The sequence below is a fragment of the Heterodontus francisci genome, chromosome 7, assembly GCF_036365525.1.
Source record: "Heterodontus francisci isolate sHetFra1 chromosome 7, sHetFra1.hap1, whole genome shotgun sequence".
Lineage (NCBI taxonomy): Eukaryota > Metazoa > Chordata > Chondrichthyes > Heterodontiformes > Heterodontidae > Heterodontus > Heterodontus francisci.
Genome location: NC_090377.1, coordinates 91,899,247 through 92,019,651, shown reverse-complemented (window position 1 = coordinate 92,019,651; position 120,405 = coordinate 91,899,247). Strand labels below are relative to the sequence as shown.

The 120,405-nt window shown below is 42.0% G+C and overlaps 1 protein-coding gene across 2 annotated transcripts; it reads left to right on the top strand.

Moving 5' to 3' along the window:
- Window positions 1–13,010: 13,010 nt before the first annotated feature.
- On the top strand, window positions 13,011–120,017 carry LOC137372151 (signal transducer and activator of transcription 4-like). Of its 2 annotated transcripts, XM_068035652.1 has the most exons (23): window positions 13,011–13,200; window positions 20,917–21,045; window positions 28,905–29,049; window positions 55,603–55,701; window positions 57,291–57,383; window positions 65,170–65,248; window positions 67,490–67,575; window positions 70,148–70,299; window positions 70,393–70,551; window positions 71,957–72,049; window positions 73,005–73,064; window positions 73,174–73,194; window positions 73,280–73,373; window positions 77,777–77,821; window positions 78,798–78,881; window positions 84,440–84,538; window positions 91,317–91,452; window positions 101,595–101,647; window positions 108,947–109,038; window positions 112,550–112,689; window positions 117,639–117,830; window positions 118,984–119,050; window positions 119,130–120,017. In XM_068035652.1, exons 2-23 carry the CDS (start codon window positions 20,918–20,920, stop codon window positions 119,260–119,262), a joined length of 2,250 nt encoding a protein of 749 aa, XP_067891753.1. In that variant the 5' UTR covers window positions 13,011–13,200; window position 20,917; the 3' UTR covers window positions 119,263–120,017. The 2 variants fall into 2 exon arrangements, with proteins under 2 accessions (XP_067891753.1, XP_067891754.1); XM_068035653.1 differs by lacking the exons at window positions 55,603–55,701; window positions 57,291–57,383.
- The last annotated feature ends 388 nt before the right edge of the window (window positions 120,018–120,405 follow it).

Below are 120,405 nucleotides of genomic sequence, written 5' to 3'. Positions count from 1 at the left end.
CTATTGTACACCCCTGAAAAAGTGTACAAACTGCCATTTGATTATGCTTACAGAAGAGGAGACACCATGCTGCAAGAGAGTCCAATAGGTCCTGAAGTGGATACTGATAACGTCCCTAAGGCTGAAGTTTGCTAACTGCTGGAAAGACAAATCCAAAAAATTCAAAGATTTAATTAAAAATCAGAGTCACCCCAGAAGTCCTGAATTCTGACGAAAGATCATCGACCCAAAACGTTAACTCTGTTTCTGCCTCCACAGATACTGCCTGACATGTTGAGTGTTTCCAGCATTTTCTGTTTTTATTCTTGAGTATTCATGTTGCCAATGAGTTGATGCCCCAAACTTCATGCATATCATTTATCCTCTAATTGACCACAGCAACCATGCATGTCTATCCATTCATTTATTTCCACTGGTGCTTCCCCCTGTGACTGTGCACAGTGAGTGTTCCCTACTGCATAAATTAGTGTTAGTTCTAGGTGCTGCCCCTTGGTAGAAAAAGTGAGGTCACTCTAAAGTTTCTTCTGTAAAAGTCACAGTCCCTACTCTCCCCTGGTTCCTCCATTACCTAACCTCATAATCCTTTGAATGGAATTTATCCAGCAAGATTCCTCTCTTGAACTCCGTAGATGCCCCTTTAAGGGACAACAGCAGCTTTTTAAATCTGCTACTGCACTGGCTATCTCTCCACCACAATCTGCACACTCCCAGTACATGGCCAAATCCACAATGGGATTGCTTATTTTTGATTAAAATAGGTGGATCACTATGTTCACACTATGTGAAGCTGGCAATCAGAGATACTTGCACACTTTTGAATGCACCACTATTGTGCATTGGTCAGAAAATCAGCCCTTTGCAAAATACCAATGATAGTGTCCGGAATGGATACTACAACAGTTATGATGAGTAAGCTCCTTTATTTCATCATTTTCCTTTTTTTTCATTAAATTTACAAAACCGAGTTTGCAACTGAGTGTTTGATGTACCATAATCCTTTCACCTCCTCAACCTAGGTTTAAAACCAGCTCAGGCAGATGGCATCCTGTGTTTTATACTATATTTTCCCAAGTGCAATGAGATTGGCAGCGTAAAAGGCAACTGCAGTCTATGTGAGAGAATGGATACATCACAAGATTCACGAAATATCAACGATTGAAAGATTTGGGGTTTTTTCCGTGCAAAGCAAGTTTTCTGCTGCCAGTGGCTGTCATTAATGCATTGATGAGACTATCTGGCAAAAATCCAGAAGAATTGAGGAAACAGTTTCAGTTCTTATAATTTGCAAATTTTACAAGAAACACAAAAGATTATTTAAATATGTCTCTAAGTATATCCCAAGAAACATCGATCTTTCATTTTTCACTGTAACTGATTACACTGTTCATTTTCTGACATTAGATTAACACATCCATCGCTACCTGTTTTATCCTTCATTCCCTTCTTGAACAAAGGTGCTACATTGACTACTCACTGGTTCCACAGCAGAATTTGTGGCTTTAAGGAGGATTGAAAAATTATAGTCGGAACCTCTGTTAGCTCCTTCCTGACTCCTTTCAACTGCCCAGAGTAATGTGATCAGGGCTTGAGTTCTGCTAATTTTGTTAGAACCAATTCCTTTCTGCAGTTATCGCTAATCATTGTTCCATATCCTCCTCTATTACACCTACATCCTCACATCCACTATCATTTGTAAAAATAAAAGCCAAATATTTATTTAATATTTTCACCTTCATCCTCCACAATTAGACTTCCACCATCATCCCAGAGCTGTTCTTTAACACATCTTTTACTTTTTATACACTCACAAAACCCTTTGCTATTTTCTTCTGTATTATCTGCTTTCTTTCATATTCCCTTCTAGCCCTTCAAATCTCCAGTTTCACCTCCCCACTATACTTCCATTATTTCCTGTGGTTTTCTTTAGTTTTGTTGGTCCTACTTCAATCATAAGTCTTCCTTTTAACTTTTACTGTAGTTTTAGTTTTTCTATTTATCAATGGAAACCTAATTTTTTGATTCACCCCCCTTTGGCCTGAGGGATATATTTATTTTGTACTTTGTCCATGTCATATTTGAAGATTTCCAACTGCTGATCTGTTTGCAGACTTTACTGCCTTATTAATTTGGGTCAGATCTTTTATCTTACTGAACATTGCCCGTTTCCAGTCCAGCATCCTTATCTTTGTGTTTTCATTATCCTTTTGTCCTAATTAACCTAATTATATTCTGATCACTACTTCCTAATTGTTCTCCTGCTGAGGTTGTCATTCAAATCTACAACCTTCGAGAAGTCTGTGTACCTCCAACTCTGGCCTCATGTCCATCCCCCACTTCCTTCACCCCACCTTTGGTAGGCATGTCTTTAGCTGTCTAGGCCCCAACCTCTCCACCTCTCTATCTCTCTGTTCTTCTTCAGGCCCTTCTTAAAACCTTCCGTCATCTGTCTCCTTCTTTGGCTCAGTGCCAATTTTTGTCTGATAAGGTTCCTGTGAAGGACCTTGGGGAGTTTTACTATGTTAAAGGCTCAAGTTGTTGTTGAGGTTACAGTCTACCAACTTCTGGCTTTTCACACGCCACAAGCCTCTCAAAGGTCAAGACTGCTCTCTCACTATTCAGTTCAAATTCATCCTGTCTTAACTTGCACAATAGCACAAGTGCCTCAGGGAAAAAACAGTCAATTAGAGGAACAGTTAATCAATACACTTCTGCAATTATTTACCGATTACCAGCTCAAACAAAACCGCAGTTAAGGCAGTAACTGGAAAGGTAAATAAAGTAAGTTAAAACAAATGAATCTCTATAGAATCATATAACACAGAAGGAGACCATTTGGCCCATCATGTCTGTACTGGCTTTTTGAAAGAACTATCCAATTAGTTCCACTCCCCTTCTCTTTTCCCATTGATCTACAACTTTTGCCTTTTCAAATATATATCCAAATCCCTTTTGAAAATTACTATTGAATCTGCTTCCACCACCCTATTAGGCAGTGCATTCCAGATCATAACAATCCACTGTGTCAAAAAAAACTCTCCTCATTTCTCCACTGATTTTTTTTTGCCAATTACTTTAAATTTGTTTCCTGTGTCTACTGATCTTCTTGCCAGTGTAAGCACTTTCTCCTTACTTACACTATCAAAAAGCTACCATAATTTTGAACACCTATATTAAATTTCCCCTTAACCTTCTCTGTTCTAAGAAGAATAACTCCAGTTTCTCTAATCTCTCCACATAATTAGTCCATCATCCCTGTAATGATCACATGCTTTTTTCAAAGCTTACCCTTTTGCTTCCCTATCTTCTCTGAAGACATATCTAAAAACATGGTACAAGTTTTTAAGAAACAGTGTTAAATAATGACAGTATTTCCTAAGCATCAGAAATGAAAAGGTTAATGTCTGCTTCGTGCAAAAGCAAGAATTAACTGATGTGTCATTCACACTTAAGATTTTCCCAGTAAGGTGTCAAAACGTCAGATATCAAAGTGTGGTTTAGTTTTCAAACAATATAACATTATTTGTGGATCCGTTTACATCAAGCCAATTGGACAAAGGATAATTTAATGTTTTCAATCAGACATAATTACCTATCCTATATTCACATAATCAACTCAAACATTCAGAAATTTAAATGCTGAAACATAGACAGATTGTTTAAGACAGTTCTGAACAATGGTAAAGGGATGAAAGCAGAATTTCTACTGCTGGCTCAGTGAATAATGTGTGCTGTGGTATTGAGCTATAAAGAACGCTAAAGACCGAGGTTCGTTCCTGTTACGAGTTAACTGATCTCAAGCGAGAGTGATGGTGGAAGTTCTAAAATAGGCCTCAGTAATCAAGAGGAGAAATTCTGACCGTGCCTGTTGGTGCTGATCACGGCATAGTGATCCTTGCCGAAATGCATGTGTTTAGATGCTGGTCAAAATCAGTTAAAGCTAACATCATCGCCCTTTCCTCAAATAAATCTGCCTTTGACACCCCCCCCGCCACCCGTCCTGCAAACTACCATCACATCTTCAACCTCCTTTTGCTCTCCAAAGTTCTTTAACATGTTGTCACCATTGAAAGAACCATAGAAAAATTACTACACAGAAGGAGGCCATTCAGCCCGTTGTGTCCACGCCGGCCGAAAAAACTAGCCACCCAACCTAGAGTCATAGAGTTATACAGCACAGAAACAGGCCCTTCAGCCCATCTAATTAATTTATTATAATTAATTTATCTAATCCCACTTTCCGGCAGCTGGTCCTTAGCCTTGCCAATATAGCACTTCAGATGCATGTCCAGGTACCTTTTAAAAGAATTGAGGGTTTCTGCCTCCACCACAGTTCCTGACAGTGAATTCCAGACACCCACCACCCTCTGGGTGAAAATGTTTTTCCTCATGGCCCCTCTAATCCTTCTATCAGTCACCTTAAATCTGTGCCCCGTGGTAACTGACTTCTCCTCTAGGGGAAACAGGTCCTTCCTGTCTACTTTATCTAGGCCCCTCATAATTTTGTACACCTCTATTAAGTCATCCCTCAGCCTCTTCTGTTCTAAGAAAAACAACTCTAGCCTATCCAATCGTTCCTCATAGCTGCAACCTTCGAGTCCTGGCAACATTCTTGTAAATCTCCTCTGTACTCTCTCCAGAGCAATTATATCCTTTCTGTAATATGGTGACCAGAACTGTATGCAATACTCCAACTGTGGCCTAACCAGTGTTTTATACAGTTCCAGCATTACATCCCTACTTTTGAATTCTATAACTCAGCCAATAAAGGAAAGCATTCCATCTGCCTTCTTCACCACTCTGTCTACTTGTCCTGTCTCCTTCAGGGACCTGTGGACATGCACTCCAAGGTCTCTCACTTCTTCTACCCCTCTCAATATCCTCCCGTTTATTGTGTATTCCCTCGCTTTATTTGCCCTTCCCAACTGCATTACCTCACACTTGTCTGGATTGAATTCCATTTGCCACTTTTCTGCCCACTCAACCAAACCATTGCTATCATTCTGGAGTCTACAGCTATCCTCTTCACTATCAACTACACGGCCAATTTTTGTGTCATCAGCAAATTTCCCAATCATGCCTCCCACATTTAATTCCAAATCATTAATATAAACCACAAACAGCAAGGGGCCCAACACTGAGTCCTGTGGAATGCCACTGGTAACAGCTTTCCATTCACAAAAACATCCGTCGACTACTATCCTTTGTTTCCTGGTGCTGAGTCAATTCTGGATCCAACCTGCCCGATTCCCATGTATCCCATGGGCTTTCATTTTACTGAGCAGTCTGCCATGTGGTACCTTGTGGTACCTTACTAAAATCCATGTAGTCCATATCCACTGCACTTCCCTCATCAATCCTTCTTGTTACTTCCTCAAAAAACTCAATTAAGTTAGTAAGACATGACCTTCCCTTAACAAATCCATGCTGACTATCCCTGATTAATCCCTGCCTTTCTAAGTGGCAGTTTATCCTGTCCCTCAGAGTAGATTCTAACAATTTACCCACCACCGAGGTCAGACTGACTGGCCTATAATTATTTGGTCTATCCCTCACACCCTTTTTAAACAATGGTACAACGTTCGCAGACCTCCAATCTTCTGGTACCTCTCCTGTATCTAGTGAGGATTTGAAGATGATCATGAGCGCATCTATTTCCTCCCTGGCTTCCTTTAACAACCTGGGATGCAATCCATCTGGTCCAGGTGATTTATCCACTTTCAAGGAGTCAGACTCTCTAGTACCTCCTCTATCATCATGCTTATGGTATCCAATATTTCACACTCCTCCTCTTTAACTACAATGTCCACATCAACCCTCTCCTTTGTGAAGACAGAGACAAAAATCTCATTAAGGACCCTGCCCACATCTTCTGCATCCAAGCTTAAGTTCCCTTGTACATCTCTGATAGGCCCTACCCTTTCCTTAGTTATCCTCTTGCTCTTAATGTACTGATAAAACATCTTCTGATTTTCCTTGATTTTACCTGCCAATAATTTTTCACATCCTCTCTTTGCTTTTCTAATTTCCTTTTTTACTTCACCCCTTTCTATATAGGCTTTCTTAAATATTAAGATTTTTATGATCATCATAAGCTTTCTTTTTCTGCTTTAACTTACCCTGTAAGCTTCTAGATAACCAAGGGGCTCTAGATTTGGAAGTACCACCCTTTATCTTTGTGGGGACATGCTTACACTGTGCCTGTAGAATCTCGCTTTTGAATGCCTCCCACTGGTTTGCCACTGATTTTCCTTCAAGTAGCTGTATCCTGTTCACTTTCGCCAGGTCACCTCTCATCTTGTTAAAATTTGCCGTCCCCCAATTTAGAACTCTTACTCCTGTTTTATCTTTGTCCTTTTCCATGATTATGCTAAAACTTACTGTATTATGGTCACTATCTACAAAATGGTCACCCATTGTTACTTTCTCCACTTGCCCAGCTTCATTACTGCAGACTACGTCTAGAATTGCACCCCCTCTCATTGGGCTTGTTATGTGCTGGCTACAAAAGTTCTCTTGAATGCAGTTCAAGAATTTTGTCCCCCCTGTGCCCTTCACACTGTTTGTATCCCAGTAGATATTGGGGTATATGGGTCACTTCCCAAATCCATACCCATCTTCCTTATAACTCTCTGTTTGAATCGCTCCAATAAAGTTTCCATCTCTGTCGCAATGCAGAAATGACCCCAACCTAAGTTAAAAATGATATCCTAGTGACAGTGGCCTTGGTACATTATCCCTCCTAATCCTCACAAGCTTCCTGCAGTCTTTGACCTGATCAACCATGTCATCCTCCTCCAATGCCTATCCTCCATTGCCCAATTCAATGGGATTGTCCTTGCTTTGTTCCATTCTTACCTATCCAATATTAGGCAAACCATCTCTGGAAATGGCTTCTAGCGTTCCCAATAACATGATCTGCAGAGCAACAACAACAATTTGTATTTATATAGCACCTTTAACATAGTAAAACAGCACAAAGTGCTTCACAAGAGCGTTATCAGACAAAATTTGACACCAAGCCTTATATGAAGATATTAGGGCAGATGACCAAAAGCATAGTTAAAGAGTGATGTTTTAAGGAAAGGCTTAAAGGAGGAAAGAGAGGAAGGGAAGCAAAAAGGTTTAGGGAGAGAATTCCAGAGCTTAGGGCCTTGACAGCTGAAGGTATAGCTGTCAATGGTGGAGTGATTAAAATAGGGGATGCTCAAGCGGCCAGAACTGAAGGATTGTAAATAACTCGGAGGACTGTAGGGCTGGAGGAGATTCAAGAGATAAGGCAGGGGGTGATGCATGGAGGGATTTGAAATCAAGGTTGAAAATTTTAAAATTGAGGTGTTGCTTAACCGGGAGCCAATGTAGGTCAGTGATACAGGGGTGATGGGTGAATTGGATTTAGAGCGAGTTGGGACATGGACAGCAAAGTTTTGGATGACCTCATGTTTATAGAGGGTAGAACATGGGAGGCCGGCCAGGAGTGCATTGGAATAGTCAAATCTAGAGGTGAGGAAGGCAGAATCCCCTAAGGATCTATCCTTGGCCATCTCTTCTTCCTCATCTACTTGCTGAGACTGGTCAGCATCATCCATAGACGGGGTTAGCTTTCTCATGTGTGCTGATGACACCAAGGTCTGCCTCTCCACTACTACTCTCAACCCCTCTACTGCCTCTTTGTAGTCAAACTGCTTATATAATATCCATTCTAAAATGAACTACAATTTCCTCTGGTTGGGCAGATCAACGGCCTCATCTTCAGCACCCACCATCAATTCCATCCTTCTCCCCAGCCATTGCTTCAAGGCTGAAATAATCTTAGCATCCTATTCAACTCTGAGCTGAGTTTCCAATCCCATATACTCTCCATAAAAAGACCGTCTACTTTCACCTCTGTAACATTAGCCACCTCTGCTCCTGCCCCAGCCCAACTGTCGCTGAAACCCTCATCCATGCATTTGTTGTATTCAGACTCGACCATTGCAATGCTCTCCCAGATGTCCTCCCAACTTCCACCCACCCATTAAAAAATCAGCTAGGGTTCCCATTGCTAATCTATATCCAGTGATCTGTGCTGTGAAGTATGAATGTGTGGATATTGGGCGTGGAAAAGGTTAGGGTCAGGTATGAGACCCCCACTGTTGGATAGTTTGTAATGACTTACGTATGAAGAACAGTCACTTGCACAAGGCACTAGAGATACACCAGAACCAGTGGAACTAAGCCTGGGCATGAGTCAGTACCTTTAAAAAAGGAGCGGGGAAATTTGGAAGGGAAAGAAAGCCAACAAAAGCATATATTTCCTTGGATTCTACTTGCTCCCAATAGGACAAAAATAGATCAGAGTGATAGAATATAAATAAAAGCATCATTCCCTGTGCTTATTTTCCCTTTTTCCTACAGACAGCACAAGGAAGAACAAAAAAAGAAAATGGAGGTGAAACACAAAGTGAAAACATAGAAACAATAAAAGTAAGTCAAAAGATATTAGAATAAGGGAAAAAGCAAACATCAATAAATAAGATTGTCATAATGAATGTAAAAGAAAACATGAGAAAATGTTGGTGACATTAGAGAGGAGATAACTTTGGATGCTGCATAACAAGTTGCGCAGGTCTGTGCACTATAATATATTCTCAGTGGGTGAGGCAATGCAAACTAAGGGGAAATTCCACACCTGAAAAAATGTAGTCACTCAGCACTCCAGGCTAGGTCTGCCAGATGAATCTGAGATATAAGCCTGTGGCTGAAATACACCATCCCCAAAAGAGAAACTCTAGGATATTTGGAAGAATTAAGGACACTGTGCAGATGGTTGGCAGAAACCAGAAACAGCATAAACTACAGTTTATACCATTTCTTCAGGGTTTCTAGAAACATAGAAACATATAAAATAGGAGCAGGGGTAGGCCATTCGGCCCTTCGAGCCTGCTCCGCCATTCATTATGATCATGGCTGATCATCCAACTCAATAACCTGTTCCCGCTTTCTGCCTGCATTAAGGCAACAAATCAGGAAAACATGTGAGAAAATTACTGATGACTGTCTTTATTCTTGGTGCGAATTGTGGTCAGGCATTGGGAGCATTGAAGCAATCAGGATTATACTGTCAATTGCCTTTTTCCTATAAAAAGAATGATGGATGTGCATTTACATAGAAGCAAAATACTGCCGACGCTGGAAATCTGAAATAAAAACAGAAAATGTTGGAAATGCGCAGCAGATCTGGCAACATCTGTGGATGCGGAAAAAAAGACTTAACGCTTCAGGTTGATAACCTTTCATCAGCACCTTTCATAATCTCAGGACATTCCCAGAGCCAATGAAATACTTTTGAAGGGTGGTCATTGTTATGATGTAGGAAATGTGGTAGACAAATCACATACAGCAAGGTCCCACAAACAACAATATGATAATACCCAGCTAATCTGTTTTACTGATGTCCGTGGAGGGATAAATATTGATCAGGACAAAGGGATGACGTCCCTGCTCTTCTTCGAAATAGTGCGATAGGATCTTTTACATCCACCTGAGAGAGGAGACAGGGCTTCAGTTTAGCATCTCATCCCAAAAACTGCTTATGGTGAATTTGCTAGCATAATTAGGAGTTCTCCCAATCAACTGCCATAGCTTCAATTGCAGGGCCATAGAAATCCTAAAGAAAGGTGTAAACTGCATTTGTTTTTGGAGGAGATGAATAAACTTGAGTTACTAGAAACATTTGACCCTGGAAGTGTGGTAATGAAGCAAAAAGTTTTTGCAACACATATTAACATTTTTCATCTTTTTGCTTGGTAGAGACCTCTTTTAACTTAGTCACAACACCTATTAAAACGCTAGCCACGGTTAAAACCCATTCCCCCAAATTTCCTGAGGGAAACCTTAAAAAGCAAATGGGTCGGGTAGTGCTGGGGCTGGGGAATCACTATGCTGGTGTATCCTGCTTTCCCATTTCAGTTAGAACCTTAGAATAAACACCAATATACCAAGTGAGATGTGATGTATCGCTCGCCAAATGGGCAGAAGTTGACCTCACTGGGGTATCCAGACTAGAGGAGTAGCCTGGTCCTGAAAACTGGCCATTTTCTTTTACACATTCAAGATTGACCTCCTTACACAGGTCTTGAGGGAACACCCAATGGGGTTGGAAGGAAGCCCTGACACCCACCCTCAATCCCCAAAATGTGCCCAGGTGCCAGTGTTTCCAGATGCGTGAAACAGGTGGACACTGGAGACAATTTGGTCTGGCTTCCTAACTGAAGAATTGGAAGAAGACAAACCATATTCCTACAACCCCATACTTTATAATTTGCTGAGTTATGTATATGAGAACCAGTTATTTTTGAACGTAGTTGAAATCTATTGAAATCTAGGAAGCCCCTGCAACTATTTGCAGTGATATTTCATGAGCAGAGGCTACTAAACAAGCTGAAGTGAACTAAGTGGAGTAGAATGAATTGAATGATTGGAACTTTCAAAGCAAGAGAGGTTCTCCAGCTAGTTCCCACAGCTGGAAAAAAGAAACTAACACTGATAGGGACCTTGAAATTTAAACTGTTGTGATAAAAGCACACTGTAAAATGCGTCGCCTAGTAAAGTGGCATCAGTTAACTCTGATCATAGTTTGGTTCATTTGAATCAGCTGCTGAAAGAGATTTCTAGAAATATTGTCCAAATAAACTTAGAATGGTTTAATGACTCTTAATTCCTATTCTCCCACGGTAGATCTAGCTGGTTGAATATTAACATGGAACCATTAAAATTTTCTAAATACCTACTACTTTATGATACAGTGGTACCTGGAACGAAAAGGACTCACACTTATTATACTGAACTTGCAACACGGAAACAGGCAGTTCAGCCCAAAAGGTCTACTTTGGCACTTATCCTTCACACAATAGCACATGCCAGCTCTGTTCCCATATCCCTTTAGTCCAAGCGATAGCCTGCCAGACTGAACATTGAGTTCAATAATTTCAGAGCACAATGGGCCCCCCTTTTATTTTTAGTTATTTTTTCTTTGTTTATTTTATTTTAGTTTGTTTAGTTTGTTTCTGCTGTGCCTAACCACTGTTTTTTTCATGTTTGTGCTTTGGGCCAGGGCTGTTCATTTTTCTGTCAATTAACACCCTCTCTGCACTTTGTCTTTCACCATTAACATACCGTTTGCCTTTGCTCCACGACCTTCTGGTCAGTTATTCTCTGTGACCTTGTCCTATCAACACCTCTTTTGTTATCTCTTGCCCCACCCCCGCTTTATTTGCTTAAAACTTATTACATTTCTCATATTTGCCAGTTCTGATGAAGGGTCACTGACCTGAAACACTAACTCTGCTTCTCTCTCCACAGATGCTGCCAGACCTGCTGAGTTTTTCCAGCATTTCTTGTTTTTATTTCAGATTTCCAGCATCTGCAGTATTTTGCTTTTATTATCCCTTTATTCCTATTTTTAAATGTTGGCTACAGTCTCTGCTTCAATCAGTAACTCTGATAATGAATTCCACAATTTCATAACCCTCTGTGGTTCTCCTGCTTTCTGTCCTATGTCTCATACATATAATCTGTTTCTGTGTGTGCTATATCCCAACCAATGGAATGAGTCTATTTCTATTTTGTTTGTGCCACCCCTACATAATTATGAACATCTCTATCAAGTCACCCTGTAATCTTCTCTGTATTAATGAACACAGCCCCAATTTTTCAAATTTTTCTTCATATTTGTATTTCTTCCTACCATCCTGGTGATCCTAGCATCTGAGTGATTCTGTGCTGCACCCTTGTTATTACCATAACATACACCTTGTAGTGTGGAGCCCAAAACTGCACACAATACTTCAACTGTAGTCTTACTTCAATTCACCATTACATCTCGATTTATACATTCGATACCATAAAACCCATTTTTCTATTAGCTTTTTTAAATGGCCTAATCCATTAAGATGCTGCTATTAATGTCTTGTGAACCATAACTGTCAAATATCTCTGCTGTTTTACATCATCTGACTTTCTCCCATTCAAAGTATAATTATTTATTTTTACCAAAAAATGCCTCCCTAGACTTACTAACATTAGATTGCATCTGCCATTTTTATGCCTATTCGAACATCTTATCAAAATATACATGCAGCTTTCTTTAATTCTGTTATCTACAACGCCTCCTATGTAGTATCATTTCCTAATTTTGGAAAGTACACTGCCTAGTCCTATATCCAAATCATTAAACCGTGAAGAGTTACAGGCCTAGTACAGATCTCTGTGGAACACTGCTTCCAATTGCTCTGGGAAACTTCCATACCCCTCTTTCCTCCCTTCTAACCAGTTTTTAATCCAATTTGCTACCCTCCAGCGAATTCCATTTCCTTAATCTTCTCCAATGGGCTCCTATATGGTACCATTTCAAGGGCTTTCTGAAAGTCTGTGTATATGACACTCCACTTCCCCCAAAAGATCATGTCTGCTGCCTTCTGAAATCCATTTTGGCTGCTTCTAATTATTTTCTCTTTATCTACATATTCAATTAAAGATTCCAAAATTTTCTTGATCACAGATGTTAAACTATAGCTTGTGATTAACCGGGTTGGAGGGTGGGATGGAGGATATGGGGGGGGGGGGGGGGGGGAATTGAGGGGATGGAAGGGAAATCGAAGTTTTGGAGAGGGAATCGAGGGATAGGGGAGGGCGAGGAGGGGTAGGAGGATAGAGAGATCAAGGCTAGGGGAGGGTGATTGAGGGAGGATAGAGTGGAGAGGTTTAGATGCGGGACGGATATGGGGGTGAAGGGGTAGGGGAAGGAATGGAGGGAAAGGGAAGGGAACAGAGGCGGGCGAGGGGAGGGGTTTAGAGGGGTTATAGAAAGGGAGGTGAGATGGCGGTTCTTTTTGCAACTGCTGCAGTGTCGCAATAACTGTGTGCACATAGCTGCAGTGTGACAAGCGAAGGGGTTTCCGCTGCTGCGAGTACTGGGGGCCGTGCACGAGCTCTGTCCTGAGACAGCGCGCGCCACTGCACTGAATAGAAGCAGAGGCAACGCAGCGCGTGCCGGAAATGCTGAGCGTCACCGATTGAGACAATGTCACAAACAGGTTACATTTGAGTGATCGAGAAAGCCGGAGCCACATGTACACGGTGAGAGAGCAGGGAAATAGCGAGCTCCCTGAATCCAGTTCTAACAAACATACACACTGGCACTGACTGACAAGAAGCTGCAAGGTAAGTAGACTGTGCAGTAGACAAGGGTGGCAACATGATGATTTAATTTGATAAGTTATCTTTTAGTCTTTTTACGATTTGGGCGTTTATTAGCTCTGCTCTTCTTACAAAAGGAACACTTTGCGATATTTATTTTATTTGGATTAATGACACTATGGGCACCCCACCCCCTCCCGTGTCGTAAAAGAGTAGAAAGTAAGTAGAAACTTCACTTTTATTCCTTCCGATTTCACTCCGCCACCTGATGGAGATAAATTAGCTTCGTTCCCTTGCTCCATAAGGCAGAAATAGGTATTTTGAAACAATTGAATGAATACCCGTGCTAACTTATGGTAAAACATTTCAAAGCAGAGGAGCAGACGCTTGTTGCAATCATGATTTAATAACCGAATTTCAGAAATTGGTAAATTGTTTAGAATATAAATGGGGCTTGAATTGTGATTTAGCTGGCAGAAATAACAAACCTATGGGATTTTTTGTGTGCGCACATATCTATGTTGAGAAACTTTTTTGCCTTATATCCATATGCCGTGTCTGCTTGTTCCATATCAACCGTGGCGCTGCTACAGACTCCCTTTCTCTAATGTTGTGTTCCACTTGTCGGACGTCTTGAACAGTTCTACTTGTTTGTATTTTTCATCAACACGTTACATTTTAAACCGCCAATAAGGAAAGGCAGTGTGGCCCACTCTTGCCATCAAGAAGTAATTTCAGGACAGATGAGATTTATTCGGAATATTTGCTGTATGCAGTGTGTGACGTTCTTTTGCAAGAGCCCTAGTGATTGTCACAGGGAAATCCCTTGAGTGGTTACATTCAAACCGTGTGGTAGCAATGACTCAATTGGGTCAACTTTTTGTTTAACGATATAGAATGTGGAAACACGTGGTAATGCAAAATACAATCAGAAAATGATGGAAATACACGGCAGATCTGTCAGCATTCAGAAAGAGAAAAGACAAGTCACTTTCAAGTGTTGCGCAGACCTTTCATCAGAAATGGAAACTTAACGATATGGGTGCCCTTTGGTATAACTGAGGAAATAAACACAAAAAGAAATCTCTTTTCCCTCATCATTTTTGTTCTTCTAAAGGATTTGTTAAACTTCCAGACTCTGATAGACCCTTTATCACTGACGTGCAAACTTTCCACTTTATGGATGCTGATGGGTTTGCTATCCACTTCTAATATTTTTTGTTTACTTTATGCAAGGGGCACTAAATTAATTCATAAATAACAAAGTAACTTGTCATTGTGCAGTTTATTCCCTGCCCAAAACATAAACATGGGTTAGTGTGGTGGCTTAGACAACACGGTGAGTATAGTGTTAATCCAAACCACAGGTGTCAACATTTAAAATGCTTTTATCTTTGCACCACTGTACTCAGAATTATGGCCTTAATAGTCGAAGGTGTATAATTCATAGAGCAGTTAGGTTTCTATTCATATTTTCAATGCTACATTAGGATGCACATCATTGAATTATTATTTCCATCCAAATCCCTTGAACTAAGATATATATACTGATCATATTCAGATTATGGCTCATGTCAGGCAACAGACATAGAAGGACTAACTGGAATCTGGCTGAGTTAGCAAGAAATGGAGAAGGAAAATAACACTGGAGAAAATTGTGAAAAATATTCCCAAGTATGTATGTGTGGAATGACTGCTGAAGGACGTATCAAAGAGGATGAGGGGATGAAGAAGCTTCACTGTGTCATCAGTGCAACATCAAGAAATGAGAAAGTACCTCGGGTTTGAAAGGGTCAATAATAATTCAGCTGCACAGCTAGAAGTTCAGAAAATAATGTAAGGATACCCAGAGGCATTACTCTGCTTAGTTTGCCAGACCAAAAAAGTCTGCTGTAGTACTCTGAAGATATTGGGATGGAAGGCTGCAGCTTCACAAAAGGATGTTGGTGTGCTGATGAGATCTTTATGCTGAGAAAGAAAAATGCCAAGAGCATGAAAAAGATCTGTGGATATCTTGGGGCTTGATTTTTCTCTGCTATACCCCTTCAGCCATTCTCCAAGCTTATCTTGTCCATGAGACTCACCTCCCACTCTCTTGACCGTATTCCCATTAAACTTCTGACCACCCAATTTCCAACAACAACAATCTGTATTTACATAGCACCTTTAACAAAGTAAACTATCCCAATGTGCTTTACAGGAGTGTTATAAAACAAAGGACATTGAGCCACATAAGATGGCCAAAAACCTGGTCAAATAAGTAGGTTTTACAGAGAACGTAAAGATGGAAAGAGGGGTTGAGAGGTGGAGAGGTTTAGAGAGAGAATTCCAGAGTTTAGGACTCTGGAAGCTGAAGGCTCGGCCATCAATGGAAGGGTGATTAAAATTGGGAATGCTTGAGGCCAGAATTGGAGGAGTGCAGGGAATCTCAGAGGGTTACAGGTCTGGAGAAGATAAGAGATAGGAAAGGGTGAGGGCATGGAGGGATTTAGAATCAAGGATAAGAATTTTAAAATTGAGGCATTGCTTAACAAGAATCCATAGAAGCCTTTATAGGTCAGCAAGCATAGGGGAGATAGGTGAATGGGACTTAATGAAGTTAGGACACAGCAGCATTTTGGATGACCTCAAGTTTACAGAGGGTAGAACATGAGATGCTGGCCTGCAGTGCATTGCAATAATCATGTCTAGAGGTAGCAAAGGCATAGATGAGGATTTCAGCAGGAGATGATCTGAGTAAGGGGCAAAGATGGGCGATGTTATGGAAGTGGAAATAGGAAATCTTAGTGATGGTGCAGATATGTGCTCGGAAGCTCATCTCGGGCTCACCGATGATGCCAAAGTTGCAAATAGTCTGGTTCAGATCTGGACAGTTGCCAGTGAGAGGGATGGAGTCCATAGCTAGAGAACAGAATTTGTGTTGTGGACCGAAGACTGTGGCTGGAATTTTACACCCCTGGCATGAATGGGCTGGGGGTGGAGGGGTGGGGGGGGGCGGGGTTTGCAAGATTGAGTGGGAGGCCAGGGGTGCAATTCCCATTGCCTTCCCAGCCCTGCTGCAATCTTACTAGCCCACGTGCCCTAGGCCAATTAAGGCCCTTAAATGGCCAATTAATTGCCACTGAAGGGCTTCTTCCCGCAGCTTCTGGAATATTACTAGCAGCAGGCGAGTGGTTCAGTAGCTTAGATTGCCGTCCAGTAAAACCTGGTGGCCTCCTTGTGGGCTGTGGGGCGAGCCCTCCTGATCGGACACCCTGTGCCCGACAGAGGGTTCTCTGCCCTTCCCCCACAGCACTAGTCATCTCCACTGGAGAACCTCCCACCTCCCTCTTGAGCAACTCCCCCTGCCTCGCCTGGTAAAGCCTGGCTACCCAACCTGAACCCGACCAAACCTGACCACATGTGTTGGGTTCGGGTCGCGTCGGGTCTATATTCGGTATCCAGCATTCGGGCTCGGGTCGGGTTTTAATTTTATACCCGTGCCAGGCTTTATCGCCGGGGCCCAGCTACACACTTACCTGCGTGTTTCCAGTCCTGGCTGAGTGCAGTCCCAGCAGTGGTCACCACTCCCAGTGGTGCTACTGGGACTGAAGAGCTGCGGGCCCGCTGATTGGCCAGCAGCTCTTGTAGGCGGGACCTCCTGCCTCAGAGGGGTGGACGTCCTGCCCGAGGCCAATTAAGGGCCTGGGCCACGTAAAATTACAATGTGGCTTCCAGGCCCGGCAGAGGCATGCTCGCCACCAATGTTTTTTTCTTTGCTAGTGGGCGGGGCCTCTGGCTCCAACGTAAAATTCCAGCCTATGACTTTGCTCTTCCCAATATTTAGTTGAAGGAAATTTCTGCTCATCTGCTACTAGGTATCAGACAAGCAGTCTGACAATTCAGAGACGGTGTAAGTGTTGAGAGAGCTGGTGGTGAGGTAGAGCTGGGTGTCATCAGTATACATGTGGAAATTAACACAAGTAACAGTGCAGGAACAAGAATAGCCATTGCATGTGATTCTTTGGCTATGACTAGATAGATAAGAATGGAACAGAGAGTAGGGATATTGGGCAGGTAGTCTAATTGCCAAAATGTGACTAGTGGTGTCTCATAAGGATCTGTGATGGGGCCTCAACTATTCACCTCCATATTTCTTAATGACGTAGATGATGGGATAAAAAAACAAATTTGCCAATGACACAAAAGATAGGCAGCACTGTAAGCGGTGTAGATGAAAGCATAACATTGCAAAGTGATATTGATAGATTAAGTGAATAGGCAAAACTGTGGTAAATAGATTTCATTGTCAGCAAATGTGAGGTTATCTACTTTGAACCTAAAAAGGATAGATCAGAGTACTTTCTAAATGGTGAAAAGCTAGAAACAGTGGAGGTCCAAAGAGACTTAGGGGTCCAGGTACATAGATCATTAAATTGTCATGAACAGGTCAGAAAATAATCAAAATGACTAACTGTATGTTGGCCTGAATATCTAGAGAACTAGAATACAAGGGAGTAAAAGTAATGCTACAGCTAAGCAAAGCCCTGGTTAAATCATACCTGGAATATTGTGAGCATTTCTGGGCACTGTGCCATAGGAAGGCTATATATTGGCCTTGGAGGGAGTACAGTGCAGATTTACCAGAATGATACCTCAACTCCAAGGTTTAAATTGAGAAGAGATTAAACAAACTAGGGTTGTATTCCCTGGAATCTATAATAAGAGCACTAAGTTTTTCTCTGTCTGGACTGTTTTGATTGGGCAGTTTAAGGGGAGTGTCTGTTGGGTTTATTTGGTGGTTGGCTCACACAGAGGCACATCGGTCACACAGAGGACAGGAGCACATGACACACGTGCAGCTGCCAACGTGGAGGCGCTGGGGTAAGAGAATGGGTGGAGAGCTAAAACAGCAGAAGGGGAACCCAACAAGGTTTCCCTGGCTGGAGAGATTTTTTCCATGAGAGTTTGGATGGGATTGATGGGAGGGATAGGGATGAATGGCAAGAGTGAGATGGAGATGGCATGGGAGGGATGGAAGGAATGATATGGGGATGGAATGAAAGGGAGGGGATGGCATGGGAGAGGTGAATAAGATGATGGAATAGGTTAAGTGTGGCAAAATGGCAGAGACAATTATTTGATACAACTTATTCGAAAGTTATTCTTTCTGCTAAAAATGAAGATTCACTAGATTGGAATGAAAAAGGTTTAGAAAAGCTATCAGGTGAATTAAAAGAATACATTAGTGTTGATTCTATAGACAAAGAAGATGATAGCAGTCTATACCCTCCAAAGTTTCTATACAGTCTAACACCAATGGGCATGCCACTGCACAAACTTAGACTCAGGGAAGAAGCAGTTATAATGTTGCTACAAAACCTGAATCCTAAACAAGGACTTTGTCATGGAACAAGATTGGTAGTTAGGAAGCTGTTTTCTTCAATGATTGATGCTGAAATTATAATAGACAGATTTCAAGGAACTAGAGTGTTTATTCCTAGAATAATAGAGCCCATCAGATGTAAACCTGTCTTTTCAACTCTGGAGAAAACAGTTTCCAATTAGACTTTCATGTTCTGTGACTATAAACAAGTCACAATGACAGACTCTTGACAAAACTTGTATTTATATTGCTCACCCTGTTTTTACATGTGGACAGTTTTATGTAGCTTTTTTCCAGAGTGAAAAGTTTTGATTCTGTTAAAGTTTTTGGTGAAAGAATAACTAGAAATTCTGTATTACATATGAACATACGAATTAGGAGCAGGAGTAGGCCAGGCCACTCGGCCCCTCGAGTCTGCTCCGCCATTCAATACGTTCATGACTGAACTGATTACTCCACATTTCCGCCTACCCCCGATAACCTTCACCTCCTTGCTTATCAAGAATCTATCTACCTCTGCCTTAAAAATATTCAAAGACTCTGCTTCCACAGCCTTTTGAGAAAGAGAACTCCAAAGACTGACGACCCTCTGAGAGAAAAAATGTCTCCTCATCTCTGTCTTAAATGGGCAACCGCTTATTTTTAAAAAGTGACCCCTGGTTCTAGATTCTCCCACAAAGGGGAAATATCCTTTCCACATCCACTCTGTCAAGACCCCTCAGGATCTTATATGTTTCAATGAAGTTGCCTCTTACTCTTCTAAATTCCAGCAGATACAAGCCTAGCATGCCCAATCTTTTCTCATAAGATAGCCTGCACATCCCAGGTGTTAGTCTAGTAAACCTTCTCTGTACTGCCTCCAATGCATTTACGTCCTTCCTTAAATAAGGAGACCAGTACTGTACACAGTACTCCAGATGTGGTCTCACCAATGCCCTGTACAGCTGAAGCATAACCTCCCCACTTTTGTATTCAATTCCCCTCGTGATAAACAATAACATTCTGTTAGCTTTCCTAATTACATGCTGTACCTGCATACTAACCTTTTGTGATTCATGCGGTAGGACAGCCAGATCCCTCTGCATCTCAGAGCTCTGCAATCTTTCACCATTTAGATAATATGCTTCTTATTTATTCTTCCTGCCAAAGTGGACAATTTCACATTTTCCCACATTATACTCCATTTGCCAGGTTTTTGCCCACTTACTTAACTTATCCATATCCCTTTTTAGCCTCCTTATGTCCTCTTCACAAGTTACATTCTTAACTATCTTTGTGTCATCAGCAAATTTAGCAACCATACCTTAGGTCCCTTTATCTAAGTCATTTATATAAATTGTAAAAAATTGAGGCCCCAGCACAGATCCCTGTGGCACACCACTCGTTGCATCTTGGCAACCAGAAAATGACCCATTTATGTATACTCTCTGTTTCCTGTTAGCTAGCCAATCTTCTATCCATGCTAATATGTAACCCCCTACACCATGAGCTTTTATTTTTTGCAATAACCTTTGATGTGGCACCTTATCAAATGACTTCTAGAAATCTAAGTGCAATACGTTCACCAGTTCCCCTTTATCCACAGCACATGTAATTTCCTCAAAGAACTCCAAGAAATTGGTTAAACATGATTTCCCTTTAACAAAACCATGTTAACTCTGCCTGATTACCTTCAATCTTTCTAAGTGCCCTGCTATAACATCTTTAATAATAGCTTCTAACATTTTCCCCAAGACAAATGTTAAGCTAACTGGCCTGTAGTTTCCTGCTTTCTGTCCCCCTCCCTTTTTGAATAAAGGAGTTACATTCGTTATTTTCCAATCTAATGGAACCTTCCCCGAATCTAGGGAATTTTGGAAAATTAAAACTAACGCATCAACTATCTCACTAGTCACTTCTTTTAACACCCTAGGATGAAGTCCTAAAGATTGTTAGATGTTCTGCCTTGTTTTGTTTGACCTTCCCTTTGCTAAGGTGTGCAGTGTCTAGTAATTCTTTAGTCCATGAGTACTGTAACTGGCATTGCAACAAATAATAAGCTTTCTCATATAATTTTATACAACTAACTACGCTATCTAGTAGAAACAAGAGCTCCTGATTGTAAATTCCTTCACTGAGAAAATATTCTTAACCACAGCTTTACAACTAATAATAATTCAGCCGGAGGCATAGGGTGCATGTGGGTGTATTTATGTGTGTGGGTCACCATGCATGAGAAGCAGTAGGAAACAGGAAAAAGGAAAGGTACATTCTGACTTCTTCAAATTGTTTTGGCAGCAAATCAAAATCTCTTTGAAATTATTATTCATGGTTTTCTATAAAATGTAATCAATTGTGCTATGCTGATAGTTTTAGTTTTCCAAACTTTTTGACAGAATGTCCCAATGGCATCAGCTCCATCAGTTGGACACACAGCTCCTGGAAAAAGTGGACCAGTTGTATGATGATACCTTTCCCATGGAGGTCCGTCAGTTCCTAGCACATTGGCTAGAACACCAAGACTGGTGAGATCCGAGATAAATTCAACTGTATTTGTTACATATTTTATTTTGGGATATTGATATATACATAAATGCTAACTTTTCTTACAAAGCTTTGTTATTCATCCTTACTTAGCTTATTTTTTGTAGCTGCAATAAAGTCAGAAACACAGCAGCTAATGGTTAATGAAAAGCAAAAAAGTTCAAATGCTGTAAACCTGAAACAATAACAGAAACTGGTGTTCAGAAGCTTAAACAACATCTACAGAGATAACAAATAGTTGGCATTTTGGGCTGGCCCCTACTTCAGAACTGAAAAATGAAAGTTGAACAAGCACTTCAATAGAATCATCTAAAAAAGAGAAAGGACAGAGGAACAACACAGAGAAAGAAGTGGTGCAATCACCTTTTACTTGCTTAAAAGAAAAACAGGGCCGCTTTAGAGAGGATGTATCCTCTTGTGGGGCAATCTAGAACTAGAGGTCATAGTTTTAGGAGAAGGGGTGGAAGATTTAAAACAGAGATGAGGAGAAATTACCTCTCTCAAAGGTTCGTGAGTGTGTGGAATTCACTATCCCAGAGTGCGTTGGATGCCGGGACATTGAGTAAATTTAAGGAGGAGATAGACAAATTTTTAATTAGTAATGGGTTGAAGGGTTATGGAGAACGGGCAGGAAAGTGGAGTTGAGGCCGAGATGAGATCAGCCATGATCGTACTGAATGGCGGAGCAGGCTCGAGGGGCTGAATTGCCTACTCCTGCTCCTTGTTCTTATGTTCTTTAGTTTCAGCAAGGGTCCATGTAGGATCTCTTTAGTTCTGAGTAAGTGGAGTGGCCAGCTGCTCATTTGAATCTGACTGGCAAGCTCTGGACTCTCAATAGGTGTCACACTGGCTTTGGGCTACAGGAAAGTCCCGCCAGCACCAGTGGGCAGTGTTGAAATCAATCCTTTAGTCATTGTTGTAATGTAAGGAAACACAGCAGCTAATTTGTGTACCGTAAGGTCCTGCAGAAAACAATGAGTTAAATGACCTGATAATCTGTTTTAATCACTTGGGTTGCGGGTGACTGTCTTATACTATGGTCAGGCGCATCATCAATGGATTGCCCAGAGATACTTCCACACATTCCCACACTCCCCCCAACAATTTACCTTCCCTTTCCCAAACACACAGGAACGTCATACAGAACTAAATATTTTGTGAATACTAACTTAAAAGACATGCACTTATATAGTGCCATTCTCAACCTCAGGATGTCTCAAAGTGCTGCACAGCCAATGAAGCACTCCTAAATGTAGTTACTGTTGCAGTATTGGCCAGCATACCACAACTCCCATGCTCTTCTGAATAGTGCCACTGGACCGTTTATGTCCACCTGTGAGGGTAAATAAGGCTTCAATTTATTTGTCTTTTCTGAAAGATGGCACCTGCAGCAGTGCAGCACTCCCTCAGTACTGCACTGAAGTGCTAGCCTAGATTATGTACTTGAGTCTCTGAAGTGAGGCTTGAACTCATAACCTTCTGACTGAGGCAAGAGTCCTATCATTGAGCCAAAGCTGGAAAAAACATTGAAGTTGAAGACTTTAGAGAGACAAAGAAGGTATGAATAACCAAGACAATGAGAGGTGCCAGTGACCAAGCACAAGTTAGATGACTACTTTGCCAAACATCTCTGTTCTGTTCAGAGTTGTGACCCTGAGCTCTTTGTGGGTTGTCACTTTAATTTCCTGTTCTTTTCCCAATTCTCTGCCTTTGCCTTCTTGTACTGTTGCAATGAAGCTCAACATCAATTCCAGCAACATTATCTTCTCTTTCTTGAACAATCTGCAGCCCTCTGGCCTGAACACTGACAATATTAACTTCAGACCTTAGCTATATACTCCATTTTGTTTGTGCCAGGGGTGCTGGTGATGTAGAATGGGTCTGTCAGTGTCTGGAGGGAATCACAGCATAACATTGGCAGGGAAATCTGTTCCCCCTAGTGTTGGCCAGTTTTTTCTCTTTTCAGTGCTGATGGACTCATTAGGGTAGTTTTTCAACTTTCAGCCCAGGTGCAATGCAGTTATAGCTGTCCATTAAGGAAACTGTTCAATTTTTCTTTCTATTGCAATCAATGGAAATGAAAATTGAGTGGTTTCAATAATGACTGGCGGATCCATAATATTAGTTTTACACCCTGGGGAAAGGTGAAATCTATTCCATTATGATTTTCTGGCTTTCTTTGGCTTTAAATTTCAGAACTGTTCTGTAGGCTTTCTGTACTTGCAAGGTCTCCTATCTTTTCACTGGCACCATTCATTGTCTTGGTTATTCATACCTTCTTTGTTTCTCTAAAGTCTTCAACCTCAATGTTTCTTTCAGCTTTGGCTCTATGATAGGACTCTCGCCTGAGTCAAAAGGTTATGGGTACAAGCCTTACTTCAGAGATTCAAGTACATAATCTAGGAGGAGACTGCACATGAGCAGCGAACACAGTATACTAGACTACAGGACCTAAATGCAAATTGCTGTCTCACAGAAGGAATGCCTGGACAGTGGTATGGGAGGAGATAAATGGATAGATATTGCATCTTCCATAATTGTATATAAAAATGGCAAGGCAGGGCAATGAAAGGTGGAATGAGCCATGAGAGAGCAATCACTCTGGAAAGCGGGGAGGAGATTTGGTGATTGATGCAGAATAATGTTGTAGGTGGTGGAAATGACAGTAGGTGATCTGATGAATATGGCGACTGTAAAGTAAGAACAAGGGGGATTCTGCCACAGTTGCAAGAGCAGAGTGACGGAAAGAGAACAGTTACACAGGAAATAGATCATTCAATCATCAGAAAGTTTAAAGCTTGTTTCATTTTTGTTTTAAGAAAACATTCAATGCATAACTTAAAAGTTTTCTACTGATAGTAAGCTAACATTCATCGAGTTTGCTTGCATTTTTAAATAGCTACCAGTTAAGTTGCTCGTAACTTTAAAAAAAAGTTAAAGGAATTATAAAACATAAAGTTAATCTTTTTTAAGATATTGACTAGATATGATGGCACCTCCAATGTTAGAGTTGACCTTTGGTCGTAACAAAATTGAAGTGGAGGCAAACAGTCTTTTTTGATCTGGAGCTAAGAGCACAGATTATTAAGTAATGAAACAGTTGAACAGCGATACTCATTTATCACCTAATTTCAGTGATCCCTTTTTTTGCTGCTGTTTCTGCTATTGATGGTGCAGGTAAGAGCAATTAAAGGTGCCTTAACTATGATATGGGAGGTAAGCTTTACTCCCTGGACTTCTGGTATTCTGGCAATAGGTTGGGACTACAGCTATTAATGAATAATGTCAAACACATTTCAAGGAAAGCTGAAAAAAGCCAAAATCCACTGAATACAGAAACTGGACAGGTTACCTACTGAGCACCACTAGCAGCTGGAAAATAAAGCAACTGGAATGCATAAGGTCTTAGTAGAAAGCTGCCATGTGTGCAGGTAAACTGTGATTCGTTGCAGCTTTCAAAAATTCAGTTGTGAATGTCAGTAATGAAGAATTCAAACTAATGAAATAATCATAACCAATTTCAGTTAAAAATACAAATCAAATAGTTTAATTTTGTTCACCCTGTCATCCCTTTTCCTGTATTGTCTCTTCTTTCCCAGGGTCTATCGTTGTCTTATATATTATTGGCTTTTTCGACCTAATCTAACTTTTTCTTCCAACTTTCTTTTTCTAATTTTAAAACTAAATTAGTGGGAGGAAGTTTCAAAATACTGGGTTTGCATTGTCTGAAAACTGTTCTTAATTACCATTTTTCCAGCCAATCAAATGCTACAAATGTAAAGATTGGTATTGCATCATATATGCAAAGAGATCAATAATACAAGTTTGCTCATTAATGAACCATAGGGCCCAACATCATGTTGAATAGTTAACTTTATTTTTCCACATTTGAGTCTTTTTAACCTTAATTCTTTTCTTAAAAATTCCATTTATTTTAGTTTTGAGATGTACATATATAGCTTTTAATTGAGGCTGAAAAAGAACTTCCCAAATCATTCTGTTTGCTTATCTATCACCATGCATGCAAGTTAAAAATAAACTTGAAATCTTAATTCAGTGTAAATAATGTAAATTAATGTGAGAAATGTTGGCATTCATTATGACTACTCACTGCTTTCTTTGGTGTTTGCTATAGTTCGGGACTTGCTTTTTTATTATTTAGTTTCCCTTACAATTTGGTAGTGCTATTGCACATTGTCTTTACAACTATAATTCCCCACTTGTTGACACGTTCCTTGTTCTAGCTCTGTGCCATCATTAAAACAGTAACCGAGCACCAGAAGCTCCACTATCGACAAAAACAACGTAACCTGTTTTAGGCGTTAAGGGAAAACAGGCTAGTGAGATAACCCAGGCCCATCAGGGGCAGTGATTGATGAGAGACAGATTATAGGATTTCACAGAGGTTTGGAACTGATCACTTACCAACCCTCTTAACTGGGAATTGGTACATGGAATTGAATGGGATTAAAGGATAGGACAAAATCAAACTACTTTTAACAGCAAAATTCAGTTGCTGTGAAGTGTGCGTATTTAACTCTGTTTATATTCGAGTTCACGTTTAGTGAAGACAATTTCACTTTCAATAAAAGAAACTAGTTTTGTTAATCAATTGCAAACTCACTGCCTATCTGGTATTTTTAATGTAAACATTTTGAGTTTGCTGTCTGAAGATTCTGGTATTTGTTCTAGCAGCTCTAAATTTTAATATAATTCCTGAAACTAAATCAGGATTGCTAAAAATAAAAACAATATCTGTGACAACAACAACTTCTATTTATATAGTGCCTTTTAACATCATAAAACATCCCAAGGCTCTTCAAAGGAGCGGTAGAAAGCAAAATTTGCCAACACACCAGACAATGATATTCTAGGGCAGATGACCAAAAGCTTGGTCAAAGAGGTGAGTTTTAAGGATCATGTTAAAGGAAGAAAGTGAGGTAGAGAGACTGAAAGGTTTACTGATGGAGTTCCAGAGTTTAAGGCCTTAGCAGCTGAAGGCACAGCCTCCAGTGGAAATCGGGGATACTCAAGACCAAAATTGGACAAGTGTAGATATCTTGGAGGGTTGTGTGGCTAGAGGAGATTCGAGGTAAGGAGAGACAAGGCCTTGGAGGATTTGAAAATGAGGATGAGAATTTTAAAATCGAGGCATTGCTTAATCAAAAGCCAAAGTAGGTCAGCAATGATGAACAGGATTTGGTGCAAGTTGAGACACTGGCAACAGAGTTTTGGAAGACCAAGTTTATGAAGGGTAGAACGTAGGAGACAAAGAGTGTATTGGAATAGTCAAGTCTAGAGGTAACAAAGGCAGCGATGAAGGTTTCATCAGCAGATGAGCTGAGACAGAATGGAGTTGAGTGATATTACAGAAGTGGAAATAGGCTGTCTTAGTGGTGGTGCGGATGTGTGGTTGGAAGTTATCCATATGATACCAAGGTGCAAACTATATGGTTCAGCCTCTCAGTTGCCAGGGAGAGGGATGAGTCGATGATTAGGGAAGAGAGATTGTGGCAGGGACCAAAGGCAGTGGCTTCAGTCTTCTCAATATTTAATTAGAGGAAATTGCTGCTCATCCTGTACTGGATGGTGGACCAGCAGTCTGACAATATAGAGGTCGAGAGATGTGATGATGAGGTAAGCTGGGTACTGTCAGTGTACATTTTTTTAAAATTTATTCTTTCATGGATGTGGGCGTCACTGGCAAGGCCAGCATTTGTTGCCCATCCCTAATTGCCCTTGACAACTGAGTGTCTTGCACGGCCATTTCAGAGGGCAGTTAAGAGTCAACCACATTGCTGTGGGTTTGGAGTCACTTGTAGGCCAGACCAGGTAAGGATGGCAGATTTCTTTCCCTAAAGGACATTAGTGAACCAGATCGTTTTTTACGACAATTGATTGTTTCATAGCACCATTACTGAGACTAGTTTTCAATTCAGATTTTTTATTTATTAATTGTATTTATTAATTGAATTTAACTTCCACCAGCTGCCGTGGTGGGATTTGAACCCATGTCCACAGGGTATTAGCCTGTGCCTCTGTGTATTTCTCGTCCAGTGACATTGCCATTAAACCACCCTCTCCCTACATGTGGAAACAGATGCTTTGTGTTCAGATGATGTCGCTGAGGGGCAGCATGTAGATTAAAAAATAGGAGGGGTCAAGGTGATCTTTAGGAGACACCAGAGGTAGCGGTGCAGGAGTGGGAAGAGAAGCCATTGCAGGTGAATCTCTGGCTACCATTAGGAAAGAATGGAACCAAGTGATTGAGGTCGCACCTAGCTGGGCGATGGTGGAAAGCCATTGGAGGAGGGTGGTATGATCAACTGTGTCAAAGGCTGCAAACAGGTCGAGAAGGACGAGGAGGGATAGTTTACATTTGTCACTGTCTCATTGGACGCCCTTCGTGATTTTGATAAGGACTGTCTCGGCACTGTGGCGGGGACGAAACCTGATTGGAGGGATCCAAACGTGGAGTTCTGGGAAAGATGAGCATGGAATACTCACACTAATGTTACGAGTTATGGACCAAAAATAAAAAGCAAATGAGATCCTAGGAGAAATAGATGACTTGCAACTGATTATTAATGATAACTATGGAGTAGAGGCAGTTTGTCTTTGTATCTTACCATCCTATACCAAACCAGAGAACACTTGCTACTGCCACTGAGTGGAAAAAGTGCTCTATTCTCAAGCACAGGCACGCTTTACCTTGACAAACATCACTATTTGTGAAAGGCAAGATATGTTGCTATGCAACTAGAGACCTAAACCGAAGAAAAAGGGAAAAAAACAATGAAAAGAAAGATAGGCCCACTCTATTTTCCCCTTATTTCCATCTCTTATCCCTCATTTAGTGAAGGCTTGTCTTATGTTGGGTTATAGTTCCATGGGAGCTGGCATACATTGCTTCACCTAAGTAGTTACTTGTCATATGTGATCGTGACACTTTGGGGGCCGTTAAAATAAGAGCAATAACTTGAACTCTGCAATTCATGAAGTCATAGAGAGATACTGCACCGAAACAGGCCCTTCGGCCCACTGAGTCCACGCCGACCATCAACCACCCATTTATACTAATCCTACATTAACCCCATTTTCCCTCTCACATCCCCACCTTTCCTCAATTCTCCTACCAACTATCTGCAGTAGGGGCAATTTTTTTCCAATGGCTAATTTACCGATCAACACGCAAGTCTTTGGCATGTGACAGGAAACCGGAGCACCCGGAAGAAACCCACGCGGTCACAGGGAGAACTTGCAAACTCCGCACAGGCAGTACCCAGAACCGAACCTGGGTCGCTGGAGCTGTGAGGCTGCGGTGCTAACCACAGACCCCTTCTCATGAGAAATAGGAGCAGGAGTAGACCATATGGTCCGTCGAGCCTGCTCCACCATTCATTCTTGCCGCCTCCGCCCTATCCTGCTTTAAATATGCAGATCAGGTCTCAGTGATGTTATCAAGACCCTCTGCAATTTTGTCCCTGGGATGAGCAGGGGAACTTTAGTGTCAGCAGGGTGTTTTACTGTGGGAGCTTGTTCCTGTTACCACTCAACATTCACATTTTCCAGTATATTTAAAGAAAAATATGTGTAAACTTTCCAGGCACTTGATTCTGGAGACCAGATACACCTACAGATAGACTACATGATTAGATTAGACTACATGATTAGATTTGTTCATATCTTAGTTTTCTTAATCATTGTGGATTTTCCATTGTGGAACAAAATCATAGTGTTCTTCATTAACAATGCATAATATGACATTTTTGAAAACCCTTTTAGATAAATATAATGTATTCAGACTTGCATTTAATGGTTTGGTCATTGTTTTTAACAGGGATCTTGCCTCGAATAATGATTCTCTGGCCACCCTTCTGTTCCATAATTTATTAAAACAGATAGATGACCAGTATAGTCGTTTCTTCCTAGAAAAAAACTTTCTACTTCAGCACAATCTGAAAAGAATTAAACAAAACCTTCAGGTAAGATTTGAACACTGCTTCTTGACGAGTCAAAATTCTTGCTTCCATTCTGAAACTTAATGCATGTTCCTAAGGGTAATTTGGACTAATGGTCCATTCTCAGTTGGAAATTGATATGTTTCTCATTTTAACAGTGGTTGACATTCCACATAATCAGGTAAATATTGATGTTAAATTTGCGGGAAATGCATATGTTACCTAAAGGTAGTGCCTCTGCCAGTTTAATTTTGGAGAACATGTGAGAACTTAAGTGATAAAGAAAATATAAATTGGCTGTGACAGATTTATAGACAGTTGCTTAAAAAAAAGCCCTAAAAGAACTTGTGGGTTAGGGATTTTATTGTACAAAATATTAACCCAGAAAAGAAGCTCTTTTTATGCTCTCCAGTTTGGGATGTAACTTGGAGACTTATGAGGGGAGAGACTTACGTTGATTCTCCAGGGGCAGACAGTGCCACAGGTTGTGCAGGTAGCTACGCGAATGAATTTCTCCCCCACCTCGTGCAGTCACCATCATTGGTGCATGCTCACTGTTATTTACATAAGGATGCCAATGTTTATTATTTTACATTGTTGCTTCATAAAGAGGGAGAAAATTGATTATGAAAGTAAATTGGCAAGAAATATAAAAACAAACAGCAAAAGCTTCTGTGGGTATATAAAAAGAGAGTAGCTATAGTGAGCGTGGGACCCTTGGAGGATGCGAGTGGAGTGGGGAACAGGGAAATGGCAGATAATTTAAACCAATATTTTGCATCAGTCTTCACGGTGGAGGACACTATAAACATCCCACAGATATCAGATAAGCAAGGAGCTAATGGGAGGAAAGATCTTGTAACAGTCTCTATCACGAGGGACAAAGTCTTTGACAAACTAATGGGGCTAAGGGCAGACAAGTCGCCAGGACCTGATCTAAGGGTTTTAAAGGAAGTGGCTGCAGAGATAGTGGAGGCATTGGTTGAAATATTCCAGAACTCACTGGATTCCGGGAAGGTCCTAGCGGATTGGAAAACTGTTAATGTGATGCCCAGGTTCAAGAAAGGAGGGAGACAAAAAACAGGAAACTATAGACCAGTCAGCCTCACATCGGTCGTTGGGAAAATGTTAGAGACCATTATTAAGGTAGAAATAGCAGGGCATTTAGAAAAGCTTAACGCAATCAAACAGAGTCAACATGGTTTTGTGAAAGGGAAATCATCTTTGACAAATATGCCACGGTTTTTCGAGGATATAACAAAGCAGAGTTGATAAAGGGGAACCGGTAGATGTAGTGTATTTGGATTTCCAGAAGGCACTCGATAAGGTGCCACATAAAAGATTATTGCACAAGATAGGAGCTCACGGTATTGGGGGTAATGTATTAGCATGGATTGAGGATTGGTTAACACACAGAAGACAGAGAGTCAGGATTAATGAGTCTTTTTCAGGTTGGAAAGACATAACGAGTGGAGTGCCACAAAGATCAGTCCTAGGGCCTCAATTATTTAATATCTATATTAATGACTTGGAGGAGAGGGCAGAATGTAATATATCCAAATTTGCTGACAATACAAAAATAGGTAGGAGGGCATGTTGTGATGAGGACATAAGGAATCTGCAAGGGGATATAGATAAAAGCAAAATACTGCGGATGCTGGAAATCTGAAACAAAAACAAGAAATGCTGGATTCACTCAGCAGGTCTGGCAGCATCTGTGGAAAGAGAAGCAGAGTTAACGTTTCGGGTCAGTGACCCTTCTTCAGAACTGACAAATATTAGAAAAGTTACAGATTATAAACAAGTGAGGTGGGGATTGGGCAAGAGATAACAAAGGAGAAGGTGCAGATTGGACCAGGCCACATAGCTGACCAAAAGGTCACGGAGCAAAGGCAAACGATATGTTAATGGTGTGTTGAAAGACAAAGCATTAGTACAGATTAGGTGTGAATATACTGAATATTGAACAGCAGCAAGTGCAAACCTGAAGAAAAACAACCTGAAAAAAACAGTGGGTAAGCAAACTGAACAAACTAAGATGAAATGAAATAAATGCAAAAAAAGCTTGTAAAAAATGTAAAAAGGAATGTAAAAAAAAAAGAAGGAAGAAAAAATAACTAAAAATGACTAAAAATGAAAGTAAAGTGGGGGGCTGTCATGCTCTGAAATTATTGTTCAGTGTATGTTCAGTCCGGCAGGCTGTAGTGTGCCTAATCGGTAGATGAGATGCTGTTCCTCGAGCTTGCGTTGATGTTCACTGGAACACTGCAGCAATCCCAGGACAGAGATGTGAGCATGAGAGCAGGGGGGAGTGTTGAAATGGCAAGCAACCGGAAGCTCAGGGTCCTGCTTGCGGACTGAGCGGAGATGTTCCGCAAAGCGGATATAGATAGGTTGAGTGAGTGGGCAAAAACTTGGCAGATGTAGTTTAATGTAGGAAAGTGTGAGGGCACGTACTATGGAAGGAAGAATCAAATGGCGAGAGATTCCAAAAAAGAACAGTACAGAGAGATCTGGGTGTTCTTGTGCATGAAACCCAAAATGTTAACATGCAGATGCAGCAAGCAAGTAAGAAGGCAAACGGAATTTTGGCCTTTATTTCTAGGGGGTTGGAGTTTAAAAATAGGGAAGTCTTGTTACAACTGTACAGGGTGTTGGTGAGACCGCACCTGGAGCTACTGTGTACAGTTTTGGTCCCCGTATTTAAGAAAGGATATACTGGCATTGGAGGCAGTTCAGAAGAGATTCACTAGGCTGATTCCTGGGATAAAGGGGTTGACTTATCAAGAATGGCTAAACAGATTAGGTCTTTATTCGTTAGAGTTTAGAAGAATGAGGGGTGATCTTATTGAGACTTACAAGATTCTGAGGGGCTTGACACGGTAGATGTTGAGAAGATGTTTCCACTAGTGGGGGAATCTCAAACTAGGGGACAGTTACAGAATAAGGGGATACTCATTCAAAACTGAGATGCGATGGCGTTTCTCCTCTCAGAGGGTAGTGAATGTCTGGAATTCTCTACCCCAGAGAGTTGTGGAGGCTAGATCACTGAAAGTATTTAAAGAGGAGGTAGATAGATTTTTGAAATATTGGGGAGTTGAGGGCTATGAGGAGCTGGCACGAAAGAGGTGTTGAGGTCTGGGGCAGATCTTATTAAATGGCGGGGCAGACTTGAGGGGCCGAATGGCCCATGCCTGCTGCTATTTCTTGTGATCTTATTTAATTATTAAATTTAACCTGCTTGTAGATGAAACATTGATTGCTAGTAATATTGCTAGTTTTATTGTCTTATCACAGTATGCTACCTAAATTTAAACTATCAGAATTCTGACATTTTTCAATATTAGTATGTAAGGTTGGGGTCCTTTGTTTCCCAGTTTGGTGCTAACCATGCTCTTGCCACTGCAATTGCAACCTTATTTTGTCTCAATCTCAACCTGCAGGTCTGTCCTTTTTTTTATTCGTTCATGGGATGTGGGCATCGCTGGCTAGGCCAGTATTTGTTGCCCATTCCTAATTGCCCTTGAACTGAGTGCCTTGCCAGGCCTTTTCAAAGGGCAAAGAGTCAACCACATTGCTGTGGGTCTGGAGTCACATGTAGGCCAGACCAGGTAAGGATGGCAGATTTCTTTCCCTAACGGACATTAGTGAACCAGATGGGTTTTTGCAACAATAGACAACGGTTTTATGGTCACCGTTAGACTGATTTAAAAAAAAATGTATTTATTAATTGAATTCAAATTTCATCATCAGCTGTGGTGAGATTTGAGCCCATACCCCCAGAGCACAAGCCTATTGACTAAAACTTCGTCTGTTGTGTCCCAGTCAGTTCCAACCACACTCACTAGCCATTTTAATCCTCACTCCACTGAGTTCCACTTGATATGTACTAAATTCTAAAGTCCCTGAGGAGGTCATTTTCTGCCTATCAGCAATTTTGACCATGGTTTGCATTGTAAAGGTTATTTTGGGCAACAGTAACATTCCTTTTCCTCTCTGACAAGTTTAAAACAGTAGTAAAATGTTTGTCAGGAAATCAAAATGGCAATTAAGACAGTCGTTGGCTGAAAGGATCCAAATGATCAGTGGACTGATAAATGGGAGGATTTGGGATACAAGCAGTGGATAATTAAGGGGAAAACATATCCAAGGAATGAGGGGAGCACAGAATGACCTATCTAGAGTTAATAGGAAAGCAGTGTATAAAGAATTGAAGCTCTCTAGGTAGATGGTGATAGCAGGATATACATTAAGACAAAGACACTAGGAGCCATTAGGTGTCCTTAAACAGTAATTTCAATATTATTTAATCTAAATTCCTGCTTAGAGGATATTTATATGGCATCATCTCCTGTGGGTAAAAATAAGGAGAGGGAGGCCATTGAAGGTGAGTCCAATAAGGATTCCTCTGGCTCTATGTTAACAAGATCACAAATGTGTTTGTAATGTTTTCCTTCTCACTAGTTCTAGAAAATTATGCTTGCACTTTCACTAGCAATATTGAACAGAAAAAATTTCACAGATAGATTTATGATGTTGCTAACAGAGCAACTAGAGAAATTCTTTCCCCAATGTTGTTCTTTGGCTGGCCATACCACAATAGTTTGATAGTGCACTGGGTTAAAAACCACATGACTGGTGTAACAGTTTTTCACTTTAAAACCATACTGGTTCTGGCACAGTTCCAGAAGTAGCAATGCCTGTTTGTAAATGTTTCAGTTGCATAAACGTGCAACACTTCTGCAAACTGACTGAATATTGACATTGTGTAGTGACATTTAATTTGTGCTGCACGGTAACATTATTCTGGGTAGGTACTTTGGTAATTCAGCACTTTGTATGAATGTATGAGAATGGCAGGACCTAGGTTCATATTATGCAGACTCCTATGTGGTTTAGTTTTCCATCGAAGTCAAGTCATCGGAAGGCGCTGAGCCACTGCGAGGCATTTTGCTGCTACAGGAGGGGAGAAATTAGAAGGGGAGTAAACCACAACTGCTATCATGCCCTCCTTAATGGTTGATTGAAGAGTAGCTCTGATTAAAAGCTAAGAAGCATGCTACCTGATAATACCCGCACAGGGCATCGTAAGCATCTAAAGGGGAAAAGTATTGATTAAACAAATGAAAGATTAAAAAATAAAATTGTTAGGATTACCTCCAAAAGTAAGTTTACCTTTAGACTATCTATATCTATTTAATTTACTTTTGAAACATATGTTGAATGTTTTACCAATGGTTCAACAGATTTACACCATTGTGTAAGTACAACTTGCAGTTAATGTAGTGAAACACACTTAGCCATGCCACAGGAGTGTAATCAGACAAAAATGCCCTAGTCTTGATTCCCCAGCCGTTAACTGATCTCAACTGCATTGGTTGTCGGGGTACTACTGTTTACTTTAATGCCCCAAAATTAGGAAAAATAATTGTCGGACTTTCATCTCCTGATTATTGCATGTATGCACATGAATGAGATCAATTTTGGACTCAGCTGTGACGTCTTTGTGATCTTCAAAACCCCAATGAAATGCACTATCTAGATTCTCAAATGAAGAATGCCCACTTGAGTGAGTTCCTAGAGGCCAACCATTTCTGTGAATCTACACCAGCAAGGAGTCAGTGCCTCTTGAAGAGGAGAAAGGAAGAAAAGTTCCAGAAAAAGGAGTAAAAAATAAGCAGAATGAAGTAAAAGTACCACCATGTGAAAACAGGATGAAAAAGTTAATCATCTAGCACTGGATTATCATATAAATCCGACTTAATAGTTACACCTAACTGTGGGGTGTGCTGAACTCGCTCACCAGAAGAAAGAGGCATAGGGACCATTAGAAATTCATCTTCAAGCCTCTTTTGAATAAATCCAGTAAGCTTCGGGCCCCCAATGCCGCTCAACAGTCGAGCCCTTCAAAGTTCAGTCAGCTTGGACGCCGAGCTACCTGGTAGGTAAATCTGGGAAGGAGAGACAAATGGAAGGAGGGCAGGCCTGGTGGCAAGCTTAGGTTGATAGCAGCTCGCTGGATTACTGTGGAGGCAGGAGGAACATGTAGCTGCTGGTGTCTTTGGCTGCCTCCAAAGGTCTCTGCAAAGCCTCAAAAAAAACTAGTCAGAGCTTATGCAGTGCAATCGTCGACTAGTCCTGAAAATGGGTGCAGGATCCTCATTTCAATATTGAAATGAAGCTACACTCATTCCAGGTGGGTGTCTTAAAAAAAAGGGTCCTGATTAATTTAGTGGTGGCCCAAACACATGCAAATTGTGTGCTAAATTTGTCATTGATACACCTGTAAACCAGAGACACTGATGTTGAATTTAGGCCCCAATTTTTTTACCAAGATGATCTGACTTTCATAACAGTTGTGATCAAAAATGTAGACCAAGCAAACAAATGTTTCTTTGAAAATAAGGTTATGCATACTTAAGGATCAGGCATCTTCAGGACTGTTTATCAGATCAAAAATGATAAACTCTTTGGGAATGGAAAATATTTGCATGCTGAATGGTTAACAACATCCTGTTAAGTTTTATTATGTAAAGTAAGAATAGGGGGCAGAGGAAAATGTATTGCTCAACACATGACATTTATCAGCCATTATTATATTAAAGATTTCAATTACTTTGTTGTCTGCTGTTTCCTAACGCAAGGTACAGGAAATGATGGTTAGCATTGAATGTGCTCTTATTTTTAAGTACTCTAAATGTGATAGACACGTGTTAAAAGAGGCAAAGCTACTTATTTATATGGTCATATTTTTCATATAGTCAGAATTGGGATCATAAAATAATTCTTCAGTATGTTTTCTTGTTGAAGCATTTACTAGGCCTTTCAATTATAGTTGATGATTTTAATTTGCCCAATCTGCAATTATCAACTGTAGCTGCTTGATCTTCTTTAAACACTTTGGTTTTGCGTCTGAAAAACAGGCCATTTTTTAAGCATCCAATATGGCAGGGGGAAGTGCATGTTATGCACCTGGAGGCCTTCACCTCACCCATATATTCTGTTGGTGTTCAGGAAGACACCAAAATCATTTAAATTTCTGATTAAAATATTTCAACAATTGTCGTAGGTGCCTTTTGTGATCTTAAGCTGCCATAGTGCTGACTCACCACGTGATAAACTTGTTCAGTAATTCTTGGTGCTAACAGGCAGGAATGATGCCTCAGCAGTGTTATTTAACCATCCACTACATACAGGTTAGTTGCTGGTTTGTCATTCGAGGCTGTTGGTTAACTTCTGTACAGTTATTGGCCTGTTTTCTGGCCAACTTGATTCTGACTGTTGTGAAGATGATTTTGCTGATGCTAACCTGTTTGTTTTTGACTGCTTCAAAAAGAGCTTGACTGCCGTCATGAGTGGTCTGGTAGGGCTCCCATTGTTGCAGGAGGAGTTGGGAAAGCAGCAGGGAAAACAGGAGAAACTGGAGCAGCTGGGACAAGGTGGGCATGCGCAGGGGGCTTTACCCATAGTGAGTCATCAGGGAGCATTTCTCCTGCATGGCCTTCCTGGAGATGTAATCTCTTGGGTCCCTCAGTGTTACATTAAGTGTGACTGTTAGATGCCAGCATTTTCTTCTTTCACCTTTATTAAGCTCGGCATGAGGAGAAGTTGCACAAGCAGAAAACAATCAAGTGTAGTCGCGTGCTCTTAAGATTCAGATACCCTTCTGGTATTACACCAGACACTTCTTCGGGTATTGTACTACTTAACACTAAACATCACAGCATATTTGTACATTTACCGATTCTGCAGAAATCCCTTGTTCTCCCTTATTGGCTTCCTTTTGCCTTATGACCTCATATAGTGCTTTTCCTTCAGTAATTGTCCTTCATGTCCAGATGTGCCTTCCATCATGAGCTGCTCGTCAATAACTCATGACTTCCTGACCTTTGCACTGTCATCAATTTAATCTACTGTTGCTAGGCTAGGAACACGTATTTTAATTTCTTTTTGCTGGGATAATTCTTCCTGTCTTAAATGCTTCAATGCTCCGCTTCAGAAAGGAGACTGCCACCAAACTATGTCACCTGCTCCTGCTGCAACTACAACTTGAGCCTCGTACCCAGGGCATAAACAGCATGGCCTGCGGTTGCATCTTCTGGAATGCTGGCCTCCTGTTCCTGAAGTGGCAGAGGTGTGTCCACATTTTCTGCACCTGAAATGAAAGAGAGAGATAAATGTTAACTTGTGGTGTGAAAGGAAAGCAAATGAATAGCTGGTGAAAGTACTTTGTTATGTAGAATGTGTAGGGTGAGGTAGAAGACCCTGTCCCCTCCCATGATGGCCAGAGGTAGAGATGGGCTCTGCCTCCTCCAATCGTAGCCTCTTGTCTTGGGTTGTGAGAGACCTGCTGCTGCAAGAAAGAAGAGATTGTTAGGTGTTTAGAGAATGTGCCTATCATGGTAGAGTAGCTCATCTGCAGTGCACCAGATGTATGGTGCAGAGAAGTAAGGGTTAGAATGGTGGTGAGTGTAGGAGGTGCAAAATGTGTGAGTAGGAGGTGGAGTGAAGTATTGTACAGAGATTGTAGGAGGGTGAAGGGGAGACAATTCTTACCTGGAAAACTCTGCTGAGGTCATTATACCTCTTTTTCATTGTTTGTTCTTGGGATGTGAGCGTTACTTGCAAGGCCAGCATTTATTGCTCTCGAGAAGGTGATAGTGAGATGCCTTCTTAGACTGCTGCAGCCCATGTGGTGTAGGTACACCTACAGTGCTTTAGTCTTCTGTGTTTTGATGCAACTGAATGGCTTGCTGGGCCAGTTAAGAGTCCTCCAAAATGTTGTGGATGTGAAGTCACATGTATGGCAGACCGGGTAACGATGGCATATTTCTTCTTCTGAAGGCCATTAGTGAATCAAATGGGTTTTTACAACAATCTGGTGGCTTCATGGTCATTATTAATGAGACTAGCATTTTATTCCACATTTATTAATTGAATTTAAAACCCCCAGCTGCCGTGCTGGGATTTGAACTCATGTTTCCGGTGCATTAGTCTGGCCCTCTGGATTACTAGTCCAGTAACATTACTACTATGCTACCATCCCCTGCAATGTCAAATGTATTACAGTTACAATGTCAATTGTATTCCAGTTATGTCCTGGGAGATAAGCTCCTGGCATTCACTGGATCAGCTACCTCTTGGCTTTATGCCCCCTGTTGGGGAAGAGGATCTTACTCCTGATCTCCACTGCTGGTACAAGGGTTTCACGGAATCTAGGTGCCATGCCAGTGGATTGACTGTCAGCCAACTTGACCGGATGTCTCTTGAAATGTCTAACACAGGAGAACCTGGTAGGAGCAGGCAAAGAACCAGCAGAGCCTAACCGAAAGGGAAGGCAGAAGATGACAATTTCACCCTCCTACAATCTCTGTACAATTTCACTGAAACACTCCTCAATAAAATGGAACAGTCGAGAAACGCGGGTAACTTTCAACTTTGACAGGAGCTGAAAACTGGTCATAACTGATCGGCCACCGTGCCTAATCTGATGACTGATCCATTACCATCAGCTTTATTCCTCCACTGAAGTTGAAAATTGCTCACAGGATGGTGGGTATTTATGATAGGAAACCTGCCAAAAAGGTCACACATGCCATGTGGAGCGAAGTAGTACTTTAAACTTCACCTCCATGACTCCAGACCACAGCTGCAAGAAGTTCAATGACTTGATCAGGGCAGGCAACGTAACACACTGGCCACGCTGCCTTTCCCCCCCCCCCCCCCTTGAATTCCTGCACTCTTCACCCTCTGAAAGTAACGGTGAGGAGGCATGATCTCAGGATCTTGTAGCATATGGCTACCCATCTCCCTAGCAGCAATTAGTTGATGACCAATCCGAAGGCTGAGAGGGAACCCCTATACCCCATTTCCCACCTGGTCGTAACAACAGTTAACACAGAAAAGCTGTTTATTGTATCTCTTGGTGCCCTATTTGAGTAATCAACAGAGAAAGTAAATTAAATGAAGCAAAGATGAATGAGGTTAGAGTGATTAATGAAATACAGTAACTACTAGTGCGAGAAATAAAAAAAAAAGTAATGAAATATAAACAGTTTCTCCTCATTTTAAAAACCCACATAATTCTCAACATTTCTGTTAAATCTTTGCTTAACCTTCTGTGCTCAAGGTATAACACCTAAGCTTCTCCAATCTCTCGTTGTAACGGAAGTCACTCATCTTATTTCTAGTTGAGTGGGATGTATCCTAGCTTCAGTAGTTCTACTCCTCTAGCTCTCAAAAAAAGGAACATAATTTAGGTCGTTGGGCAGCAGCAGTGCTGTGGAGTACTGCCGACCTGCCTGGTCCAGGGAGGATGAACTTTAATTATCTGGAGAAAGTGTCACCCTTCTACTAATATTGAACCACTGAAAAACCAATTTCTAAATTGTTCCACCACTTTCTACTCGCATATGCATTTTTGTTAAAATTAGTGAAGATGGGAATTTTACCCCCACAGTTTGTAAAGTATGTATGAAAGTTGGGGAAATTTCAGCATCCTCTCCACTTACTCATCCATTTAGCTGTTCACAAATTCACTTTTAACTTGCGTTTTGTATTTCTGTTGGGGATCCTCAATTTTATTTGAAAATATATTGCAGTGAATGACATCATAAGTAGCTTCTTGCTTTTTTACCAAATTTGGTTTTTCTATTTATAATTTCAGAGCAAAACACATTTATGTGGGAGTCTATTTTGCTTGTAAGTAAGCGCTTGCCAATTAAACTCCTCCCACTCGTGTACCACATGCAGTATGGAAGTCTGATTTAGAAATTTCCACTGACGGCAGAAATTTTTTGAGTTAAATTCCATTACTTCACCTCCAGATTTGAATATGTTGTTTACCACTCACTGTTAACAGTGGGACATTAGGGTGGGGGTGGTGGGGGGGGGGGGGAGGGAGTGGGGGGAACAGAAGCACTGAAGGCTGTGTTGTAGACGATATGGTTGCAGATAATGATGTTGTGATGGATGTGACAGCAGCAGTTTGCAGCACCATTTATCATGTGATAAAATATGGGCACCTGAAAAAAGGATCCATTTACAATGTCATCTACGAGCAGGGCCAGGAAAGAAAGTTGAGCGTTTAGTCAGAAAGAGGTCATGGGAGCAGAATGTGGGTCTCCCAGACAAGATGAGATTGAAGAGGGCTTGAGGGGAGATGGGGGAGAAATCAAAAAAAAAGCTGTGTATTTGGAGGGAACCAGGAGGGGAGTTTTGATGAGGAAAGGGAAAGGGCAAGGAAGTGGGCAGCAGAACCAGCTGAATAGATGATCTCAGTCTTAGTGATGAATTCCATGAGCTCCTTGCACTTATTGGAAGTGAGCGTGGAGGGAGAAGGGGAGAGGAAGGCAGTTGATCGGGGAGAAAAGAAGCAGGGGGTTATCTTATGCTTTCCAGGATGATCTTTGGAGTCGTGGGTGGTTTTGACAGAGGAGGGTGAAGCCCAGTCCATTCAGACCTATTGACCATTGACTAAACCAGTTGTGTGCCTGGTATACTCAGGTCTGTACCCCTTGCAGTCGAGGGTATGAAGGTGGGAGCCATACCTGGGGATCAACCAGGATGAGAGAGACAAAAGATTTTGATGAGGACAAGGGAAGCAAAGGTGGAGGCGGGAGAGTGGTTGAACAGATTGACCATTGCAGAAGTAGCAAGGTGAATGGCGGGCTAAGAGCTAGGCAGTTGGGAGTTTTAAAGTACAGTTGTAAGTGACTTAAAGCAGAATATTCTCCAGGTGTGGACTCAGAAGAAAGTAGGGTTGGAAAGTGGGCGGGAGATATAGTAATAAGGGATACAAGGAAGTGTTTGGAGATAACCTAGTTAGTGATCAAGACGGGGGAAGTGGAGAGGCCACAGGAGATGGCAGGGTCGAAGGGGGTGGTGGTGAATGTGGGTAGGAGAGTTTATATGGAAGGAGCAGTTTAATCAGGATTGTGAACTTGGGAGAGACAGAAAGAGGAGTTGAAATGGAGACTAAAATTGACAAGGATGCAGAATCATTAAATTCAGAGGCTGAGGGAGGAAGTGTCAATAAGGAACTCAGTGGACTTGAGGCATGGGAGGGAACAAAGATTTTAAAGGAGAGGAGTGTAACAAGGTGAGGTGCTCGAGGTACCAGAGGAGGAGAAGATATAAGAGGAGTAAACTGAGAGTCCAAGGTATGTTTTGGTGATAAGGGCCACACTGTCACTGCCGTGGTTTTAGTGGGGCAGGTGGTGGAGAGTATGCCCAGGTGGAGAGGCTTCAAATGTTAAACATTTTTGAGAAAAAGGGTGATGTAAAAATAAATGACTGAAATTCAGCGCCATAGCATGCAGTTCATTGGTGCTATGAGTGCCATTTTGCCTCAGTGGAATCTGCAGTGGGTCTGGTAGTCTGGTACTAGCTGTGCTGGTGCCATTTTGGTAAGGGAGCTAATGCACATGAAGGGAGTGTCCGCTGGAAGGTATGCAGAGTAGGCAGATCGTGACATTGATCAATGTGTAATGCTGATTTAACGCCAGTGCTGCCATTTTGGAATCCATGCTGTAGCTGACACCGCCTCTTAAACATATGCAGCTGAACACATGTTAACCAATGGGAAGGACCAGCCACCAGCACTATTTTAAAGGATTATTGACTGCTTTCAGGGTAGTTACAGATTGATTTCCATTGGCTTTTGCTATGATTGTAGACATGTCTGGTGGTTTTCATGTTCTTTAAAGTTGCTAAAGTCGACAGAGAGAGCTATGGCTCATGCTGAAGGATTTTGCCCTGACTTTAAGGCTTCTGCACAAACCACTTGCTCCCAGACATGAATCCCCCCTTGGGGGGAGTGGTGGGGTGGAGAGAGTGGGCTTGGGGGGGGGGGAGAGACAGAGTGGACTGGGGTGGGGGGGGAGAGAGAGAGTGGAGTGGGGGCAGAGAGAGAGAGTGGACTGGGGGGGGAGAGAGAGTGGAGCGGGGGAGAGAGAGAGTAGAGTAGATTGGGGGGAAAGAGAGAGTAGAGTGTGGGGGAGAGATAGAGTAGAGTGGACTGAAGGAGTAGAGAGAGTGGAGTGGGGGGAGAGAGAGAGTTGAGGGGAGAGGGAGAGAGAAAGTGTGGGGGAGAGAGGGGGAGAGTAGGGGGGTGAGAGAGAGAGTGGGGGGCAGCGGGAAGAGAGAGGGAGAGAGTGGGGGCAGCGAGAGAGAGAGAGAGAAAGGGAGTGGGGGGCAGCGGGAGAGAGAGAGAATGGGGATTGGAGGGAGAGAGGGAGAGTGGGGGGTGGGAGAGAGAGAGAGTGGGTGGGGGGGGGCGGGAGAGAGAGAGAGTGGGGGGGGGAGAGAGAGAGCGAGAGAGAGAGAATGGGGGGTGGGAGAGAGAGGGAGAGTGGGGGGAGAGAGAGAGAGAGAGTGGGGGGGGGCGGGAGAGAGAGGGAGAGTGGGGGGAGAGAGAGAGAGGGAGAGTGGGGGGCGGGAGAGAGAGAGAGCGGGTGGGGGGGGCGGGAGAGAGAGGGAGAGTGGGGGGAGAGAGAGAGAGGGAGAGTGGGGGGCGGGAGATAGAGTGGAGTGGTGGGGGAGAGAGAGTCAAGTGGTGGGGGAGAGAGAGTGGAGTGGGGGGGCAGAGAGAGAGTGGAGTGGGGGGTGAGAGGGAGAGTGGAGTGGGGGGGGAGAGGGAGAGTGGAGTGGGGGGGAGAAAGCGAGAGTGGTGGGGGGAGAGAGAGAGTGGTGGGCGGGAGAGGGAGAGAGTAGTTGGGGGGGAGCGAGATAGAGTGGTTGGGTGGGGAGCGAGAGAGAGTGGTTGGGCAGGAGAGGGAGAGAGTAGTTGGGGGGGGTTGCAAGAGAGAGAGATTGGTTGAGGGGGAGAGAGAGAGAGTGGTTGGGGGGGAGAGAAAGAGAATGGGGGGGGGAGAGAAATAGTGTGGGGGGAGAGAGAGTGGGAGCTGAGGGGTGAGAGCAGAGAGAGTGAGGGTTTGGGGGGTGAAAGAGAGAGAGTGGGGGGGTGAGAGAGAGAGAGTTGGGGAGAGAGAGAGAGAGAATGGGGGAGAGAGTGGGGAGGGGGTGAGCGAGACAGTGGGGGGCAAGAGAGAGAGAGTGGGTGCCGTGAGAGAGAGAGAGAGAGAGAGAGTGGGGTGCGAGAGTGTGGGGTGGGGGGTGAGAGAGAGAGGTGGGGGTTAGAGAGAGAGAGGTGAGGGTGAGAGAGAGATGTGGGGGAGAGAGAGAGAGAGAGAGGTGGGGGGAGAGAGAGAGAGAGGTGCGGGAGAGAGAGAAAGAGAGTGGGGGGAGGGTGAGAGAGACAGTGATGGGGAAGGGTGAGAGAGAGGATGGTGGGGGAGGGTGAGAGAGAGAGTGGTGGGGGTTGGTGGTGGTGATAGCAATCAAGAACACCCCTGACAATGGACATCTATCCAGAATACTCTGCGGGCAGACTTTGACTACTTGTGCCAACAAAAAAATTCAGGTATCTCACTATAATCAGTGTCCAACATAGTGACGAGAAAGTAACTCAATATTTAAAGCTTCTTCATAAAAATGCACGTTTGTTGATGTTTTGATTAATAGCAAGATAAATTTTTAATGCTTTTATCTTTCCAAAATTGTCTCACTGGTCCCCTATGTAAGACAAAAACTGTAATGTAACTCCCCATGGATAAAGGTTGGACACCCCTACTCTGAGCCTTGAATCTTATGTTTTAAAATGACTTAGCAGCTAGATTATTTTAAAACACAAGTTGAAAGGCTTGTTTTATGTAAACTCAATTTAAAATGGAATAAGTCACATAGGGAATGTCTCTATTTTTATGCTCTAGTATGCATTACTTTCACTTGGGGCACAAGCTCAGTGACATGTTGAAAGTTACTGGACTTTTATTTCTATATAAATGTCAAAATTCCGCTGCTCTCCATTTGGAATCACATTGTTCCAGAACTTGTATAAAGTGGAAAATGGGCAAGAAAATCCAAATAATCTTCAGAAGTCAGCACTGTAAGTTCCTCATGAATACAAGAGTATGATATATTGGGGCTGAATGATATTGGTAAAAACAGGATGCTGCTGAGCCAGTACAATAGTTAGTAAATACAATGTAATGGATAGCTTTAATAAACCTTAATCTATGTTGAACTGTCTACAATTCCTTAACAAAATCCATGCTGCATTTCAGTTTTAAAAACTGTCAGGGAAGACATAGTAAAAATTTATTATGTTTCAGTGACCATGTTAGAAACAGTCATTAACTTATTATTTTGTTGCGAATTGGATTAAAGAACAAGCTTTACAAATATGCCAAAGATCAGTAACTGCAATATGCATCATGTACTATCCAGTTTGAGAGCGGATAACATGAGTGGCCAATGTCATTTCAAAGCTGTCTGTATTATATAATTACATAATGTTAGAAGTGTACCTTTGCAAACAGGTAAGAGCTTAGGCTTGGACATAAATTGGTTAGTCTGGAGTGCAATCTTACTGATAGTGACTAAACATTTTGTAATTGAATAATACATGCAGTAACAACCACTCAACATTTTGCAGAAAAGCTTTTTATTAATAATTATCTTGTCAGAGCTGAATTGGAATCACAGTGATCGACTGAGATATAGACATAAGTGAATTTAAGAGAGTCGCTTTATTGGAGGAACTGAAGGGTGCTCTTTATTTGTAATTGTGTTTATCTAATTTTGTCACCAGCTTTGGTGAGAAAATGACATATTTTCCATGAGAGATGCTGTTGTTTATGTGTTTTAGAATCCAGGATCTAGTTTGACAGCCTGTCAAGATGAATAAACAAGTCTTGACTACCTACCATTAATCGCTCTGTCCCTTCCTGTCCCATTCTGCTTTTCGGTTTTACATGACTCTTCTGAAGTATAATCTGCTCCATCCTATAAAATTCTCCTAATTTGGAGATCACTGCCCTTTTGTTGGCTGCCCTGTCTTCAGACACATATTACTAGCAGGTGGAGAAGTTGCATAAGCATTGATCACGGGTTAAATTGTCTTGTGACAACAGCAGTGTGAGGAATGGTCCCTCTTCCTATTGCTGACCACAATAACAATTCTCTCCTTGAGTTTTATGGTTTATTGGATGAATTTGCACTCCGACAAGATTTATCTACCACCCCATGACATGGTGTCAACAAAAGTAATTTGCATTGGCATTGCATACTATTTTGCTTGCTAGTTAGTTAATACAGTTGTGCTGCTCTCCATTGATGTTTGTATGCTTAGCTTAGAAATATGTTTTAAATTGGACTGTGTTTTGATGGCATTAGATTGGCTATACATTTTATATTCAGATTAATTGCCCCCATGTCTGTGGCTGAGTCAATAATTTTGTCAAATGTCCATGGTGCAACATGTCAGTCGGTGCCTATCCCTGCTCTGATATACCTCAACCAAAAGGGATTCCACTCCCTCAATGTCTAGCTGTTATGTGACCATATGCAGCATATCGCGCAGTTCAGTGCCTGATATCCTGACCACAATTCTGATGTCTTCAATCTACGGCAGTCCACTGTGCCATCTGCATTTGAGCCATCATGATAAACGAAAGGGTGACTCCTGGGTGACAAGAGATATCCTTTAACGATATGGCACCTGACTCTGGTGCACAACCCACGTGCATGTGAATAGCATACATATGACAAATGCCATGCTGCCATATGAAATGTGCTGGAGTAGACCATCGGGATGCTTAAACAATGCTTCTGCTGCCAGACTGCCCTGGAGGAGCCCTGCAGGACTCCTCAGAGCAGGTGTCAAGATATGTGGTGGTCTGCTGCATGCTGCACAACCTCGCCATCATAGCCTTTATCTCCAGCTATGTGGCAACCAGCTGAAGAGAAGGAAAGGAGGAAGCAGATGACATAGCCAGTGGTCAACTCATCTTAAGCTGGTACCAATAAATACAACCCCATATCCTGATTTACCAACAATCCTACACCTTGCTTTCCTTCTTTTACTGATCATCAAAGCATTCACTTGGCCACAATACAAAAATAAAAGCCACTACAAAAGAAAACTTTCTAACCAAATTTATAACTCAAATCATACAAGCGTCGACTAAATATCCTTGTGCATTCCCTTAGTGCCTGCCCTGCTGCTCCTAAGCAGTTCTATATCTGTGACTAAAGCATGGCTGTTGGAAGGTTGCTAACTTTCAGTCAAGGAGACTGCAGATGACCTTGCAGAATGACCCCTTTGAACACTGGTATTGGCAGGTATGATGGCAGCTACCTAAGCCTGCATGGCAGCAAGCTGAATTTTCCTACATACGAACATATGAATTAGGAGCAGGAGTAGGCCACTCGGCCCTTCCTGGAACTCCCTTCCTAATAGCACTGTGGGTATACCTACCCCAAATGGACTGCAGCGGTTCAAGAAGGCAGCTCACCACCACCTTCTCAAGGGCAATTAGGGATGGGCAATAATTGCTGGCCTGGCCAGCGTCGCCCACATCCCATGAATGAATAAAAAAAAGGAATCCCCTGTGGGATAGGAAAAAATAATTAACATATTTACATGGAACTTTCAACTGTGACACAAACGCTTAGAATGCTACTCCTCAAGGTCTTGTCTGCACCTGGAAACGTACTGGTCATCTGCTGACTCAACCAGATCTTGTAACAACTACTTGGTGTGATTTTGATTGGTCTGTTCTTTCATCCTGAAGATTGTGTTTGGACTGACTGTCCTCAATTCTCGGTGTGCTCGGTGCATTGCTTGTTGCCTCTTCATCAGAAAAATGAACACACGTGCACGTACATGATGCTAATTGGCCGCCCTGTTCATGGCTGGTCGAGAGTGCCCTGAGGTGAGATTGATGCCTTCTGAGTATTGCACCATTTGGTATCATCACCTCATAAGATCGTGATACTTTAAATACCTTTGACATTTCTGGTGGAATCCACGTTTGTCCTTGCCCCTCACCTGGCAAAAGTAAAGTGGTGGTAATTCAGCACTTGCACGTACATCATGCATGTCTTTCATCCTATCTTGTCTCGGACGTAGCTGCTGTGTGATTGTGGATGACCTAGTGAGATGATAACTTGGTGGAGTCGTTCTCACTCGTCGACTGAACAGAATCTCTGCTGGTAATGGCAATCCAGTGTCTAATGGAGTTGTGCAAAGCTGTAGCAAACGCAACCTGGATGTCTTGTCCAGTTTCCGTACACTTGATCAGCAACTTGACTGTCCTGACCATGCATTCAGCCATTCCATGAGAATGAGGATACTGAGATGATGACATTGTATGGTTGATAGACCATTTTTCACATATATCTTGAAATGGTTTGCCACTGTATTGTGGTTCGTTCTCAGATATCCCTTCCATCGGGGCACCAAAGTTACAGAAGATGGCACTAACAGTGTTGGCCACTGCTGCACTCGATGTGTCCCAAAGTTTTTGAAAAATTGGGAACTTGGAGTAATATTTGGTCACTTGTAGATGGTCTTCCTTGCCCATGGTGAATTAGTCTTTTGCTGTCTTGGTTCGTGGCGAGCACTCCATTTGAAATACCCATCTCGTCCCGATATGGCCAATATGTTCTCAGATCCATGGGGATCTCCTCGATGGTTTCAGGCCACTCATCTACAATGATCTGTCACAGAGTTCTGAGTACAGGGTCTTGAGAAGTTGTTCTCTGGAACTTCTCTTGCTTGTGATGACCAAAGCACATTAGATGGATGTTGTAGATATCCTCTAGGCTTGCACACATTTTGTCAACCTGGAAGTCAAGTGGTATGTCTCGTGCCTTTCCGGTGTTAGTCTGCTTAGAGTGTCCGATAGGACCATCTGACTACCAGATTTGTATCTGATATCACAGTTATAACCTTGAATTTTAATGAATAATCTCTGGAGTCGAGGTGGTGCACTAGTAAGCGTTTTTTTTTCCAGATCATTTTCAAGGGTTTGTGGTCTGTTTCAACCCTGAGCACCTTCCTAAATAAGTATGTGTGGAACCTGGTGATCCCCAAGACAAGCACGAGGGTTTTCCTTTCCATGTTGGAGCAATTCACCTATGAGGACAATAGGCTTTTGATCCAAACACAACAGATTTGCCATCTTGAAGAAGGCATGCACCAAGACATTTCTATGATGCATCTACTTCCAGTGTTGTTGTTTTCCATGGATCATAATACTGAAGACATGACTTAGCTGACAGCACTTGTTTCAATGTATTGAATGCATATTGGTGCTCATCGTGCCATAGGAACAGTACGTCTTCAGCAATTCTCTTAATGGAGATGCCTTCTCCACGTAACTCAAAATGTTCGGCGCTAGGAAATTGAACAAACTTTAGCATCTTTGTAGGTCAGTCCTTGTCTTGCAGTGTTGACATTGAATAGATGGCTTCATCTTTCCAGGATCCAGGTGGATACCCATGCTAGAGTAAATGTAACTGTGGTGGTCATGGAGTTGCACCAGTCTGTGTGGTGGTGCACTCAGCGGATGATGCCTTGTCTCTCCATGCCATCCAGTTCGATCCTCAACTTCTCCCAAATGTGCACACTGCATTTCCGTGGCAGGTCGATAGATGACACTGTGCCTTCTCTGAGGTGAAGGACTGTGTCACCATGGAAGTTACCAACCATGTTAAAACAGTCTGGGTACAACTTCTGGAGGTCTTGAATTGATTCTATAGGTGTGTACACACTTTGAATGCTGCTGTCATTTGACTGGGTCAGCCCATGAATGGTGACCATGTTGAGCTGCCACCATATTGTATTATCTGGGCCTTTAGACTATTATAAACACAGTTGAAAGGCTGGCATAATGATTGAATACAGAACATTATTGGGAGGCTTCTTGCTTCTACTTACATGTGCTACTGCCTGAGCAATATGGCTGCAATACATGATATTCCATCACCTCCTGTGTTGTATCAATTTGCTTAAACATATATTCAAATGATTGCACTTATTCTATCAAACATAGTACATTGGTTAATATGTTAAGATAATATCACAAAAGCAGTGTGTCAGTAAATGTGGTGTAATCTGTTTGGATGATGTGGCTGTCATGGTTGAATAGCTGGCACTGTGTGCAAGTAGTGAGATGTGGGTGTGGGGCGTGCAGCTGTGCTAAGTGTGTGAAGGTGAGATGCAGCTATGGATGCTTGGTCTATGTCATGATTGATTGAGATTGTTGTTAGGTGTGTGATGGGGGTGTGGTGCATTGAGCAGTCTGCGAGGGTCATGGTGGAGTTGGTGAGATATGGCATTTGACGATGCATTCATTGACCTTGATCACTCATGTGTGGTCATTGAACCTCTGGTGGCACTACATCCGTGTCATCAAGGCTAGACTCGTGGCATTAACCACCATAGCTATCTGGTCTCACTTCCTTCGCTAAGTTTGTTTGCAGGGCTTCCTGGCTCCCTGTGAATAGATGATATCTCTCCTCTTCAACTCCTGCACCAAGGCCTCCAGTGCAGGGTTGGAAATTCTTGGAGCCCGCGCTGTGCGCAATTTTTCTTTCTTTCCCAGGTCAAACTCATCTTTACAGTAACTTCCAACACCTGTTCCAGTCAAAATCACAGAATGGTTACAGTGCAGAAGGGGGTCATTCGGCCCATTGAGTCTGCACCGGCTCTCTGAAAGAGTAATTCACTCAGTTCCATTCTCTTGCCTTCTCCCCATAACCCTACGCATTCTTCCTTCTCATATAACTGTCTAATTCCCTTTTGAATGCTTCAATTGAACCTTAAGGCAGTGCATTCCAGACCTTAACCACTCGCTGCGTGTAAAAGTTTTTCCTCATGTCACTTTTGCTTCTCTTACCAAATACTTTAAATCTGTGCCCTCTCATTCTCGATCCTTTCACAAGTGGGAACAGTTTCTCTCTATCTATTCTGTTCAGACCCCTCATGATTTTGAATACCTCTATCAAATCATCTCTTAGCCTTCTCTTCCCCAAGGAAAACAGTCTTAACTTTTCCAATCTATCTTCATAACTGAAGTTCCTCAACCCTGGGACCATTCTCATGAATCTTTTCTGTGCTCTCTCCAATGCCCTCATATCGTTCCTAAAGTGCGGCACCCAGAATTGGACGCAGTACTCCAGCTGAGGCCGACTAGTGTCTTATACAAGTTCAACATAACCTTCTTGCTTTTGTACTCTATGTTGCTATTAATAAAGCCCAAGATACTGTATGCTTTATTAACTGCTCTCTCAACCTGTCCCACCATCTTCAATGAATTATGCAAATACACCCAGGTCCTGCACCCCTTTAGAATTGTACCCTTTATTTTATATTGTCTCTGCATGTTCTTCCTACCAAAATGAATCACTTCACATTTATCTGCATTGAACCTCTTCTGCCACCTGTCTGCCCATTCCACCAACTTGTCTATGTCCTTTTGAAGTTCTACAGTATCCTCCTCACAGTTCACAATGCTTCCAAGTTTCGTATCATTCGCAAACTTTGGCATTGTGCCCTGTACGCCAAGGTCTAGGTCATTAACATATATCAGGAAAAGCAAGGGTCCCAACATTGATCCCCGGGGAACTCCACTACAAACCTTCCTCCAGCCCAAAAAACATCCATTAACCACTACTCTTTGTTTCCTGTCACTCAACCTGTTCCGTATCCATGTTGCTACTGTCCCTCTCCTTAAGAGGTGCAGGCTGCTTTTATACAGTGCAGGATAGCTAGAACTCATGCTAGCCTCTCATGATTTTGGACCTTTGCTCAGGCATGCAGCTACTTAACAGCATGCTTAGCGCTGGCTGCATGCTACAATCATTTAAATCCATCAGCAGCACAATGACCTAGACCTTAGCGTACAGCAATTCAGTGCTGTATCTCTAATCTAATTTTGCTTTCTACCTGCACCCGTGCTTGGGGATTATCTAATAAGCGACCAGTAAACAGTGAGATATTTTTGTAGCTTAAAATGAATAGTATATCTTTATTTTCACACTGGCTAACTTTACTACAGAATTGAATAGTGTTGGAGGCTGTCCTTGATTTTTCCCTTTCAGCATAGTGACAGTCATATTAGGGTAAATTCTGAATGTTAATAATAACCAAGTTCATTGATGTGTCAGTGAAGTGGAAAAACCTTTCCATTTGACATTTAAATAGTTACTTTTTCAGCCTATTTTGTAGGCATCATGTATCTGATTGGAAAAGTCAAGTATTATTGACCACATTAGCCAGTAATGAGCTGAAAGCCCAAAATAATCCTTGTTGGTCAGTAAACAAGGTTTCACTGCAGCTACGTTGTGTTCTTCTGAAATGTTTAAAAACAAGTCTGTTCTTTCCCTCAATTCATAAGCCAAGATCATTTATGTGTATAGAAAATTGAACATTCCACCCAAATCCCTGTGAAATAGCACTCAACATCTTTCCAGTCTGTGAATCTTATTTTTTCCTTACACTTTGCTTTCTACCTTCAGCATCTCTCAATCCATAGGGCTACATTCCACTTAATTCTATGTGCCATTATCTTTTCTTTAAATCGCTTCTGTGATATTTTATCAAGTGTGAAGCTGTTATCAACACAATTAATCAAGTACCAGATGAATCTGAATGGCAAAATAAATTCCTTTAAGTTGTATAATTGTTCTGTACAGCCGTGTTTAATGGTAGATTCCTGAATGCACGCTCTGGCAGGAGACCTCATCTGCTAAAAGCACAGATTGGGAAGTCAAGGATGCAATTCCCATTATTTTCTATCCATTCAAATTTAGGGTTTCTCTCACTCACGTTTACGATATCAGTATCTCCAGGGAAGCCATTCTCAAGTCCCAGTCTAATCTACTCACCATTTTGTGCGTTGAGTCCAATTCATTTCAAACCAAATTGTCTTAACTGCATAACAATATCAAAGCAGTCTTAGTACTATTACATAGAATTTACAACACAGAAACAGGCCATTCAGCCCATTTGGTCTATGCTGGTGTTTATGTAAGCCTCCTCTCACCCTACTTCATCTAATTGTATCAGCATATCCTTCTACTGCTTTCTTCCTTAGAGTCAGAGAATCATTTTGGCACAGAAGGAGGCCATTCATCCCAGCAAGTCCATATTGGCTCTCTGTAGAGTAATCCAGTCATCCCAATTCCCTATTCTAGATTTTTTTTAGATTTAGAGATACAGCACTGAAACAGGCCCTTCGGCCCACCGAGTCTGTGCCAACCATGAACCACCCATTTATACTAATCCTAGACTAATCCCATATTCCTACCACATCCACGCCTGTCCCTATATTCCCCTACCGCCTACCTATACTAGGGGCAATTTATAATGGCCAATTTACCTATCAACCTGCAAGTCTTTTGGCTGTGGGAGGAAACCGGAGCACCCGGAGGAAACCCACGCAGACACAGGGAGAACTTGCAAACTCCACACAGGCAGTACCCAGAATTGAACCCGGGTCGCTGCCCTATAGTTCTGCAAGTTTATTTCCCTCCAGTGCCCTTATGTATACTTATCTACCCTCTCCTTAAATGCATCTATCCTATTCATCTCAACTGCTGGTGATAGCACAGTTCAATATTCTAACCATTTTCTACATGCCCAAGTTCCCACATTTCAGCAGACGTCAATGGATGGTGGTCAGGGACAACAACTTTGGCTGGGTTTTCTCCACCCTAATCCAAGGCTGCTGAAACCAGCTGTTCCCTATCAGCATTCCATGGCAGCAATGAACTGACTCAGTTGTGCTCTTCTTACTCCTTAAGATCACATGCTGTATTTGTATGTTTCTATTTAAAACATTTGATCATCACATAATAGGACACAATGGCTAGTAATGAGGTTAATGTCATGTATGGCCTGCTAAAAATAACCTTAGTCAATCATTTCATTTTTTGTTATTCGTTTCATGGGATGTGGACGTCGCTGGCGAGGCCAGCATTTATTGCGCGTCTCTAATTGCCCATGAGAAGGTAGTGGTGAGCTGCCTTTTTGAACCGCTACAGACCATGTGGGGTAGGTACACCCACCCTAAATTTGAATGGATAGAAAATAATGGGAATTGCATCCTTGACTTCCCAATCTGTGCTTTTAGCAGATGAGGTCTCCTGCCAGAGCGTGCATTCAGGAATCTACCATTAAACACGGCTGTACAGAACAATACAGAACAATACTCCCAATACAGAAGGGAGTTTCAGGATTATGACCCAGCGACAGTGAAGGAATGGCGATATAGTTCCAAGTCAGGATGGCGTGTGGCTTGGAGGGGAACTTACAGGTAGTGGTGTTCCCACGCATCTGCTGCCCTGTCCTTCCAGGTGGTAGAGGAAGGTTTGGAGGGGGTGCCTGAGTAGCCTTGGTGCTTTGCTGCAGTGCCTCTTGTAGATGTTACACACTGCTGCCACTATGCGTCAGTGGTGGAGGGAGTGAATGTTCGTGGATGGTATGCCAATTAAGTGGGGTGCTTTGTCCTGCATGGTGTCGCGCTTCTTGAGTGTTGTTGGAGCTGCACCATTCCAGGCAAGTGGAGAGTATCCCATCACACTCCTGACTCGTGCCTTGTAGATGGTGGACAGGCTTTGGGGAGTCAGGAGGTGAGTTACTTGCCACAGGATTTCTAGCCTCTGACCTAGCATGGTATTTAAATGGCTACTCCAGTTCAATTTTTGGTCAATGGTAACCCCCAGGATATTGATAGTGGGGGATTCAGCAATGGTAATGCCGTTGAATGTCAAGGGGAGATGGTTAGATTCTCTCTTGTTGGAGATGGTCATTGGCTGGCACTTGTGTGGCGCGATTGTTATTTGTCACTTATTAGCCCAAGCCTGGATATTGTTCAGGTCTTGCTGCATTTCTACACGGACTGCTTCAGTATCTGAGGAGTCCTGAATGGTGCTGAACATTGTGCAATCATCAGTGAACATCACTACTTCTGATCTTATGATTGAAGGAAGGTAATTGATGAAGCAGCTGAAGGTGGTTGGGCCTAGGACACTACCCTGAGGAACTCCTGCGGTGGTGGCCTGGAGCTGAGATGATTGACCTCCAACAATCATAGCCATCTTCCTTTGTGCTGATTCCAACCAGCGGAGAGTTTTCCCCCTGATTCCAATTGACTCCAGTTTTGCTAGGGCTCCTTGATGCCATTCTCGGTCAAATGCTGCCTTGTTATCAAGGGCAGTCACTCCCACCTCACCTCTTGAGTTTAGCTCTTTTATCCATGTTTAACCAAGGCTGTAATGAGGTCAGGATCTGAGTGGCCCTGGCGGAACCCAAACTTATCATCACCGAGCACGTTATTGCTAAGCAAGTGCTGCTTGATAGCACTGTCAGTGACACCTTCCATCACTTTACTGATGATCGAGAGTAGACTGATTGGGCAGTAATTGGCCGGGTTGGACTTGACCTTTTTGTGTACAGGACATAACTGGGCAATTTTCCACATTTACAGATTTTGATTTGATTTAGATTTAGAGATACAGCACTGAAACAGGCCCTTCGGCCCACCGAGTCTGTGCCGACCATTAACCACCCATTTATACTAATCCTACACTAATCCCATATTCCTACCACATCCTCACCTGTCCCTATATTCTCCTACCATCTACCTATACTAGGGGCAATTTATAATGGCCAATTTACCTATCAACCTGCAAGTCTTTTGGCTGTGGGAGGAAACCGGAGCACCCGGAGGAAACCCAGATATGTTGCTTGATCCAAACTTGTGTAAAAACAGGAAGGCCAATTCTCTGATGTGCCTATTTCCAGAATCCATTTATAATCCCGGTTGAGAGAGCAGAGGTTAAGTGATCCTCTCCTAGTATGTGCTTTTGTGAATGTTGTGGGTAGCCTTCTACAAATACAATATGAACAAATGATCTTAGCATTAAATTGTAAGGTAAGAACTTAAACTGGGGTAAACACAAGAAATGCTGGAAATACTCAACAAGTCTGGCAGCATCTGTGGAGAGAGAAGCAGAGTTAACGTTTTGGGTCAGTGACCCTTCTTCGGAACTGACAAATATTAAAAATGTTACAGGTTATCAGCAAGTGAGGTGGGGGTGGGGCAAGAGATAACAAAGGAGAAGGTGCAGATTGGACAAGGCCACATAGCTGACCAAAAGGTCATGGAGCAAAGGCAAACGATATGTTAATGGTGTGTTGAAAGACAAAGCATTAGTACAGAATAGGTGTTAACGGACTGAATATTGAACAGCAGCAAGTGCAAACATGAGAAAAAAACAGTGGCTGCACTCACTTTGTTCATTGCCTCTTGCCGTAATTGCACATTTGCTCTATTAGGAGGGTTTTCCTTAGTTCCACATAGGGCCATTTTCCCATTAAGGCTCTTCTGTGAAGGGGTCGTTCTTGGAAGTCCTACAGCCACGTTCCTAAGCAGTAGGCAACCTCTCATCATCAGCATCGCCGGTATATGTCCGATTTCATTACAGCAATTATGAAAACGTATGTGGCCCAGACTGATCTTTCTTCCTGTCCTAAGTTGGATAGTGTTAAATAATGTGAAAAATGAAGAAATCTACATGGGGAATAATAGTCGACTTTGTTGGATCACTCCTTCCCAATTCCAATACTATGGAGGTGCAAGTCATATAAAAAAAATCTGCCTGTTGTGCTAGCCGTGAGTTTGAATATTTTGTCTCTACGTTAGCATTTCCTTTATGCTACAGGTGCAGTATCTGGGAAACCCTTTGCATATGGCATCTGTTATTGCAAATTGTCTCCGGGAGGAGCGGAGGATTCTAACAACAGTAAACACACCCGAACAGGTATGCAATTTTTCTTTAGAAACGAATGTATCTCATGAAGCATTCCATTGTCATCTGATAGTTTCTTCATTAGTGCCTTATTCTATAAAACCACTGATCAGTCATGTGACAATTAAGACTGAAGATTATGGAGGTGAAAATGACTCGGGCAATAGTACAAAATGGGCAATAGCGAAACGGCAGCTCGTTTTACACCCGACCTAATTCTCTTTTCCATTAAGTCATCAAGTATAGATCAGAATGTAACTCTAAATACCCAATTTTGATGCAGGTATTTTCAGAGGAGGAAAAAAAATTAGGCTGTGAAATCCCTTCTCCCCTTCATTTACTGAGAATAGGAAGATTTTCCAGCAATCGATGCTAAACCTGTAAAGTAGACAACTGGCACTAAGGCAGCCACTACAAAGAATTGGACTGCTTTGCTTAGTGTTTTATTTTATTAAATAGCTTGAAATCCATTAATTTCCATCCAGATATTTTTTTCAGTATCTCGAGCAGTAAGGCAAAAAGATATGATCGATTTATTAAGGCAGAGAAAAATATAGTTCATCATCAAATTCCATACCAATATTATATTGGTGGTTCCGTATAAGATTGGGAATTAATTTTAACTTTTTTAAATGAAGTGCAACTACCTTCTAAAATAGTTATTTTCATGTAATTCAAATTATAATTGTCATAATTATTATTGACAACATTCCACCATAAATATCAGGTGATTATTAAATCTGAAAACCTAATGACATCATATATTAACATTTTTATTTAACAATAACGATGTCTGAAAAGTCAATTGACAATACAGTAAAATGCCATTGAATGTAGATCCAAAGTCAATACATTATAAGCCATTTTAATGAGCTGGTCTGCACATGGAGATTCTGACAATTGAGTGCTGCCCAATAGACCTCATCAATGATGTATTTGCTTGATGTTCCAGGCACACACACAAGTATTTCTGGACTTGCGCATCAGGATGAACCATGTTTCGCATTAGCTGCAGTTTTACTTGTATCACATATCAGTTCAGCTGTTCTGTATATCATCTGTAGGATCAGCTACTGTGTGTTTCAGCTGCACCATATTTCAGCCCCAGAATCCATTGTTGTGCATGTCAGCTGTGGAGTGAGCTGCAGGATACATCAGCTGTAGGTTCAACTTTCCTGCGTATCAACTGCAGAATATTTCAGTTGTAGAATCAGCTGTTGGACAGGATCAGGAGGAGCATTTATCTACTGCATGTAGCGTGTCTCAGCTACGATATTGGCTGCAGCATGTATCAATTGCAAGATCACATGCCTCTAGCTGATTCTACAGCCAATCCCAGAGCATAAGCATTGGTTACATGAAATTCCAAAGTGGAGCTCCATGATAAATCAATTGCTTGCAATGCCTTACTAAAGCAGTATTAACTCTTTTGCTGGAGTTGGGGTCTTGTCCAAAGTAACTACTCGTCCATAAACCCATGCCTGGCATAACCTTATCGAAAACAAAATTATAATAACAACTTGAGCTGAGGTAAACTCATGCTGTTTTTATTCATTGCTGTATTTTGTTCCTGAAATTTTAATCTCTGTCATGTACGTTAGGGGCTTGAGGAAAAATTACTGCAGAACTCCATGATTTCAGAAAGACAAAGAGGTCTGGAACACCTAATGACTGCCATAAAGACCAATACACAGGTATGGTAGTTAATTGTGAAGCTGTCAATGTAACATAGGAGTCTATTTGGGCCATTTTATCAAAACAATGAATGTGTGTGAACATGATGCATCACTAGAAAATGCTAATAGACTACTGGGGTAATTTTCTCAGGATCTGCTGGCTGAGGGTGATCTCATACACCAACAGCCCATGTTGAAAAAATTGTGGCTACACTGATGTCAGGTTTGTGAGATGTGCCATTAGCAGGTGAGATTTGCCAAGACTTGTGCAGGCTCAAAGATTAACGCCCCCCCCCCCCCCCACCCCCCACCATTTTCCCATGTTTGTACTACACTAAGAATTACTCCTATCAAGAAAATTAATGAAACCTGAAGGAAAAGCAAATGTTTTGTTGTTAAGGCCTTATTGAAGGATAAGCATGTTCATCAATGGTAGCTGAGCTATACAGACTAGAAAGATTGCATATTCGAACCTTAGCCTGTTCTGAAATAACAGATCTCAATGAGAATGGGGATGGCCATGGTGACCTTACAGTTGGTCCAAGGGCATATATATGGACATCAGTAGGGGGCAGAATTGAGCTCAGCTGTGATATCCCCTTGGTTAAATAACTTGTCAGCATTCCATATTTAGGAAATACTTGAGTATGGTATCAAAGGGTGTGTGGTGCCTATACAAATGCACCCCATTGAGGGAGCCAACATTTTCAGGAGAACAAGGGCAGAGAAAATAGGAGTGAAAAGGGTGGCTATGTGGCTGTTGAATAAGTATTTGTGGGACCTGCAAAGCCAATTTGCAAGTTGCAGGGGATGCAGAATGTCCACAACTTGTACCTGAGACTAACTTTGATGTATCTGAATGAGCATCTGAGGTCTCCTTTGCTGGAGTCATAGGGAGGTCTTTGAATTTAGAGGTGGCATCTCCTATCACTAGTGCAAAGCTATTGGATGCTACAGAGCTAGCACCAGCCAACTGTTTTGTGCCACTCCATGCTTGCCAAAGCTGGAGGGTATCTCCTCTTGATCCTACTCGGATTACAGAACACTGGACGTTTATGACTTCATTGAATCCTTACTTTAGGTTGCATGTAATAGTTTTCCAATGAAAATAGTTTTGACTGCTTCTTGGAATTTTGGCCTCAAAGCCTCCATAGCAGCAGTGGGAACATTTAAGACCTGCATTTATTTAGCACCTTTCAAGACTTCAGGATATCACAGATTGCTTTACAGCCAATGAAGTATTTTGAAGTGTAATCACCGTTATAATGTAGGAATGCTCTTATTACTTCTGTGACACGTGTATTCACCACCGAGTAAGTCAAACATGAGGTCTTACTGTAAGCAGCCATTGTTGAACTTTTATTTATACCTCCCCAACAGAGAGGGCAGTATAACAAACTGCTCAGCTATTACACTATACCAGACTGCTTCCCCACTTGAACAAACATATACATTTTAATGTACACTGGTACAGGTACATAATTTCCTAGAACACAATAAAGTACCTGAAAATTTAACAGGTTGGGTTGCATGCTTGCTGTTACTGTAATCACAACTAAAACATATATGACCAGTATTTCCAAAGTAATTTACTTGAAGAAAAATGTTTTCCTTAACACTAGTATGTCTTTAACAAAAATATCATTTGACAAGAAGTAACGAAAAGAATAACTTATTTCTTCTTCTGTTCTACATATTTCAATTAACCTGTCTGGTTATCTTCCTTCATTTCCATTAACTTGACTCTGCTCTCCTAACATCTCAGACTGTGTCAAGCCTGAACTTTGACTTTGACTACCAACTCCACTTAATGGTTAGAACTGTGAAATTGATTGATTATCTGAATCAAAGACCCTGACTCACTTTGCTGTACCAGTAGATTCTGTGATTTCGGCAAACTTTCTGTTTCTTTGTGACTTGCACTTTCTTTCCAACTTTAGCTTGGGACTGTAGGAATTGGACAATAGGAGATTCTCACGCTCTCCCTTTGTCAGATTTCCTCTTTCAAGCAAATAATCTACATGACACTGATGGAGTTTCTCTCCAATCTTCACTAGATTTGTGAATGCACCTAGTCTTTTTACAACGACTCCAAACACATATATCTCCTTATCACCTCAGTGGTTTTTCACCATGACCTTCTGACGACCACTGAACTTTCATGTCGCATGTGTCATGACTTATCTTCGCTCTGTCTTGCTTTTCTCTTACTTTGCTTTTGACATCAGGCTTAAGCAAACTAAACCTTGTCCTGGGAGTGTGTTTAAACACTAACGCATAAGGTGAGCAACCTGTTGTAGACTTTGGGGTTATTCTGTAAGAGAACAGAAAATTGTCTCGCCTGTGTCAAAGAGAAACATGGAAATTACTGCCTAGCTTGTTACCGAGCAAACGCTTCTGCAAAGACCTCTTCACAATTTGTACATTTTGCCTGTAGCACCATTTGATGCTGGGTCACTGGGTGGTGTTAGAGTGTGTTTGACTCCATTCTTACTCAGAAATATTTCAAATTCTTCAGAGATAAACTGTGGACCATTATCTGACACGAACGTCTGTGGCAACTTCTCAAAACCTCAGTAGTTTTAGCACTTGTGGTATACTGCATTGACTCAACATTTATCCACTTGCTAGAGCTATGGACCAAAACAAAATGCTCTTTACCTTCCACTTCAAAGAAATTGACATGTACTCATTCCCACAGTTTCCTTGTGTTTGACCATGGAATGAAATGAACCTTGCTTGGATCATTTCTCATTCTGAGACACACTTCACCAACTCTTCAATATCTCTGTTTACCTTTGGATACCAAAAATAGCTTCTTGCTACTGCTTTCATATGGACTTATCCCAGTGTGTTCTTAACGAAGTTCTTCTAACAATCTCCCTAAACCTTGGTGGAATAATGACTCTTAAACCCCATGGGAAACAGGCTTGATTTACACTCAGTTCATTTCTACATGTGAAATACTCCTGCAGTTTCTCATCATCACACTCTTTAGGCCAGCCATTCATGACATAATTGAATACTTTACTGAGCACCACATCTTTGTGAGTTTCTTCACAAATTTCTCTGGCAGACACTGGCATGTCATTTGTATATATAAAGTAATTTACAGGTAACTCATTTGCTAAAAATGTATCAGTCTTCACTTCCTCAATGTCAGACGTACTCTTACTGATTCCTACTGTAAATAAATCTGCTCAGTTTAAACGTATTTTCTGAAGCCAATTTCATCCCATCAGGCAGATTTTGTTCCCACCTGCTACTACCACTGGCAAGTAATAGGATGTATCATCAAATTCCACCCAAACACTAACTTCACCTAACACTGGAATATTGTTATTGGAATAACTAGTCAGTTTCACACCAGTTTTGTGTAAGGGAATGTGACTTAGGGATTTCTTGCACTTCCCTGAGATAACAGACACTGCTGTAGCTGTATCAATGATGAAAGTAAGATGTGAATCTCCAACTTTCATTTTTATGTGGGTGCTGGGATTATATCTTCATTCCTTTTCCTCTCATCTTCCATGTGCTCTTTTTCTTGCTCTCTGACTGAGTACAACTCTTGATCTTCCTGCTCGTTAACATCAACTTCTGTTTCTATATTTCTCCTTTGCACATTCAAGGACTTCCAGGCTCCTGAACTAGCTTCAGGTCTACCACAATCTCGACCTGGTGCATTGCTGCAACCTGGAGTTTTACCTCGACCTGGAGCATTACTGCTTCCTCTACTCCTGCATGCCTTTTGGATTTATTCATATGTTCATGCAATGTGAGCGTCGCTGGCTAGGCCAGTATTTATTTCCAATCCCTAATGGTCCTTGAGAAGGTGGTGGTGAGCTGCATTCTTGAACTGTTGCAGTCCTTGGGGTGTAGGTACACCAACAGTGCTGTTAGGAAGGGAGTTCCAGGATTTTGGCCCAATGACAGTGAAGGAACAGTGATATAATTCCAAGTCAGGATGGCGTGTGGCTTGGAGGGGAACCTGCAGGTGGTGGTGCTGCCCTTGTCCTTGTAGGTGGTAGAGGTCTGGGTTTGGAAGGTGCTGTCGAGGGAGTCTTGGTGAGTTTCTGCAGTGCATCTTGTAGATGGTACACTGCTGCCACGGTGCATTAATAGTGGAGAAAGTGAATGTTGAAGGTGGTGGATGGGATGCCAATCAAGCGGGCTGCTTTGTCCTGGATGGTGTTGAGCTTCTTGAGTGTTGTTGGAGCTGCACTCATCCAGGCAAGTGGAGAGTATTCCGTCACACTCCTGACTTGTGCCTTGTGTTTGGTGGACAGGCACTTGGGAGACAGGAGGTGAGTTCTTGCCACAGAATTCCTAGCCTTTGACCTGCTTTTGTAGCCACAGTAATTATGAGGCTGGTCCAGTTCAGTGTCTGGTCAATGGTAGCCCACAGGATGTTGATAGTGGGGGATTCAACGATGGTAATGCCATTGAACATCAAGGGGAGATGGTTAGATTCTTTCTTGTTTGAAATGGTCATTGCCTGGCACTTGTATGGCACGAATGTTACTTGCCGCTTAGCCCAAGCCTGCATGTAATCCAGGTTTTGCTGCATATGAATATGAGCTGCTTCAGTATCTGAGACGTTGCAAATGGTGCTGAAAATTGTGCAATCATCAGCAAACATCCCCACTTCTGACCTTATGATGGAGGGAAGGTCACTGATGAAGCAGCTGAAGATGGTTTGGCCAAGGACACTATTCTGAGGAACTCCTGCAGTGATGTCCTGGGACTGGGATGATTGACTTCCAACAACCACAGCCATCTTCCTTTGTGCTAGGTATGACTCCAACCAGTGTAGAACTTTCTCCCTGATTCCCATTGACTCCAGTTTTGCTAATGCTCCTTGATGCCATATTCGGTCAAATACTGCCTTGATGTCAAGAGCAGTCACTCTGATCTCACCTCTGGAGCTCTTTTATTCATGTTTGAGCAAAGGCTGTAATGAAGTCAGGAGCTGAGTGATCCTGAGGCGGAATCTAAACTGAGTGTCAGTGAGCAGGTTATTGCTGAGCAAATGCCACTTGATAGCACTGTCAATGACCCACTCCATCACTTTGCTGATGATCGAGAATAAACTGATAGGGTGGTAATTGGCCAGGTTGGACTTGTCCTGCTTTTTGTGCACAGGACGTACCTCGGCAATTTTCCACATTGCTGGGTAGATGCCAGTGTTTACCCAGTACTACCTCGTGAAGCCCTCTAACCTCATCCTTCAGCATGTGTAGCTGGACCGATGCTTGCAAGCACTGATGAATGTGTTAGAATCATAGAAAGTTTAAGGCACAAACAAGGTTACCAGGTCATGTGTGGTGCTGTCAAGTGCAAACTGTTCCTCCAGGCCTGTAATGTCAGAAACGAAAGAAAATAGAATTCTAGCTGCAAGATTTAACTTCAAACAGTATGTAGGTTGAATTATACTGTGTGCGATGTTTGTGTGGTTGTGTGAATATCTATGTGGCAGTGAGTATGAAGTGCGATTGTCCTACCCATAAAGTATGGGGAGGCCTTTGGTTTCCCCTACTCCCTCCATGTTCTTGTAACTAAGGATGGCTCCTACAAAAACATCAAGAGCTCTAATTTTTGTGGTCATCTGTTCCATTGTATACTGTGTTATCTAGTGCAAGTAGGAATGTATTCTCGTAACATTGTAACTTAAAGGCACCCACACACAGTGACAGACATGGACTAACCTGCAGCCAAGGTTGCCAGTAGGTGCAGTGATTTGTTGAGCAAAGCCCTAAAGTTTCAACTTTAATGGATACCTTTCTGAATTATTTGTGTATGTGGGGTACTGTAAAGAGCTAATGGATTGTGTCACTGTAAGGTGTGGGCAAGAAATAAAAGGAAAACAGGTTGATGGGCAAAATACTGTGATATGCATACTTTGGCACTAACCTCAGGATTGATCCTGAGCTGAGCATCTGATCCCATATTTGCTCCTTCACCGCCCACTTCCACCTCCATTATATCACTCATTGCCATCCATGCCTTAGCCCCATCTGCTGTTGTAAACCTCATCTATGAATTTGTTACCTCCAGACTTGACTATTAATAAACTTTGCTGCCCAACATTCCATCCTCCGCTGTCCATCAACCTTTTATCTCAAACTCTGCTCTCTGTATCATTAACAACACCAAATCCGGCTCGGTGACCTTCCCACCATCATAAGGTCAGATATAGGGATGTTCACTGGTGATTGCACTGTGTTTAGTTCCATTTGCAAGTCCTTGAATAATGAGGCAGTCCATGCCCACATGCAGCAAGACCTGAACAACATTCAGTCAGGGGCTCTGTTGCAAGTAACATTCATGCCACACCAGTGCCAGGCAATGACTATCTCCAACTGGAGAATCTATAACCACCTTTGACTTTGACTCCCTTTGACTACATATGTTGGGTTCAGGTTGGGTCGGGTCTATATTCCTTGTCCAGCTTTCAGGCTTGGGTCGGGTTTGGGTTGACTGTGGTTGGGTTTTGTTTTGTTTTCTTTTTAATCGATCTTTTGACGTGATTTTCTTTCTGTACTAATAACATTTTTGATATTTTTGGGTCGGGTCGGGCATGAAAAAAATTGGAAGACTCGAGCCCAGGTTGGGTTCAGGTTGGCTGTGGTTGGGTCGGGGCCGGGTTGGGTTTAATTTTATACCCAAGCCAGGCTTTGTCCTGAGAATCAGTAATGATCCGAAACTTAACTGGACCAGCCACATAAATACTGTGGCTACAAGAGCAGATCAGAGGCTGAGTATTCTGTGGCAAGTGACTCACCTCCTGACTCACAGAGCCTTTCTACCATCTACAACGTACAGGTCAGGAGTGTGATGGAATACTCTCCACTTGCCTGGATGAGTGCAGCTCCTAAAACACTCAAGAAATTCAACACCATCCAGGATAAGACAGCCCGCTTGAATGGCAGCCCATCCACCATCTGAAACATTCACTTCTTCCACCACTGGTGTGGTGTGTACCATCTATAAGATGCACTAAAGCAACCTGCCAATGTTTCTTTGACAGCACATGCCAAACCCAAAACCTCTACTACCTGGAAGGACAAGGGCAGCAGGCACATGGGGGCACCACCACCTCCAGGTTTTCTCCAAGTCATGCACCATCCTGACTTGGAAATATACTGCAGTTCCTTCATCATTACTAGGCCAAGATCCTGGAACTCCCTATCTAACAGCACCGTGGAAGGAATAGACCACGTTGACTGCAGCAGTTGAAGAAGAGGGCTCTTCTCAACACCTTCACAAGGGCTGTTAGGGATGAGCAATAAATGCTCATGGATTTCAGCTGTGGCTCAGTTGGTAACATTCATCTCTGAGTCAGAAGGTCATGGGTTCAAGATCCACTCCAGAGACTTGAGCACAAAAATCTAAGCTGGCACTCCAGTGCAGTACCAAAGGAGTACTCCACTGATGAAGGTGCTGTCTTTCAGATGAAATGTTAAACCGAAGCCTCGTCTGCATACTCAGGTGGATGCAAATGATATTATGGCATGATTTTCAAGAAGAGAAGGGGAGTGATCCCTGGTGCCCTGGCCAACATTTATTCATCAATCAACATCACTAAAGCTGATTATCTGATCATTACCACATTGCTGTTTGCGGGAATTTGTGTGCAATTTGGTTGCTGTGTTTCTTGCATTCCAACAGTAACTACACTTCAAAAAGTACTTGCCCAGCCGTAAAATGTACTATTTAAATGCAAGTTTTTTTAAAAAAGAAATACGGATGAACTAAACTTTACAAATCTTTATAACCAAGGTTACTTGCTTTTTTTCATAAACAGCTGGTAGAACAAGATGTCAAATATCTTGAGGACCTGCAGGATGAGTTTGATTTCAGATACAAGACACTACAGACACAAGGTAATTTTCACAGCAAACTGTTGTTTTCACTAGTGCAGCCAAGTACCAGCATCTGTGATTTTTTTTTATTCATTTCATGGGATGTGGGCATCGTTGGCTAGGCCAGCATTTATTTCCCATCCCTAATTGCCTTTGAGAAGGTTGTGGTGAGCTGCCTTCTTGAACTGTTGCAGTCCTTGGGGTGTAGGTACACCAACAGTGCTGTTAAGAAGGGAGTTCCAGGATTTTGACCCAGCGACAGTGAGGGAATATTTATATAGTTCCAAGTCAGGATGGTGTGTGGCTTGAAGGAAATTTGTAGGTGGTAGTGCTCCCATGCATCTGCTGCCCTTGTCTTTCTAGGTGGCAGAGGTCCAGGTTTGGGAGGGGCTGCCGAAGAAACCCTGGTGAGTTCCTGCAGTGTATCTTGTATATGGCACACACTGCTGCTACTGTGCATCGGTGGTGAAGGGAGTGAATATTGAGGCGGTGGATAGGGTGCTAATCAAGCGGACTGCTTTGCCCTGGATGGTATTGAGCTTCTTAAGTGTTGCTGGAGCTGCACCCATCTAGGCAAGTGGTCAAGTAGTCACACTCCTGACTTGTGCCTTGTAAATGGTGGGCAGACATTGGGGAGTCAGGAAGTGAGTTACTCGCTGCAGAATTCCTAGCCTCTGACCTGCTCTTGTAGCCACAGCATTAATGTGGCTGGTCTAGTTCAGTTTCTGGTCATTGGTGACCCCAGGATGTTGATATTGGAGGATTCAGCGATGGTAATATCATTGAACATCAAGGGGAGATGGTTGGATTACCTCTCTTGTTTGAGATGGTCATTGCCTGGCAATGTCTGGCGTGAGTGTTACTTGTCACTTATCAGCCCAAGCCTGGATGTTGTCCGGGTCTTGCTTCAGTATCTGAGGAGTCGCAAATGGTGCTGAACATTGTGCAATCATCAGTGAGCATCCCCACTTCTGACCTTATGATGGAGGGAAGGTCATTGATGAAGTAGCTGAAGATGGTTGAGCCTAAGACACTACCCTGAGGAATTTCTGCCGTGATGTCCTGGGACTGAGTTGATTGACTTCCAACAACTACAACTATCATCCTTTGTGCTAGGCAGCTCTTTTGTCCATGTTTAGACCGCACCTGTTGTTAGGTCACGAGCTGAGTGGCCCTGGTGGAACCCAAACTGTGTAATTGAGCAGGTTATTGCTGAGCAAGTGCCGCTTGATAGCACTGTCAACCCCTTCCATCACTTTGCTGATGATCGAGAGTAGACTGATAGGGTGGTAATTGGCTGGTTTGGATTTGTCCTGCTTTTTGTGGACAGGACATACCTGGGCTATTTCCACATTACCGGGTCGATTCCAGGGTTGTAGGTGTACTGGAACAGATTAGCTAGGGGTGCGGCTAGTTCTGGAGCCCAAGTCTTCAGTACAATTGCCGGAATATTGTTAGGGCCCATAGACTTTGCAGTATCCATTGCCTTCAGCTGTTTCATGATATCACGTGGAGTGAATCGGATTGGCTGAAGACGACACCTGTGATGCTGGGAACCTCAGGAAGAGGCCGAGATGGATCATCCACTCGGCACTTCTGGCTGGTGGTATCTTGCCGGGTATGGATGATCAGGCTTTGTTAGCTGCTTCTGGCATGCCTTCTATCATCATGCATTACCATTCAAAGCAAGATGCACTGGAATAAATTTCCCCCTTCACTGTCTGGGCTGCAGTCTGGTGGAGTAAATCGCCCACATCAGAACACATCTGATTTTCATTCAGAACGTCTCAACTAAGTCTAGCCTGAATGTCAACTCGCTTTTGATCTGTTTTTCCCTCCAAAAATGGATCTCCTTGAATGGGGTAATGGTTCAAGTGGGAAACAAGGAACTGCTGAACAATTGGCACAAAATCTGATGCAAATACTGTCCATTTAAATTAAATGCCATGTGATGTTCCTCTCTGGCAATCCTGGATTGACTGATGGTTATTTACAGTATGCGTCTCACAGACATGAATGTAAAGAAATTGTGTGTCGTATGCATCATCCACATGCACTATTACAAGCAGGATCTACCTATATGCACTGTTGTACCTCCACTCCCCAAAATATCCGCTGAAGCGCATTTTGGATATCTGCCCATTCCTAGTCAATATGCCCCACTAATTGGTATACACTAGCTGTAATAGACACAAAAATTAATGCCAATATCTACCATGTATTTTTTATTAGAAGTTAACTTTATTTTCTAATTGCTGTCAGAACACAGTGATAGAAACAGTGTTCACGTGACGGAAGAAGTTTTTCGATTACAAGGAATGCTCAATCAACTGGATCAGAAGCGAAAGGTAGAGTGCTATTATACAACATGAATAGAATTACAGAAAGTTATAACACAAAAGGAGGCTAGTCAGCCCAAAGTGACTGTGCCATCTGAAAAAAAGTCATCCTGCCTAATCCCACCTTCCAGCTATTAGACCGTAACCTTAGAGGTTATGGCACTCCAAGTTCCTTATCAAATACTTTTTAAATGAGTTGTGGGTTTCTGCTTCTATCACCCTTTATTCAATATTTCACACCCCTCCTCCTTAACCACATTGTTTGCATCATCCCCCTCTTTTGTGAAGACAGTCGCAAAGTATTTGTTAAGAACAATGCTCTTGTCTTTCGCGTCCACACGCAGGTTACTTTTTTTGGTCTGTAATCAGGCTAACTCCTTACTTATCCACTTGCTCTTTATGTATTTATAAAACATCTTTGACTTTTCCTTGATTTTACTTGCCTATGTTTTTCATGGTCTCCCTTTGCTTTCCGAATTTCCTTTTTAACTTCACCCCTGTAGTTTCTAGACTCCACTTGGCTTTCTGCAGCATTGGGCTCTCGGCGTCTGACATATGTTTCCCTCTTTTGCCTTATCCTACCCTGTATACGCCTTGACATCCAAGGGACTCCAAATTTGGGAGCGTACCCTTTTTCTTTGGGAATGTATTTGCTCTGAATCCTCACTATCTCCTTCTTGAATACTTCCCACTGCTCTGACACTGATTCATCTTCAAGTGGCTTTTTCCAGTTCACTTCTGCTAAATCACGTCTCAGCTTAGTAAAATTGGCCTTTCCCCAATTGAGAACCTTTACTCCTGATCTGTCTTTGTCCTTTTAAATAACTATGCTAAATCTAACTGAATTATGACCTGAAACATAACTCTATTTTGCTGCCTGACCTGCTGAGTATTTCCAGCATTTTCTGTTTTTATTTCAGATTTCCATCATCTGCAGGGTTTTGCTTTTATATTAACTCTATCTGGATTAATTCTAATTTCATCTGTGTACTTTAGATTGTGCTGGGGATTTTGACTTCTCATCATCAGTTGACCTATAAATAAACCTGACTAAGTAATTTAACCTGTTGATGTTGGTCTGATGGTGTATTATTTTCTGCCTTTCATAAGGGATGGGAGAATGTGGTGGGTATATATTTAATTGAGCAGTACATCACAACTGAGTTTTAACTGTTAAACCTGCGCATCCTGTCCCATACGTAGTGCAAATACAGATGTAAATTTTAGCTCATAGAAGATTTGAACTACTTAGTTAACCATGAATACAAGAGCAAGTGCTAGGAAAAAAACTTTAACGGTAGTGTTCTTGTGTAAATTTTACAAGCTCAATTGATGATATGGTGGTGGATGTGGGCTGGAAAATCAGGTGCCCAAATTTCGATATCTGAATTCGTGCACACTACATTTTGCAACACATTCTTTTTGGATTTAGAAGGATGGTGTACTTAAGGTCCAACAAGAATATAGGCAGCAAGTTCATTGGAGTCAATATTTAAGGACATATTTCTTATAAATGTATTAAAATCATTTAGGTAAGTATTTGGCCTGGATTTTGCAGTTGTAATAATGGTGAAAATGTCAGCATTTATCATCATTACCCTGTGAAACTGACAGCAACTAATAGCATCCACACATTCGATCAGGGAAATCCAGGGTCAGTGTCAGTGATTTGCTACTCTTTCACAGTGTACTGTTGAAGTCCCCGTGGATGACACTTTTTAGAAATGACTGAGCTGCAGCAAACTTCTTCTTTTACACTGGTAGTGTTGCTTTTAAAACCCCTGAAAAAGTTATGCCTTCGTAGTGAGGTGTAATTGCATTTTTAGCAATGTACTAAGTCATAACTACAGGTGAACAACCTCTCAAACCTTTGAAAACTGTGTCAAATTTTTCCATTGATAAAAATTTCATAGTTTAATCATTTACATTTTTTTAAAGCCTTTTAATATTTCAGCTTCTGATGTGTTTGTCCCAATCAATGTTCTCTCTAATTTCTCTTTGTGTGGCCTACTTGTTGCACTTTGTGGTCCCTTCAAATTTTTCATATGGCCACCCATGCGCACATCTTTAAAGAGACGTTGGTTGTGTGCGGCCAGTTCATTCCCTGTGCATACATTCTGGATTACCTTGGGCTTAAAGGGAACATTATTTCACGCTCTGTAAAATTTCTGAAAAGTGAAGTACAATCAGTGCTTTTTACTTCCTGGTTTGCTGTCTGTGAAAATTCTTTAACACGATTGGCTGCTTATCCCTTACATCACTGCTGCAGGACACCTGGAGATCACTTTGGCACCAGCTTCAAATTAAGGTCCGGAAAGGTGAAATCCACGCCACAGAGATCGCTAGATCTTTGTGCGCAACTTTCTTCGAGGTCAGTGGCAAGCACTTTCACTTTGCTGCTGACCACAAAATCTGGGTCATTTACACGCATTGCTTCATGGCTGAAATGTTTGCATGAGGTTTTGTTAAAGTAAAGCTGCATCATTCTGGGAATTGTGTTGGTCAGTGTTTTGCATCTAAGGATATTGTTATGAGATATATGTTAGGAATCTACTCACTTTTGAATCTTTGTATGACCTAGGAGGTACTCCATAAAATTACAGAATTGTTAAACCAAATGGATTTTCTAATGAATAGACAACTGTTTGAAGAGCTAACAGAATGGAAACGACGACAGCAAATTGCCTGCATTGGAGGTCCGCACAACACCTGCCTTGATCAACTGCAGAACTGGTAGAGTACAAAGTATCAGAATTATTTTCAATTTTCAGAATTATGAATGGTTAATATGATGTACTTTGAATGATGTAAATTCTTTTGAACTAGGTTTACATTGTTCGCAGAGAGCTTATTTCAGGTCAGAAGGCAGCTGAAAAAACTAGAAGAGCTGCTGCAGAAGGTGACTTATGAAGGAGATCCAATGCCTCTGCAAAGACCTCATTTGGAGGAAAGAGTGAACGTTTTGATTTACAGTTTCATCAAAAGGTACAAACCTTGATTAAAATGAAAAGGCAGCTTTTTAAAATATTGTAGCCCAGAAATTCTGGTCCAGGAGACAACTGACCATGTTTTTCCTGTAGTTGCATGCGCAGGAGAACTGCAGGTGCAGGAGAGGCCTCTTGGCTGAGCCTTTGCACCTACAAATCAGGCAGGAAATTTGAACTGCCAGAAGTAGTGCTCTGCCCTCTGAGATTGCGCCCTTCTGGAACCCAACATCTAGATGGCCCTGAGTGCTTATGTTATGGGATAAAAGTAAGTTGGCTGTATGGTCTTGGGCCTGCTCCTAGATCGCATAGTCACTCAAGTCAGCAACATCTAGGAACAAGCCATAGCAACAGCTTTTCATGGGTGCTCCTGCATTGTGTCACCCAATGAGCGGGATCAGTGGATTATCAGAAAGAGGACCAGACCCCTTCTGCATCATTAAAATAACAAATGCAGGCATAGTGACCCTTCATAGGGAAGCCGCACTGATTACTGGGACAGCACAGTGGAGGTGGACACCTGACTAAATTTGTTTCTGTGCCTTTTTCCTCTGTTCTGGAGAATGCAGACAGAGGAAACTTCCCCTAGTATTTTCATTCATCTAAAACATGCTACCCAGTAGATTAACCAAAAAGCAGCACTGACCGTGCATGAGTCTGTACCTTTACACTTTCCCAGGGATAAAGATGCAAAATTTTTAACTTGGGTCAGGAGAAAATGTGAAACTGGGGAAATGAAAATCATGTGGGTCATTGTATATAAGTAAATAATAGCTCAGCTGGATGCTGTTGAAAAATATCACACCTATGCTTAGTGAAACAGCCTTATCACTATACTCAAATCGACAGTGAATTTAGCTAATAATTGCTAGATGTATATGTTAATTTTTAAAAAATTAATATTGTTCCATTTCCTCTGAAGGCAGTGACTTCTGCTGTGGCATGGTTTCATTAGTACCAGCAGCAATCCTACCTCATTGAAATGCCAATTCTTCATGTATGAACCTAGACAGTGAGCGTCAGCTGGTTATTTAATAATGGAGGATTGGGACCAATCCTGTCTCTATCTAATATCCAGAGATATGCATTCTCCAGGAGTTGTACCTGAACAGTGTTCAGGAGTGGGAGCAGGGCTGATTATTTTGTCCTTGATGCCATCTCAACTGTCATCAACTAACTCAGCACTGACCATTGGCCAAACTTGGTCTGAATAGTTCAGCACTATGCCGGGTAGTAAATCTTCATATTAAGTCATGGAGGAGTAAATTTGAGGCATTAATTTAATAATCATTTTGCACAATCTAATTTTTAACATAAATAGATTATCAGGTCATAAGTTGATCTTCATTTCTTCATATCAAGAGTGTAAATGATGATTAACTTTATTTTCTGTCCAATATATTCAGTTCCTTTGTGGTGGAGAGACAGCCTTGTATGCCAACCCATCCACAGAGACCAATGGTCTTAAAAACAGGAGTACAGTTCACTGTCAAAATAAGGTGAGCATACTTTTTTGTGGTTGATAAAAGAATGCTGTGGTGAACTTTTTCTTTCAGTAAACATATGAGGTCTGAATGTTCTCGGGCTGAGATTGCAGTGGTAACACCAGGATTGAGCCCACCACTGCCCTCTAGCACTGTCCCCATCCGAGTATTTGGAGTCAGTGGGTGGGCACCAGCGGGCAGCTATGTCATGCTGCGTGAAGACGCACACTGCCAGAAACAGCCCGACTGCCATCCGTGGGGGTGGGGGGGGGGGCGGAGGGGGTGTGGCGGTGACACTTGATACAAAATATTTTGTTTAAACTACCATGTTATTTGGAGTTCAGGTCTGGAAGCCACGCCTGCCACCCATGGAAGGATTCACTTAGATCCTTCTGTCAGCTGGCATTCCTAAAATCACCAGACACACTGACCTATAATCTTACACTGGTCCTACTGAAGTTGGGACAGTAGGAACTCCAAGCGTAAGGAATCCTAACCCTGGACCTGTCTCCACCTACTTTGGAAAACTGACCTTGTATTCTGGGCTGTTCTGAGAAACACCGACCAGAGTTACAGTGAGAGCCTGCTGTAACAACTGAGTAAAATTGGATCAATAAACTGTCTGTCTTGTTCCTGCACATGGACAAGTTTTAAACATAATAAAAGTCCTTCTGTGACATTACTAGCAATTCTGTTGCGATGTCGTAGTTGAATTTGTGTTAGTAAGCCTGAAAGGCTTATACTGATATACAATGAGAGCAAAAAGACCTAACAGTAGGGCAGTAAGAGAGTGGAGATCGACTCAGTGATCTTTGTCTAGATAGACACAGGGAAAGCTGCCTATAGCACAGGGAGAAAGTATCTTAGCTTCAGATCTGTGAGCAACACTGCAGGAGATGCCTTGGTGTTGATGTAAATATTAATATAAAAATGAAAATTGCCATTTGTAAACATTTCCTTTGTTTTATAGGTTTTTAGTAAAATTACCTGAACTGAACTATCAGCTAAAGGTGAAAGCTACAATTGACAAGTAAGTCAAAGCAACGTTTTATTTTCAACCAAATAAATAGTACTTTAATTCTATAGTAATTTTTTTGATTTGCCTTTCCCTTCTCATTTGCTTTCCTTTTTGTTTTCAGGGAAAGTTCAACAGCAAGAGGGTAGGGGAAAGAAAACGAAGAATCATTCAACATTTAAAAACGTTTAAAATTGTAGACATTGTAATGATGTGCTCTCCATTCACAGATATCGCAAATTTAATATATTAGGCACTAACAGCAAAGTCATGAACATGGAAGAGTCAGTTAATGGGAGTCTTTCTGTGGAATTCAGACACCTGGTAAAAAATCTTTGTTTATCCATTTCATAATGAACAGTTGATGCCAACATTAGAATGAATCTGAAATAAAAACAAGAAATGCTGGAACCACTCAGCAGGTCTGGCAGCATCTGTGGAAAGAGAAGCAGAGTTAACGTTTCGGGTCAGTGACCCTTCTTCGGAACTGCTTTTATATTAGAATGAATCTACCTGAGTAAAAATAATAATTCAGGTTCTCCTGATTGCCTGGTGAATTAAAGCACTATCTGGTATAGCACTAACTGTAAAGTAGGTCGCAGTTTCATTCTTGATTTTTACTGAGTTGGATTGATTGGGCAGGATGTCTGGGCAAGAAAGGAGAAAAATCCATAAAGGTTTCAACCTCTAATTGCTATCCAGTGACCCCAATGGAAATTATTGGATTGTAACAAGGTTGGACTTGGCTCCAAAGATAAAACAGCCTGCTGGCACTCATTGGGCTTCTAGGGCCAGGCTGTAAAGGCAGGAAAAAGCCTGCCTCTGTCTTTTCGTGCCTCCCAGAGCGATCCTGTGGTCCTTTTTAAATCTAAGTTTCAGGAGCTGGGAATCTCTGTCCCTTTAAAGACAGGGATCCCATTTCCAAAAGTTGCCAGCCAATCACAGGACCATCAGCTCAGCAGTATCGGCAGCACCACCGGTTCGGTGGCCACTGCTGGTGCTCCAGTTGCCTTGTTCCCAGGCCCAAAGCTGGAACACCATACCTCAGGTAAGTGAGGCGGTGTCGCTGTGGCCAGTCCAGAAGGCCCCGGCCCTGGTGAGTAGGAGGGTTGTCATGCTGTCCGGTGGAGGGCGATCCCGGGGCATAAAGTGGTTCCCGGCGGAGTTCCTCTGTGGGCCACAGATTGCCCATAGAAAAGGCCCCCTCCAAAGCCCGCAGGGAGGACGCCTCGTATTACTCGGCAACCTTCACACGTGGCGGAGGCATCCCAGCGGCAACAGGAAGATGCCCTTAATAGGCCATTTAAGGGCCTCAGTTGGCCTCTGGGCGGGAAGGTCATTGTCGGCCTATCCTGTCCCCGGGAAGGTCACTTGGCAATGGGCCCTCCGCCCTACCACCTGTCACGATACTCTGTACCATCCGCCTCAGGGAGCCACATAAAATCCTGGTCATTGTCTCATCTGATGATTGAAAAATGGATAAGGTGCTACATTTGGTTAACTTGGCTTATTTAGTGACAATCAAGCCTCAAAGGCAGAAGGTTATTGCTTTGAACCTCTGTCAAAGGCATAGTCAAGGCTGACACTCTTGAGGGAATGCGACATTATTGCATAGACTGATAAATCAGGTGGAAATTAAAAATGTGATAATTAATTAAAGAAGAGCAAGGAGTTCTCTTTGTCTCCTGGCTAAAGTTCCTCCTTTAACCAAGGAACCAATTATTCATCTCATGATTGTAGGACTTTGTTCTGCAGGCTAGCATTCTGCAGAATGGTGACGGCACAGTGGTATACAGTCAGGAGGGAGTTGCCCTGGATGTCCTCAGCATTTGACTCCAGACCTCATGAAGTCTCATGGTATCAGGTCAAACATGGGCGAGGAAACCTCTTGCTGATTACTACCTACCCTCCCCCTCAGCTCATGAATCAGTGCTTCTCCATGTTGAACACTAGGTGGAAGAAGCATTGAGTGTAGCAAGGGCACAGAATATACTATGGGTGGGAGACATCGATGTCCACCACCAAGAGTGGTTTGGTAGCACCACTACTGACCGAGCTGGCCGAGTCCGCAAGGACATTGCTGCTAGACTGGGTCTGCGGCAGGTGGTGAGGGAACCAACAAGAGGGAAAAACCTACTTGACCTCGTCTTCACCAATCTACCTGTCGCAGATGCATCTGTCCATGACAGTGTTGGTAGGAGTGACCACCGTACAGTCCTTGTGGAGACGGAGTCCCGTCTTCACATTGAGGATACCCTCCATCGTGTCAATTTATGGATTACAAACTGGACTGAAATAATGACATTTGAGCTGCTGTACATAGTTTTAATATGTTCTTTGCACTTTTTAATTTGCAGTACGGGTAGGTAAAGGTTTTTAATCACCATTCTCACTAATGATGTGTTGTGTGGTACTACCACCCTGCTTAATGGGATAGATTTTGAACAGAGCCAGCAATGCAAAACTGGGCATCCATGAAGTGCTGTGGGTGATCAGCAGCAGCAGAATTGTATTCAACCAGAATCTGTAACCTCATGGCCCGGCATGTCCCCCACTCTATGCTTACTATCAAGCCAGGAGACCAACCCTGGTTCAATGAAGATTGCAGGAGGGCATGCCAGGAGCAGCACCAGGCATGCATAAAAATGAGGTGTCAACCTGGTGAAGCTACAACACAGGACTACTTGCATGCCAAACAGCGGAAGCAGCATGCGATACATGGGGCTAAGCGATCCTGCAACCAACAGATCAGATCTAAGCTCTGCAGTCCTGTCATATCCAGTCATAAATGGTGGTGGACAATTAAGTAACTAACTGGAGGAGGAAGCTTCACAAATATCCCTATCCTCAATGATGGGGGAAGCCCAGCACATCAGTGCAAAAGACAAGGCTGAAGCATTTGTGTCAGTGGATGATCCATCTTGGCCACCTCCTGAGATCTCCAGCATCACAGATGTCAGTCTTCAGCCAATCGGATTCACTCCACATGATATCAAGAAACGATTCCTGGATACTGCAATGGTTCGGGGCCCTGACAACATTCCGGCAATAGTACGGAAGACTTGTGCTCCAGAACTAGCCGTACCCCTAGCCAAGCTGTTCCAGTACAGCTACAACACTGGCATCTACCTGGCAATGTGGAAAGTTGCCCAGGTATGTCCTGTGCACAAACAGCAGGACAAATTTAATCCGGCCAATTACCACCCTATCAGTCTACTCTCGATCATCAGTTTAGTGAGGGAAGAGGACGTTGACAGTGCTATCAAGTGGCACTTGCTCAGCACTAACCTGCTCACTGATGCTCAGTTTGGATTCCACCAGGGCCACTCAGCTCCTGACCTCATTACAGTTTTTCTCCAAACATGGTAAACTCCAGAGGTAACGTCAGAGTGACTGCCCTTGACATCAAGGCAGCATTTGACCAAGTATGGCATCAAGGAGCCCTAGAAAAACTGGGGTCAACGGGGATCAGGGGGAAAACTCTCTGCTGGTTGGAATCATACCTAGCACAAAGAAAGATGGTTGTGGTTGTTGGAGGTCAGTCATCTCAGTCCCTTCGCTGCAGGAGTTCCTCAGGGTAATGTCCTAGGCCCAACCATCTTCAGCTGCTTCGTCGATGACCTTCCCTCCATCATAAGGTCAGAAGTGGGGATGTTTGTTGATTTTTGCACAATGTTCAGCACCATTCACAACTCCTCAGATACTGAAGCAGCACATGTCCACATGCAGCAAGACCTGGACAATGTCCAGCCTTGGGCTGATAAGTGGCAAGTAACATTTGCACCACACAAGTGCCAGGCAATGATCATCTCAAACAGGAGAGAATCTAATCATCTCCCCTTGATGTTCAATGACATTACCATCGCTGAATCCCTCACTATCAACATCCTGGGTGTTACCATTGATCAGAAACTGAACTGGACCAGCCACATAAATGCTGTGGATATTAGAGCAGGTCAGAGGCTGGGAATTCTGCAACGAATAACTCACCTCCTGACTCTCCAATGCCTGTCCGCCATCTACAAGGCACAAGTTAGGCGTGTGATGGAATACTCTCCACTTGCCTGGATGAGTGCAGCTCCAACAACACACAAGAAGCTCGACACCATCCAGAACAAAGCAGCCCATTTGATTGGCACCCCATCCACCACCTTCAATATTCATTCCCTTCACCGCCGACACACAGTGGCAGCAGTGTGTGTTCCATCTACAAGATGCACTGCAGCAACCCATCAAGGCTCCTTAGAGAGCACCTTCCGAACGCGCGACCTCTACCACCTAGAAGGACAAGGGCAGCAGATGCATGGGAACATCACCACCTGCAAGTTCCCCTCCAAGTGACACACCATCTTGACTTGGAACTATATCACCATTCCCTCACTGTCGTTGGTTCAAAATCCTGGAACTCCCTTCCTAATAGCGCTGTTGGTGTACCTACACCCCAAGAACTGCAGCAGTTCAAGAAGGCAGCTCACCAGCACCTTCTCATGGGCAATTAGGGATGGGCAGTAAATGCTCGCCTAGTCAGCGATGCTCACATCCCATGCACATTTTTTTTTTCAATCTGTGTTTGCAGTCATTCCACTCATTACCCTTCAAAAATCATTCACTGTATGAAATGCTTTGATACAAGGTACTATTTGCGTATGTACCAATACCCATGGAAGAGCCATTGCCTTTAGAAGAAAATGAGAAAAAAATTAATTCATTATTTACATGTTTAACAGCAACTCAAAGAACAGAAATCCTCTGCAGGAACTAAAGGAAATGAGGTAAGATTTTCTAATCCTCTATTAATTTAAATGTCTTGTACTCAAATATTGAGATCAATAGAATAATATTTTCCTGCTACTCCTAAAACAATAACATGACACAGTGCAAATACTTAAAGCTTTTGAATGCATGACATTTGCAGACTTTCTAAAATATGTTGAAAATGGAATAGAAAGCATAAATGCATTAGGATGACAGGGTGGGAATCTATAATTGTGAAGAGGCTTGGCTACTTTCACTGGAGCAGAGAAGATCAAGAAGAGATTCAGTTGATTTTCTTTTATATTTATGAATAGTTTTGATATGGTGAACAGGAAAAGATTATTTCCACTGATTGGAAAGTCAGTAACAAGGAATCATCAATTTAAAATTATAATTGACTGAGGGGAAAGATTAAGATTTATGCAGAGAGTTGTTGGAGCATGGAATGCTTTGTCACAGAGTAGTAGAGGCAAAGAACATTATATCTTTTTAAGGACACGCATTTAAATATTTGAAGTGGAGGAATCCTCAGGACTTTGAGGAGGAAGAAGGGCAGTGGGATTAATTTTGGATTGCTCTAGCAAAGAGTTGGCACAGGCACGATAACTGAATCACCACATTCTCTGCTGTAAACTTCTGTGGTTCTCCGATTAGTTTCATTTGCATTTTATTGCATTTAATTACTATTGTATAATATTGTCTGTATTTTCTTTCTAAACACCATATCAGCTTGATTCAAATTAATTCTCAATATATTTTTTAAAAATTCAAATCCACAAACTGAAATGAAAACTGGTTATGGTGCTTATTTCTGAGGTAACAACTGCTTCTTTCCAACATAAATACCTCAGACTACTTAAATAGTAGTCCCTTCTCGAACCTTGTACTAAATTCTACTAATCCAAGTGTCCTTTTAAGTAGTACTTAGCTCTTTTTATCAAACACTCCATTTTGTTTGTCCTCTTTCTAAATGTTATTCTCTCAATTCCACAGGGTCCTCTGATTGTCACAGAGGAGCTCCATTCGATCAATTTTGAGACACAGTTTTGTCATCAAGATTTAGTCATAGATTTAGAGGTGAGTTGATTCAAGCACATTTCAGCAGACTACATCAGTATTATAACATCAAAACTAAGACCAAGAAACTGATAAAGAAGGGGAGAATAGAATATGAATGTAAACTAGCAAACAACAAAAACGGACTGTATCAGCTTCTACAGGTACATAAAAAGGAAACATTTGGCTAAGACAAATGTGGGTCCATTACAGGCAGAGTCTGGAGAATTTATAATGGGGAATAGAGAAATGGCAGCGAAGCTAAATGATTACTTTGTGTCTGTCTTCGCTGAGGAAGATACAAGAAATCTCCCAGAATTAGAGATCCAAAGGACTAGGGAGAATGAGGAATTGAAAGAAATCAGTATTAGTAAGAAGGTTGAATTGGAGAAATTAATGGGGCTGAAGGTTGATAAGTCGCCAGGACCTGATATTCTACATCCCAGGGTGTTGAAAGAGGTAGCTATGGAGATAATGGATGCCTTGGTGATCATCTTCCAAAATTCTATCGATTTTGGAACAGTTCCTGCAGATTGGAAGGTAGCAAATTACACCCCACTATTTAAGAAGGGAGGGAGAGAGAAAACAGGGAACTACAGACCTGTTAACCTTACATCAGTAGTAGGGAAAATGTTAGAATGTATTCTAAAGGATGTGATAAATAGACACTTGAATAATAATGATCTGAATGGGCATAGTCAACATGGATTTATTAATGGGAAATCATGTTTGACGAACCTGTTGGAGTTTTTCGAGGATGTTATTAACAGAATTGATAAAGGGGAGTTGATGGACGTAGTATACTTGGATTTTCAGAAGGCTTTTGATAAAGTCACCCACAGGAAATTTGTTAGCAAAATTAAAGCACATGGGGTAGGAGATAATGTACTGGCATGGTTTAAGGATTGGATAACAGGCAAAAAACAGAGAATAGGAATAAACAAGTCATTCTCACTTTGGCATGTCATGACTAGTGGGGTACCGCAAGGATCAGTACTTGGGTCTCTAGTGTGGGGTACCACAAGGATCAGTACTTGGGCCACAACTGTTCACAATATATATCAATGATTTGGATGTGGGGACCAAATGTAATATTTCCAAGTTCGCGGATGACACAAAACTAGGTGGGAATGTGTGTTGTGAGGAAGATGCAAAGCGGCTTCAAGGGGATTTGGACAGACTTAGTGAGTGGGCAAGAATATGGCAGATGGAATATAATGTGGAAAAATGTGAGGTTATCCATTTTGGTAGGAGGAATAGATGTGCAGAGTATTTCTTAAATGGTAAGAGATTAGGAAGTGTAGATGTATAAAGAGACCTGCGTGTCCTTGTCAATAAGTCACTGAAAGCTAACATACAGGTGCAGCAAGCAATTAGGAAGGCTAATATAATGTTAGCCTTAATCACAAGAGGATTTGCCTACAGGAGTAGTGAAGTCTTGCTTCAATTGTATAGAACCTTGGTTAGACAGCACCTGGAGTACTGAGTGCAGTTTTGGTCCCCTTACCTTAGGAAGGATATTACTGCCATAGAGGGAGTGCAACAAAGGTTCACCAGACTTGTTCCCGGGATGGCAGGACTGTTCTATGATGAGAGATTGGGGAAACTGGGCTTGTATTCTCTCGAGTTTCAAAGAATGAGAGGTGATCTCTTTGAAACCTACAAAATACTTAAAGGGATATACAGGGTACATGCAGGTAAGATGTTTCCCCTGGTTGTGGAGTCTAGAACTAAGGGGCACAATTTCAAAATAAGGGGGAAGTCACTTAGGACAGAGATGAGGAGAAATTTCTTTACTCAGAGGTTATGTGAATCTTTGGAATTCACTACCCCAAATGGCTGTGGAAGCTCAGTCATTGAGTATGTTTAAAACCGAGATTGACAGATTTCTAAATACAAATGACATAAAGGGATATGAGGATAGTGGGGGAAAAAGACATTGAAGTGGATGATCAGCCATGATCATATTGAATGGCGGGAAAGGCTCAATGGCCTACTCCTGCTCCTATGTTCCTACGTGTAAAGGCTCACAAATCTTTTAATGGAAAATTTTTGCTCATCCACAAATCTGTTCAGCAGGTACTCATGGAAGAGGATATAACGTTTATTTTTACCTTGAAAAAATTGCTGATTATGTGTACATGAGCACAATGTTCCAAATTAACATACAATAATAGTACTTATCAGTTGGGAATCTTTAATCTCTTTTCTTCCCCTCTACAGTGCTGATTGTGTTTCCCTCTGAATTGTTTGTTACTTTTCTTATTGTTTCCTCTACACATTATAGCAACACTCACTCTCTCTCTGTAAATCCCGTTTTTCTCCAAATAGTACCTAATTTGCTAAATAGTATGTCTCTATTGCCCTAAAGGTGATAAAGCCATAAAAAGGCAAGTAGTATTCTGAATTTTATAAATGAAAGCATTGGAGCAGAAATAGGTGATTTGGCCCCTTGAGCTTTCTCCGCCATTCAATCAGATCGTGGCTGATCTGTTTGTGTCTCGAATTCCACACTCCCATCTACTTCCGATAACCTTTGATTCCCTTGCCTCCGACTTAAAAATATTCAATGACCGCACCGCCACCACCTTCTGAGGCAGAAAGTTCCAAAGTCGCTCAACCCTCAGCGAAAAAAATTCTCCTCAACTCTGTCCTAAAAGGTCTTCCCCTAATTTTAAAACAGTGCCCCCTAGCTCTGGACTCACCCACAAGAGGCAATATCCTTTCCACGTCTACCTTGTCAAGACGGTTCAGGATCTTATATACTTCAATCAAGTCTCCCCTCACTCTTCTAAACTCCAGTGAAAACAAGCCCAGTCTGTCCAACCTTTCCTCATAAGACAACCCACTCATACCTGGTATCAATCTAGTAAACCTCCTCTGAACCACCTCCAACGCATTTACATCCTTCCTTACGTAAGGAGACCAAAACTGCGCACAGTATTCGAGATGTGGTTTTACCAATGCCCTGTAAACTGAAGCATAACATCCTTACTTTTATTTCCAATTCCTCTCGTAATAAAGGATAGCATTCCATTAGCCTTCTTTATTAACTGCTGTACCTGCATACTAACATTTTGTGACTCATGCACGAGAACACCTAGATTCCTCTGCACCCTGGAATTCTGCAGTCGTTCTCCGTTGAAGTAATATTCTGTCTTTTTATTCTTCCAGCAAAGTGAACAACTTCCCATGTTCCCACATTATACTCCATCTGCCAGATTTTTGCCCATTCACTCAAATTATCTAAATCGGTCTGCAGCCTCCTTATGCCCTCTTCACAACATACTTTCCTACCTATCTTTATGTCATCTGAAAATTTAGCTACCATACCATCTCTCCCCTCATCTAAGTCATTAGTATAAATTGTAAAAAGTTGAGGCCCCAGCACAGACCCCTGCAGGACTCCACTTGTCACATCCTGCCACTCAGAAAAGGACCCATTTATGCATACTCTCTGTTTTCTGCCAGCCAGCCAATCTTCTATTCATGCTAATTTGTAAGCCCCAACACCATGAGCTCCTACTTTGCACAATAACCTTGTCAAATGCCTTTTGGAAATCCAAGTACAGTACATCCACCGGTTCCCCTTTATCCACCGTGCATGTTACTCCTTCAAAGAATTCCAATAAATTGGTTAAACATGATTTCCCTTCCACAAAACCATGATGGCTATTCCTGGTTTTTCGATGTGCCCAGCTGTAACCTCCTTAATGATTGATTCTAACACCTTCCCGATGACAGACATCAAGCTAACTGGCCTATAGTTACCTGTTTTCTGCCTCCCCCCCCCCACCCCCCCCACACTTCTTGAATAGTGGGGTTACATTAGCTACTTTCCAGTCTGATGGAACCTTCCCAGAATGTAGCTGATATTTCAAAATTAAACACCAATGCATCTACTACCTTATTGGCCACCTTTTTTAAGGCCCTTGGATGAAGTCCATCAGGACCTGGGGACTTGTTAGCCCGCAGCTCCATCAGTTTGCTCAGTTTGCTAACAAAAGTAAAGAAAATATAAATTATATATGTAACACTGGTTAGGGTACATTTAGAGTAACGTGTGCAGGTTATGTATTCCATTATAGAAAGAACATTAAAGTCTTTGAAAGTGTTCAGTATGAAGTCATCAGAATGATACCAGGGATTGGAAACTATAGTTATGAGGAGAGATCTCGGATTGCAGAGGGCCGATTTTAATCCGCACCCCCCTCCACTCATGACCAGGAAGAACAGGGGTTAAATTAGAGGCAGCACCTCACAGAATCACAGAATTGTTACAGTGCAGAAGGAGGCCATTCGGCCCATTGTGTCTCCACCGGCTCTCCAAATGAGCAATTCACTTAATGCCATTCCCCCGCCTCCCATTTGGCACTGCACTCTTGCCACCCATAATTTTAACTCGCAGCTTTCAGGAGACATGTGATAATGGCCTCATGAATATTCAAAAGCCATGGTTCAAGTGGACCCCAACTATACTTTAATGCGCAGTTGCGTATTCAGCGCCGGTTTTGGTGGCTAGGCCTTGTTGGAGAGGCCTGATGCCACACTGAACAGGCCTAGAAGATGGCCAATAAGATATTTTAGATTTGTTATGTTTCCTTGGGGCCAGGAGGAGCCAGATGTGCTTCTTTGGGCTCCACAAGTAAACTTTGGGCTTCCCTGCTTGGTCCTTTCTCCCCCAATTGCAAACCTTAGCAGATGAAGGCCATTTTTGTGGGTCTGCTGCAGTGGCCTGCAACTGTGTGATAACCTGCTTCTACCCATCAACCTCCACACCATTCCTGCCAGGTTATAGTGAGAGTCAGTCCAGGAATATTGTAATGAACTCCGGGGTTAAAATCTGAGCTGGCTTGAGCCGCTGCTGGCCCCATGCTCACCTCTTGCCCCAGGATAAAGTCAGGGCTCAGGATCATTTCTGATAGAGCAGAGAAAACTTAGAATTTTTTAAAAATTATGAAGTGTCTCAAGTGGTGAAAAGAGCATTCTGCTTCCTCTGATTAGGAAGTCAGTAATAAGGAGTTATCAACTTAAAATAGTAAGAGAATAGGGACACATTTTCAATGTCTGCAGCTTGTGGCTTTTTTAAAACTTTGTCTTAAAACACAATAGGTGAAACTTAATCCCACAGAAAAAAAAAATCAAGAATGCCAAAATATGGCACAGCATTTAGTTTTTTGCCCTTTTATATCCAAAGCATCACTTAAATTTCTCAGTTTTGATCAGTTGTTTGTGCAGACTTTGGTTTTGTCATTTCAAATTACTGAGACAATTTGATCATTAAACTTTCCATAAAGTGTAATTATTGCTGTAATTTTCCTTCCTGTTCAACCTTCTTAACTAGTTCTTGTCAATTCAGCTTTATGTTTACCACCTGCCACTAATTTAATGTCTGTCTCGTACTTCACAGATTGCTCTAGTAGTTAGTTTGCTGCAGTAACATTTTGGCAGAGCAAACTTTTTTTTTTGAAAAAGTTGCATTCTATAATAGAAACTTCATATTTCTCATAAAACACAAAACATGTGAACACTCAAGAGTTAACTTAATGCTTATGTTTGTCTTTGTTTTTAAATAACAGACCAGTTCTTTGCCTGTAGTGGTCATCTCCAACGTGAGTCAGCTGCCTAGTGGCTGGGCTTCTGTTATATGGTACAATATGTTAATGAATGATCTCAAGGTAAGTTAAGCTTCTTGTTTTTTTTTTCAGCCTAGAAATGAGAATAATGTATACATCAATCACTATCTATCTTAAGCATCTTAAAAACATACATCTTCACACATTTCCCATCAATGTTTTCTGTTATACGTTCATATGCCCACATTTATAATGGACACTGCCTATGTAAACTTATCATGCTGTAATTACATTCTTCAGCCAGTAGTGGCACTGTAGCACATCAGTTTTGCATCTTCCAGTGCCAGTGCACTGCAGAGAAGCTCCAACCAACTCTATTTCTCTGCTTCTCAAATTTTTAGAAGTTTATTATTTACCAGAACAATTAGTATTTCTTTAGTGCAGAAAATTGTATTTCTCAAAGGCTGAATGAAAAATGTCAAAGCCAAACAAGGATGAAGGGTCACTGACCCGAAACGTTAACTCTGCTTCTCTTTCCACAGATGCTGCCAGACCTGCTGAGTGATTACAGCATTTCTTGTTTTTATTTCAAGTTTCCAGCATCCGTAGTATTTTGCTTTTATTTAAGGAAAGACTGGGAGTGATCAAAAGCTCAATCCAAGAGGGAGCTTTAAGGAGGCTCTTAAATAGAGGGAGGCGAAAAGGCAGGCAAATAGCTACAGGGCAGATTAGTTAAAATAATTTCTCCAACAGTGACCTAGAGAAACCTATATTATTTAAAATAAACACTTCAGTGTATTTTAAATATCAGGGTTTCATTTAATTCATTCTCACTATGTGGACAGTTCTTGCAAGGCCCATACATAGTTTTTCCCAAGACATTGCTTGGAAACCTTGAACAAATATCCAGGCTCCCTGCTGTGCTTAGATTCCCTTGTTCTGGCACTCATACAATCCCCTTCTGCTGCTTGTCACTCTTACCCTCACCCAATACCAAGCAGCCATGCCCATCCCACCAAAGCTCAGGTGTCCTCAAGAAAACTTTATCTCCTTACTTTTTTCAGTGGCAGTCCGCAAACACCTCCCACTACTTCCTTATCTAGCAACCTCTGCCTGGTGCTGCCACATCCAAGTTGTTACCCTCCCATCATTGCCACATCCCCACTAACAATGCATTCATAACCTCTCTGCTAAAGGAAATAGGTCCTTCCTATCCACTCTACCACTCTATCTAGGCCCCTCAGAATTTTATACATCTCAATTTGTTCCAAATAAAACAAACCCAGCCTATCCAATCTTTGCTCATAGCTAAAATTCTTCATTCTCATAAATCTCTTCTGAACCTTCTCTGTGTTCACAGCCTTCCTGTAATAAAAATTTTCGCATCAAGATATCTTCACTGCTTTCCTCCGGCAGCCTCTGCACAAAACGACTTCTCATCCTCAGGGAATTCAGCTTGCATCTCAGCTCATCATGCTCTCTCTCCTGTGTTCACGGCCCTCTTATCCTCCCTAAATTTCTCTCTCCATGTAAACTGCCCAACCCATATTCATGGTAACCCCCTTGACCTTGCCATCTCATGTAGTCTTGCTAGTCCCATTGTATCAATCAAAGATAAGGCCATCCCTGATCACTTTCTTCTATCACTCACCATCTGCATTCCCCCTTCCACGCCTCAACCCTACCTCCTTCTGTATCCACCCCTGGAAGAAAGCTATCCTCCAATTCACTTATAGCTGCACTTTCAAAATCTCAATTCTCTAGCCTTTGGCTCTCCATTCACAACAACATTTCTGAACTACTGATTTGTACAACCGCACCCTCACCTCCACCTTTGGTGCCCTATTCCCCAATAAAACCGTGACTGTCTGAAAGGATATGGCAGACAACTGGTTTAGCCATTCACTGACCGATCTAGCTGAACCACATAAAACATATCGAGTCCTGCTCTAGTCTGCTAAAACTGCTGATTATTCCAGGATTGTCCTGGAATGCAAAGATAACCCTCGGCTTCTTTTCACTACAAACCATCTTCTTAAACCTCTGTCCGTTTCTTCCATCTTCATTTCCAATAATAATGAGGAGCTCATGGAGTTCTTTACCTCTAAGATCGAGACCATCCAATCAGCTGCCTCTGCTGCTTCCCTCCCTTCCATTAGCCCACCAGGCCACACTTCCTCTAAAGACCCCTCTACCCTAGTCCTGAACTTGCATCTTTCTCTAGTCTCTCTCCTATCTCCCTTCATGCCCTATCTGAGCTTATCTTGTCCATAAGTCCCAACTCCTGCTCCCTCAACCTTATTCCCATTAAACTGCTGATCACCTAACTTCCCCTCCTGGTCCCCATGTTAGCTAATATTAATGGTTCTCTCTGTCTAGGTGCTGTCCCTCTCTACTTTAAATCTGTCGTCATCACCACCCCCCCCTCCTCAAACAAAAAATCCCTTGATCCCACTGTACTTGCAAACTACCACCCCATTTGCAACCACCCTTTCCTCTCAAATCCTTGAGCATGTTGTCGCCTCCTAAGCCTATGCACATCTTTCCTGGAACTCCATGTTTGAATCCCTCAAATCAGATCTCCACTCCTGCCACAGTACCGAAACTTGAGGCGGTCCAAAACTCTGCTGCCCACGTCCTAACTCACAGCAAGTCCCGTTCACCTATCACCCCTATGCTCACTGAGCTACATTAGCTCTCAGCCTAGCAATGTCTTGATTTTAAAATTCTCATCCTTGTTTTCAAATCCTTCCATGGCCTCACACTCCCTATCTCTCTAATCTACTCCAGCCCTACAACCCTCCGAGATATCTGCGCTCGTCCAATTCTGGCCTCTTTGTGCATCCTCAATTTTAACTGCTCCAAATTGGTGGCAGGGCCTTCGGTTACCTGGGCCCTAAGCCCTGGAATTCCCTCTCTTCACCTCTCCATCTCTCTACCTTGCTTTCCTCCTTTAAGACGCTCTTTAAAACCTACCTCTATGACTAAGCTTTTGGTCATCTGCCCCAGTATCTCCTTATGTGACTGTGTGTGATATGACATTTTATACTGCTCCTGTGATGCACCTTGGGACATTTTATTATGTTAAAGGTGTTCTATAAACATAAGTTGTCATTGTAATGTAGTGACCAGAACTGTACACAGTACTCTTGTTGAGGTCTAACTAATGTTTTACAAATTCTGGCATAACCTCATTGCTGTTAACATTATTGGCCGAGGCCTGGAGTCTAGGTTTTCTGTATGCCTTCTTGACCACCTTATCTATCTGGCCTGCTACCTTCACAGATCTGTAGATGTACACTTCAAGTTCCTCCATTATTCTCTGCTTTTCAGAGTCCTGTCATTTATTGTGTATTCTTTTGCCTAGTTTGTCCTCCCCCATTGCATTACCTCACACTTCTCCAGATTAAATTACATTTGCCACTTCTCTGCCCACCTGACCAGTCCTGTGATATCTTCCTGCAGTCTACAACTTTCTTCTGCATTATCAACCACATCCCAATTTTCATATCATCATCTGCAAACGTCTTATTCACCCCCTTACATTTAAGTCTAATTCATTGATATAGCTCTCAGTTGCCTCATGGAGGTGATATTATCTAACAGTTTTTTAGCTCTTTCAAAGACCTGCTTGCAGGCCATAAGTCCCTTAACTGACTTGCTGTGCCAGGAGTCAGCAACCTGCCTCATTACCCTTAACACTGTTCTCTTACTGTTACTGTTGCCCTTAACACTGTTCTCTTACTCTTACTGTCCTCCTCCATTCATGTTCTTCAGTCCTAAAAAGGGACTTGCCTATCTTCACATTTCCAGTTCTAATCAAGATCTGCAAAGGAATATTGAACTTTTCTTTATCAATGGTAATAATTACTTCGTATTTCCAGCACTTTGGAAATGCTGCAAATCTGAACTAAAAACAGTTTTTATTTTTAATTAATATTAAGCAATTAAATAGAGGACAAATGAAGGTTGCAAGTGGAAAGTGAGGGCTATAAGAAGAATATTAAGGCACTTAATGTTAGTTAGTTGGCAGGCCTGATTTAAGAAAAACAGAATTTTAAGGGGAGCTGCTCTGCCTCATTTGAGAACAATGGCCTCTGTATTAACGCCCCCATGTCAAGTGGGCAACAGTCGGGGATTAATCGTTGTAAAGCGGGGAATGCATCTCCACCCATTTCACACTTTTACAGTAATGTGTCGCATGCCGTCTGAGAGTCCTGGCTTGGAGAGGGGGGACATTTTGGCCAAGAGTACTGTCTTGGAGATATGGGACACCTTCTTAATACATTTAAATCAGTCCACCACAGTGCAGTTGTGAGCCTGATTTAAATTTAACTGCTGCTTGCTGGATATCCCAGGGCCCAGAGGTGGGAGCTGCTGGCTCAAGAGGTAAATCCTTTTACAACACTCTGTGGGCTAGGTGGTGCAGGAGTTCTCCCCACCCCACCACCCTCTACTGGTCTCCCAAGGAAGCCTTCAGCCTTGCCTCTGCCAACCGTGGCCTCTCTCCCCTACTGCAATTTCAGACCTCTCCCCCAACCGCTCCCCCCAACTCCAACCCTGATCTGTAGGTCCCTCGCTCTTGCAATCTTGCCAATTTTGTCGGCTGCCAGGTAGAAAATCTAAGAAAAGAATTATAATGAGGTCCTGCTGTTAAATTGAGCTTGCCGGGTTTCCCCTGGATCCTTGCTGCCTCCCAGAAATATCAGGATAATGAGTTTTGTATTTTCACCACTGAAAATATTTATGTTAATTTGTATGTTCTCTGTGCAAATGCAAAAATATGAAACCCTGGTAAAGCCAATAGAAAAAGCCCAAAAAGAAACACCTTTCATTTGGTAATGATAAACAGCTCTTTTCTCCTAAATGATTTTGTTTCCCACGGTCCCGAGAACAAGGGGGCATGGGATAAAGCTCAGAACAGATATAACTACATAAAGTAGAAGATGGAAAATATTTTTAATGGATGCTCAGAGAGGCAATTTATGCTGATAACATTAGTAATTTTAAGAGGAAGTTGGACAGGCATTGCTGGGAATATAAATTGAGGTAAAAATGTACTGAGCTCTGTGTTCCGTTTTTGAATTCTGAGGCTCGCTAGATGCACTACAATTGTTTTTCATGTACATTCATGCATGTTGCTATGTTTAGTGGTAGTGTTTACATAGAAAAGGAAGGTAACTTCTATTTGTACCTTTATCTAAAAAAGAGCTGAATGTACATGATCTTAAATCTGCATCAAAACAATGTACAAACACTTGTAAACTGGGACCCTATTTAATCACGGGGCAAGGTGAAAGGTTTTACAAAAAGTGACACTTCCCACTCCAGAAAGGAAGACAACAGCCATAAATTTCTTTATACCCCAGTGAAAATTCTAAGTGAACATTTTCACTAATTTGCATTAATATCTTGGCTCCTGTTGGCTGAGAAATGGTTTCTAACATGGTGCCTCCTCCATAATAATTGCACTTTCTTACCTTCAAAATGATGAAATATTGATTTCATTCTAAATATTTCATTCTAAATTTCATTCACTAATATATTAACAAAAATCAGATAGCTTTAATGATGTTTCACATTAAAAATTTGAAATAAGCTTTTAGAAATGCTACTCTAGGTAACAAGATTTACAGTACATGTGCATAAATAATGCAGGAACTTCTAGCAACAGGAAAAGTCCATTAGGCCCAACCAAGCACGTGCCTTTTACAAAGATCAATCTTACCTACTTGTGTTCTCATCATATCCCTCAATGTCATATTGCTCCCCAGCAATGTAATCTTTAAAGTTAGTGCTCGGCCAGTTAGGAATAAAATCAGGAAGTACTTTTTCACAAAGAGGGTTGTGGTAATCTAGAACTCTCTACTCCAAAGGCTGTAGATGCTTGATTAATGAAAATTTTTAAGACTGAGAGTGCTAATTTTTTTGTTGGGTAAATGCATCGTGGGACATGGATCAATGGCAGGTAAATGGAATTGAAGTAAAGATCAGCCGTAGTCTGATGAAATGGTGGAACAGGCTTGATGGGCTGAAAGACATACTCCTGTTCCCATGTTCCGATTAACTCATTGACCTATTTATACTATCTGTAACAGTGGCCTTCCGTCGTAACTTATTCCACAACTCCATAAACTCCTTGGTTTAAAAAGTTCAGCTGACTTCCAATGTTGCTTCTACACTGCGCTGCTGTGTAGCAACCCAAAAGTTTCCGCGCAGGTTAAGCACAAATCAGTCCCTTTAAATTACCACGAATGCACAGCTGCACAAAAAAATTGAAAGGGGCCACGTATGTAAATAGCCCGTGCACTCCAAAACAAAAAAATTAGGGGGTACATTGCTGACTTTCCTTCTAACTCAACTTCTCAATTTGGGCTTGTCCTTGAATGCTTCATAATAGTGAATAATTTGCCTATATCAATTTTGCAAGTTTTCTCCATATTCTTGCTACCTGGAATTTTCTATGCTGCTCTGCACTTTCTCGAGAGTATTAACATCTATTCTCTGATTCGTTGACCAGAACTTCAGACGATACATTGGGGTCTGACCAATAACTTTTACAGCAATGACAGTGCATGCATTTTTACAAGAGACTTCAGTTAGATCAGTTTGATAACAGATAAACGGTATGGGAAAAAAAAAACTGCAAATGCTGGGAATTCCCTGCTAGCATATGTAAAGAAAGTAAGACAGATTAATGTTTTGGTCATAACCCTTCAACAAAAACTCTTTCAGTTCTGACAGAGGGTTACACAGGAAATGCTAACCTATCTTTTCTGTTGACTGATAGAGCTTCTGGGTATTTCCAGCGTATTCTGTCTTTAACCCAGTATATTGAGACAAGAGTTGGTAAGTTTGTTATGTATCTTGCATTTTGCAGAATTTGGCTTTGTTCACCAATCCTCCCACTGCCACTTGGAGTCAGCTTTCAGAAGTGCTGAGTTGGCAGTTCTCCTCTTATGTGGGACGAGGTTTGAATTCTGACCAGCTCAACATGTTAGCAGAGAAGCTGCTAGGTAGGTAAAAAAAAACTAACTGGATTTAGCTGACGCATCCTAATGCACATGAGAATTTCCGTGGTTAGAATCAGAAAAGAGAAACCGATGGGTTGAAACGTCAGGCTTCCCACGAAAATTGTGGGCAATGACTTAGTGCCTCGTTGCTGCTATGGCAATGTTTTCCTGGTCGGCAGGAGCTCCCCCACGCTCAGGCAGTAGGCCCATTTAAAACATTAATTGCAAACCCATGACACACTTAGGACCCCAATTGCTACTGTGGTTTGAACTGGGTGGCCCTTGTGCCTTTTTTCCATTGTAGGTTGGAGCATGCATAGTGCATGATCCACCCAGTGCATGGCTGAAGATCCCAAAATTTAATTTTTATGGGGCTGGGAGCGGCAGAATATCTCCCCACATCTCCAGGAAAGCATGCTGGGCCACTTCTGCTTCCCCCTATGTAATGTAATGTAGTGTAGTGGTGACATCATCTTTAAGAAACTGTACCTTTAAGAGACCCAGACAGTGATGCAACAGATGACATCATCAGACATTTGTAAGGAGAAGATGCCATTTTGAAAGGCACTCTCAACACATGGCTTGCAAAGAGCACACACCAGCGAGGAAAAGACCTGGATCTGAGATCATGCAATGTAGATAAGTAAGACAATAAATAGTGTTTGTTTTGAATCTGCAAATAAAGCCTATGGTTATCATTTATTGAAGACTTGAGAACACTACAATTTCTGGCGACGAGGAGAAAAAGAAATAAAGATGAGGCACAGAAGGATCCGAGGACAGAAAGCAAACATGGACAAAAAAAGTCGAGAGAAAATTGGGACTGGATCAGAGAGAAAACATGGACTGGAGTACAAAGAAAACCTGGGCTGGAACAGAACAAAAACGCTTTGTTTTTGCTTATATCTGGAACAATCACCACAACAACTGCCAGCCTTTACAGAGACAGACAGCAGCCCAGGGTCACACTGGCGCAAATGGCTAGCAAGATTCGAACACCTGATGGTGGCACTCAATATTAATGCAGCCCAAAGAAAGAGAGCGTTACTCCTACACTATGCTTGACCAAAAGTCGATGATATCTTCAATACGCTCACAGACACTGGAACTAATGATCATTATAAAGCAGGAAAGAATGCTCTAACAAGATATTTTCAATTGAAGGAAAATCCTCACTACGAAAGTTTTGTCTTCAGGCAAGCAAAACAAGATAAGTGTGAGACCCTTGACCACTACGTGACAAGACTCAGAAGTCTGAGCCAGAATTGCAACTTCACAGAGGTGGACAAAGAAAGCATCTCCTAGATCTTCATGACTTTCCAATCATCAAGACTAAGAAGGCAAGCTAGCTCTTGGATAGGGTGAATTGTTAAACTTGCAAAGGTTACTCAAGATTGGCAGAACGCTGGAAGCCAGCAAAAGATGAGTGGAAGTCTTAGAAGAGAAAGAGGCAAATTACATAAAATGAGAATCCCCTGAGGCCAGATCAGGATCATCGACAGAATCTGTGAATGCTACAAGAGGAAGGTTTCACCAGAGAAACACACCAAACACAATGGCACAGAGAAAACCCAGAGAGAGGTCCGAAACGCCTCAAGGAATAGTAAAGATAAAAAGCCTTCTGCAAGAGAAGATATGGTTCCCTGGAATTGACAAAATGGTAGGAGAAGCAGTAAGAGAATGAATACCATGCCAAGCAGCCACAAAAGAAGATAGAGAAGCCTGAACCACTGAGGATAACATCCTGGCCCGCGAGGTCCTAGAAGCAAGTGTCAGCTGATTATTTTAGTTCCTTTTCCCTCTGGTGAATACATTTTAGTTATAGTAGATGACTACAGCAGATATCCAGAGGTAGAAATAGTGACATGGACATTTGTAAGAGCAATTCTACCCAAATTTGATGCCGTATTCACATGACAAGGGATATCTGATACAGTAAGAACAGACAATGGCCCGGCACTTAACGATCATGAATTTGCTACCCATTTAGGATTCACCTATTGAAGAATCACACCCTTGTGACCAAGAGCGAATGGAGAGGTAGAACATTTTGATCACACCCTAATGAAAACCATACGAACAGCTCCTGCTGAAGGAAAGAGCTGGAAACAACACTTTAGATTTCTAAGAGCCTACAGGGCAACCCCTCATTTGACCACAAATATATCACCAAGTTTTGCTCTGAATGGAAGACAGATTAAGTGCGAACTGCCACTCACGTCCACTCAACTCGAATGGCCTCCTTCTGTGCCATTAATAACTCTGTGACCTAATGGCGCACGCTCAATGGAAAGCTTGAGGGATAGAGACAAGAGTCAAAAACAGAAGATAAAGATGCATGCAGACTAGCGGATGCACACAAAAGCTAGTGAGAAAAGGAGACAAAGACTTGGTTCGGCAAGAGAAAACATTGAAAATTAGCTCACCATTTGACCCAAGAGTATTTATTTATTTAGAGATACAGCACTGAAACAGGCCCTTCAGCCCACTGAGTCTGTGCCAACCAACAACCACCCATTTATGCTAACCCTACAGTAATCCCATATTCCCTACCACCTACCTACACTAGGGGCAATTTACAATGGCCAATTTACCTATCAACCTGCTCGTCTTTGGCTCTGGGAGAAAACCGGAGCACCCAGCGAAAACCCACGCGGTCACAGGGAGAACTTGCAAACTCTGCACAGGCAGTACCCAGAATCGAACCCAGGTCCCTGGAGCTGTGAGGCTGCGGTGCTAACCACTGCGCCACTGTGCTGCCCTACTTACAGTAGTTCAGAAAAAATGGAACTTGATCATAGCAAAGAGAGGAAACTACATTGTGAAGGGTAATGTAATCTTCCTTAAAAATGTCAATGCTGAAACAATTCCAGAAGAAAGTGATGAAGACAACTTCAATGACTTCACACCACAACTGTTCGAGAAGCAGCTCAGCCTAATCAAGCACAGCTGAGATTGATACTGCACGATCCATAGAAAAGATCATTGCGACCTCATTGATTACCTGTCTGATTTAATGACAATGTCATGCATCGATGATGAATAGAGCCAGATGGGAACAAAGTCTGGTTTCGAGGGTGATGTGCCTGAAACATCTCCCTTCCAAGTTTCAAACTTCAGTCCAGCCGAGTTTTGTTCAATAAGTAGCTAGAGTGTAATTGATAATCTTTGAAGAAAAAGGAGAAACTTTAATTGTAAAAGAAGTGGATAATGTAGTGGTGACTTCACCTTTAAGAAACTGTACCTTTAAGAGCCTAGGCCAGTAATGCAACCGATGACATCATCAGACATGGAGAAGACACCATTTTTAGAGGCACCACATGTACACACTGGACCTCTCTCTCCAGAAGCACCACCTCACCTTCTCTCAATGCTGTTCTACTCCACAGTTTCATTTCATCCTTCGTCTTATCCGACGCATTAACAAAAAACTTTTTTTCTTCCTTTCAGGCGTTAAGAAATGCAAACTCCAGCAACTGATGGGGACTAATGCCCCTCCAGATCCTTCTTCCCCTTCACTTCCCTTTGACCCCATCCCTTCTGATCTGAACCCTTGCCATGTATTCACTATACTCTCTGACCCTCCTCTCTCTGATGCTGAACATTCTGTACTCAGCAAAGGACTCAGTTTCATCTCCTTACGCCTTCACCTCAATGCATTTAGCGCTCGGCATGACATTGAGCTCTTCTTCAGTTGTCTTTACCTCCGGGCTCACTTCTTTGACCAGGAGTCCTCCCCCCAACCAGCAGACCCATTTACCAGCCTCCAGCATTCTCCCTCCACCTGCCCCCCTCCCTCTGGCTGATTACTCACTCTTGATCTTTACATTGAAAACTGTCGGCAAGACGTTGGCCCTCTCAATTTCTCTGCCCCCCTCATTCACTCTAACCTGTCTCCCTCTGAATTTGCTGCACTCCATTCTGTCAGGTCTAACCCCAACATTGTGATCAAACCTGCAGACAAGGGTGGTGCTGTTGTTGTCCGGCATACCAACTTCTACCTTGTAGAGGCTCAGTGCCAACTCTCAGACACTTCTTCTTACCTCCCCATAGACCATGACCCCACCACCAAACATCAGGCTACTGTCCACAGGACTGTCACTGACTTCATCTCCTCTGGAGATCTTCCCTCTACAGCTTCCAACCTCATAGTCCCGCAACCCCGAACAGCCCGCTTCTACCTCCTTCCCAAAATCCACAAACAGGACTGTCCTGACAGACTCATTGTTTCAGCCTGTTCCTGCCTCACTGAACTTATTTCTTCCTATCTTGACTCTATCTTCTCTCCCCTGGTCCAGTCTCTTCTCATCTACATCCGTGACTCTTCTGACATCGTACGTCATTTTGACAATTTCCAGTTTCCTGGCCTCAACCGCCTCCTCTTCACTATGGACATCCAATCTCTCTACACTTCCATCCCCCACCAGGATGGTTTGAGGGCTCTCCGCTTCTTTCTTGAACAGAGGCCCAACCAATCCCTATCCACCACCACTCTCCTCCACTTGGCTGAACTTGTTTTCACATTGAACAACTTCTCCTTCAACTCTACTCACTTCTAAAGTAAAAGGTGTTGCTATTGGTACCCGCATGGGTCCTAGTTATGCATGTCTTTTTGTGGGATATGTCGAACATTCCTTGGTCCAGTTCTACTCAGGCCCCCTCTCCCAACTCTTTTTCCGATTGATGACTGTATCGGTGCCATTTCCTGCTCCCACCCCGAACTGGAAAATTTTATCAACTTTGCTTCCAATTTCCACCCTTCTCTCACCTTTACATGGTCCATCTCCGACACTTCCTTACCTTTCCTCAACTTCTCTGGCTCCATCTCTGGGGATAGGCTGTCTACTAATATTCATTATAAGCCCACCAATTCCCACAGCTACCTTGACCACACCTCTTCACTGCCTGCCTCCTGTAAGGACTCCATTCCATTCTCCAAGTTTCTCCGACTCCAACGTATCTGCTCTGATGATGCACCCTTCCATGACAGCGGTTAACAGGGCCCTCAACCATGTCTGGCCCATTTCCTGCAACTCTATCCTCACCCCACTCCTCCCTCCCAGATCCGCAACAGGGTTCCCCTTGTCCTCACTTTCCAGCCCACTAGCCTGCACATCCAAAGGATCAATCCCCGCCATTTCCGTCACGTCCAGCGTGATGCCACTACCAAACGCATCTTCCCCTCCCTGCTCTGTCAGCATTCCAAAGGGATCGTTCCCTTCATGACACTCTGGTTCACTCCTCCATTACCCTCAACACCTCATCCCTTTCACACAGCACCTTCCCATGCAGTCACAGGAGGTGTAATACCTGCACTTTTACCTCTTCTCTCCTCACTATCCAAGGCTCCAAACATCCCATTCAGGTGAAGCAGCGATTTACTTCTACTACTTTCAATGTAGTATACTGTATTCGCTGCTCACAATGTGGTCTCCTCTACATTGGGGAGACCAAACGCAGATTGGGTGACCGCTTTGCGGAACACCTCTGCTCTGTCCGCAAGCAGGACCCCGAGCTTCCGGTTGCTTGCCATTTCAACACTCCCCCCTGCTCTCATGCCCACATATCTGTCCTGGGCTTGCTGCAGTGTTCCAGTGAACATCAATTCAAGCTCAAGGAACAGCATCTCATTTACCAATTAGGCAACCGGACTAAACATTGAGTTCAATCATTTCAGAGCATGACGGGCCCCCCTGTTTATTTTCAGTTATTTTTTTTCATTTTTCTTTTTATTTTATTTTGTTTTATTTCATCATTCATTTTTCTTACCATGTGCCTGCCCACTGTTTTTTTTCATGTTTGTGCTTTGGGCCAGGGCTCTTCATTTTTCTGTCCATTTTCTGTCCCTCTCTGCACTAACGCTTTATCTTTCAACATACCATTTGCCTTTGCTCCATGACCTTCTGGTCAATTATTCTCTGTGACCTGTCCGATCAACACTTTCACTTTTGTTATCTCTTGCCACACCCCTGCTTTATTTGCTTAAAACCTATTACATTTCTAACCTTTGCCAGTTCTGATGAAGGGTCACTGACCTGAAACGTTAACTCTGCTTCTTTCTCCACAGATGCTGCCAGACCTGCTGAGTATTTCCAGTATTTCTTGTTTTTAATTCAGATTTCCAGCATCTGTAGTATCTTGCTTTTATTTATATTTATTTTGAGATGCATACTCAATGTATGGCTTGTAAAGAACATGCACGCACGCACACATACACACACACCAGTCAGGAAAAGAGCTGGACCTGAGTTCATGCAATGTAGATAGGTAAGGCAATAAATAGTGTTTGTGTTGAATCCAATTTGGGGCAGCACAGTGGCGCAGTGGTTAGCACCGCAGCCTCACAGCTCCAGCGACCCGGGTTCAATTCTGGGTCCTGCCTGTGTGGAGTTTGCAAGTTCTCCCTGTGTTTGCGTGGGTTTCCTCCGGGTGCTCCGGTTTCCTCCCACATGCCAAAGACTTGCAGGTTGATAGGTAAATTGGCCATTAGCAATTGCCTCTAGTGTAGGTAGGTGGTAGGGAAATATAGGGACAGGTGGGGATGTGGTAGGAATATGGGATTAGTGTAGCATTAGTATAAATGGGTGGTTGATGGTCGGCACAGACTCGGTGGGCCGAAGGGCCTGTTTCAGTGCTGTATCTCTAAACTAAACTAAACTAAATTAAATATAAAGCCTGCAGTTATCATTTAGTGAACAGTTAAGAACACAGCACTACACCCTACCTTTTACTTACTTCCTTCCCTGGAGGCCAGGCTTCCGAATATTGCAACCACCTCAAGCAGGCAGGCTGACCCAGGGTCCAGGTTAAAATTGCCCTGAGATTTCTTGGGGAGCACACCTTCAATCATCTACTAATGAAGGCCCATGCGGGAGGGAAAGATGCTGAGGATGTAGCTAGTAATACCCATCCTTTTATTTTAGTGCCATACTTTATAAAGAGAGTTGTAAGCATTTATTCTTTAACTTAAATCTTTTCCTTTCAAAGTTGCTTTGCTGCTTTTAGCTCCAGAATTTTTGATAAAATTTTCTTCATTTTTGACAGCTGATTTCACATTTTTTTTTACTTCAGTTCAGGAAGCAATAAAACCCAAGTGTCCAGTTATAAACTTACATTTGAATGTGCAGCTTCATTGAAAGATTGATGAACAAATACCACCTGCTGTACTGACCAATGTACTACACCCTAAAATGAGTATTAGATCAACTGTCAAAAGTTGGAAATGCAATGCTCACAAAGGAGGCAATGGGAACCAAAAAAATGCCTTCAAGAGAAAAGATAAATCTCCATCTGCAATACAAAGCAGAAACATGTTAATATTCTTTATTTTAAATTAGTCAGAGAGTAAATGATGGGGCATGTAGAATAACAGTGATAGGTGATCTTTTAAATTAATTTCTGAGTATTTATTGTCCAATGAATATATGGCATTCTTCTTCCCCCAAATACTTAACCTTCATAATAAACTAATGGCTACTTCCCATTAATTCTCCCTACCCCTTGCCACAAGATTCCTGGTCTCTGCTCACAGAGGTGGGAGGGGTAGATACTCTAAGGCAACACCATCACCTGTCCCTAAAATTGGTTATATTGGTCTGGCAACAAGTAAAGGACAAATTACATCAGTTGGGGGAGTCAGTGTTCCTCCAATTGCAGCATCTTTGCTGGGTACAGGGCACTGGGTATGTTGATGTAAATAACAGGTAAGAGTACTTCAAGAATATAACACATTGGCCAGAATTTTTCATTGGGCGGAGGGGCCCTGTCCACCACCCGAAAAGTTGGTGGCGAGCCCACCTCTGCTTAGCTTGTGTATCCAGACCGGATTTTATGCTCCCCAGCACTTAATTGGTCTTGGGCGCAACTTCCACCTCATTGAGGCAGGAAGTCCCGCCTAATGGAGCCAGCCAATCAGCAGGCCAGCAGCTCAGTCCCAGCAGCGCCACCGGGAGCAGTGGCCACTGCTGGGACTACACCCAGCTTCAGGAGGAAGATGAAGGACGGCCCCAGAAAAAAGGTAAGTTTTTGGAGTCTTGCTGGGGACAATCGGTCAGGCCCCAGCGAGCTGAGAGGGATGGGTGGTGTGTTGTGCATTGGGGGCGGTTGGGGCTTTGGGGGCGGCCCTCTGTGGGGCACAGGATGCCCACAAGAAGGCGCCTAGTTTCAACAGGCGTGCTTTCTGAGGTCTCAGCCACCCGCCAGCCAAGGGTAAAATGCCCGTGGCGGTGGGCGGAGGCCCTTAAGTGCCAGTTAATTGGCCATTTAAGGGTTGATTGGCCCGGAGCGAGCAGGTGGTTTCTCGCCACAGCCACCCTGCGTAAATTTGCATCAGAGGCAGGAGCGTGTCGGGAAGGGCATCCCAACCTCCCACTCCATTTTCACAGATCTTGATTCTTTACAAATTCCACAGCATTTGTGTAGAACAAACAGATTGCTAAAATGTTCTTTGAGTGCAAGGCGCATGACATTTAATAAAAGGGTTGACTGATATCTGAACTTAAACGCATGGCTATTGATTGCAATATTCCACTTCATAGATGCATGTGTTCCGCTGTTAGGTGGCACATGACTAACCATTTTGTGTACACTAAATCTTTCCACTTATTTATTCACTGATAATCTATAGAACTGAAAATCAAACTTTTTCTATAACAGATGGTCAATCTGCAATGGCAGTTTTGTGGCAAGTTGAAAACCTTCCCCTATGGCTACTTTTACGAAAATCTCTCAGCAATCACATCACAAAGTATGCTCCTTGAATGATGGTTTTTGACAACTAGTGAATTAGTCATGTTTGAATTTGTTGGTTTGACCGTCTAAGCTCTTTATTCTTATATCAAAATGTTCCATATGAGTGCACTTTAAGCTATGCTTGGTTTATTTTGGTTAAAATAGTTCATCTTCCTTGACTTCAGTTATATGTAGGAAAGAAAGATTGTTCACTGAAGGACTTTCCCAACAATATTTCATATTCATACACACATTCTTGGCTGTCGACCAAGTAACATAACAACTCAGGTCTACTGTACTGTCATATATGCTCCTCACCTCTCTCTTGTAAATGTATAGAAATTTGTCATTTCACTTGCATGCATGAAAAGTACTTAATTTTAGCACAACTCCCGACAAGGGAATTGTTGATTACCATCTCGGGGGCTGCCTGAAAAATGATGAAAAATTGTCCAATAAAGAAGGCTGAGTTTGTAGCTGTTCCAAAGTTATTGTTTGACTGATTTTCCATTGCAAAAATGATAAACTCATACTTGTGAACAGCAGCTGAGGAAATTGTCTATGTTTTTACATGAAAGCTAGCTTTCAGTGAATTCAACTATACATATTTTTGGCAGAGATTCTAAAGCAAGTTAATACTTGTTTTGTGGTAAACCTCCATCAACAGGTGGATTGGAAAATAGTCTTTTGAAAGCAACATTTCTTTTTCTGAGCTTGTTTGACTGGTTTGCCTAAAAACATTTATGTGATCTGGCACAGTGAGAATTTTTACACAAAATTAATTTTGCTGGGAGGTATTTGTGCTAAATTGAAGAGATGTGGTAAAATTAAATTATTGAAAACAGTGTAATTTATATGGCAGTGAATTTTTCCTGATTTTAAAACAACTATCAGCACAGTGTCAAAACGTATACATATTCTGCATTTGAAATCTTTGTACCTAAAAACCAAAATGGAAAAAAAAATGACAAAGTGCTATGGAAAATAATATCCTCTTAGTTTGCTGGTTTTGCACTGAACTATCCTCGATAGCCAAGACACATTTCTATGAATTTGGAACCAAAGTGAATTGTTTTTTCTTGAATAGTTGGGACAGTGTTTTCCAACTAAAGTTGGACCATTTATTAGTAAATGGACTTTTTTTGGAGGATGAACTACAGAGGAATTAGGTATGAAATTTTAAACTCATTTATAAAAAAATCATTTATAATTTTACTACGCACTGTACACAGGAAGTTATGTCTAATACAAGTCTAAAGCATGGATTTTGAATGCAGTGCAAGAAGCAGTCTAGTAGAGACTTAAACAATCAGCAACAGGAACGGGTAGTTCTGCAATTTAGAATTGATAATGTTTTCAGAAAATTACACTTCTGCTTTTACATATTCACTTAACATTATGTTATTCATTTCTAGGACAACAGCTGAATTACAATGATTGCCATGTTTCATGGAATAAGTTCTGTAAGGCAAGTAGTGTTTTTAACTTGTATTGACATAATATTAAAGGTCTGATTGGTGCCTTACTTTGTTTTGCTAATGTCATGTGCCATATTAATCCTTAGAACATAAAAATCTCAATAATACCTCCACCCCAAAATTATTGTGTATATTAAGAATTGGAGAGTGCTACTTTCATATTATTGCAGTGCTGTGTACACTATTCTTCTCAACTATACATACAACTTAACATTTTTCACAACTCCTTTCTATTCAAGAGGGCAAGATACTCACAAGTGAAGTACTTTTAATATAAATTACTTTCCTTTTTATCTCACACCCATATAGTTTAGCAAGGATCTTCCTTCAGGAAATTGTGTTATTTGCATTACTGCTTAAGACCTCCCTAAAGCCCAGAAACACATCTCATTTTGGGTGAGAGGTCTAAGATGTTCTGAGTTGACATCTGTCACAGACTGTGCATTGATAGTCCTACCGAATAGAATATCCTTCTTTGATCATGGTGCGTGATTAAAAATTAATAGATGTGTTCAATGTTTCACCTTTTGTGATGAAATAAATATTAAGCACATCCCACATGTTCATTACTCAATGCACTAATGCACCCAGAAACTAAAATGCTGCATTTTCAGATGAGTTGTTCTCTGATTCATATTTTCCTTTGAATCACTTTTGTATTCTATATTTTCTTTAGATAGATCAGCCCGTCCCATTCCTCCTCAGAATCATGTGAATCAGTAGCAGACGGTTGTCCAACTTTTCTGATCCAAGATGTGGACTAAAAATTAAATCCTCTAAAATTTCTAGTAATATGTTTTAGTACTTAAAATCCAAACTCCACAGTTTTCTAGTGTTGGGATTAATGTTTTTTAAACCACGTCTGATAAAAGGATTTTTTCTCTCATACATTACTCAGCACTTTCTGAATTTGTGCACCAAAAAATTGGTTAGAATAATGATTATGATTAGACTAAAACTGAACTTCAAAAAGAGTAAATTATTCAGATGATTAGATCCATATGATTCTGAAATTGTATGTCCAGTAAATTGTACTGAGCTGTTCAGTATGCCTATCATGTGGAACGATAGATTCAAAATCTCACCTAATGAGTTACATCTACCACTAGATTGACCCAAGTTGAAAAGCCAAACTCCAATATTGGCTGAGTAACAGATGTAAATGATTACAATGTTAATTAACAAAATAAATAAACATTATGTTCATAAATGTTCTCACTTAAGTTTAGCTTGGGGGCTTGGGTATTGTCTCTCAACTGGAGTATTCATCCATGGACTCATGAAAAGTTTTGTTCGTAGCATTTTCATTCTACTGCATGTTAGTATGGGGCAGCTAGTGCTGTGGTATAACAGGAAGAACTGTGAACAACTGTGAACAATATATTCATGAGGCATCAGATTAAATATGTCACTGTCAGAATCTGATAACATAAAGCAGAAAAAGCCCAAATATTGTACAAAATGAAAAATGTAAAATTACTGTATTTTGTTCACTTTGATATTATTGTTTGTTAAAGAAAAGAGAGTTAGTATAAATACAGAGGTCTGGGTGCAGCTAGCAAACGGAGTGCAGATTGTATGCAGAATGTGGAGATATGAACTTGTTGACTGGGGAGTTTGGTGATGGGTGGGGGGGAGGAGGTGCTCTTTTTTTCTATTTTTTAACCCTCTAGCATTTGGTTCTTTCTTCGGTGCAGTGGAAGGAGCTGGTTGGTGAGTGACTGGTAAGCTATTCTACTTAGAATAAACAGTCTGTAAATTTAAGGTATAGCAGGGCAGCTCACCCCAGTGGAATATACAGCCTGTGGCATGTGGGAAGTCATGGTTGCACCATGTGTCCTAGACAAACAAATCTGCAGGAAGTGTCAGCGGCTGCACAAGCTTGAGCTCCGGGTTTCCAAACTCGAGCGGTGGCTGGAGTCAATGTGGTGCATCCGCGAGGCAGAGAATTACATGGATAGCACGTTTAGGGAGGTGGTCACACCGCAGGTTAGGAGCATGCAGTCAGATAGAGAATGGGTGACCGCCAGTCAGTCTAAGAGAACGAGGCAGGTAGTACAGGAGTTCCCTGAGACAATCTTGCTCGCTAATCGGTTTTCCATTTTGGATACTGGTGAGGGCTATGGTTCCTCAGAGAAGTGCAGTCAGAGCCAAGATTGTGGCACCATAGGTGGCTCAAGTGCAGAGGAGGGGAGGAAGAAGAGTGGAAGAGCGGTGTGGTAGGGGATTCGTTAGCTAGGGGAACAGAGAGGCGTTTCTGTGGCCATAGATGTGACTCCAGGATGGTATGTTGCCTCCCTGGTGCCAGGGTCAAGGATGTCACCGAGCGGCTACAGGACATTCATCTGGGGGAGGGCAAACAGCCAGAGGTTGTGGTCCACGTTGGTACCAATGGCATAGGTAGAAAGGAGGATGAGATCCTTAAAGCAGATTTTAGGGAGCTAGGAAGGAGATTAAAAAGCAGAACCTCAAAAGCAGTAATCTCAGGATTACTCCCATGTCCAAGTGAGCATAGGAATTGGAGAATTGAGCGATTGAATATGTGGTTGGAGAACTGGTGTAGGAGGAAGGGCATCAGATTTCTGAGGCATTGGGACCGGTTCTGGGATAGGATCAAGATGGATGGGTTGCATCTTAGCAGAATTGTGACTAATATCCTCACAGGGAGATTTGCTCGTGCTATTGGGGAGAGTTTGAACTAGATTGGCAGGGGATGGGAACCTGAGAGAACTCAGATTGGAGGAAAGTAAAACTGGTAACATGTCAGGGGTGTGGGAATGAGGAGGAAATATCAGAGGAATACCAAGGTGCACTGAATACTGAGAGAGATAAATAGCACCAGAGTAGGGAATAGTAAGTTATTAGGTGGGGCTCAGAGTAAGAGAAAGTAATAAAGTCTAATGTGCATGTATGTGAATGCACGGAGTGTGGTTAATAAGATTGGTGAGGTACTGGTGCAGATTGCCATGTGGAAATATGATGTTGTGGCTGTAACAGAGACCTGGCTCAAAGAAGGGCAGAACTGGGTGTTAAATATTCCTGGATACAAGATGTTCAGGAAAGATAGGAAAGGGAAAAAAGGGGAACAGATCATGGTCTTGATTAAGGAGAGCATTGCAGTGCTGGAGAAAAAGGATGTCCCAGAGGGGTCAAGGACAGAATCAATTTGGCTAAGGAACAAAAAAGGTGCAGTTACATTGCTCAGTGTTGTCTATAGGCTACTAGCTAGTGAGAAGGATGTAGAGGAACAAATTTGCAAGGAAATTACAGAGAGCTGAAAAAATTATATGGTCGTTATAATGGGGGACTTTAATTATCCATAGACTGGGATAATAGTAGTGTAAAGGGCAGTGAAGGGCAAGAGTTCCCAGAGTGTGTTCTGGAAAATTTTCTACAGCAGTATGTTGCTAGTCCAATGAGAAAGAAGGCACTGCCAGACCTGGTTCTTGGGAATGAGGTGGGCCCAAGGGGATCAAATATCAGTCGGAGATCATTTAGGGGACAGTGATTATTGTATCATAATGTTTAGGCTGACTATGGAAAAGGACAAAGAATAATCCAGAATAAGAATAATTAACTGGGGGAAAGCCAACTTCAATGGGGTAAGAATGGAGCTGGAGTGAATAAATTGGAACCAAAGATTGGCAGGAAAAGCAATAGCTCAACAATGGGCTACCTTCAAATAAGAAATAGTTTGGGCACAGGCAAGGTATGTTCCCTCTAAAGGGAAAGGTAGGGCAAACAAATCCAGTGCTCCCTGGATGCCAAAAGAGGTAGAAATTAAGATAAAGAAGAAAAAGTGTGCTTATGACAGATGCCAGGTCGAAAATACTATTGAGAAGGAGGCTGAATACAGAAGGTCCAGAGGGGAAGTGAGAAAGCAAATAAGAGAAGTAAGCAGACAATATAAAATAAAGGGTACTATTCTAAAGGGGGTGCAGGAGCAGAGGGACCTGGATGTATACGTGCATAATTCATTGAAGGTGGCAGGACAGGTTGGGAGAGCAATTAATGAAGCATACAGTATCCTCGGCTTTATTAATATACAAGAGCAAAAAGGTTATGTTGAACTTATATAAGACATTAGTTCGACTTCAACTGGAGTACTGCATCCAGCTCTGGGCAAACAGGTAACATGTGCCTTCTAAAACAGATCAGCTGAGGTGGGTGGTGAAGGTAGGTACAGAATGGGGAGCCAGTCAAGCCTCCCTTGGGGCATCACCCTGGCCCCATAAAAGGGGTAGTGACGCAAAGGGAGACTCAGCTCTTAGTCAGGGAATGCCCTTGGCACAGTGTGGGTTGCAGTGAGAGTGAACACAGCGCCTGGGCTTTGAAGAGGGTCAGCAACCCCCTGGCATCGCAGGCGCAAAATAGCAGGGGGAAAAGCTACCAAGGACAATTGGGCAACCACCTGCCCAGAAGGAAGGCTCCAGCTGGTAATGGGGCACGACTGTGATCTTGGTGAAGAGGGGAACACCGTACGCAGGAAGGGCGAAACGGCAGGCATCAGGAGGGCACGGGAGAGGAAAGAGGGGCAGGAAGGTAACAGAGGATCTATCGAAGATGGAGGTACCTGGAGATGACAGAGACCTAATGCCTTGAAGACTCCAAGCAGATGCTCACTGACATCTCTGCCCTAGTCACCGAAGACCTCGCAGATTTCAGGACTGGTTGCCATGCCCTGCCAGTAGCCATCAAAATCAGTGTTGACTTGAACATCTTTGCTTCTGGCTCCTTCCAGGGATCAGCTGCAGACCTTGGTGCCATCTTACAAATGGTTGCACACCATTGCGTCTCGCTGGTTAATGATGCCCTTTGCCAGAGGTGAAACGCACGTTCATAAGCAGTGGACATGACCTCACAGGAACAAAGGGAATTGGGTTTAATCTCCATTGATAGGTGCAGGGCATCATCGATTGATAGCTCTGTGGCCATTATGGCACACAGGGAGCAGCCAGTGAGATTCATGAACAGGAAGGGCTTCCATTTCCTCAACATCCAACTGGTCTGTGACCACAACAAGAGCTTTCTCCATGTGTGTGCTCACTTTCCTGGCAGCTGTAGTGACTCCTTCATCCTCCGCCAGTCCAGGCTGCCTCAGATCTTCACTCCAACTGCCTCTCAAAGTGCATGGATGGATCTAAGGGGACAAGGGAAATCCCTTGAAGACATCGCTACTGACCACTCTACAGGAGCCCCAGACTGAGGCACAGAGGCGATACAACCAATGCCACATGCTGAGCAGGACAACCATTAAGAAGGCCATCGGGCTTCTGTCATTAGAAATATAGAAACGTTGCTGCACTCTCCATAACATGGCCCTCCAGAGAGCGTTGGACTTTGACAACAGTGAGGCCATGGAAGGAGAAAGCTCATCAGGGGAGGAGCAGGAGGTAAGAAAGGGGGAGAAAGAGGGGGCAGAGGGAGATAACACTGAACAGAGAGGTGCCCCTGCTGTATGACAAGGTGGCTTCTTCCTGCCACCCTCCGGGAAGAGGCCCTCCCTCCTTTCCCTCATGGCCTATAGCATTAGATCCAGGTTGGCATTGATGATGCGAGGGGTTGCCCTGCATCGGGTGTCACGCATATGGCTCCTCTGTGACATCTCACTTCCCTCTGGTGTGGTGGAAGGCTTTGGCACAAACTGCAGATCTCTCCCTCAAGACAATCAGTAATGGCTGACATGGGGTGTCCACATGAGCCCCACACTTCATCTGATCCACCTCCATTCCCACCCTCACTGGTTGTAAGTGGACAAGAAACCCATCTCCACATCAATTAACAGTTCCACCCAGTGAAAATCTGAACTTTATCAGTTTTCCACTGGAGGCAGGCTTCTGACCCAAAAACTGACCCAGCTCCTGTTTCCCACCTCCATGGCAAAAATCCAGCCCTCAAGAGTCACAGAATCATTAAGTGCAGAAGGAGGCCATTCAGCCTATCATGTCTGCACTGCTCTCCGAAAGAGCAATTCACTCAGTTCTATTCCCTGCCTTCTCCCCATAACCCTGCACATTCTTCCTTTCCATACAACATTCTAATTCCCTTTCAATTGAACCTACCTCCACCACACTCTCAGGCAGTGCTTTCCAGCCCTGAACACTCGTTGCGTGAAAAGTTTTTCCTCATGTCACTTTTGCTTCTTTTACGAGTGGGAACAGTTTCTGTCTATCTACTTTGTCCAGACCCCTCATGATTTGGAATGCCTCTATCAAATCACCTCCCAGCCTTATCCTCTCCAGGGATACAGTCCTAACTTCTCCAATCTATCTTCATAACTGAAATTCCTCATCCCTGGAACCATTCTTTTGAATCTTTTCTGTACTTGCTCCAATGCCCTCACATATTTTCTAAAGTGCAGCACACAGAACTGGACGCAGTACTCCAGCTGAGGCTGAACTAGTGTCTTGTATAAGTTCAACATAACTTCCTCACTCTTGTACTCTACCCAGGATACTGTATGCTTTATTGGCCACTCTCTCAACCTGTCCTGCCACCTCCAATGACTTATCCATCTCTGCTTCTGTCCCAATCTCATCCATCTAGTGCTCCCCCGGCTGGTGTCTCATCCTCCACATTCTGTGAACTTCAGCTCATCTAAAACTCTACTGCAAGTTTCTTATCTTGTACCAAGTCCTGCTGATCAACCCTGGCCATGCTGGCCTTCATTGGACCTCTGTACTCCAACACCACAATTTTAAAATGTTATCTCATGTTTAAATCTCTGTTCAGTTCTATAATCTCCTCTGGCCCTGCAACATCCCCCATCCCCACCACTAACTCTGTTCTTCTGACTCCAGCCCCTTGTGTATCCCCACTGTCTTTCGCCTCACCATTTGCTGTTGTGCCTTTGGCCTTCTAGGCCCAGTGCTTTGGAATTCCTAAACCGTTCTCTATCTGTACCTCCCATTCTTCTTTTAAGACCCTCAAAGCTACTTCTTTGACCAACTTCTCCTGATATCTGCTTCTTTGGCTCAGTGTTCCTTTTTTCTCTTTACATTTCTGTGACGCACCTTGGGATATTTTTCTGTGTTAAAAGTGCAATATTAATGTAAGTTGTTGTTAGCAATAGAAAGTGAATGGCATCTTTGTGTGTGTGCATTAGTTGCATTCCTAAGTTAGTAACAAACCTTTGCATATGTGTGCACACACACATCAAATCTTCCTATAAAACAGGGGGCACTGTTTCATTTCTTGCTTTGAAGTAGTCATAAACTTCAAGAATTTACAGAACCACTGTGTGCTGCTAATACAAATACTGGTAACTTTCTTTGATTTTTTATTTGCAGGAGAATCTCCCTAATCGATTCAGTTTCTGGTTGTGGTTAGATGGAATCCTGGAACTCATCAAGAAACATCTTTTGGCTTTATGGATAGATGGGTAAACAAAAGCCCAAATAATAATAGAACAACAATGATGGATACTACAGAGATATTTTTTGTGCCGTGCTGGTTTAGCAATAATGCTGAAGTATTGATTTACTAGAGTTAGTAAACTAAACAATGAGACATTGGTTGAATTTGGTATGAGACAGTCTGCATTGTAATAAATAAGATTTCATTTAACACTTTAAAACCACAGGTTTTAATCTGACACTTGAATCTGCTAAGTTCAGTTCTACATTATTCAACCCTCATCAGTTACATTCGACAGATAACATTTCCATGGTACCGATAGTATTCAAATGTACTTGACGAGTATTTAACTATCTGTGCCTGTGATTATTCTTACAATCTTCTTTCCTATTCTTAACCAGATATTCATTCAGCTCATTTTTAAAGAAGTTAATCACTTGTATTAACTTGCACTGAAAATTCTCGCCACATGTCTAATATATTATGAGCAAAAGAAATTTGACCCTGACTTGAAACTTGTACTGTTTTGTGCTATTGTTTTCTCTAGCTCTCTGACAGATTGAGTAAGCTGCTTGCATACAATATTGTAATGCTTGGCTTCTGTGTGCTCTCAGTCCTCTTTTTGCCAGTCACTTTTCAGAGTCTTTTCCAATACATCAATGGCCACTTTTGGTAGAGCGCCAAAAACAGCACATTCTAAATGTGGCCTAACCAATAAGTTATATACTTCTTTTGACTTATTGGTGATTTTCATTTCCGATGCAAACCACTATTTGATTATCCTTGTTGACAACAACCTGTATAATCTCAATTCCATAGCCTGCCCATGTAGTTTTTCCAGATCCCTTTGAATGCTGTCAAATCAACTTCCCACAATATGCATTTTATGACACTGGAAGTATTAATTTTTAATCATTTGAGTAATGTAAGCATTAGAGGGCTCAGAATAACTTCCGAGGAACTCAATTAGTTTCTGTCCACTTAATCGCGCCTTTTTCATTGTGTATCACTTTTTCTATTCTCTTTTACCAAGCCAGTTTTCAATCCAGGTGGGTAATTCCATGTATTTTCAGTCGCAGAACTTTATCAAATATCATCTGCAAATCTATGTGGCTTAAACTACTGAATCGCCTCATCTACTAATTTAGTTACTTCAAAGAATTTCAGTAGATTCGTGAGGTGTACATGATATATTGTTTGAAAGTATGGGATCTATTTAGCTTAGAGAAACAATGATAATATCCGTAGTGGCAAAAATACTCAAGGCTATTCTGTCTGATATTAAGACTATGAGTTCTTGATTTGTGTCTTAAATTTTTTTTGAGTGTGTAAGGAAAATATCAGCAATCATCATCGCTTACAAAAAGATATAAAGTGTCAGCCTTAGCTCAGTGGTAGCACTATTACCTCTAAATCAAGGTACTGAGTTCACTCTCCACTCCAGAAACTTGAACACACAATCTAGACTGATACTTCAGTGCTACAATGTTGAAAGTGAATTTGTTGGAATGAGATGTTAAACTGAGACCCTTTCTGCTTTCTCAGGTAGATGAAAAAGATCCTAGGTTTTCCAGGTGTTCTGGCCAATATTCATCCCTCAATCAATATGACTCAAACAGTTGCTGTTATTTATGTCATTATTGTTTGTGGGAGTTGCCGTGTTTCCATAACTTATAACAGTGAGTACACTTCAAAAGTACTTTATTGGCTGCAAAGTGCTTTGAGACTACCTGAGGTGGTGAAAAGCACTATATAAATGCAAGTTCTATCTTTACTAATTGTGTCATTCCTCCATCAAGTCTGATAAGACGATCTTTGAAAATTCATGCTTACTATCAGGCAATTATAATTTATTCATGGAAACACAAATCGGCAAGTCTATTCGGATCACCAAAATTTTATTTCCAACATGCTGTCCTCTCCTCCCTCCCTCCTTCAACGTGAAAGCTTTAAGTGCGAGGAAATGTAATATGTTTCCACTTTTGGCAGGTAGCATCAGTAGTTGAGCAACGCCAGGACAGGTACAGACAGGCCAAATGCAGAGTTAAGTTTAATTTGGATTGCTCCAGCAATGGGTCCTAATGCTCACCTCAAAAGAAGGCACAGTGGGGATGAAATTCATCTCAGATGGTAGCGGAAAACAAAGCCATTTGTGCAGAGTATGGGTAGTATTGTTCTGCGGACCCATGTGTTATTAAGTAGCTCAAGCCTGCCCAGACATGTCTCTCTTAGGCCATTTCAACCAGCAGAGAGAGGAAGTTTACAACCTGGGTCCCAGTCAAAATGATCGGTTACTCTTGAACTACTATCTTCTTTATGGACCATAATATAAAATATTCTATAAATATTTCGTAATACAGCTAATAGGAAAAATTGAAATAAGATTGGTCTACTGGGTAATGTGAGCCTAGAAATAAGATTGTGTGTGCCCATTTTACAGGCATATGACAGGCACCTATGGGTCCACAATGGGGGTGTGTCAAAGGGTACTGCTTGCCCTATTATCGTAGGATCATAGGAAATAGGAATAGGTCATTTGGCCCGTCGAGCCTGCTCCACCAATCATATTGGTAAAGGCTCCTCCACAGGTGTCCAGGGTGCATGCCTGAAGCAGGTGTCAGGCACTTTGCTTATGCACAGTGGGGCCTAACACTTGCTTCAGGCTTTTTTTGCTAAATTTTATTGTACATGACAGCAGCATGCAGTTTTATCAGTTGCTTAGCAGCCAAACCAGTGGTCCTAAAAGGGACCAATGAAGCCTGAAGCTGGAAAGGTAAGTTTTAAATTTTTTGCTTACTTTATTGCAGAGGAGCAGGATTGATTCCGCCGCCTGTCCCCCAGCTCCACATTAAATCCATAGGGTGCTGTCAACCTACCTCCTGCAACCCCCCCCGCCAACTGATTGCCTCCTACCCCAACCAGCCAATCGTTCTACCCTCTGGGGCATTGACTGCTGTCGCGGCTTGCTGGTAATAAGCAAATGAGGCCAGCAGATCAATTTGACCGGCCCTGCCACTGGCCTCATTTAAGCACGTGCATCATGCACTGCACTAGGCTGACACCCCATTTTTGTATGATTAATTCTCTAGGCCATAGTATCCAAGGCAGTACTAGCACTCTGCCATGCAAGAATGTCACAGCTTTGATTCCCAATCTGTTCTTTTAGATCATCTCAACCATGGCAGCAGTTGAGCGCTAGCAGTGGCCTCAGATTTTCTGTTCTTGGTGGTTGTCCATAAACTCTTGTTGGAAAGTGCATGTAACTCAGCTGTGATGCCCTCTATGTAGAAAGCCTTTTGTTTCTGACTGCCTGGGCTCATACATGAAGAATGGTCAGTTGGGCAAGATAACAGTTGTCTCCCAGCAGCCATGGTGCCATACCTCAACTGGACTTCACACCTTCAGAATAGGAGGGAGAAAAGGGAAGAAAATTGGCACAAAAATGTTTTAATGGAGAGATAACCTTAAACGTTGCATAGTGAAATACCGTTATGTAATCTTGTCCAAATCAACATGTTTGACGCATGTCTCTTCAGGTACATCGTGGGATTTGTGAGTAAGGAGAAGGAACGTGCTTTACTGAAAGATAAACCATCTGGCACATTTTTATTGAGGTTCAGTGAGAGCAGCAGGGATGGTGCCATTACTTTTACCTGGGTGGATCGATCTGAGAATGGTGAGGCAGTAATGGATTCTCTGTTCTGTTCACAGGTCAGCTCTGATCAGAGACAAGAGTTTTGTCATTGTTTTATTTGTTTTAAATCAATTTTGAGTATAACATATTTAAAGATCAGTAACTTTGTAAACTATAAACAGTCAGAATACCATGTCTTTCAGATCTGTCTTTCAGGCCTCTTGAGAATAAAGAGATGGAGGGTAAACAATATGGAACAGTTTATTGCATGAGTGGGCAAAACCTAACTCACAAGTCAAAAGCAAGTTATGTTGGTCATCTTTATTGTGACATTTGGGTACTGCAGTATTCTCTGTCACCACAACTTTCCCACTGCTTCCCACTGTTATTCAGCCTATACAGATTTGGAGTCTGCATTAGTCACTTCAGTTGAGCATCACTGGTTTCTGCTATAAGTGGATCCCATGCCCTTTATGATCAAGAGTTTACCTTTACTACCCAATATCTAGTAACATAATAGCATGACCCAATGACCACAGCTGTGAAACCCCTTATTGTATGAAGTGAATACTGTAATGCTGAACATGTCACAGTGTGCTTCTCTGAGAGGCTGTCTGATGACCACTTCAATGAGACGTGGTCATTGATGAGCTGATTTAGTTTATAAACTAAATCAGTGAATGAGCAGAGTAACATTTTAATAAATCTCACCTTATTTCTGTAATATTCCTCGTAATATAGAAAATAACAAAGTACACCTCACTGTCCCTGTTAACGAGCTAAATACACTCCTCTGACCAGAAGGTTCTTTGAAACTGCTTGGTTCTGAACTTGGAGAGCACCCGCACTGTTTAGGTCTGACTTCCCTGGCTGCTTTAAATAAGGATTGCCCTGACTATGTGCTTCTTTATAATTTTACTTCTTAGCTGGGCAGGAAGCCAGGAGTTTAATCTTCCTCCAGTTCTCTCTGGCTAGGTCTGGTTAGCTAAAGTGCTAATCACACCTGTTAGCACCTTTCGTAGGTGAAAACTCCCTGGCAGCTACCTCACCCACTGCACCCCACTGGGCTTATATGATTGCAACTTCCCCAACATATTGGTGTGAGTGTTTATTGGGATCTCTAGATAAATGTCCATTGTATCAAGTTGAAATGGCAAATGGCAAACACTATCCTAGGTAGATGCTGCAGCTAGGTCTAACTTTTAATACTGTTTTGCATTTTATTTTGTATTCCCAAGCACTGAATGTTATGGATTTAATATTGAAGGGTGTATATTATGAGTGCTCAACCACAATAATAATTATTTTGTATTAAAAGTATTTGAGTTTAATTAATGACTCTTAACAAGTAAAGAAAGAACTTTAATGTTCCCCTTTGACATCAGTCAAGCTGGCTTTCCCCTTTTTCCTAGAAGTAACCAGTCACCATCCTGAAATTCTCCTAAACAGAAATTAAGCAATAATACCTCGAAGGATGATTGAGTTTAATAACATTTACCAACATGGCTTAGATAAAAGTTGTTTAAAAATGTGCCTCTGTTTGCTATCAGGTACTAATGGAAATAAATACCCCCTTTTCACTTCAGTTCTGTACAGCAGACTATGAATATTGACCTGGATTTTGCAATATCAATGCTCGCCGATATTCTGGAGTAAATCACTCAGCAACTTCTATAGCATGCACTTGTGCAGTTAAAGGCAGAAATCCTAAAATTGCTATCCATATAGTCCTGCTCCTCCTCAGGCTGCACTATAATGACCGTCCTGATTAGACTCAGCATGTAAGAGCGTGAAATTTGGCTACTTATCCATGTGTTCCTCAATAAACATGGAAGAAAATGTTAGGGATGGTGCAATCAGGTGTAAGTGTGTTAAGTTATAATTACTGCCAAACAACATCTCTTGCACTGAAAATTTAATTTTATAAGTGTGGAGTCTCATTCCTTTAGAACTTAGTTAGTTGGAAACAATAAAAAACATAAAAATTAAAATAATTTTTATTTGTATTTTCTGGTCTTGTATCTCACTCTCAATCCCATCTTTCCTTCTCTCTGCTTCGCTTTCTGTATGTGAGTTAAATCTAATCTATACTTCTTGACTTATACATCCTGGTTTACACTGTATGGCCCCAATCTTGACAGGGTGTGGGTTATATAGGGTTTATATAAGGTCGAGTTTCTGTCCATAAATCTGGAAATTCAGATTTCCCCACACGCAAAGGAGTTTTGACTCCACAGCATGGGTTTCTTTTTCAGGGATCCTCCTGGCCTACGAGCTATGCTGTAAAAGCACTTACCTTCTCCCTAAAGCTGCCCTCGCCACCCTTCAACTGCAGGGATTCCTGAAGTTTGCGAAACCCAGCCAGGAAGCAAATTAAATTTGAGACTGTTAACCTCATTAGAGTATTTAAGTGATCAACTCTTCTGGGAGCGGGTTGACTGCCTGCCCCTTGTCCCATCTGTATTAACTCGAAATGGGCAGATTTGAGACTTTTTATTAAGTTTTAACATCTTGCCCACCCCCAACCCACCTGTTTTGGGGGGTCGTGTTGCATTCATCTCTGTATGTCTCAGTGAGGATTCTTCAATCTGGTTGAAGAACCTTGCTGTTGCTTTTCTGCCTTACACTTGCTACAGATCCCCTATAGAAGGTGCCACACTAGATCAGATGGCCAATTATTATTGTGCAGTTTTGACTCCAAAGCATGGATTAGAAGCTCAATACAGTCTTAGAGTTAACCTGCTTTGCTGACCAGTTTTCCCAAGCAAGCCTTGCTCAAAAACTGCTCACTGTTCACTATATTGTCAGCTGCCCACATACTTTTCACAGTGGTCCCTTTTTTTCATATCTCTCGTAAGTAAAACCAATAATTATCACTTCTTCTTGCATTTCTTGTCTATTAATATTGTTGGCTGCACCATCTCTTTTGATCTCGCCTCTTGACTCCCCAATGCTTGTCCGCCATCTACAAGGCACAAGTCAGGAGTGTGATGGAATGCTCTCCACTTGCCTGGATGAGTGCAATTCCAACAACACTCAAGAAACTCAACACCATCCAGGATAAAGCAGCCCACTTGATTGGCACCCCATCCAGCATCTTCACCATTCACTCCCTTCACCAGCAACGCACAGTGGCAGCAGTGTGTACCACCTACAAGATGCACTGCAGCAACTCACCAAGGATCGTTCAGCAGCACCTTCCAAACTCATGACATCTACCACCTAGAAGGACAAGGCAGCAGATGCATAGGAACACCACCACCTGCAAGTTCCCCTCCAAACCACACACCATCCTGACTTGAAACTATTTTGCCATTCCTTCACTGTCGCTGGGTCAAAATGCTGGAACTCCCTTCCTAACAGCACTGTTGGTGTACCTACGCCCCAAGGACTGCAGCGGTTCAACAAGGCAGCTCACCACACCTTCTCAAGGGCAATTAGGGATGGGGCAATAAATGTTGGCCTAGCCAGCGACACCCATATTCCACAAACAAATTTTAAAAAATGGAAAATCTATGTCCCTCTATTGCTATATCTGCATCCAAAAAAATTGTTTTCTCCCTTCATTCTAAACAGTTCATTTCCTTCAACATCTCTACTTTCTACAAAATGTCCAAAATATGAATACTATTCCACAGTTGAGGAAGCTCTTCTAATGCCTTTCATATACCCTTGGGTATAATAGGTGATCTGGTTCTTGCCTCCATCTTTCAATTTGGTCCTACTTCACAACCTTTCTTGGTTCTTTTATAGTAGTACTAGTACAGTTACTGCTCTTTTGAACTTTCATTCCTTGTTCATCCTATGTTCCAAAAATGCAATCTTGCATGCTGTTCTTCCTCTCTGAATCCTCACTGTGTTGAAATCAAGATTCATCATACTGCAATAAAAGCAAAAGACTGCGGATGCTGGAAATCTGAAATAAAAACAAGAAATGCTGGAACCACTCAGCAGGTCTGGCAGCATCTGTGGAAAGAGAAGCAGAGTTAACGTTTCGGGTCAGTGACCCTTCATCGGAACTCAGTTAACTCTGCTTCTCTTTCCACAGATGCTGCCAGAGCTGCTGAGTGGTTCCAGCATTTCTTGTTTTTATTTCATCATACTGCATCCTGTTCAAACTCATTAATCCCCGGATCTCAACCCTTTGGCACTCTTTCCCTTTATCAGTCATCCTTCTCCGACAATCTACAGCTTTTACAATATAGGCTTGATATCATCTAACCACAATGTATTTACTTAATGGTCTTCTCTCGCCAATCTTGCCATTGTCCCGCACGTTTGGCTTTGGCCCTTCATGTCAGTTGCCATGTTTTTAAAAAGATTATCAGATTCAGATTATTGTTCAGGTAGCACTTTTTAAATATCCCTAAAACATGGAGGCCACAGCTTTTTCTTTACCATAATAAATGCAAAACATTTTATTACATTTTATTTGCGATAATAGTTTTTTGAGAAAAGTTTAACAAATGAATTTATTGGCTGGATTTCCTGACACCTTTGATATCAAACGTTATGGTCCACTAATACTTTTATTTCATTATACATGGGGCAAGAATCAGTAGCTACTTAAACGTACTTGGATAAGTTAAACTCCCCATGGGGGAAAAATGTTTTTACACTGTTAATGATTAACATAATTCATCTACACATATATAGGAGGTGGCTAAATACCAGTATTATTGTGTACTATACTTAGATAGGAGCTAAATAAATTGTGCCATTTCACAGAGGAAGGAGACTACTTTGTGACCAATAAATGGGCATCAAACTATTTCCATTAGATTCGATAATGCACAATTTAAACACTATAGGGTTTACATTTTTACATATGAACATTTACAATGTGTTTTAAAAATGTACATGAGTTTGATTGGATGGGATTGAAAGTTTGCAGTCAAAGTTATATTCAGTTCTTTAATGTTAAATTCATTTTTTAAATTTCATGTTATGCAGAATGGCCCAAGCATAGTAATTGTCTATTGTTGTTTTAGGAGAAATGAAATTCCATTCAGTGGAACCTTATTCCAAGAGTCAGTTGTTAGCAGTTCCCTTGCCTGACATTATCCGTGATTACAAAGTAATGGTGGCTGAGAATATTCCAGAGAACCCACTGCAGTACCTATATCCTGATATTCCAAAGGACAAAGCTTTTGGAAAGCATTACAACAATAAGCCAAAAGAAGGTCAGTATTAGCCATTTGTGGTGGTATTTTTTTTTAAAAGTTCAATGTTCTTAATCCGTCAAGTCTCATTTAGCAGACTGAAATTAGGAAACATACACCCTGTGAGCAGTTCAGGACACCGCACCTTAGGAAGGGTATAATGACCTTGGAGGGCGTGCAGTGTAGATTTACTGGAATGATACCTGGACTCCAAGGGTTAAGCTATGAGGAGAAATTACACAAACTTGGGTTGTATTCCCTGAATTTATAAGGCTATGGGGTGATTTGATTGAAGTTTTCAAGATATTAAGGGGAACAGATAGGGTAAATTGGGAGAAACTGTTTCCACAGGTTGGGGTATCTAGGACTAGGGGGCATGGTCAAAAAATTAGAGCCAGACCTTTCAGGAGTAAAATTAGCAATACTTTTTCATGCAAAGGGTGGTAGAAGTTTGGAACTCTCTTCCATAAGCAGCAATTAATGCTAGATCAATAGATAATTTTAAAATTAAGATTTTTTTTTGTTAGCTAAAGTTATTAAAAGATATGGGACAACAGCGGGTATATGAAGTTACATGGCAGATCAGCCATGATCTCATCAAATGAAAAAACAGACTCCAGGGGCTAAATGGCTTACTTCTGTTCCTATGTAACAACCAAAACTTAGTCCTACAAAATTAGTAAATTGCAACACAATGGGGCTTACTCATCAGTAATGGATGTCATTATTTTCTTATAAATGTTCACTGATACCTTTTAACAAATCTGCGTTGCCTATTAGGTTTTATTGCTCTATAAGGACAAAAGACCCTCCATGCAACAAAATTAAATCAATCACACATTCTTGGATCATAACTTTATAAATGTACAGCTCTAAGGTTTCTGTTTGGACATAATAGAGGTTTAATTTGTTCTGTTATTTTTAGTACTTTATTTGAAATTCCTGTTTGTGCTGTTGTAACATAGTCTTTGCCCTATTAAAATAAATAGATTAATAACTGAATTAAACCAGTGCAAACAAAATGCCTTTAAATGGTGCACAGAAATGGCAGAGTACAAATTAAATATCATAAATTGCTAACTTTACTAATCTGTAAAAGGTAGTTATCCCCAATAAAGCAACAAATAACTAAAATATATCAAGTACTGAAGTTTATGTATGTTCTTTTAAACAGTCTCTGAACCCACAGAGACGGAGAAGAAAGGCTATATTTCCTCAAGGTTTATCCCATTCTCTGAATTGTAAGTATAAACAACCAATTAATTTGTTTTTACCAAAAGATTGCTGTGTTTTGTATTGACAATTTGTTGTATTTTTCAGTCCAAATGCTTCCACGGCTCCAGTTTCATCATCTGACCTACTTCCCATGTCACCAGGAGTATATGCTGAACTGAAACAGCAGCTGAGTCCAGCAGAAATCGAGACTGCTGTATGTTTTGAAGCAATGATATGATTTGAAATTGGTTTCCATAGCTCCTTTCACAATAACTCACACAACAAACTCTGTATAAATCTACACATTTCTGATAACATTTAATTTTGAGGGGACACAAAGAACTCTTCTACATCATAGAAAACTTGGCAAGAATATGTTGGTATGATACTACAAATGACAGCAATGTGATATTCAGTAACTATGATTTATTGCTATGTTACAGATTTGAGTTTCAGACACTGTATAGTGCAATGAAGATTTATCAGACAGAAGTTACAGTGTTCCCTGCAGCTCACTGTGGTTGTCCTGACCTCAGCAAGAAAGGAGTTGTGTATGTAAGCATTTGAATATATGTACAGAGCTCTCCACCATGGGAGGCTAATTTTTAATATTATGAGAGTACAAGCAGGAATGTTGCCCCTCTCATAACATTAAAAAGAATCAAGAATAAATTTGTAATGTTCCCAGGACCGGCAAGTCACCTTGGCACTTTTAATATGTGGCCTCATGCCAGGCTGAAGTTGCGCTACACGCATTGCAGAATTCAGGAGATGTGAGCCTACCTGTTGATTGTGATGCCATGCTTTCTGGTTTTTCTACATGCTGGAATCAGGTTATCGAGCCAATTCACAAGTTATGCTGCCACTTTCATATTGCCTATCTTCTTCTTCTTTGGGCCTCTTTATCTCGAGAGACAATGGATACGCGCCTGGAGGTGGTCAGTGGTTTGTGAAGCAGCGCCTGGAGTGGCTATAAAGGCCAATTCTGGAGTGACAGGCTCTTCCACAGGTGCTGCAGAGAAATTTGTTTGTTGGGGCTGTTGCACAGTTGGCTCTCCCCTTGCGCCTCTGTCTTTTTTCCTGCCAACTACTAAGTCTCTTCGACTCGCCACAATTTAGCCCTGTCTTTATGGCTGCCCGCCATCTGCAACCACTTTATATTGACAATAGGGTGGAAGTTTAATGACTTCTGTAACAATGATATTTCCATTAACATCATATTCAGTTAGCCAACATACCAACATGGTCATATGCAGTTACGTAAAAATGTACTTACTTGATAGTGGTGAGTGTAAAAATAAAAGTTGAAATATTGTGTGCTTTTTCTGTTTCCATAAATAGTGGTAACAGAATCCAGTTCCTTAAAGTCACAGTTGAGTTT

Bases quoted from the DNA above. Each gene is read 5' to 3' on its own strand.
- LOC137372151 (XM_068035652.1), top strand. From the start codon at position 20,918: ATGTCCCAATGGCATCAGCTCCATCAGTTGGACACACAGCTCCTGGAA. The intron at 21,046-28,904 runs GTGAGATCCGAG...TGTTTTTAACAG, and splicing joins TGGCTAGAACACCAAGACTG to GGATCTTGCCTCGAATAATG. The intron at 84,539-91,316 runs GTAAGTTAAGCT...TGCATTTTGCAG, and splicing joins TGTTAATGAATGATCTCAAG to AATTTGGCTTTGTTCACCAA.